The sequence below is a fragment of the Salvia splendens genome, chromosome 11, assembly GCF_004379255.2.
Source record: "Salvia splendens isolate huo1 chromosome 11, SspV2, whole genome shotgun sequence".
Lineage (NCBI taxonomy): Eukaryota > Viridiplantae > Streptophyta > Magnoliopsida > Lamiales > Lamiaceae > Salvia > Salvia splendens.
This window is the reverse complement of record NC_056042.1, coordinates 11,446,034-11,586,045: the sequence shown is the minus strand read 5'-3', so window position 1 is coordinate 11,586,045 and position 140,012 is coordinate 11,446,034. Positions and strand designations below refer to the sequence as shown.

The window sequence follows — 140,012 nt, the reverse complement described above, 5'->3', positions numbered from 1 at the left end:
TGTTGACTTCATTCTACGAAAAAATTGTCTAAAATTAAATTTCTCCATCTTAGAGACGCCAATAAGATTGGCGTTTTTCTACAAAAACGCCAATATAGTTGGCGTGTTATGAAACACGCCAATGTGGCTGGCGTGTTTTTACAGAATGTCCGATTCAAAAGGCCCTTTCCTCTATCTCTTTATTCTCTTTTTTCATTTTAATTAGGGAGTACTAATTTCATTTATCCAAAACAATGAAAAAACACCAATATCAAGAGGATGTATCAAATTCCTAATATAAAAAGTTCAGACGTCAGGGAGAGTGTCGTTTTTAATAAACCATAACAATGTTCAACTGGAGAAATGAACACAAAAATTGTTATAAAGCTATAATGATCAATTCAACTAAATACTTGTTAAATGTTCAATCGTCTCGCCTTTTCCGCATAAACAGGCCACGGATTCCCTTCCCGATTCTAGAGGTAGGGAGACGAGACGGAGGAGTATCTTGCACAACCATGTTCTGTAAATCAGCGCCAAAGAAGTCGTCTCGCACAGAAGAACGAGGTGGAGATTGGGGGACATCACTTAGACCGATATCTTCACCGGTTCCACCAGTGTGGCTAACTGAATGTCGTCCTCGAACGACGGAGCTTGGTGGAGGTGGAGGCATAAAGTCGTCATCGGAATCCACTACCATCCTTGCGGATGACGACTTTTCACCCGCTTTCTTCTTACCACGCCGCTTCCCTTTTTGCCTCACGGGCATGTCAATGTCCAGCTCAGACCGCTGGGAAGGACGACAGTCCATCATCTCAGGTTCCCCAGATATGTGTAGGCCGTCTTCAACCATCCTCGAAATAGTGTACAGAGCCGGATGTCCTGACCTGTCTTGCTCACTAAGATAGTGGCGTATTCTGTGCAGCGTCTCCACCTACAATTTTTAAAGTTAAATATATTTCATCATATGAAATAAAATAATGAATAGTTGTTTCAATTTACCGCGTAGTTATGAGAGCTGCCATTTGCTGGAAGCCCTCCTGAGCATGCACGTCAGGTTTTGTTATGTACACCACGGTTATCCGGCGAAACCAATCCATGTACTCATCAAGTGCAATAGGCTCCATTGAGTACTCCAAATCCACGTACACCATGTCGTGTCTATTATCCCAAGCCTGTAAATGATTGGCGTGCCAGTCAACCCAATTCCGTCCAGCTTTGCCACGTCGATCCTGTTTCAAAAAATCAGCACCGTGGAACCTGTTGACAAGCGGGATATAGGGTTGGACAATCCCAAATTGTCGCAACACTCGCTCTGGCACGTATGGCTCAACCAGATTCCAGCAAATAGTGGTTGTGCTCGACGTCCATATAGGACGACCGACAACACAAACATCCGGCAGGTTTCGGTGGACATACGGCCTCCAAATAAACTACATAAGACACAAATTTAGTCAAACAAGTTCAACCAAAACGTCATACAAACACCAATTTAGGTTACGTAAATTACTTGGTCGGCATGCATTCTAGAGAACTGCTCTCTGAAAGTTTCAATGCAATGCCCGGGTGCTTTTACATAAGAGGCCGGACCAGTCCATCTACAAAAAATAAATTATGAGCGAATAACACGTCAATTATTAAAAAATATGCTTTAAAAATTAATTAGTTAACAACTTACGCGATTGCACATGGTAGGTAGTCTATAGGCACGAGATTTAGCATTGTCGGCCTAATAATTGGGATTCTCTCCCAAGCCCACAACTGTAACAATGTAAGAGCACCCCCAACATCGGTCCTTTTACCAAGTGCAGCTTCACATAAATTGTGGTACAAGCATGCAAGAGTCGCACCACCCCAGCTATAGGTACTACATCGTTCTATATCCATGAAAAATTGAATGTAGAAAAATAGAATTTTATTACCAGATGCGTTAGGGATCAACAGACCACCAAGTAACAACAGACAATACACACGAGCACGTTGCACGTACATGTACTCTTCGTGATCATCACTCAGCTCAATCCTCAATTGAGCTGATAAGGCTGTCTGCTTCCAGTTCATTTCTTTCAAATCAACTTGATCTGGAATAAAGCCAAGAAAATCCAGACAAACCTCCTTCCAATGGTTTACATCCTTAGTGGGGATGTAACCCGTCAGAGCTTCACCGTCAGTGTTGAGGCCCCACAAGACCTCCACGTCTTCTAATGTCACAGTCGCTTCACCGTCTGGAAAGTGAAACGTGTGCGTCTCTGGCCTCCAGCGTTCAATCAAAGCGGTGATGAGATGGTGGTCAATATCTTTCGGTTTACCACACCTCAACATCCCGCCAAACCCCATCCTGTCTACAATCGCCAAGACACGAGGATGTATGGGAACATCCCAAATGATACCTTCGTACCTTCTGCAGCATAGGTCTTGTGAGGGTTCTCCGGCCCATATATTGTTAGAGACGTGTTGTCTCTGAAAATATAGTACAGATGGGTCCTCAGGACCACATAATAGTCTTCTGCGAGCACTAGAAGATGATGCCATAATTCGCCTACACAAAGTTACGCAAAATTAATAACAATTCGTCTACACAATATTACACAAAACAAACTAACCAATATACATCGACATAAACAATTTCAATAATTTGTCAACATTGAACCCAAATAATGCAATACACTTTAAAACTCATATAAATCATAACAAGTTGCCCGAATTTTAAGCAAGAACAACACTAGGGTTTAGGTTGTTAATCCATATTTATACCCTAACTCAACACCTATATCTCAACTATTAAGCAACAATAATGTCATCCAAACAATCAAATATGCTAAATAATAAATCTACACAATATTTCAACACAATATTTCAACTAAGTTCACAACCAATTACAAACCCTAGCTAACTATCCAACAATTACTCAAATAATGTAAAAGATAAACATACTAACCGAAAATAATATACAAATTTGGGGGAAAATAGCACCGATAGATGGATGGAGGGCGAATTCGAGTGGAGCAGATAAAATCGCGATTGTGTGTGTTGTGGCTGAGTTTTTCGCGATTTGGGGGAGGAGAAGGGGATATATCAGATCTGTATAAAGCCGCCACTGGTATTGGCGTCTTCTTTTAAACTCGCCGACCTTGTTGGCGTCTTTTATAAGTATAAACGCCAATCCCATTGTCGTGTTACACTCAAAACTGTATTTTTAAAAAATACGACTAAAATACGATGAAATTAAAAGACGCCAACTTTGTTGGCGTCTTTACGTTAAACACGCCACTGTTGTTGGCGTGTTTTACTTATAAAAACGCCTATGCGGTTGGCGTGTTTCCCATAAATGGAACAGATAACAAAACGGGTACATTTCCGTTTTTTCTAAAGCCAACTGGCCTAGAAACCCGATTTTCCCCATGATTTGAGTATCTTGGATCGGTCATTGCGTGACTCTATTCAGTTCTATTGCAGATCTACTTAATATCACTATATTTATGTTTTCATTTCCCACGATATCTAAATCTTTTCATCAACAAGATGTACATTCCAAAATCATCTAAAACTTAGTCGTCAATTATGCCAGCACTGCTACATGAACGGAACGACACTCCAAAATCTATTATCCAATTCAACTGGACTACTCGCACTCAAGATCAACGTCTTGCCATATTAGACATGGTATAGCGTTTGTTGTCTTATTTGTCTTTCTCACCCTTATTCTTATATCTCTTGTGTGCTCCACACTGATTCTTAAAGTGTCTGAACTAGTCATTTAACTTGATCCATATCCCTCCTAGACACTTATTCATCCATCTAGATTTTAATCTTTTACGATTATGATTTTCATTCGATATGTCTCTACGTTTTGTACTCAATGCTAATTCCAAAGATGTATATCCAGTTCGATATGATGTGTATATAATTCTAGGGTAATGTCAAACTAATTTTTACATACTTCCTCTGTCATACAAGAATATGCACTTTTGGTTGAGCACGAGTTTTAATATATAATTGGTAAAGTAAGTGCGAGATAGAGAAAGTAATTAAAGTGTTGTTAGTGGAGAATAAGTTTCACCTCAATAGAGAGAAAAGTTTTCAAAATTAGAAAGTGCATATTCTTATGGGACAAACTGAAAAGGAAATAGAGCATACTCTTATGAGACGAAAGGAGTACAATTTACAGTATGAGAACACATTTATATATTTTAATCTTAATCACGTTAGTAACACATTTCCATAAAATAGAAAAATGTAGAGAAATGATATTTAATGGAGTAACTAAAGTGATAAAACAAAATAATGCAGAGATGTGCATCGCTTATAGTGAGACGAATGAATTATATTTTAAGCTCAACTTGCATTCCATTTACTCAAGAAACTTATCCATATCATCTCTACAATGACTAATATTCTACCCCTTATCAAAATTAAAATGGACAATTATTAAAGAACGGAGGGAGTAATAAACATTTGCTCAAGAACATATCTAAAAGAATTCATACAAAGTCCAAAAATAGAATCCAAATGAGACTTAAAAAAAAATCAAGTGAGATCAATTGTAATACTTATCCGGTCTATAAAAATTAGTCTTATTTTTTCATGTTAGGCTATCTATCAAAATCAATAGCTATTTATTTGTTGTAAGTTTATATCTTCAAGGAGGTAAAGTAAGTATTTTGTTCTTAATATCTTTCTCATCTTATCAATTTTACATTAAAACATGAGTAGTTTACTAATATTAGTATTTTTTATGAACTTAGATGATACTCCCAGGAAACATTCATTCTATTTACTCAATGAACTTATCTAAAAATATTCATATCAATTTCCAAAATCTGAATCTAAAGTAGTACTAGTGTATTATATTTATGGTAGAGAGAAATCTATATCAATTGCAGAGAAAGATCTATATCAATTGCTCGTGGGCCTTTTAATAATACAGAAAGTAGATGGGCAAGCCCATATTAATTGGGCCATCAACTACAGTTGAATCTGATTTGCAATTGGAAATTTTTATTACCTTCCTTTATTTTTTAGCTGAATTTTAATGGAAAAGCAGAAGATCGAACTTAAATATTCTCCCAAATCTCTCTCACACACACTCCGACAGCAATGACACGGCCATTTCACCCCTCAATTTCCACCTAGTTGCGGGATCAGCACCGGATCTCGCCGCCATTGATTCCAGCAGCTCGTGATCTGCGACTCTTTGTATGTAATTGGACCGGAGGGAATTGAGCGGAATACACACAAATCGACTGATTCACCGCAGAAATGGCGGGAGCAGCATCGGCGCTGTTCCTACTGGACATTAAGGGTAGGGTTCTGGTCTGGCGGGACTACCGCGGCGACGTCTCCGCCTCCCAGGCCGAACGCTTCTTCGCTAAGCTCATGGAGAAAGAGGTGAGATTTCTATGTGATTCGCGATTGGATTGGTTGTGTTTGTCACTTAAAATGTTTGAAATGGTTTATTCGCGTCGTGATTGAAGCTGTAGTGAGGTGAATCAGGCTCAATTTGGCAAATCGTGAGCTTGATCTGATGTTTCGTGCTTATAATTGATTTCATTTGATGCTATTATTGTTCTGTTCTGTTGAGGCTGGATAGGTTTTGGTGTGTGATTGAGTGAATTTAGCTAGATGCGGATTTGATGATGAGAACATGGAACCTGGGTTTTCTGAGTTTGCTTTTCGGAGAGGCAAACTAATTGGATTGGAAAATGATTATGAAGAGGATAATCAGTTCAGATTTCATTTCTGATATTACTTCATCATTTAGTAACTTAGATATGATTGGAATTGGAGGTTCCTAGTTAATGCAGACGTAGTCCAAGGGGTCAAACTGTTCTGTGATCATTATGAAGGGCCTTCTGTTTTTTTGGTTGTAAATAATGGGGGTGCTTGTTATTTATTTTTATTTTTTATCATTACGTACCATTTTTCTGTACACTTGCTTCATGGGTCATGGTTAGTGGATTTGATTTGACATGATTAATTGGTAATATTGCAAATGTTTTTCTTTTTATTTGTGACTTTCTTTAATTTATTTGTTAGCTTAGTTTGTTCGTATGAGTTAGCAGTTATGATTGAGGATTTGTACTTAAGTGAACTAGGTGGTTAATGCGTTTCTAATTTTTAATGTTATAGGGTGATCCAGAGTCTCAGGATCCTGTTGTTTACGATAATGGTGTGACATACATGTTTATACAACACAACAATGTATATCTCATGACTGCATCTCGGCAGAACTGCAATGCTGCTAGCCTTCTTTTATTCCTACATAGAGTAGTTGATGTAAGCGTTAGCGGTAATCAAAGTCCCATTCTTTAATGGTATATGGTCTATAACCCAGTCATTGTATCTGTTAACTTCAACAATTATATTTTCCTTAACAGGTCTTCAAGCACTACTTTGAAGAACTAGAAGAGGAATCACTTAGAGATAACTTTGTTGTAGTGGTATGAAAAGTTCATTGTTCTTTTCTTTTAAAATATATAAACCACAACCTCAACGAAAGAATTCAACAACTTTTATCTGATTTTTCTAGTATGAACTACTGGATGAAATCATGGATTTTGGCTACCCGCAATACACTGAAGCCAAAATTCTTAGCGAGTTCATAAAGACTGATGCTTACAGGATGGAAGTAGCACAGAGGCCTCCGATGGCCATCACAAATGCAGTGTCATGGCGCAGCGAAGGGATACGCTACAAAAAGAATGAAGTGAGTTTTCCTCGAATAACCTGCGATGCATCTTTTGGACCCCGGATTATATAGGCTTTTGGTTTGTTGTGCAGGTCTTTCTCGATGTTGTGGAGAGTGTCAATATACTAGTCAATAGTAATGGGCAAATAATTCGGTCAGATGTCGTTGGGGCACTAAAGATGCGAACATATTTGAGGTTAGTTCTCGCTCTTATGATTTTTATGTATTCCCTACTCTTATTTCATGCAGAACGATATGATATTAGCTTTTTCCTTTCATGGACTAGAATAACATGCATTGTAATCAAGAAAACCACATGTAACATTTTCGAAGCCGAATTTAGAATCTTCAATTTGTATACTTGAAATAATTAAGTTTCCAGGAATTTATACTTTTCATATACCGATAACTGTTCTGTCAGTGTGTTCAAACACATAAGTCTCTTTATAATTGTTTTCAATTTGTTACTCCACCTTGGTTTATGCTTAATTATTCTACCAGTTGAGTCCTTTATGTGGATTCTCGTTGCTATCAAATCAATATAAGTTGATAACCAGTTTTAAGTTGTAGTAATTCATAAAAGTTTATCAATTGCAGTGGCATGCCCGAGTGTAAGCTTGGACTAAATGACAGAGTTTTTCTTGAGGCACAAGGGCGAGCTACTAAGGGAAAAGCCATTGATCTCGATGACATCAAGTTTCATCAGTATGCCATTTAACCTTGCCATGTTGCCTTTATATGATTTCTTTTGATTGTTGGATAACAAATTGTAAATGATGCTGGCCAAGTTACTGACTTTGCTTTATTGGTCTTATGTGTTCTGACTTCTGGTTGTTTATTCAGGTGTGTGCGCTTAGCTCGGTTCGAGAACGACAGAACCATATCCTTCATACCTCCTGATGGGTCGTTTGATCTTATGACTTACAGGCTCAGCACCCAGGTTGGTTTTTCAAATTGGGACTCAGATCCATACCCCTTTGAGATAGCTACTTGGTAGCTTCTCCAATTAAGAGTAGAATATACCCTTCAAAATGTGAATTTTCATATGCAATTATTAATCATAAGCAAAAAAAAGGAAATGGGAAATTTTCAAGGATGGCAACATAATTAATTTCTTGTCTGCTGGATTTTTGGACTAGATTGTAGTAACAATTTTCTGATGTAGTGATATTATCTCTATCTTATGTTTATTAGTGATTCAAAGGACTCACTTATTCTTTATTCCAGGTAAAGCCTCTAATATGGGTTGAGGCTCAGGTAGAAAGGCACTCTAGGAGCCGTATAGAATTTATGGTAAAAGCCAGGAGCCAGTTCAAGGAGCGCAGGTATAGTACCTGCATCTGTTGTAAAATTAATGTTATTTCCTTTTCTATCAATCTTGTCTTATTTTATATGTCAAATTCATCACTAATGTGATTTTGGATTTCAGCACCGCAACTAATGTTGAAATTGAGTTACCGGTTCCGCCTGATGCTACCAATCCAAATGTTCGTACTTCAATGGGATCTGCTACTTATGCTCCAGAAAACGATTCACTAATTTGGAAAATAAAATCTTTTCCAGGTGGCAAGGTTGGATATTTATTTTGGGTTCGACCCAGATTTTCTTGTGTTTTTCCCTTTCCTGGTGATGGTCTATGGTGTTGGACTTAATTTGCTTGCCATTGTCCTAGTTGTTGATGTTGATGTTTATATTTTCTGTGTCTTCAGGAATATATGTTGAGAGCAGAGTTTAGGCTTCCCAGTATCACATCAGAGGAAGCAGCTCCAGAAAGGAAGGCTCCCATAAGAGTGAAGTTTGAAATACCATATTTCACTGTTTCAGGAATACAGGTGAGCTCTAATGGCTTGGAGTGCAAAAATATTTGTTTTGCTGGTTTTGTAACTTGATGTTTTTTAAATATATCACATAAACAACAATCACTGCATCTTCATATTACCACCCTCTACAAAAATTTAAAACTATTGCGCTCTTCATAAAAGGATTATAAAAAAACATGTTACCTATTCATGTGCATTAGATTGCCTGCTGTTTCAATAGATCAAAGATTGAGTGTTTGGTTCAGTTTTTTGCACCTTATAATTTATCTTGTATTTTTGAAGTTGTAGCACGTCAATATTGATCTTTTTAAAATTTACAATTAATTAGCTTTCTTTTTGTTTCTACCATGCCCGGACCTCATTTTCCTTTTCGTACAAGATTCATATATGAACATATATTTTGCTCCCGCACAAACAAAAACACACTTAGGGGCCTTGTACTTGCAACCCCAAGTTCAACTCTAGCTCTTTAAGCCAATTGTAAAAATTCCATAATGAACAAGTTAAAAGCTTCATTTCGGGTAAACCAGATGAACCAATGCATACCTGATTGGCATTGCTCCTTTTGAAACTCATGGAGTCGAATACTTCATTTAATGATTCACTAGGTTTTACAGTGTGTTGGTGTTTATTACTGCCATAAGCATATATGCTGATAATATGTACCTTGAACCCTCATTTGTAGGTACGTTACTTGAAAATCATCGAAAAGAGTGGGTACCAAGCTCTCCCATGGGTGAGGTATATAACGATGGCTGGTGAATATGAGCTTAGACTTATTTGATTGCCGCCTCTCCACACGGGTATATGCCTATCCTGCAACGCTTTGAACTTCACTCATGGACAACCATCCCCATATCATGTGTCTCCAACAAGTGGCCTACAGAAAATCATTCATCAGTTGGGAGTTGTTCCATCTTATTGCTGTTTGTATCATGGGTATTTGAATTGTTAATGTCACATTGGTCCATTTGCTCAACATTTTTCCCTATCAAAGTGCTAGTTTTGGATTGAAAATACACTGTTACTCTGTATAGGAGAACTAAATACTCTACTCAGTTGGTCTTCATGCATCGTCATCTCTGAGAAATGGTTCTTTAACCTTCGGGGCTGCTTTTGGCATGCTGCTCGATCTCGAGTTTGCACCTCGATGCCCTCCCCCAGTCGTCTGGCGGCTGTTGCAAGGTGGAGCACCTGTAACAGACACACTATGGAGCAAAATAGCAATAAATGGGTCCCATAATTACCTTTACACAAAGTGCCTCGTGCTTTTCTTAGGGCATCTCCAACACTCCAACCATGCTAGAAAACCCATTGAGGATGAAAACACATCCATCCTACACCAAACCCTATCCATTGTAGTGAATTTTCGATGAATTGAGAAAAAAACTGATTTCGCGTGAAATCCGCTACAAAACTTAAATTCATGATTCTTGTGACCAGATTTTAAGTTCGTGTAAAATATTAAATTTCGGTCAATTTTGGGGACCAAAATCCTGATATAATAATACTCATGTATAAATAAAATTTGCATTTGAAATTCTGTACCAACTACAGCTACAAAAAGTATGAAGAAACATTGATTATGGGGAAATGAGTTTGTGTTTTTCCAATGTTACATTGACTGCCTACTTACAAAATTAGAATGGTCATATAGATAATTGCAGCCATAAAATGGCATTTTAGTAAATTTAGATGTCATAGATATTAATGATTCAAAATTTTCATTTAATGGCCTAATAACTTTACACTATTACCTTTTCTATTTAATTATTATTGTTTTATTAATTTAACTTCTCTAATCCGATTTTAATGTTTCTTTTCTAGATTTATTCTTCTATAGTAGTTTTTTTCAGTAATTATTTTACACTGATTTTTTAATTTATGATTAAACTATTATTTAAAAAAAATGTTTTACTGTTATACAATAGTAAAGTTGAAGTCAATAATAATTTATAAGTTGTGTGTATTATCATATTATATTTTAATATTATCAATTATACTAAATTTGAAGTGTATAATAATTCATAAGTTGTAATGCTATCATATAGTCTATAAAATTATTATTATGTTATACTCCCCCCGTACACGAAAAATAAAGTACATTTGTCATTTTTTATTGTCCATAAAAAATAGAACACATTTAAAAAATGAAAGTTTTCAACAACTTCTCTCTTACTTTTTTCCCTTCTATTTTACTAATAATATGGACCTCATATTCCACTAACACTATTTCTCTCTTACTTTTTTCTCTTCTCTCTTGTACTTTTTGTCCTTCTCTCTTACTTTATCAATTCCAGATTAAAACCCGTGTCATTCACAATGTGTCCTATTTTATTATGGACGGAGGGAGTATTTTAATATTATTAATTATATTAAAAATATAGAGTGTATTTTAATATAGTTTCATAAATCAATATACTACTAATTATTGTTTTGAATATTATAGTAGCGTTTACATAATTATTTTAAACACGGTATGATAATTAGTTTCCAACTTAAATTTTATTATAAAAGTTATACAGTAAAATCTCAAAATAGAGTAATTTATTTGAAAAAACATGAAATTTCTCATTCCTCGCCGCCATCTCCCACTCTCTTAGAAAATCAAGATCCTTTCCTTGTAGCATATAATATACTAATATATATAAAAATAAATAAATGACAGTATCAAAATATACCATTATATATATTATAAAAGTAAAATATTTTCCAATTATAAGGTGTGATATTATCTTATAATAATAGCAACTAATATTATGATTGTTAACATGATTTACAATACGTGCTAGTATATAATATTAAGAGTTTATTATTGCTTTATACTCCACATAACTTAATATTATTAGTTACTATTAATAATGACATATACTAGTATAAGTTATAAGCTTAGTACTTCTACTTTACTTTGATAAATACTACTTACTAATGACAATGATGATAGTATAAATTAGTCACCAATATTCAATTATAAAACAGTTCTTATTAAATTATAGTACTTGCATATATCAAATTAATTAGTAACTTTAATTTGTTTCAAAACAAATACTCACTTAACTCTATATTTTATGGAGTGTAATTTAAGGTTTTATTCTATTTTTAATTATTTTATTCTAAATAATTACAATCTCACAATAATTTAAATTAACTTAATAAACTATATAATTACCACATCATTTTTTAATTAAAAATAAAAAAAACATAATATCATCATCAAATTTTGTTTGAAGGGACTTTTATAGTGCCTTGAATCACTACTTTGTTCTTGGACATACATAGGTTGATAGGTAGTTGTAACTGAAGTTAATTACTTTGCCTATATGTAAAGTTCAAAATTTTTAATAGTGACAAACGAATATTATACATGGGTAGTTGTTACTAAATAATTTCAATTGCAACCAACCATCTTAATTTTTAGATAGTGACAAAAGAATATTATACTTTGTAAATTAAATTAATGAATAGTTCAGTAAACATAATTACCAATGAGAAAAAAATTAGGGCTGGCAATTTTCGACACGACACGATAATCTGACACGAATCCGCACGAAATTATTGGGTTGGGGTCAAGTCTTATTGGATCTGTGTCCTTATCGGGTTGACCCATTAAGAACCCGATAATTTCGGGTTGGGTTCGGGTTGGATGCGGGTCGGATACGGGTAACCCATTAAGAAATAATATTATTATTTTTATTATTATTTTAAAAAAATATATTACTTTGATTTTTTAATTTCTTATAAATTAGGTTTAAATAGTATAAAATGAATTTTAATTGTGTAAATTAGGTTAAAAATTAAGATTTAATCGTGTAATATTAGGTTTTAATCGTGTAATATCAGGTTCGGATTGTTATCGTGTCGTGTCAACCCATATTATATCGTGTCGATAACGGGTTTGTGTCGGGTGCGGGTCGTGTTCGGATTTGAAGGTAGCAGGTCGGGTTCGTGTTCGGATTTACAATTTCCTTAACAGGTCGGGTTCAGGTTAGGCCTTATTGGGTTGGGTCATTATCAGATTGACCCGATAACGACCCAATCCGCACGATTTGCCAGCCCTAAAAAAATAGCTATAGTTTGTAATATAAGTACATTGTTATAATTTCGAATTATTATTGAATAAAAATAGCTATAAAAATAATGTAATAATAATATTTTAATACAGATTCGAGTAATTTTACAAATGATTGAAGTATAGATGTATCAACCGGAAATATGATTGTCAATAAAACATTAGAAATTTGATTTATCTACAAATTGATCAATTAAATACTCAACTGGATTTAGAGATTAACTTAAATCTACAATTCCTAAATTTAATCAAATGTGAATTAAAATCTTCAATCCTTCAACTGAATTTGAAACCAATTGAACCAGTTGTTGAATTGAGATATATTGAATTACTCAATCATTCAATCGAATTTAATACATAAATTAAAATTTTCAATTATTCAACTAAATCGAAGATATATTGAATCTAATAACAACCGAAATCCCAAATTATTTAATTAAATAAACACAAGATCAAATTTAATTTTTCATTTATTAAACTCAGGAGAGAAATTGAACCTTCATTTGAACTTAAGATAAGTTCAAGTACACGATCAGTCGGAGTATAAAAAATGGATTAAATGCATTAGTTTATCATTAGTAGATTTTAAGATATTCTTATTCTTAGTTATTACTAATAAATTATGCTACGATGCTATAATAAAAGAAATTAAGTACTATTTACTTAATAATGGAATCAAACTATAAAATGCTTAAAAAATAAATTAAAAATAAAAGAAAATAAAAGAACTATATAATAATTAAAAGTATTTAAAGAATGCAACTACACGTATACTCCATATTATCAAAGTAGTACATATCAAGTAAAAGGGTACACTTGTCCTAATATGTTTGTTGTTTTTGAGGTGAATTAATTTTTGTTAAATTACCATTAATTACATTAATTTTTTATTAATATTTTAAGTTTATGGTTGACCATGACCATGACCATTTAGCACCACTGTTATAACATCACTATTCCAATTTGAAATTGTGATTGCAAATAAGTTTGGCGCTGACGATCTTGTAGATAATGATTACTCTCTCCTTCCACTAAAATAATTTCACATTTTCCATTTTCAACCATTCACATGTCCACATTTATTTATTTTATTTGGTAAATGAACGTCATTCTCCAGTAACTTATTAGACTCACATTCTATTATAAAATTATTATATTAAATGAGACTCACTCTCCATAAACTCATTACACTCATTTTCTTTCATATTTTAAAAACCGATACCGAGTCAAAATGAGACTTTAATTGTTCAAGGGTGTACTATTTCTTCACCTATTGAAAATTAGTCGTTCATAGAGGGTATACTATTTCTTCACCTCTTATAAATATAGTACTTCCCCTGTTCTGCAGTAGTGGAGGCGTTTCTTTTCGACATGCGATTAAGAAAAATTTGTGTTAAGTGCGTTTAACTAAAGGAAGAATAAAATAGGAAATGAAAAAAGTAGAGAGATGAAGAGAGAATAAAGTAAGAGAGAGTAAAGTAAGTAAGAAGAAATGTGTTGAATTTTACTAAAAAGGAAAATGACTCTACTACTATGGACGTACCAAAATGATAAAATTACTACACTACTATGGAACGGAGGGAGTATAAAATTTAATTGTAGTAGTATACCACACTACAAAAAAAATCACAAAATACCAACTGATATTTCTGCCACTAAATCTCAAAGTTCCGCTAGTAAAAGAATTTAGTAATAAATAATGCTCTCTCTGTCTCATTAAAAATAAACATTTTTCTTTTTGGATTGTCCCATTAAAAATAAAACGTTTCCTAAAATTGAAACAACTTTATGTCTACTTTTTCATCTCTCTTACTTTACTCTTTCAGTCTTTCTCCATTAATTTACAAAACAACACTACATAAAATCTCGTGTCGATTCCCAAATGTTTCATATTTAATGGGACGGAAGGAGTATAAAACTAAGTTTTGATATCAGAAATAAATAGTGGAGTAATAGATAATACTCCATACGTTCCAACTAAGTTAGATCAAAACTTTTGGACACGAAGATTAATAAATTATATTCAAAAGTTGGAGGAAAAGGGTAGGAAAAATAAAGAGAGAATAAAATAGGTGATGAAATAGAGTACTTAGAGTGATTAAATATTCTATTTTTTGTAAAAAAAATGAAATGACCCAATTTAATTGCGATATCCAAAAAGAAATACTATACTACTTAACTTAATTGAGACGAAGGAAGTATAAAACTAAGTTTTGATATCAGAAATAAGTAATTAAAATAACAGATAGATATACAAAAATCATAGTTAAAGATAATAAAATAAAAATACTACTACTAAACAAAACCATCAATTTGGTATTGAGTTCTTTAGTCTTTTTTCTCTGTGCCTTGAACTTAGTTGATGGACTGATTTTTTATAGTTGATACTCCCTTTGGCTCATTTGAAGTGGAACAATTTTAATTCGGTACGAAACTTTTTTGTAATATTATTCTATGAGTAAAGTAGAGAGAATAAAGTAATAGAGAAGGAAATAGTAAATATAGCAATCTTTCCATATTTAGAAATATATCATTTAGAATGAGTTATCCTAAAGAGAAAAATATGTCACTTAGAATGAGACAGAGAAAGTAGTACTCCCTTCGTCCCAACTAAGTTGATACAAAACTTTTGGGTACATAGATTAAGTAAATTGGTTGAAAAGTAGGAGAGATGAATATATTAATCTGGTTGAAAAGTAGGAGAGATGAATAAAGTAAGAAAGATAAATAGAAAGTAAAGTTGGTGATAAAAAAAAATAAAAGTGATTGGATATTTTGTGTTTAGTCAAAAAAAGAAATGACTCAACTTAGTTGGGACGGATGAGGTATTTAATGTTGAGTTATGGTCTTGAATGGAGTATTTATATGACTAGAAATCACCCTCTTCTAATTGAGATAAGCTTGGATTGTACAACATATGATAACTTCAATTCCTAGTCAAAATCATATGATCGTGTCAATCTGAATGTCGACTCGTCAGACCGCTGGGCGGATTCTTCTCTGAACGCCGAATCTCCAGTAGACAACTAAGTTTGACATTCGTCAAACTTGGTGGACCGCTGACTATGCCCTCGGTTTGGCTCCAATCTTCTCATCTTTTATACTTAACCTCTCTTTCAACCTTTTTATGATAACTCAATAAACACGTACAAATACCAAAATATTAAAAAATGGACTAAAGCACATATACTTCGTACGATTTGCTTCAAAACAACTCAATTCTAACCCTTTAGAGCATATAAATTTTGTTTTTGTCAAAACATCAAACTTAACTCTTTGGTTGTCCACAAGGCAAAGCAATAAAGAAACTAAAATAAACACAGAAACAAAGGTTAGACGACATTATTGCCTTAGAAAATAAAGATGGGAAAGTGCTTCGTGAAAACATCTACGAAGCAGAGCTAAATAGTGCACTTTCATTATTAAATTGTTGATCACCTTGAAATTATGCGTCTCACAAGTGTGTATGTGTGTATGATCACAGTCTCTCTACCTCAAAGTGTATACACTCAAATCATACAATATGCATAATTTAACCATAAACTTGTCCAAAGTGATAATCAATCATACAATGTGCATAATGTAACCATAAACTTGTCCAAAGTCTGATAGTCCTTTTATGCAATCCTAATTCATGAACTAGAAATGTCTCTATTTTAGGGCTTTAGGCTAAATAGTGACTAAAATCTTAAACATAGAAAAGATAATAAAACCATTGGTGAGTACGACCGTCTACAAAAATAGTCTTCGTTGTGGATGACACGAATTTTTATTCCAAAATCGGTAAAGTAAGACAAATAGAGAGAAAAAAATTGTTGAAGTGTTAGTGGAAAATGAAACTCAACTTATTACCGAGGAAAAAACTTACTCCCTCTATCCTATCGCATGTTATTGATTTTTTTTGGCACGCGAGTTAGAAAATGATAATTTATTAGTTAAGTGAAGAGAATAAATTAAAAGAGCGGATAACGTACTCGTAGTGGGACAACCAAAATAGATAAAGAGAGATTAGTATGAGAGATTATATGATTTTGTTTTTAACTAAAAATAGATATCGTACTCATAGTGAGACAACCAAAAAAAGAAAATCAATCACTTAGACGAAGGAAATACTTTAAATAGATAGAAACTAATTTTGACATATGACCTAAAATAAGGTAGTAGAACAATTCTCTTGCCCTAAATCATGGTAAAAATATAAAAAACTCCAAATATATCGACCAAAAAACAAAGACCAACCACATGGCAATGAATGATGAAATCATTTGATTTTTATGGATAAGGCCAGTTGGCGGAGTTGGTTTGACACAGAAATCGAACCTTCCAGCTCTCAACCAGCACATTCTAATAAAAAAAATTTAAAAAAAATTAAAATTTGATAGCGTAGTTGACAACTAAAGTCAGCTTTGGATTATATTTAACCCTTTATGTTTGTTTTTTTTTTTAAAAAAAACCCCGCACATTCCAATGATTCAAACGATCCTTTAAAGTCTTGTTACTCTACTCCCACTTAATTAATTAAAAACCATAAATCACATATTAATTCCTTATTTAGCAAATGTAAGCATCTCCAATGGCGGACGTCCGGTCGAACATCCGCGACGGGCGACCGGGACGTCCGCCATTGTGGCGTGGCAAGTCGGATACGGACGTCCCGTAAGGACGTCGGATGTCCTCGGACGTGCGGGCGACGGGCGGGTGGACGTCCGAGTCGGACGTCCGATATTTAATTTTTTTTTAAACTCTATATATACGGCTCGTTGAACTTCATTTCATTCGCACTACTTGTGTTAACAAGTTTCTCTCTTCTTTTACTACAAATTTCATTTCTACTTAATGGAGAACGACAGGAACTCCCCCGCCACGAGCGAGTCGCAGACTCCGACGTTTCCCGCCGAACTGGAGGGAAACTCTAGCGGAAATGCGAATTTGTGAATTTGTGATTTTTTTTATTGCGGGAAGTCATAGTGAGAAGGGCGATGGGAAGGGCGGATTGTGCAGGGGAAGTCCTAGTGACGTGACAGTGGGATGTGAAGTCCTAGTGACGTGGCAGGAGGTGTTTTTGGGAAGTTCTAGTGGATGTCCGAGTGAGACATCCGGGCATTAGAGATGCTCTAAACAACCCTTTTCCCGCTGACGTGGCACCCTAAAAACTCAACATTCTTCTTTCCTCACAGAATTTTAAATCGTCTGGATTCTGGAACAATCTTGTCTTGTTTTCCAATTTGTGTGGGGTCCGCTCAATTGCGGAAATGTCTCTGGCATCCGATAAAATATGGCCACGTAGATATAGCAGCTTTGACGATTCAAGAAAATGGGTGAAAGGTAGGTTAATAAATGAAATTTAGGAGCTCAAAAAATGGAAGTAAAGAATCATTTTTTCTGCATGCCTTAAATAAGAAACTCGTTTCATTCCACCACCACATTCTTTTAACAGGAAGGGTCCCTCAAGAAATTCCTCTCACCTCTTTCTCCTTCATTTCTTGATTCTTGAGATGGCCTTTTCTTGATTCAAGATTTGTTTTTTTTTTATGTTTGAGAGCCTTCTCTTGAATTTATTCTTGTAGAAGGCTCAAAAGACATTGCTTTTACTTCATCTGTGTGTCCACTGGCACACACACATAATTCTCTTTTGATCAAGAGAGAGAGAGGATGTTTAGGTGGTGGGTGTCAAGTCTACAACTGTTGGAGCTGTTTGTGAGCTCCTTGGTGCATTTGTTGTTTGGGTTCTACATTTTTAGCACGGCTGTGGCTGGCGATATGTCTCAAACAATAAATGATTTGTTTTTCAAGCCTAATTTAGCTAGTGGCTTGCAAAATGATGAGGTTGAAAAGCAGAAATCCACCATTTTTGCAGATGATCTGCCCCCAATTGTGCTAGTTCATGGCATCTTTGGCTTTGGGAAAGGGGTATGTGTGTATGCTGCTGATTGGGGGTTCCATTTTCTTGAAGTTTTTTGTAAAGTATTTCAAGATTGAATCTTTGCAACTGTTTTAACAGAAATTAGGAGGCCTGTCTTATTTTGCTGGAGCTGAGAAGAAAGATGAGAGGGTTCTTGTCCCTGATTTAGGCTCATTAACTAGCATATATGACAGGTTGGTTTTGTCTCAGTATGTTTTCAAAAGTGCCCCTTTTTTCACTTATATTTGTTGGTTTGATTGATTGTTAATTTGTGCAATTGATTGAATGTCGGGTTTAGGGCTAGAGAATTGTTCTACTACCTTAAAGGAGGGCAAGTTGATTATGGTGAGGAACATAGCAAGGCTTGTGGGCACACTCAGTTTGGAAGAGTTTATGAGGAAGGTGAAAACTTTGATCCCATATTTGGTCTGTGAAAGAACAAGACGTTCTCGTCTTTGATCTCTTGTTTGATGTTTCTACTTGCAATCTGTGGTGTGTAGGGCATTACCCTGAATGGGATGAGGATCACCCCATTCACTTTGTGGGGCATTCGGCTGGTGGGCAAGTTGTTCGAGTCTTGCAGCAAATGCTTGCTGATAAGGTACAGTTTTCGATGAATTTGTTGTGAGTTGAATGATAAAACAATCTTGAATTTGGATTGCTGATAAGTTTTAGTTCAATTTCAGGCATTTAAGGGATATGAAAACACTTCTCCAAACTGGGTGCTGAGCATAACGTCCTTGTCTGGAGCATTCAATGGCACAACGAGAGCCTATTTGGATGGAATTCAGTAAGTTCTCATCATTGTTGAAATAATGAACATATACATTAGTTATCATCTCTTTATGAACTATGTTCCCTTTGAGTAAAATAGCAACGAGATTGATTTTTTCGTTGATTTCCTATTAGTTATATGCTTAATTTCTACAACTTGGAATCATTGTTGAGTTGTTGTTTGCATAAGGGTGTATGAAGTAGAGGATATGTGGACATTGAATCCAATTCTTGGTCTGATTTTGCGAAATAGCACTTTGATGAATAGAAGTGGCCAAGCAGTTCCTGATTTCTCATAAACGTTGATTGTTTGTAGGCCAGAAGATGGGAAGTCACTGAAGCCCGTCTGCCTGCTGCAGCTGTGCCGGATAGGAGTGATTCTCTACAACTGGTTTGACATCCAGTGGCTGAAGAACTACTATAATTTTGGGTTTAATCATTACAACATGTCTTGGAAGCAGATAGGCATTTGGGGTCTTGTCAATTGCCTCATGGGGAAGACCGGCCCTTTTGCATCCGGAGACTGGATTCTTCCCGATCTCACAATCCAAGGGTCGATAAGATTGAACAGCTATATGCAGACGTTCCCTGACACATACTACTTCAGCTACGCCACCAAACAGACGACGAAAGTCATGGGCATCACAGTCCCATCTGGCCTTCTTAGAATACACCCTCTACTATTTATCCGAGTTTTGCAGATGTGTGTGTGGCGTTACCCTCCTGACGTCCCCCCTCCTTACAAGGGCTACCGGTGAGTGCTGAGCTGATCATGGTCGTCCACTCTCATTTCATGCCGTGCAGTATCAAGATTCACACAATTATGGCCTAATGCGGTGAATTTTTCTTACAGAGACGAAGAGTGGTGGGACAATGACGGAGCGCTCAACACCATATCCATGACACACCCTCGTCTCCCAGTCGAGCATCCTAATCACCTTGTGGTAAAAGATTCAGAATGCCAGCCTTTACAACCAGGCATATGGTTCGTGCCTCTTTCCCCTTCTTGTCTCATCTACAAAACGCATGCCTTTCTTGCTGCTTCAGATGTGATTATTCATGAATAATCGCGTCTTAGCTTCTCCTGCATTCTCATTTGACATGACTAAAGCCCATTTCTTATTATATTCATTCATCATCTTAGAGAAATTCATCCAAGAATGAAAATTCAAGAATCATATTGGGATTGATGGAGTATTATATATCTTGCTCACTACTACTCTACCTTTCCTAGTTGCATTACTTCTTGTTCCGATTAAGATGTGTATGAGACGTGGTCTGCAGGTATTACAAGATTGTGGAAGGTGATCACATCCTCTTCATTATTAACCGGGAGAGAGCTGGGCTTCAGTTTGATTTGATGTACGACAGCATTTTTGAACGATGCAGGAAGCACGCATTCAGGAAGAAGCCAACGATGCCAAATCAACTAAGTCAATAGCATATGAAAGAAGAGAATTGGTAGAGATTTGATATATTTTTTGATCTCTTTTTTTCCTTTCTTTCTCTAGTGTAGCTGGGCTGGGAAAGCAAGTATAGTGCAGAGATGTTTGCTTGCCAGATTAGCAGAAATTCTACATTTACCATTGTACCTACCTATATAGCCATTCTAACAATATTGTTTCTTAGTGGATGTAACAGTATTGTTGAAATATTGGATTTAACTACATCTGTTGGTCTCAAATCCTAACATTTATACTTGTATGTAATTGTTAACTGTTAATTCTAACAAACTATTGAATAACATTAGCTGCTACAGAATTTTATTCTTAAAAATACACACCCTCATCATGTGTAATTGGTGTAAATCTAGACATTTTCATTCATCAATGAAGTGATACAAACAGATTTTAGTATAGATTAAGCACTAACTTATGCATAGGCACAAAATTGCCAAGGGTGTTGTGCTTGTGGGGAGGCTGATGTATGTATATATCATATTTTAACCTATCTACAGCAGCACTCAACTATTAAAAAAAACATGTAAAAAACGTGATACAGTTTGAGAAGAACAGACTGGCAATGGAACCTTCCTAACGGGTCGCCACCAAATTCCCCATGAACCCTGCACCGATCTCATAGAACTTGGCCTCAGAAAAGCCCACTTCTCCAGCTAGCTTCTCCAACTCGTTTCCTGCAACAGAACACAATCAATAGTTAATGAATCATGTTTGATCTTCCTCCTAACAGTCGATAAACTGATAATGAGATTTTTTTCCCATGGCTTTGCATAGGTGCAGTTGCTCACTGAAGTAGATTTTGCCAAACATCACCATTTCTGCTTCAGATTCCTCAATCCAATTTAAATAGTGTATATAGACATACGATATAGGAAATATACCCGTCAGATATTCCTTGATTGAGTTCTTCAAGTAATGGTACTCGTTGGCTAGGCCATAGCCACTTGCAATAGGAACCACTATGTAGTCAATCATCCAATCCTGAAAAAAAGCAAGATGGCCTAAAGATGTTTAATGAAATTCAAAAATACACATACACACAACTGTAACGTAGTTTAAATGGTCGTTTAAGAGAACCAGAGCTAGGTGGACGTGCAAGAGACAGAATTTGCTAGCTTATTGTTGGAGATAGATGCTTAGAGAAATTGATGAAGTTCTACCAAGACTTACTTTTATTTAGGAGTTGTTCTTTAGTTATTTCTTAATTAAACTCTTCAATTCAGAAATAAAAAATAGACATAGGCTTATGATACCAGAAAGAACGAAAAATATTGGACTAGAAAATTCTTTTAGTAAATACACACCTGAATTGAAGAGTTTAATGAGCTAGTGCTTTTGTTGAAGTCAAGAATAGATACTTTTGAACCAGGTTTCAGAACTTTATACATCTCCTCCATAGCTTTTCTCCTATCCACAATATTCCGTAAGCCATAGCCAATTGTTGCGGCATCAAACGAGGATTTTGAGAATGGTAACTCGACTGCGTCTCCTTCAATCCACCTAGGATGAATCAAGTTTCATGAAGGGGTGAATCAAATTTCATGAAGGGGATTCAAGTAAAGACATAAAGCTTCAAGGAACACTTCGGTCATATTTTCCATCTTCAAATTTTAGCTGTGAGATAGGATATGCTTACTCGATGTTCTTGTAACAGGCCTTTGATCGTTCACTCTGGCGGCTTGCAGCAATTTGTAACTGCTCCCTTGAGAAATCGAGAGCAATCACCTAGCAGTATCAACAGTGAAACTGAATTTAAGATGCTTATAACTCGCATAAACTATGCATGGATCCAAAAATGAGTCACAAGATGCCCCTAGCACGAGCTATCCAGCTCGACAGGCCAAAATGCCCGTAAATTTCGGGAGTCTAAATACTTTTAAACCTATTAACTATTAGGCTTGATGAAGATAATGACACACTATTATACAACAAGATTTTGACCAGGCTTGGTATGTCAAGATCAAAGAGAAATTTAAAGACCACATCGATATAAACATTATTTACACATCGACGACATCTCAAAACAGTTCACCAGATTACATCTTGATAGATCATCAAATCAAACCCTTAAATCCTGCCAAAACTCAACCAACTCTAGACATAGTGCCTCGGTCAGGTATGAGTCAGTCTGATCAAATTTCATAGCAATTACACCTTCAAATCTCAGCTGGCAAACAGACAGCTAAATACACCTAAGGATTAGATCATTAGATGGAAAGAAAAGTAGTTGTAAACATAAAGAAGGTGGAGAAGATGGGGAGGAAAGCAAACCTTTCCCGTGATCCCAACTTTCTCAGATAGCAGAAAAGCCAAATCCCCACTTCCACAACAAACATCCAACACAGTATCTCCTTCTTTCACTCTGTTTTCACATATATAAAACCTTACTTTTCATAACATTCAAACTCAAACCTAACAAATTCAAACTTCATATTTCAAATTGGGAACTTCTGCTTAATTTAGCCACAATATGTGATCATGCATCAAATTGCAATTATATATTGACATATTGCAAGCATAAATTTATCAATTATCCATATCTATAGCCTTCCTAAATATACAAAAAATTCAATATTAGAGAGAGGGAAGCAGAAAATATACCCGCTCCAGGAAACAGTCATCCTCTTCCACACTCTATGCCTTCCTAAACTAAACAAGTCATTCAACTGCAAACGAAACCCTTATAAACCAATATTCAATTTGAGATGACGGAAAATATCACAAACTCGAGCTAAATTGCGAAATGAAACCAAAATAAAGCATAGCAAAATGGAGGAGCTCACGTTATCATAAACAGGTGCAATGCGGTTAAAAAGCGCCTGCCGGTCAGCTGCGCACCTGACCGGTCTGTTAATGGAGCGCGAATCCGGCCGGCGGCGGCGCCCAGCGATGGAGGGAAGAGCAAATTGAAGTGTAGTAGCCATTTTCACCTTCGTTTTGAAAATCTCTTCAATTTAATTGGCGTTTTATACGAGATCAGTTGCGGGTGTACGCTAGACGTCACCACGGTTCCGGAACCGGCGGTTCACGGTTCGGAACCGCCGGTTCCGGTTCAATAAATTGATGAACCTGAACCGGCCCGGCCAAGGTGTGGCGGTTCCGGTTCGTGAACCGTGGAACCGCCGGTTCAAGTGAACCGTGGAACCGCCGGTGATTGGCCGGTTCCGGGCCGGTTCGGCGGTTCGTTTTGATTTTTTTTTTTTTTTTTTTTGCATTTTGTAAATTGTAATTCAAGTTTAAAATGTAAAAAAACTTGCGTAAATAACATTAGAATGAAGCGATGTACAAATGTAATTTTATTGATACAAATTACAACTTCAAAATTACAAATTACAACTTTAAAATTACAAATTACAAGTTAAAATTTACAAATTACAACATAAAAATTAGAAATTACAACTTCAAAATTATAAATTACAAAAGACTTAAAGTCTTCATTACAATTTACAAAATTACATATTCGAAATAAAGGGGAGAAAAAAGAAATAAAGGAAAAGGACTTGAGCTCAACTTAAATTTAAACTTAAATTTAAAATTTAAGTTGAAATATAAGTTGAGATGCCTACGTATCCTCAATGCTCAATTGCATTTTGGAATCAAAGTCCACGTAGTTCTCTTACCTTGCTTACCTATTTGGCTTGATCGGAAGTATTGGCGCCTACTCTTCTTCGTCGGGGAAGTAGTCTTGGTCGGGTTGTACTACTAGTTTGTCCCAATCCGGTTCTTGGTCTCTAATTTCGGCGGAGCACCAATCATCAAGTAACATGGTGGCTTCCATGTTTTGTCCGGTGAGCCTACTTCTTCGGTCGTCCAAGACGTTGCCTTCCACAATAGGCCATCTTGTGGCTCGCCTTCCCACCTCCTCCGCAACTTGTGCTCTAGAAGGGGCACGACGACGACGAGAGTCACTTTGATCTTGGGCAATTCCCTTGCCCCGATCACCACCACGACGAGATGAAGACATGATATTATGGAAATTGGAAGTAGAGAATAGAGAGTAGTGTTTATGTGATATTAACGTAAACAAGAACAACGTGAGTAAATTATGAGCGCAAATAACGTAAACAACTTGAGAGAAAGAGGATGGAGAATAGAGAAATTGAGATTGAGAGAGAAATTCTTATCAACACAAGAATGGGGTAAGTAGAAAATGAAGATGAGGGGGTATTTATAGGGGAAAAATGTGATTAAAAAAAGAAAAAAAAAGAAAAAATTTCAAATTTTTGAAATCCGGCGGAACCGCCGGTTTACCGCCGGTTTTTGGTCAGAAACCGCCGGTTTCGTCAACGGTTTTCTGACAAAAACCGGCGGTTTCTGACCCGGTTTCTGAAAAGGCTACGTCTAGGCCGGTGGTAGCCTGAAAAGGTGTCGGAACCGGTGAACCGCCGGTTCGGAACCGCCGGTTCCGGTGAAAACCGGCGGTTCGGAACCGCCGGTTACGGTTCGCAAATTTCATGAACCTGAACCGGCCCGTCGGAACCGCCGGTGACGGTTCCGGGCCGGTTCAGCCGGGCCGGTTCGGTTTGGTGATGTCTAGTGTACGCACACCAGCCAATAATATTACTTTAGTTAGTTAATTGTTATGGTCTCTATTTTCAAACTAGCCCCTAGGGAATTTAATATTTGCATTATTAGACTGAATTGAATTATTTTATCTCTATGCTATTCCTTTCCAAGTTGAGTGGGTTGTCATTATGGATTGTGGAATAATATAACTAAAAGAATAACTTTCATAAATAATTTAATAGCATATGAGCATAACTCACGTCTGAGGCGATCAAAACTGTCTCATGCTCAAATCAATATGAATCCTTTTATTTTGCATGTGAAACTCTAATGTTCATTCGGATCCATAGCGTGTTGTTGAAAAATTCATATTTCTGTCTAATATTGGCTTCGTAATGATCATGTCTAATTTATATGTTGGATAACCATTCTCCATTTGAGGCCTTTGAAAGGAGTAATTAAATGATCTATTCAATGGTATCAGACCTGGGGCCAAGTCGACGTGGATCTCTTTTTCTGCATGTGTTGAAATCCGATGTGCCTTCCAGCTCACACGTGCAGGGGGCTTGTTGAATACCCCTAATTTTGTCCCACTTCAACTTTATGATGATCATGTCTTATCTATATATTCTTGGATAACCTTTCTCTCTTATGAGATATTTTAAGGGGGTGAATGACTCATTTTTACATGTTATCAGAGCAAGTACCAATCGATATTGGATATCTTTGCCTATCTCTTTGTTGAGCATGTGAAAGTTTGATGTTCATTTTTTGGTCCACTCATGTGGGAGCGTGTTGTAAAACTTCAGTCTTCTCCCACATTGATTCGTAACAATAATTATGTCTCATGTATGCATTATTGGATAACTTTTCCCGTTGTGTAAGAAGAGAAGTGATCAGTTATGATTTAATTACACCAATGAAATTATTATTGTATTGTACAATGTATTTTTCTAGTCTAAATTGATATACTACTTTGATACTCCTTTCGTCTTATAGTAGAAGTCATATTTAGTGTCAGGACAGATTTAAGAAATATACTCCCTCCGTCCTATAAAAATATAGGCAATGGATATGACATGAGAATTAAGATAAAATTGGTAAAGTAAGAGAGAGAGGAGGATAATAGTATGGTAAAGTAAGAGAGGGGAGAAGAATGTCAGTTAAAGTAGTGTTAATGGATACTGAGATCTACATTATTAAATTGATATAACTTTCCAAAAATGGAATGACATATTTTTGTGGGACAGACGAAAATGAAAAGTACACATATTTTTATGAGACGGAGGGAGTATAAAATAGTGGGTTGGAAAAGTTAGTGAAATTGGAGTCTACTTTTTTATATTGATTTTATAATAAAATGTGAGTGAAATAAGTTAGTGGAATGTGTGACCTACTTATCATTTATGGTAAAAGTGAAATGTGACTCTTATTGTGGTACAAACCGAAATAACAAAATATGACTCTTATTATGAGACGGAAGGAGTAGTTCCTTTATTTATTTTATCTCGGCTCGATAGCATCATCTAGATTTTATTTGTGGATTAATAGCGTAGTTATTATTTATACGGGACAATCTAGTTGGTCTAGTGACTATTCATGATCAAAATATCATGTGGTTCATGTATCTAAATAAAACTTAATTGTTATATTAACACCAACACAATATTATAAACAGGCCTAATATAATTTTATGTTATGCAGTTTTCATGTATCAATCTATTGATATGTGCTTCTACTTGATCTAATTGTAATAGAGAAGTCAATTATCCTGGCCTGATTTTAGAGTTCGGTCTGCTAAACTAACCAACTATTAGGGCTGGCAATTTTAGACACGACACGATAATCCGACACGAATCCGCACGAAATTATTGGGTTGGGGTCAAGTCTTATTGGATCCGTGTCCTTATCGGGTTGACCCATTAAGAACCCGATAATTTCGGGTTGGGTTCGGGTCGGATGCGGGTCGGATACGGGTAACCCATTAAGAAATAATATTATTATTTTTATTATAATTTAAAAAAATATATATTACTTTAATGTTGTAATTTCTTATAAATTAGGTTTAAATAGTATAAAACGAATTTTAATTGTGTAAATTAGGTTAAAAATTAAGGTTTAATCGTGTAATATTAGGTTTTAATCGTGTAATATCAGGTTCGGGTTGTTATCGTGTCGTGTCAACCCATATTATATCGTGTCGATAACGGGTTCGTGTCGGGTGCGGGTCGTGTTCGGATTTGAAGGTAGCAGGTCGGGTTCGTGTTCGGATTTACAGTTTCTTTAACAGGTCGGGTTCAGGTTAGGCCTTATTGGGTTGGGTCATTATCAGGTTGACCCGATAACGACCCAATCCGCACGACTTGCCGGCCCTACCAACTATGCGAAGCTAGTATTAGTAAATTGTAACTTAATCCTACATCTAAAACAAATCCTTCATTTCACATAGTAGACTTGCAATTTTATACTTTCATTGCCTGCCACCAACGTTGTATAGGCTTAGTGTATGTATAGTAGACTTTTTTTTCCTTTTATTTATTTTTATTTTTATTTTTATTAGGAGTTCTTTGAATATTGGTATATGCTCTATGGACTAGTCTATTCGAAGTAAATCGATAACTAACCCATGCTCATAGGTTGCTAATCACCTACATACTTAAAACAACAGATATGATATTTTTATTCGAATCCAAATTGTATAGTACTATCACACATAACTATGTAACAATTTGAACTAATGTTTAAAACTCAAACCCAATGCTAAATACCATATTGTCTGGTCTAATTAAGTCAATAAGGTGTACATATAGGCTATTGCGGACCAGAATTAAAACAAGTTGATATTTTGTCTGCTGCGAACCAAAAAAATGTCTGGTTCGATCTCAAATCACCTGTCAATTTTTAAATTATTGATATAACTAGGAGTATGAGTTATGACTTATCTAATTTCTTATTGTAGGACTTTTCGTTTCCTCACTTCCCCGCTTTCACCCTTTTTCGCATCACCGTCCGCGACGACACCTTCACTATCTTGTCATGATCGCACTTTGCTAGAAATGAAAAAGCTCAGGAGACCGCAACTAGGGGTGAGATTTCAAGAGGAGAAAGAAAAGAAGAAATAGAAACAAGAATCGAAACCACGTTTATGATAAGTCAAATGTTAATACTTTGGATAAAGACATATTGGATTGTGAAGACTCAAATAAAATATATGGTCATACAATATCATATCATCAGAGTATTTAAATAAAGATAGAACTAAGTCTTGTTTTGAAAGCACAGTGGAACAAATGAACACGGTACCATGTATGGATCACGAGCCTCTAAGAGCATCTCCAATGGCGGACGTCCGGTCGGACATCCGGTCGGACGTCGCGACGAGCGACCGGGACGGCCGCCATTGTGGCGTTTAGGGTCGGATACGGACGTCCCGTGAGGAAGTCGGGTGTCCTCGGACGTCGGCGCGACGAGCGGGCGGACGTCCGCCATTGTGGCGTCCAGTCGGACGTCCGGTCGGACGTCCCGTTTTTAAATTTTTTTATTTAAACTCTATATATACGGCTCGTCGAATTTTATTTCATTCGCACCACTTGTGTTAACAAGTTACTCTCTCTACATCTCTAATTTCAAGTATATCTAGAATGTCTAGTGAAAGTGATAGCGAGAATGAGTTGGAGGTCGCTGTTGAAGGTGCGATAGAGAGGCTGCTACAACAGAGGTTGCAGCGGCGGCAGCAGGCGGCGGTACCTCGGCCGATCCATCGTCGAACTCAAGTACCCCGTGACCACATTGCTGCACATATTCGGTTGTATGCGGACTACTTCGCTCCGCAACCGCGTTTTGGGGAAGCCTTATTCCGGCGACGCTTTAGGATGCATCGTCCGCTGTTTCTGCACATCGTGGGTGCTTTAGAGAGAAGATACCTGTATTTTAGGATCAGAGAGGATGCAGCTGGCAAACCCGGACTCACGCCCTTGCAGAAGTGCACTGTCGCAATCAGACAACTGGCGTATGGAGGCGCGGCCGACATGTTCGACGAGTACCTCCACATTGGCGAGTCGACAGCCGTCGAGTGTCTGCAGAATTTTTGCGCGGGCGTGAGAGCGATATTCAGGGAGCGGTATCTTCGGAGTCCGAGCCCCGAAGACTGCCAGATGCTGATAGATATGCATGGGTCGGTGCACGGGTTCCCTGGGATGTTGGGCAGCATAGATTGTATGCATTGGGAGTGGAAGAACTGCCCCGCCGCCTGGAAGGGGATGTACACTACCGGCTTCAAAGCCAAGCATCCCACGATGATCCTTGAAGCTGTAGCTGACTACCGGTTGTGGATATGACATGCTTATTTTGGAGTCGCCGGGTCCAACAACGACATCAACGTTCTCCAGTCGTCGCCCCTGTTCAACGCTCAGTGCAATGGCGTTGGTCCCGCCATCAGTTTCGTCGCCAACGGCAACCAGCATAATATGGGGTACTATTTGGCGGATGGGATATACCCAAACTGGCCCGTCTTTGTGAAGTCAATCAAGCATCCGCTCGGACAAAAGAAGACATACTTTGCGAGCCGTCAGGAAGCAGCGCGCAAGGATGTGGAGCAGACATTTGGTGTGCTCCAGAGTCGGTGGGCGGTTGTGAAGGGTCCTGCACGGCAGTGGTATATTCCCAACATCGGCGATATCATGTACGCATGTATCATAATGCACAACATGATTGTCGAAAATGAAGCTGCGGAACTGACTCAGTGGACCAACGAAGATGATACGGGTGCAGGTCCAAGTCACGGCGTGGCCACCGCGAATGTGAATATGGGGGTACCTCATGGAGAGGTCACGCGGCTGCGTGCATTTGCCGACATGCGGCAAACAGATGCCCATGTTCGACTTCAGTAGGATATCATCGAAGAGGTTTGGACTCGGAGGGGTTGACGTGATAATGTATGAAGTTTTTTTTTTATTAGTATGCAATTTTTTTTTCGAATCATATATGTTTTTTCCGATGAAGTTGTTAATTTTTCCGATGAAGTTGTTAATTTTTCCCGTAATTTTTTCGAATAATGTATGAGGTTTGGACTCGGAGGGGTTGACGTCAAATTTGATTTCCGTAAATGTAAATTGTTTTATTTGTAAATGTATGAATTTTTTTATTGCGGGATGTCCTAGTGGGAAGGGCGGACATAGGAGGGGATGTCCTAGTGACGTGGCAGTGGGATGGGAAGTCCTAGTGACGTGGCATGAGGTGTTTTTGGGATGTCCTAGTGGGATGTCCGCCCACTGGAGATGCTCTAAGAGTTTATCATGAGTAGATCAATGTCTTCTCTCAACGGCACCACTCAACCATTTCGCTGCTCCACCTACAATTTCAGAGTTATATGTACAATCGAGTACGAAGATAATCAGTAGATACATTTCCAAAAAAACAATAATATCCTAAAAATTTTCGAGTCTATCATAGTAACACTTGGAGGTTTTCTTTTAAAAGGCTCGAGGTTATTGAATTCTTTGTGAAATAAAGTTCAGCTGATCATTCTAATTTCTTTAAAGGCTCGAGATTACTAAGTTATTTAATTAAATTCATGGACTAATTAATCTGGAGATTAATTTCTTGAGGCTTGTAGTTAATTCAAGAGATTTACTCATCCTGGATCTATTCGGTTCGAAGGATTGGTCTTAACTAATTAAATAGAAAAGATTTAATTACTAGAGAATAAAGTCATCAAGGAATTGATTTATTCTCATCGAGGTTTTTCCTTAATTAACTCGAAGATTACATTATATTCTTCATAAATTAATCCGAAGATTAATTCCATAAATAAATCAAAATATTTAATTTCATATTTCTCTTAATTAATTTGAAAATAACTTTTACTTAAATCCAACTATTAAAATTTCACGGGTAAATAACTAATTGGTAGTAATGATTTTTTTAATGAAATCCAGATATTTAATACGGCGAGCTTAGTTTATACAAGGAATACTGATTTAATTTAAGTTAGCCCAATTATTTACGAAATATTCAGGAACGGTGTTAAGAAGGATTTAACCGAATGTATAAATTTAAAACTAGTAAAATATTTTATACTATAATTTATGTTAAGTTAAAATATTTTTCACTGGTAAAATATTTTATAATGTGTTGTAATTTCCCCTAACAATAAATGATGGGGCAATTGAAAGCCACATAGTTAATTTTAAAAAGAGGGTATTAACTGGCGGTGAAAGTTCCGATTTCCATCGCCTGAGATCTCCTCAATTAGGGTTCTATTGTTTTGCGGAGAAATCTCAACTTTCGCGATTTGTTCCTTCGTTACACAGAAAGTTGCTGGTTGATCTCTTCTCGAGGTTAACAATCTAGCAATTTTCATTTTTAGTGGCCATGGATGAGAAGAATTTGGAGAATCTGAAGATCCAATTGCAGCAGTTACACAATGATGCACACGAATTCGTGCAGAGTATTCCTCCAACGCAGCTCTACAGTGCTATCGGAGTATTCATTTTCACCATATGGTTCTTCTTAATCAGTAAGCTGACTCAAAACCTTAACCCTTTTTTTTCTATTCGAAGTGAATTTTGCGTTCTGTTTTTTTTCCTTATTGCTCGTGTAGCATTGTGTTTGTGCATGTTGTTTTTCTGTAAGTTGTAATCGATCTTTTGTTTGCTCCTTTGTTTAGCGATCGATATTATGATTGATTCCATTAGTCGTGTATGGTAGTCAATTGATTTCATACTTGCGCTTTTGCATTGTGCACAGCGTCATGCCAATTTTAGGCAGCTTGAATATGTGAACTGAGTTGCGATGATGCCCACGGACTGGTGCGATGAGCTTTGTTTTTAAACTGTTTTTGATTTTAAATTTTAATGAAATTTGTATTTCAATTAAATTAGATTTAATTTAATTGGAATATAAAATACTCCCTTTGTTCCTTCATAGCTGAGTCATTTTTCCATTTCGGTAAATTCTTTTATATTTGAGTCATTTCCATACATGGAAGTAATATTTATCTCACTTTTTATTTCCTGCTTCATTCTCGGTCTTACTTTATTCTCTCTACTTTATTCACCTTTCTACTTTTTTTTCTCTCTTTATCTACTTTATTACCTATCCACTTTAGAGGAATGAATGATGTGTTGTTGATGTTGTTTCTTAAGTAAGGGGTGGGGTAAAAAGTGATGTGGAGGCTAGCTAAGGGACTGATAAAGGAGTAAAGGACATGCGTTGTGGATATCCTAACAAACGGAGTGGAACTTGAGATCTTAATTTAATCAATTTATAAAAGTGTCAAAGCTTAGTTCATTATGCTTCATGAATCAAACTCAAATGAGATTCGAGCAACCGACAGTTTTTATAAAATAGTAGTTCAATTGCGATTCTCAAGACAGGACACAGTAGATATCTCTTGTACAACGTTTCAGTTATGCTTTGAGTTTGATTGCATCTGTAATAGGGAAAATGTAAAACATCTAATCAGTGTACGGAAAAAGGACGTTTTTTGTCTGAGGTGAACTGCCTCATAAAATAACCTTTGGTTGAAAATTTGTAATGCACATCAAACATGTTATTTTTTTCCACGTTCTTGGTTGTTTCTTCAGTTGCATGTGTCTGGATATGTGCAGTCTTTTCATTTATATGAAATACTTGTGGGTGCAGTTCGTCTTTTCAAGCGTAGGGCTTCAAATACTATTGTGCTCACTGGGTTAAGTGGAAGTGGAAAAACAGTTCTTTTTTACCAGGTAAATATGCAAGAAAGAGTGTTAGATGATTTAGATTCTTTTCCTCTTTTCTCGAGTCTGAGTACCGTTAAAAGTTTGATCTATTAATATTTTATCCCACTCCAGCTTCGGGATGGCTCCTCCCATCAGGGTACTGTGACATCAATGGAACCTAATGAAGAAACATTTGTACTACATTCGGAGACAACTAAGGTTATGTACTCTTTTTTTGTCCTTCTGAAAAGTGAGGTTGAATCAAATCTTCAAACATGCTTAAGTAGTGTCTCTTACAGCAATATCATTTTTCATACAGAAATTACTCCAGAGTCTCTTACTTCGCTGTATGCAGCTTGCAATATACCCATTTACTCTCTCTTTTCCCTTAATAATAATAATAATAATAATATTTATTGAACTAAATATTATTCGGTCACGTGCTGCAGAAGGGAAAAGTGAAGCCAGTTCACATTGTAGATGTTCCTGGGCACTCACGTCTTAAACCCAAACTAGATGAGTTCTTGCCTCATGCAGCTGGAATAGTTTTTGTAGTAGATGCTGTGGAATTCCTACCTAATGTTCGTGCTGCTTCAGAGTACGTACTATATTTGGATTCTAAACATTATCTTGCAGAGGCTCATCATGATGACATCTCATGTTTTTTAGTTTAATGCAGGTACCTCTATGATATTTTGACAAAGGCTAGTGTCGTGAAGAGAAAGATCCCTTTGCTACTCTTGTGCAACAAGGTAGACAAAGTTACAGCACACACAAAAGATTTCATCAGAAAACAGCTTGAGAAGGAAATGTAAGATATAACTATTTTCACGCATCTTTTATGTTGGCTCTTCTTCTTGCTATGCCACGATGTCTCTCTGATGAAGAAATCCCCTGCCCCCAAAAGTCGTCAGGAAATATCATCTTAAACTAATTATGTGGTATAAAAGTAGACGAATGCTGGTGTTTATCCACACTCTAGAAAATTTCATACACGTCGAATCAACGCAATGAGTCTGAGGCAAATGGGCTTAAATTAGATCATTGCATATACAGTTTGCGAGTTTTTGATGAAGATGAAGTGTGTAACTGGATGATGTTACACTCTTTTATCTTTCTAACTTGGTTAGAGCTAATGAAGGATGATAGTAGCTCCCACTAGATGTTTCTTAAGTTATTACTTGATTGCATACTCATTGCCATTGCATTGCTTCCTTCTACAATATATGTTAATGATATTTCATTATGAATCATATCGTCTCATTTCCTCCTATGCTTGTCATTTTGTGATCAGTGACAAGCTCCGTGCGTCAAGAACAGCATTATCTTCAGCCGACATTGCTAATGAATACTCACTGGGGGTACCTGGAGAAGCTTTTGCATTTCATCAGTGCGTCAACAAAATCTCAGTCGCAGAAGCGTCTGGTTCAACTGGTGACATCTCTCAGTTAGAGCAGTTTATCAGAGATTATGTTAAAGCTTGAAGCAATTTAGAAGTATGGTTGTGATTATGTAAAAGGAGTGAAATCTGCAGAGATGAGGGCAAGAAGAGCCAAGTTCAATAGGACAGACAATATTCTGATGTATCATCTCATATCTTCATTTTCCAATTACAGAATATTTATGGCAATTGTGTACTACCATTGTATGAAAAATGTTTAATATGCTTCTAGGATATAATTTTATGAGCCCTTTCCCCCTCAAAATGTTATTTTTAATAAATTCAGTCCTAGGCAGTTTATGTGGTTAATAGAGAGTATTAACTAAGATAGAAATGGATGTAATCACTATGATTTAAAATTACTAACTCCATTTCAAATTGACATTCAAAATTACCAAATTAATCAAACCGAATTCGATATTTGCTTCAGTTCATTTGGTAAATAAGAGTATATCAGCAAGGGCAATACTGTAATTTGGCTCCCATAACTTATTTTAATAAATCTTATCTTATCTGCTACACACCGTTTTTCCATTTCCCGATTTCAACTCTACCAATTTCTCCAACGGAATCGTCGATGGCGGGAATTTCTGCAGAAGCTGCTAAAGCAGTCCATCGAAGAATGTTTGCTGTTTCTAGGCATCTCATTCCGGAATCGAATCACACTCACTGCCTCGGCATGTCCGCCTGCAGCTCCGGATTCGACGACACGTACCATCGGGTGCACGGAGCCGTACCAGCTCATATCCCGCCGTGGAAACCGGCGATCGACGATTCCGGTAAGGATTTCGCCGACATTATCTACGAGAAGGCAGTTGGAGAAGGCATTGCTAAGGTAATCTCAGTTCTAATTTTTTAACTACGATCGCTTTCACAAATTTTGTTAATAGTTTCGTTTATTGACTAATCTGTGTACGTATATTGTATTGGCGTAGATTACAATCAATAGGCCGGAGAGGAGAAATGCGTTTAGGCCTGAAACGGTGAAGGAGCTGATTCGTGCTTTCAATGATGCCAGAGATGACAACTCAATCGGAGTCATCATCCTCACCGGGAAGGTAGCAATAGGCAATAGCATTGTTGTTTTTCGATTTACCAAATATCATGAAGTTTTGGAGAATATTATTGACTGAAATTATACTCAATTTGAAAAAATAGTGTTACTATATTCAGTCTATGCATTGCTTGAACGAAGATTTCGGTCCAAACACTGAAAAAGGTTTCAGTTATAGTTGGTTTGGTTACTACTAATCAATAACATTAGGTGCGGTTATTAAATGTTGTGCTAGTCATCACTTTATGAAATGAACTCATTTTGTGCATACAAACTACTGTGCAGGGCACAAAGGCATTCTGCAGTGGAGGGGATCAAGCACTTAGAAGCAAAGATGGTTACGTTGATTATGATAATTTCGGACGTCTCAATGTATTAGACCTTCAGGTAGGATAAGAGTTTTATCGATTTAGGGCCTGATTAGTACTAATCTTGTTCATTATTTTCGCATTGATCATGACTGAAATGTAGGTTCAAATCCGCCGCCTTCCTAAGCCAGTTATAGCAATGGTAAACTCCATTTACCTGTTTTTAACTATAATGTAACTTTGCAATGCTATTAATTTAAGTCTCTTTTATGAATGACAAGGTTGCGGGCTATGCAGTAGGGGGTGGACATGTGCTTCAAATGGTGTGTGATCTAACAATCGCAGCTGATAATGCTGTTTTTGGTCAGACGGGCCCGAAGGTAGTCATATGTTGGTTTCTTTGAGATGAGGAGAAACTCACAGCCACCATCCATGAGCACAAGCCAATGTTTCTTACTCATGATTGTGTTCGTCTAGTTTATTTGCTTGTTCTTGATTCAAACTGTTTAGGTTGGAAGCTTTGATGCAGGCTATGGGGCTTCAATAATGTCTCGTTTGGTACTCAAATGAACAGCCTCTTTGCTATTTTCATGTACTAACTAGAAGAGGAAACTCATGAACATATCCGTTTTACACAGGTTGGCCCAAAACGTGCACGTGAAATGTGGTACATGACGAGGTTCTACAATGCTAATGAAGCAGAGAAAATGGGGCTTGTCAATACCGTTGTTCCTGTAAGATTTCCCTCAAAACGCCATTAACAAATGCCATTAAACATAACCTTGAAGCACCGTTCTTTGATCAGCTGGAGAAGCTGGAAGAGGAAACAGTTAAATGGTGCAGAGAGATTCTGAGGAATAGTCCTATGGCAGTTCGGTTGTGCAAAGCTGCCATCAATGCAGCTGATGATGGACATGCTGGGCTTCAGGTATTTTTGGAAAAACATTGCACTTTTCATGAATCAAAGATAGTAGTTGCATAGTCCTTGTGTGTAATGCTAGTGCTTTTCAGCAAATTGGAGGAGACGCTACGCTCCTTTTCTATGGGACTGAAGAGGGTAACGAAGGGAAGGACGCGTATTTGGAGCGAAGGAAACCAGATTTCTCAAAATTTCCAAGGCTTCCATGATTGGTATTTGGAGCTCTGCAGCAAGTTTTTCTACATGCCTTCGTTGAGAAATACAAATTTTTTGAGTTCTGTAAAGATTTGAGAAATGCTCCATTTTCATGTGTATGACCTTGTTTGGAAAATGTCTTTCTTCTGTTTTTTAATTGGTTTTGCCTTTTAAATTGTTTGTAGTAGTTAGTTAATGTTGTTTTTTCAATAGTTTTTCTGCATCAAAAAACAAATAAAATGAATTTTACATGATGTCCTAAAATTCTGCAGTATAATCATCAAATCATTAATTTTAAGCCCAATACTACACGTATTTCGCACTAGAAGAATTATTTTCAATAGTCAATCAGGAAAAATAAACACAATAAATACTTTATTAGGGGACTCATTAAATATATTACCATCATGAAAATAAATTTTATCTTATATCAGTTAGGCGTGTGCACAAACCGAACCTGCCCGGCGGTTAACCGCCGGTTCGGGCCCGCCGATTCATGAACCGGAACCGGAACCGGCGGTTTGCCGGTTCCAACGGGCCGGTTAAGGGTCAAAGGTTTCGTGAACCATGAACCAGCGGTTCAACGGTTCAAACGGTAATTTTCCGGCATAGGGTCTGTAGGGTTTCAGGCACGGTTCAGAAAACCGGCGGTTTTAGCCGGTTTTCGCCGGTTCCAACTACTTTTCAGGCGTAGGGCATAGGCTGCAGTGCGTAGGACTGCAAAACCGGTCAGAAACCGGCGGTTTTCGGTGCAAAACCGTGGACCGAACCGCCGATTTATGCTTGAACCGCCGGTTCGGGCCGAATTCAAAATTTGAATTTTTTTTTTCTTCCTATTTTACTCCTATAAATACCCCACTTCCCCCTCATTTCTACTCACCACATTCTTGTGTTAACAAGGATTTCCTTCTCTCAATCTCCATTTCTCTATTCTCTCCTCATTCTCTCTAATTGCTCAAGTTGTTTACTAGTTTCTACATTGTAATACGCACTAGTCTCGCTCGACTCACACTCTCACTACTATATTTGTTATTGTGCTCGTACTTTACCACTTATTTAATACTCCATACGTATTTCATCCATACTACTTTACTTTCATTCATCAATAATTCAATATGTCTTCTTCTCGTGGTGGATCGGGGCAAGGGTTATTGCTCAAGATCAAAGTACTAGTCGTCCCTCAAAATCAAGGCGACCTAGTCGTCGAGAAATTATGAAAGAGATGTCCCGAGTACAGGCTGAACGCATGCAAGTAAGTAATGAAAAATTATTTTTCCAATTCATATTTCATAATTTCATAAAATTGAGTTCATAATTTTTTTTGCGTTCATACTTCTTATAACTTCAACTTATATAATATTTGTAGATAGAAGAAGATCATAGGACCGCCATGCTACTCGATGAAATGCAACAATGGGGGGTAGGGGAGGTGGTTCCCAACAAGCTGACGAGTTCGACGTTGGTATATCGTCGGACTCGGACACCAACGAGGATAGATCTCATTCTCGTATTCCGTCTAGCACCGACAGAAATGAGGAGATGCCTCCCCCTCCTTCACCCACTAACACGGCAAAAGCTTTGAAATCTGACATTTTTGTCAAACACTACAAGAAGGTCCCGGTGGTGATTCCAAGTCCTCATGATCCGACCTCTCAAGAAGAGACATCGGCGTTTCATGCTTACTGCAACTATTGCGATAAAGTGTACAAATTTGCGAGTGGTGGAGGATATGGCACCCTCCGGCGCCATTTGGTGACGAATCATCTGGTAGAATGCTGCACTACCTCTACCCAAACCCAACTCAACTTCCAACCCGGGCCCGGCGGCTCGGGTTCGTCAGGTACGCCTCTGTTTAAATATGATCAAATTTTTTTTTTCTGATGTTATGACTAGATGGGCGGCAATGAAGCACTTTCCTTTTAACGTTTATGATGACAAAAAAATTGATGTTAATTGGTAGAATGACCGTGCAACGATCTACCGTTCGGCAATGTTTGGAGAAAAAGGTAGAATTATCACGTTATTTAGTCAACTTGGGCCACAGAGTGAACATATGTTCCGATGTGTGGATGGATTGTTTTAACCGTCATTCATACATGGGCATTACAGTTCACTTTAATAGTTGGACTTTAAACAAGCGATTAATAGGTTTTAGAGAATTTGAAACTCCACACACTGCACCCGAAATTGCTTATTTGATTATACAAGTTTTAAATGAGTTTCAATTATGCAACAAGATATTTTCTATCGGTTTTGATAATGCAACTGCCAGCACCGCAAGTATTGGCGATTTGATTGCAGCTTGTACACCGGTAATTGGAGGTAAGTATTTTCATCAACGATGTATTTGTCATATTTTAAATTTATGTGTACAAGATGCGCTTGAATTATGGCAAAAGCATGTTTCTCCTATTAGAACTGCAGTTAGATTAATCCATCAAAAGCCAGCTATTGGCAAAGCATGGAAGAAATATTGCCATCAAAAGAATGTTAGGTATACGAATTTTACTATGGATGTGTCTCATAGATGGAATTCGACATATGATTGTCTGAATTCTACTTTGACACATAAAGATGCTTTATGTGATTTTTATAGAACCTATCCCGTTCATGATTTATATCTTTCGCATAGTTGTTGGGAACACAGTGTGGCTTTATTTAAATTGTTTAAAAATTTTAAAAATGCCACTGTTGAATTGTCGGGTGTTTATTACTGCACTGTTGTTCGTGTTTTAGAGCATTGCATGTACATATCCCTTGGTTTTAAAACTGCAATGAAAAATGCTTCCTCTTCCCCTGAGCTAATGTGTGTCTTATATTACATGATTGAAAAATGGCTCAAGTATTTCAGTGAGGTTCCAACCGTGTTTTTTATTGCAAAGGTATTGGATCCAAAATGGAAACTAGACGGTACCTCTAGGATTTTGGAGTTTTATTATAACAATTTGAGTTCAATTGATCTTGGCCCCCTTCAAGCAATCCAATCCGATACCAGTGACGAATTTGGAGTAGACCTCTCAGAAACCTTTCCAATAACCCTCCCGAACCGATCAATTGTCCAACAAACCTTCGAGTATAACTTGCACGCTCTCTACACCGAATATGAAACCAAATATAACAACACCCACCAAGTAAGAAGACCCCCCTCCTCCACACATAACTATGGATTTGCATTTCAAGCCGATTATGATGACCCCGACGCCGCGTCCCAACTAGCCGACCTATACAACTACAGCACCGGCGGAAGGAGCTCAGGTATGGTAAGTGAATTGGATTTATATTTCGATTCACTCTTTTCATTTGGTGATGAAGGTCCTACTCCTCCCTCCCAAATCGACGTCCTCGATTAGTGGGGAACCCACGAGAAAGATTTTCCCATCCTTGCGTCAATGGCCAAGAAGATTTTCTTTGTTCCGGCTTCCACTGTTGCCGTCAAGTTCGCTTTTAGTGTTGGCTCGCGTGTGTTGGATGAATCAAGAAGTAAGCTCTTGGCGAAAAATGTGGAAGCCGTGATGTTACTTGATGATTGGGCCAAAGCCGACGTCTGAGAACAAGAAAATGATTGGGATGATCGTCAGGAGGGATCACAAGATGAATTCACCGGGGATGAATCGTAGGCCAACCGTAAACCGCCGCCGGCCAAGCCAAATGGGTAAGTAAGGTAAGAGAACTACTTGGGCTTTGATTCCCTAATGCAAATGAGCATTGGGGATACGTAAGCATCTCAACTTAAATTTAAAATTTAAGTTTAGATCAAGTCCTTTTTTCTTTATTTCTTTTTTTCCCATTTGTTTCTATTTTAAAAATATGCAAATATAATTACATAATTGTATTTGTATATACTCTAGTCGATGAAGTAGATATCTCTATACGGCTAAATCCGGGAAACTTTTGACAATTCTACTATAATTGTTGATTGTTAGACTAAACTCAACATTTAAAGTTGAATTGCTAAAGGTGTCCTTAATTTAGTTACGTAGAAAGATCTCCTTCGCCGATTAAGAGTATATATACTTATAATTTTTTTAATAAGAACTTCTAAGTCTTTTTTGTCATTTTTAATTAGCTTCGTTGTTGACTAGTAGTCTCGATTTGTAATTGTTGTAACTTGTATTTAAATTTTTCGATTTGTAATTGTTGTAACTTGTAAACGTGTAATTTCAATAAAATTGCAACTTTCATCGTACTTTTTTGAATTTTATTTACGCGCATTTCATGCATAAACAAATACAATTAATGCAAAACAAAATAGCTGTCTCATCACCAAAACTCACCTACGAAAAAGGGGAACACTGTATATGATGATACAACTTTCGAAAGTGAAATGTAATTTAATTTTAAGTTGAATAAATATTACACGCTGACGTCGTAATTTAATCGAAAAATGCAAAAAAAAAAAAAAAAATTTGGCCGAACCGCCGGTTCAGGCCGAAACCGGCGGTTTTTTGAACCGGAATCGAAACCGCCGGGACCCTAGACGGGCCGGTTCCTGAACCGTGTGCAAGCCTAATATCAGTGTATCTATTTATGATAACGGCAGGATGCGAATGAAGCAGATTATTAAACGAGGGGCAATCCCATAATTGTAGCTAGTTTCCAGTGGCAAATTAGGTACTTCGTTCGTAAATGGAGCGCATCAAATATAAATAATCATTGGTTGACGATTCTCAATCCTCCTCCCGAGTATTGTTGTTAGTATCTCGCGTGGTTCTCAGGCAGCTCCACATTTCTCTCTCTCGCGCCAGCAGGAACACAGTTTCTCTCTCTAGCGCCTGCGCCAAATCTGTCCTTCCAAGGTTCGAGATGATCCCGCTATTTCTAATTTTGTGCACCGATGCTCTAATTTTGGTTGAATTTTGTGATTTGGTTTATTTTTTGTTGTGATATATCGGATCTGCGATTTTAATGAATCGGTTAGGAGGAAATGAGGTTTTCGTTCAGATCGAGCTGATTATCGTTGATTGAGGTCTTATTTGTGCTGCATTTTTGATTTTCGTTATGTTGGGATCGAGATTTGTTGGGTTTTTTGGGGTTGATACACGGGGAGATGCATCCGCCGCGGGATCTCATTTGTTTTTGGTCGACTTAACTGTGTTCTGTTGTGTTTCATCCTGAATCGGTTTCTGAGACTGATCCGATCTAGAGCATCATACCGATCTGATGGATTTATTTCATGAATTTCGTAATCGTATCTGTGTTTTGTGAATCTGGTAACTGTGAAATGTTGTGTCGTGGATGTGTTGGATTCTGATTTTGGATTTGATATAGTATTTGTTTCATTATGATGTTGATTCTGTTAGCTACAATAGTTGTATTATCAAGCGCTTTCTATGGTTTTTGTTTCCTTGGGTTGTAGTAGTTCCATGGGGTTGATCGTGTAGCTACCTGCATTCTGGAATGTGTACAGTCTGGGATCACATTTCGGACCACTGTATTTATCTATTAGGTTCCTTGTTATTCAGTTCATGAAGTGTCTTTAAAACTAATAATGACTTTGATTGAAGGCTTACTGCGGGTAATCTTAATATTTTAGTAAGAGTATGTTAAAAGGATTATAGATAGGTGGTATGATGGAATTCAAATAATCTGATCATATTATGTATGCCTTGTATAAGTGATTGGTATTTGGTAGACAATAAATGGGCATACATACGTAGGCCCACTGTAAGAGTATAACTACATCTATTTGTGGTTGCGTAATTATATGATCTGATATGAATATATGCTTTTGTTGTTGTATTGCATAACTGGGGCGTCAAATTTTGCAGATATCAAAAGCAAGAAAGGGAAATGGGGTTGACATTCACAAAGCTTTTTAGCCGGCTTTTTGCCAAGAAGGAGATGCGTATTTTGATGGTTGGTCTCGATGCGGCTGGTAAGACCACCATTCTGTATAAGCTCAAGCTTGGAGAGATTGTTACTACCATTCCTACCATTGGTACGGTTTCTTTTGTAACTTGGCTCTGTTCTTTTTACTTATGTAATATTTGAAATTCAGCAGGGTTCCACTTTCATGTCTTGAATTATGAATACATTCCCCGTACTCATTGTCTTCGGCTTACTATTGCTCTTCAGGCTTCAATGTGGAGACTGTCGAATACAAGAACATTAGCTTCACTGTGTGGGATGTCGGGGGTCAGGACAAGGTGAGATTTTTTTTACGTCTGACCTTATTTTAAAACTGAAAAATTACATTGATATCTCCATGCTCTATTTAATAGTTTTAATTACAGATTTTGTGAATGCTTTTACTATTTTGACAATACATTCTTGCATATATTTGAGAATAATGGTGTCAAAATCCTCTTACAGATCCGCCCATTGTGGAGGCACTACTTCCAGAATACTCAGGGTCTCATCTTTGTAGTGGATAGCAATGATAGGGATCGTGTTGTGGAGGCAAGGGATGAATTGCATAGGATGTTGAATGAGGTAATATTCCTTATTTTCTTGCATTTTATTCAAATTCAACTTTGGAGGAGTAGAAAGAATGTAAATCAGTCTAAAATAAAAGAAGTTGCTCTTAAAAGTAAAGTTCTTATGAGGCCATGGCAATAATAAAGAACGTTTATTGTTTTTTATAAGGTTCTGGAGATAATTTTCACTTGCTCTGTTTTCTGATAATCTGGTCCAGAAAGTTAAGTTCTACTTAAGCTGTCACTGTAATTTCTTTCTCTTTCGAAGAACTTTAGCCAGTACACTCTTCCAATTAATGCATTTCCTTTATCAAGAGGCAAAAATAGTTGGTATTAAATTCTTCTCAATATATACAGGTGAAGTATTATCTGAGCCTGTGACTATCATTGTTTCTGATTTTCATATTTGCAAATAGATATGCTATTTTGCACATCATAATATCTCACTTCTAATTGGCCAAATAATATCATTGTCTTGACCAATTGGCTGTTACTACTGACGAATTCATTTAGGATGAGCTGAGAGATGCTGTACTACTTGTTTTTGCAAACAAACAAGATCTTCCTAATGCAATGAATGCTGCTGAAATCACTGACAAGCTTGGTCTACACTCGCTCAGGCAGCGCCACTGGTATGCATTCTTAAGCTGTGAAATCAATACTTAACTCACTGATTTTATGATTTTTACTCGCTTTTCTTTGCTTCCAGGTACATCCAGAGCACTTGTGCCACCTCTGGCGAGGGACTCTATGAGGGACTTGACTGGCTCTCCAACAACATTGCTAACAAGGCAAGTAGTCATGATACATTCATCTCATAAATTTAATTGAAAGAGTTCTTTAAATAGAGCTTCGTTTTATCAATTAGTTTTGTCAGATTCTGACTCTTCTAATCTATTACAGGCTTAGAGCTGTTTTGGAGTTGTTTACGCGAGAGCTAATACTGGAAACTGTCGAGGTTCATCTAGTTTTTTCTCAACCATATATTGCTTTGAAACGATGATGTTTTTTCATTTATGTTTAGGACCTTCAAAAATGTCTCTATATCAGAATGAATGGTTTGTTTTATATGGCGTCCTATGTTTGATTAGTTTTGAATGTAATATTCAGACACAGACTAGGATTTTGGATTATTATTTGTTTGCCCACCCTTATATAAACTACTTGATCTTCACGACTTGGCGAAGTGCATAAAACACTCTATTTCTTATTATCTCCACAATTTTTCTTCATTTAAACAAACATTTCTAGATAAACCTACTTAATGTGAATTTAAGAATGGATATTGCAGGCTGTGTATAAAGGATTTTTTAAATCAATATTTCTACATTATAGTAGGAATCTAGTACTTCTTTTTATAATATAGTTGAGTTGTATTTTTTTTTTAAAATTAACTTCATTCTTTCTCTTATTTTACTCTTTCATCTTTATTACATTAACCTTTAAACATCACTTTTTAAAATCTTGTTTAAAAAACACCTCAACTAACTTATGAAATGAATTTTGTACTCCGTTTGTCATTAACTATACAAGTTGACCTAGGAGGTGTTTGGTTAGGTATTTAGGGGCTACTAGGTATGGTGGAATAGAATGGGAGAATGGAATGACATTTCTACCCCTAATCAATTGCTAATAAATAATAATTTAAAATTAAGATCAATTCTTAACCATTAGATTAGGAGATCTAATGGTTGATATAATGCCAAGTGGATTATATTTTAAATTTAAATAATTATTAAATAAAATTAAAGAATATTAATGTCAATTCTCTCTTATTAAAATTATCTCAAAACTTTAATTTTGCATAACTCTTTCGATTAAATAACTTTTTCGCCAAAAGCATATCAAATTAAAGGTAATTTTATAAGGATTCTAACGAGATCTCAATTGCATATGTTCCGACGACGTTTGGAAGATGAAATTTGATAATTTATTTATGTTTTCGTATATGTTGATAAGCAGATTTTTTATCAACAAATATATCAAAAAAATTCAATATAATGCATGTAAAATCTCAATAAAACTATGTTGATATATTCGTGTATTTGTGTTGAAATACTCATATCATCATGTTGATATTTGTAATACATTATGTTGATGTAAAAAAACATGAAAATTATGATATGATAACAAAATGACGATCTTACCATTTTGTTGATATTTTGTCTGCTATTTATTGAAATTCGTAAGGTTTAATCTTATCCACTCATTTTAAAATCTAAAGGTATATATTTGGTCTTAATTTTGGATTATTATGCTATAAGAAGAGGACCCCTACCTCCATTCCATTCCTTTGTTTGGCATTTTCCCCCTTATTTTGTAATCACCATTCCATTCCAAATGGGAATAACCATTCCTTCCACTTTGCTAAGGAATGACCATTCCATTCCATTTCATTCATTTTTTTAATTTTAGATTTTAACAAAATTATACTTCATCCGTCCACAAAGAATAGAACACATTTGCCAATTTTGGTTGTCTAAAAAAAGAAAATTTTCAACAACTTCTCTTACTTTTTTCCATTCTCTCTTACTAATAATATGAACCTCATATTCCACTAACACTACTTCTATCTTACTTTTTCCCCTTCTCTCTTACTTTTTTCCCTTCCCTCTTACTTTTTTCCCTTCCCTTTTACTAATAATATGGACTTCACATTCCACTAACACTACTTCTCTCTTACTTTTTCCCCTTATCTCTTACTTTACCAATTTCACATTAAAACCAGTGTCATTCACAATGTGTCCTATTTTTCGTGGACAGATTAAGTAAAATATACTCCCTCCGTATTCCTTTTTGGGATGTCCTAACTAAGTTGAGTCATTTTCATTTTTGACAAAAACAAAACATCCAATCATTCTTACTTTATTCCATCATCTACTTTATTCTCTCTTTATCTTTCCTACTTTGTTCCTTTCTCCTACTTTTCAACATAATTTCTTAATCCCTGGCCCAAAAGTTTTATCTCAACTTAGTGGGACGGAAGGAGTGATATTTTATATTTAAATTCAATATCACTCAATTTTATACTAATTTTATAATAAAATTAAAATTTTAGAATTTTTAATTATTAAAAAAAATCCACACACTACACATAATTAACCCACAGTACACAATTTCATTCCATTTGTATTCCTTATTAAAAAAAATCAACACACTACACATAATTAACACGCAGTACACAATTTCATTCCATTTGTAATCCCTGGCCCTCCTTATTCTATTCCATCATACCAAGAAGCCCCTTATGGTTTCTTTAGGAAAGGAATGACTCCTCTTAGGGGCTTCTTGATATGATGGAATGTAATAAGGAGGGAATAGAATGGAGATGAGAATGGAATGAAGGTGGTTATGGAATAGAGATTCCATTCCATTCTTGTGCTTGGTAAGCACAAGGAATGCAAAATGAATGGAATTGTTATTCCTTGATTGATTCCATTCTTATGTTAGATAACTACAAATTAATATAGAAATATGTTTAAAACTTCACACACTTCACACACTATATACACTACACACACTACACATACTTCACACATTTCACACACTACACACATTTCACACACTACACATTACAAACACTACACACAGTTCACACACTACACACATTTCACACACTACACATTTAACACACTACACATTTAACACACTACACATTTGACACACTACACACTTCACACAATTCACACACTACAAACACTACTCACATTTCACACATTTCAAGCATCCTATTTTTGAATTTTTTTCAGCTTTTAGATTTTTTTTTCGATCCAAACCGAACCGAATCGAAAAACTGAAATTTTTCAAAAGTTTAAACCGAATCAAACCGAAAAACTGAACTAAATTTGAAATTTTAGATTGTGTGAAGTGTGTGTGTAATGTGTGTATTTCATGTAAAATTTGTAAGTGTGTGTTATGTGTGTACAATGTGTATATTTTGTGAATAGTGTATGTAGTGTGTTATTTTGTGTGCAAAGTTTGTATTTTGTGTGTATAGTGTGTGTAGTGTGTGAAATGTGTATAGTGTGTAAAGTGCGTGTAGTGTGTGAACTGTGTGAAATGTGTATAGTGTGTATGAAGTGTGTGAAATGTGTATAGTGTGTAAAGTGCGTGTAGTGTGTGAACTGTGTGAAACGTGTGTAGTTTTTGAATTGTGTGAAATGTGTGTAGTGTGTGAACTGTGTGTAGTGTGTAGTGTGTGTAATGTGTGTAGTGTGTGAAATGTGTGTAGTGTGTGAACTGTGTGTAGTGTGTGTAATGTGTGTAGTGTGTGAAATGTGTGTAGTGTGTGTAGTGTGTGAAGTGTGTGAAATGTGTGAAGTGTGTGTAGTGTGTGAAATGTGTGTAGTGTGTGAAGTGTGTGTGTGGATTTTTCGATTATTAAAAATTTTAATTTTATTATAAAATTGTGATGATATTAAATTTAAATATAATATAAAATAATATTTATATAATTTTGTTAAAATTTGAAATAAAAAGAAAGGAATATGAAATGGAATGGTCATTCGTTAGCTAAATGGATGTAATGACTATTCTCATGTGGAATGGAATAGCCATTCCAAATGGAATGATGATTCCTAAGAAAAAAATTTACTAAGCAAATGAATGGAATGTAGGTAGGAATGTCATTCCATCCCCCATTTCATTCCACCATACCAAGTAGGGCCTTAGAGCATCCACATCCGTGCTCTTGCCAACGAGCACGGATGTGGGCCCGGTCCCACTTTTACTCCCTGCTCTTAGGTAAAAGCACAACACCCACATCCGTGCTCTTCCGCAAATGCAAGCTCAAGAGTCCCACCATTATATTATTTAATTTAAATAAAAATATTTCCACAAAATTAAAATGTATTAAAAATACTCAGAATAATATTACAAATTATAAAAAAATTAAAAATTACATAATTAAAATACTAAAAAATAAAAAATTACATAATTAAAATACTAAAAATAAAAAATTACATAATTCAAATCCAAAAAATTAAATATTACATAATTAAACACCTAAAAATAAACATTACCCCCGTGGATGTCTATTCATCCGGCTCTACCCCCAATGTTCTTTGGAGACCTCGTATTATCGCCACATGCGATCGAAGTTGCTCGGGGGTCATATTTGACCTATCGGCCAAATTGAGTTGGGCCAAAATCCCCCACAACGAATTGGTGGGGGGTTGAGGTGGCACATAGGGAGCGGGGGCGGATGGAGTCGCGGCGCAACGGCGGTTGGCCGCCGCCTTCTTCCTTCCTTGCGGCCGGCGTTGGGAATCGCTCAGGTCGGCGTTGGGGCTACCCAAGTTAGCTCCGGCAAGTTGGCTAGCCACATCTTCGGAGCCGGCGTCGGATAGGGATACCGACCTCGACCGTTTGGAGGAGGAGCTAGAGGAGGATGTTACGCATCCCCTATACTTCGGATGCGACCGCGTCTTCTGCCAAATGTTGAGGTACTTGAACGGCTTGTAGTTCATGGATTGGTAGGTCGCCAAGGCGGAACTGATGATGTCAAGCTCGCTCCGGCCGCTCCCTGCCGACCGCTCTTCCTGGAGGTAATAGCCCTTGAACTTTTGAATTTCTTCGTTGGCTCTGTATATGGCATTGCGCACCATACTCTCGTTGCGCTCGATTGTTCCAGCGGGCCGGTTTTGATTGTACCGGCGACAGATGCGCCACCAATAATGGTCACCGGATTGGTTCGTGCTAACCTTCGGATCTTCGGATATTGACAAGAACGCTTTGAACAATTGCTCCATCTCCCCCGGAGTGTACTGGGTGCGGACACCGCGAGTAGGAAGAAGAGGAGTTTGAGAGGGGCTGCTCCCTCCCGCTCTAGGCACGGATGGCTCGGGTGTCCACCCGTATTGCCCTTCGGGGGCATCATGGTCGTCGACCGGGTAAGGCCGGTAGCCACCCGGAACTTGTGAACCTTGGGTTTGAGGAGGGGTCGAATATTCTGTTTCTGGACTAGGAAATGGTTGTGAACCGAACCAATCGGGGTTCCAACCGTGGGAGCCGGAGGGATGATCGCCGTGGCCGGACATTGTTTTGTTGTAAGAGTAAGAGTGAAAGAAAGATTGAGAATTAAGAATGGAAATGAGAGAATTTAGATAAAAGTTGTGTAGTGTGGTGTGAATTTTTGGGTTTGGAAGTGGGGGTATTCATAGATGAAAATGTGTATTTTTGGGGGAAAAATTGAAAAATAAATTAAAAGTGGGTAGAAAACAGATATAATTTTTTGGGAAGTGGGAAAATATTTTTTTTATATTTTTTATCGGATTTTTTAATTAAAATCCAATTTTTTTTAAAAAAATTTTAAATTGCCAACGACTATGCCGTTGACCAATGGAAGGCTGGCACGGACGTGCTCGATGCATCGAGCAGCGCCGCACTAGCGGCAAGAGCGCAGCGGCGGACAGTCGTGCTGTGCCGTTGGCACGGACGGACGGGCGCCGTCCTGCTCACCGCTGCGGATGCTCTTAAGGTTTCTCTTTTCATGGCATTCATGAATCATGTAACAGTTTTTTTGGTTTAACTATATCATTTTAGGAGTTCCAAATATTGCGTTTGGTTGGACTTTTACGCATAATTAGAATAAGCAGCAATTTTATACGTATCCTCACTAAATTGGCTTATTTCCAAAGTTACGGTTATCTAATCCTTGCAACAAACATATTAGAAGCCGCCACAAGTGAAACCTCTGTTCACCCTCGTCGACGCGATTTCTTCTCTACTCATCTGGCGGTGTCAACTTCGATTTCTCTTTGACGTGATAACAATCTCCATGGATGTGAACTAGCATATCACTCAAATAATAAAAAGCAATGTCATTGGAAAAATTAATGAGATTTGGATCAAGATATAGGGTATTTAAAAGGTTATGTCAAGTTTCCTCATTTTTAAATATCGACTCCAGATTTGTAAGGTGGAGACTTGGGCAGTTAGCATAACTAAATTAATTAGGCGGGCCAGAGGCGATAATGCATGCTTTGCATAAACGGTAATCGGCAAACCAAACGTGTGAAAATGAAATGATGGTATTCCTTTAAGAAATATAAAAGAAAATGAGTGGAATATGAGTTTTATTGTTATATCGAGTATTAGTTTTGTAATAAAATGTTAGTGGAATGAATTAGTGAAATATACTGTTTGTTACTTTATTATAAAAATGGAGTGGTAGTAAAATAAATGTAATAAGTAATAGTGGACGAATGAAAAAGAAAATAGTAACCAGTAATGGTCAAATGTGGGAGTAATTAAATTGTAATGATAAGAAGTCAAGTGGTTGTAAGAGCATCCACAACCGTGCTCTTGCCAGCGAGCACGGTTGTGGGCCCGGCGCCACTATTCCTGGTTGCTCTCTGGCGAGAGCACAACACCCACAGCTGTGCTCTTCCGCAAGGACGAACACAATTCAATTAAACAAAAACATTTCCATAATATTAAAATTCATTAAAAAACTACAATAAATATTACAAATTACAAATAAAATAAAAAAGACATAATTAAAATCCTAAAAATTAAAAATTACATAATTAAAATACTAAAAATTACATAATTAAACTCCTAAAAATTAAAAATTACAAAATTAAACTCCTAAAAATTAAAAATTACATAATTATTGGCTAATATTACCCGTGGAAGACTACTGATCCAGCGGCACTAACCCCAATTATTTTTGGAGACCCAATATCATGGCCTCGTGCGTTTAAAGTTGCGTGGGGGTCATAGCTGACCTATCGGCCATATTGAGTTGGCCTAAGAGCATCCACAGCGAGTTGTTCGGGGGTGGAAGTGGCGCATAGAGAGCGGGTTCGGCGCGACGGCGGTTGGCCGCCGCCTTCTTCCTTCATTGCGGTCGGCGTTGGGAACCGCTTGGTCCGGCGTCGGGGCTACCCAAGTTAGCTCTGGTGAGTTGGCTAGCCACTTCTTCGGAGCCGGCGTCGGATAGGGATACCGACCTTGACCGTTTGGATGAGCGGCTAGAGGAGGATGTTACGCCTCCCATATACTTCGGGTGCATCCGCGTATCCTGCCAAACGTTGAGGTACTTGAACGACTTGCAGTTCATGGATTGGTAGGTGCTCAGCGCGGCATAGATGATGTCGACCTCGCTCCGGCCGCTCCCGACATTCCGCTGTTCCTGGAGGAAATAGCCATTGAACTTGCCAATTTCATCGTTGGCTCGGCCGATGGCGTTGCGCACCATACTCTCGTTGCGCTCGATTGTTCCCGACGGCCGATTTTCATTGTACCGGCGAGCGGCGCGCCACCAAAAGTGCTCGCCGGATTGGTTCGTGCCAACCACCGCATCTTCGGAGATTTCCATGTACGCCTTGAACAATTTATCCATCTCCGCCGGAGTGTACGGTGTGCGGACACCGCGAGTAGGAGGAGTCGGAGTTTGGAAGGGGGCGGTCGGCCTAGGCTCCGGTGTCCACCCGTATCGCCCTTCGGAGGCACATTGGTCGTCGATTGGGTATGACCGGTAGCCACCCGGAACGCCCAAACTTTGGGTTTGAGGAGAGGCCGAATATTCTGTTTCCGAACTAGGAAACGGTTGTGAACCGAACCATTCGGGGTTCCAGCCGTGAGAGGGCGGGTGGTCATCGCCTTGGCCGGACATTGTTATGTTGTAGGGTGGAAGAAAGATTGAGAATGGATATGAGAGAATGAAGATGAGAATGGATATGGGAGAACGAATATGAGAATTGTGTAGTTTGATGTGAATTTTTGGGTGTGAAAGTGAGGGTATTTATAGATGAAAGTGTGTATTTTTAGGGGGAAAAAATAAAATAAAAATTAAAAAGTGGTAAAAACGGTAATAAACAGATATATTTTTTTTGGGAAGTGAATTTTTTTTTAATTTTTAATCGGTTTTTTTAATTAAAAACTGATTTTTAATAAAAAAATATATTCAAAGGCAACGGCTATGCCATTGCCCAATCGCCGTTCGCCACGTGTCCTGCTCGCTGGCACGGCGCGAGCGCAGCGGCGGCGAGCCTCGTCCTTGCCAGCGGCGCGGACGGACGCGGGGCCCGGCGCCACCGTTGTGCATGCTCTAAGTATTTTACAGCCATTGATTAGGGAATGAATTGGCTTTAGACATTAGAAGGTGTATGAGTTTGTACATTGCCTTTTGTTTTGTACACTCGTCACAAATACCTTCCGAATCACATATGCAAGCAAACCCCACACTGCAATTTTTATTAACTTTTACCAATGAACACAACAAATTAATGAAACTGAACAACCGCAATCCATTATATTAGATCACATGATCCAGCTCACAAACTCCTTAATCAATATCTTATAAATATTTATAAAATTTTATATTTTCACTTATACTAATTGATTTGTACAAAGTGAACACAAACTCCCATTCTATCACTAGAGATTTCATTTCTCTCAATCCTCAAAACCAACAAGAAGAATCACGTATTCCAACTACAGTTTCATTTGCTCAAAACTCTCAATCCCCAAAACTCTCTCAATCATGCACCGCTGCAACAATGACATTGGCGAACAGCCAAAGGACGAAAATCGAAAAGATTTGGCCAGAGAATAGCAACGCACCGCTGCCAGAGAACAAGGAGAGACATCCCGTCACAGAAAACAGCGTCGGCAGCAGCTCCAGTCAGCAGCAGCCAGGGACGGAGCTAGCACAGGCCAAGCCGCCGCTCCAGCGGGGGCTTGGCCGGTGCTAAACCCAATATCCACCATGGTCGCCCCTTACCTGTGCTTGTGTGAAGAATTCCGAGATCAAAATGTGTTTTCGTTTTTTTACAGAGCTGTGAAAGAGGAGGAGGGGGAGAGGAGAGAGGGGAGTAAAAAGGTACTCCATATAACTTTACAGTTGGCAATTGTGGGACCCCTTTATTGATTTTTTTCTCTGTTTTATGTTTAATTGGATTAGGAGAAATAATCATATTGTATCATAGATATTGGATTACGAGAAATAATCATTTAAATATTTTGTCAAGATCTTTTCATTTGTTTCGATATATTATGATCATTTATTTATGAAAGAATATTGTGTACTAATAATAATTTGTATTTAAGGTTTATTGCTGAATTTATATTTAAAATAGCAGTAGTATTTTAATAACTTATTTTAAAATGATGCAGTATTTTTTTTCTTTTGAAAAGTGTTAATAGTTACTTAAATACTTGAATTTAATTTAATTGTAGTTAGTTTGGAAGTTTGAAACTAAAATATTACTAATAAATTATAAATTACCAAATTTTTTCTTTTTTAATTACTTCTTTCATACAAAATACTTCATTTTTTGTGATGTTCAAAATGATGCATTTCTTTTTTTATTTTAATCAAACAACATTTTTATAAGACAATATTTATATATGAATAAGACAATTTAGAAACTTGAAATTTTATAGTATTTTGATTTAAAATGTTATGAAACTATTTAACTAAACTTTATTACTCAAACGAGTATCATCCCAAATAAAAATAAACTACTAATATTTGATTAGAAGTTTATTACCATATTATGTGCTCCGTATTTACCATATTATTATATTTTTTTATAATATACTAGTATATAATATATACCTTAAGCATTACTTTTTAGAATTTTAGCACCGGCTTATATAGATTTCTAGTTCCGTCCCTGGCAGCAGCACCCGTCTGCAGCAGCTCCCGGCGGTTCCCAGATCAGTCCCAACGACCGAATCGACGTCGAGATACTCCTTCAAGAATCCCTCCACCATAACCCTCGGCACGGCAATGAAGACCGCCTTCGATCCTGTGATACCCGCTATTTAATTAACGTAGCTTTTAAGATTTTTTTTCCAAACTAAGGGATGCATGTCACTTCCTAGTTACCGTTAAATCCATGAAATCATAGCTCTTGTGTTTTGGCTGCCCGAGGAACGACATTTTTTTTTCTTTTTGCGAACTATAAATGAAAAGGGAGCTAAGTTCGATTTAAGAATGAATGCGCGTGCGTTTATTTCCGTAAGTAAATGAAATACAATGCTAAATATTCCGAGCTATGCGCTAGCTTACAAAAAATACCTAATGACGGGAATAAAGGAAAGAATATACATAAGAAGTTCGGGGTGAACATGTCTTGAGTCTCATTTCCCGAACTAAGATGTTCGACTACTCTTGTAAAAAAAAGGGGAAGAGGGGAAGAGAACTACGGATGACCCTATCCTATTAAGCTTAGGGCCTCTCCTTTAGGCTCAGCCGGATCAGTAAGGTGGCAGCAAGTGCGATCAATTCTTATTTCCTGCCAAATACCAACAAATTTAAACAAGAAAATGCATAAGATATTAAGGCATTTAGTAAACAAATCAAGCAAGAATAGGAGGCAGCCTACTTTAATGGATGAAGACCAAAACTTACCTAAATAGGTAAGATAGAAGGCTGCATCTCCCTGGACACCACGGACTGCCGAGTGTACCAGATCAGAGAGGGAAAACTGCAGCATCCTGCACCCTAGCCCAACCGCCCCTACACCAGCTCGCACCTGCAATTTTCACAACAGAATTCAGTGGAATGCAGCAAGAGGGCAAACTGAAACTAGTGAAGCAGCAAAAGGGGGATGCAACGCTAGAAACGAGAGAATCAGACTCATGCTCGATAAAACATAGGTCTCCTCATGCCAAGCTAAAACCAATAGTTCCTCTAAACATATGCACTAATTAAACCAAACCAGAGGAATCATAGCACAACGAAATCAACACCAGACGTAGTGAACGAGAATTTCCAGTCTTAAACGAGGATCGAATGGAACAAGGATTTCGCTAACTTAAGGTTTCAGCTAGATTAAACATAGGAACCTTTGATTCTTATTCAAAACCTCAACAAGTAGAAACTTAGCTACGGTCGACGGGTGGCTGGAACCTCGAGTAGCACCGGGACTCGAAGGAGTCGACGCCTTTTTTTCCCTCCGCCGCGGATGAGCGACGCCAACGGCAAGGTCGCCAACGCTGAGCCGATGAGATGGATGGCGGACCGCTGGAAGAGCCGCGGACCGTGGCTGTGGCTGCGGCGGCGGCGACGCCGTGTCATCACCGGGAGCGAGGAAGTCCACGCGACGGCCCGACCCTGTTTCCGACGACCTGGCCGCGACAAGAGGCGCAACGACTGGCGCAACGGGGAGGGCGACAGCGTTCAATGTTTGCCTAGGGTTCGACGCCTCCCCCCGCCCCGATTTGGGGATTCTTCCGTTCAATTCAGAAGAGAAGTGGACGAGAGGAGGAGAGACGGAGAGAGATTGAGGTAGGTGGCGTGGGCGACGGCGGAAGCCTCCGTGAGACGCGACGGGGGCGGCGGTTCGTGAATTTCGTCGAGAGAAGGGAGGTTAGGGTTAGAGAAAATGGAGGAAGAAGTGAGGGTGTAAGGGTGTCCACTATAAGGCGGACATGCCCAATAGCCCCGCCCCAGTTTTTGTCCGTAGCCCCAATTTTGTTGTCCATAGCCTCAAAATTCTATTTCCGCCACTATAGTGAACAACTTCAATAGCCCCCAAATTTTATAATCAATTTTTATTTTTAAATATTTTTTAGTTTCAATCAAGTGTAATTTAAATAATCGCAGTATAAATAACTAGAATACGAGTTAATTAGGCCCGAATATTCGTTGTATTGCAAACCGGTAAAATTATACAACGAATAATTAAAATAAAATACAACTACAAAACTCCGGCACCGTCTACTCGGTGTCGGAGTCGGCTTCCTCGTCTTCCTCTTCTTCTTCTTCTTCTTCTTCTTCTTCTTCTTCTTCTTCTTCTTCTTCTCCTCCTCCTCCTCTCTCGCTGCTGCCAGCCTCGGTATCCCCAGGCGCATTATCAACCAACCCCAGTCGACTCTCAGGCCGATTGATGAGCCTCTTGTAGACGTTCCTGACGTACGGGTCAGTTTCACCTGCGTATGACCTGCATACGTCTTGCAGTTGTTGCATCAACGTTACGTCTATGCTATTGGCCAATACCTCGTGGGGTTGCACCGTGGGCTGTGGGATTGGGGCAGACTGGGGGATGCGCGATCCGGACGCGGCCGCTGTTTGGCGTGAGGCACTTCTACCCCCTCTGGCTTTGCGGATAGCGGCCTGTTGTCCCATGGGCCGTCGTCGCCTAATGTGAGTCGCGGCTGGCTCTTCGACTTGCTCGAACTCGTGCGAGCCGCTCCCACTGCTGTATTCCCGGGCAAGGTTGTGCCTTGTGCGCTTTGGGCCAGGAGCTGTTTCCACCTCGTTCGCCACGATCGACCTGAATTTCGGGCAATCCGCGAGGACAAGATACTCCTCCCACAAGGTGAACTTCGGCTGGCCCGAGTGTCCACCGACGTTGCCGGTGCCACCACTGCCGCCTCCGCCCCTAGGGCCTCTGCCCCTACCGCCACCAGAGCCCCGACTGCCGCTACCTCCTCGGGTCGGAACGGGTGTTTCCACACTCGCTGCCGGCGTATCTGGGATGCCGGAACTGAGCAGACCTAGCATAGTATCAAATGCGTCTTGATCTGCTTCGGTGATCGGAGATTGGCTGGCTTGGAAAGGGGAACCCGGCCGCGGCAGGTGAAGCGCGTCTAGGTTGGGTCGGTAATCTCCAAAAGCGGAACGACTCAGATTCCGATGTAAAGCGGGCGGCGTTGGTGAGGATCTCCACGACTGAGATGGAGGAAGGGGTGGACTCGATGCCCACGGTGGTGGAGATTGATTCCAACTCCAAGGCTGTGACGGAGCCGCATATCCGCCAAATCCCGACGGCTGAGAAGCATATCCGCCAATACCCGATGGCGGCGAATGATTGGCCGACGGCTGAGATGGATTGCTGTCATATCCCGATTCATCAGTGTCGGGTGATTCGTCGTCTCCTCGGTGCATTTTGTAGAGAGTGTTTTTGTAGAAAGTGGGTGTATGGATTTTGTGAAAATGAGAGTGGGGGAAGAGGGGAAGTGGTATTTATAGATAAAAAAACGAAAAAAAAAATTTCAAAAAATGCGGCTATAGCCGCGGCGGATATCCGCCACTATAATAGCCGCGGCTATAGCCGCGCCTATACACCCACCGCCGCGTCCTCGCCCCACTCGCGGCGAAGCCTCGTCCGCCGCCCTCCCCCCACCAGCCACGTCCACCCTCGCGGCGGACACCCCCTCCACTATAATATCCGCGCCTACAGCCCCGCTTCCGCCCCGCTCGCGGCTATAGCCGCGTCCACCTTATAGTGGACGCTCTGAGAGAGGGAGAGCGACGGATTGGGGGAGGAGTAGTAATTGGGCCACTGGTTGTTTTAATAAAATTTGGGCCTAATGTTATTTTTACTTGAACCATCAAAATTTAAATCTAAATCCTCTGGACCACGGTTAATCAAAGTAGGTGTTTTAATTTAATTAAGTATTTAAATCCAAGAGGATTTAAATTTGAGAATGGACTTATGATAATTTAAATCATAGCATGAACCACTAAGTAAACCATCAAATTTGATTCATAGACCCTCCTAATGTTTTGCCAAATTAAATGATGGATAGCCACAATTTGATTTCGAGGAAATAAAGTTTAAGATGTTTGGAATTTAACCAATACACGAATAACCCGGCAAATGCCCAAATAAATTAAATCGCTTGATTTAATTAATGATTAAAGATTTCCTGGAATTAGGAAGAAAAAAAAGGGGAAAATAAAATTGACCACATGCTTTGGAATGCATGCACGCTAAATAAATAGTTACTTAAGTCTAATTTAAGTATACTTATTGTTTATAAAGGGACGTCGTCGCAAGACAAGTAAAAGCAAGTCGAGGAACGCTCGTTTGAGAATTTAAGCAAACGAGGTGGGTTTTTCTTTCAAAATGTGATTTTCTGTGAAAACGTGAATATTTTGAATGAGTTGTCATGCCATGTTTTGTTTATGATTACCTATCTGTTTGCTATGCCAAGCATGTTAAATCGAATTCGGGTCCCAGTAGGGCCGCAAACCCTACTCGGACTTGTGTACACATATGGGACTGCGTGCTAGCTTTCGAGTTGGTCGATCAAGTGACCGCTGTGGAATGTGGCCACATTCCCGGTTCACACAAGATCAAATATGGTGTGTTATGATATGTTATGTGACCGCGCAGTCAAATTTATGAAAAGATAAAGGATTTAGTGATCGGGGAATTTATTTAAAGAAAAACCCCGTACTCACTCAAGTATGGCTGACAACTAAATGAGAAATGTTTTGGCACTAAGTCCACTGGGTATATCAAATACTCAGCCTTGCATGTTGTTTTCTAAACGTGCAGGTTGATCGTGATCGGAGCGAGGAGGTGTTGGGAGAGACTCATAAATAAGTAGCTAGGTAGCTGATTTAATATGTCTCCATACATATTACTTCGTCTTGGAACCTTCCGCTGCATGTTTAAGCATTGCTCTAGCAAGATATTACACTTGGTTAAGTACTCTGATTTCGATTTGGTTGTACCCTTTCATGCTAGGACATTCTTCCCTTGAATTAATTACTCCTTATGACGAGCTTATGTTCAATGAGTTTAAATTTAGTTGCGAAATAGCTACACTCACTAGCACTAGAGGGTTGTGGCCGTGACAGATCCGGTCGAATCCAAGGCCCCAAAGACGTGCCGATGGTTCAATCGAGAGATACAAGGCAAGATTGGTTGCTAAGGGATACACTCAGGTGTATGAAGTAGACTATGAAGAAACTTTCTCTCCTGTAGCAAAACTGGAGACAGTGAGAGCTTTGCTTTCAGTAGCTGCATGTAAAGAATGACCATTATACCAGTTCGATGTTACAAATGCCTTTCTTCATGGTGAACTAGAGAAGAATAAGGAAGTCTACATGGAGGTACCACCAGGGTTTTATGGAGAATTCGGGAATGGTCAAGTATGCAGACTGAAGAAGACCTTGTATGGATTAAAGCAATCTTCCAGTGTTTGGTTTGGAAGATTTTGCCAGGCAATGTTCAAACATGGCTTCAAACAGAGCCATTCAGATCACACGCTATTCCTAAAGGAAAGGGATGGAAAAATGACATGTTTGATTATCTATGTTGACGACATGATCATAACTGGAGATGATGTAGAAGAGGTCCAAAATCTAAGGGAAAATCTTTTCAAGGAATTTGAGATGAAAGAATTGGGAGCTTTGAAGTACTTCCTAGGAATTGAAGTGTTGAGAACCAAGCACGGAATATTTCTATGGCAAAAGAAGTATGTACTTGACCTGCTAGACTGTAAGCCTGCTGAAACTCCGATGATACCCAACCATGGGTTGAAGATTGTGGATGGAGCTAAGCCTGCAAATCATGAAAGATATCAATGATTAGTAGGAAAACTTATCTATCTATCTCACACCAGACCCGACATCATTTATGTAGTTGGGGTTGTAAGTCAATTCATGCATCAACCTCAAGAAGATCATATGGACGCTGCCATGAGGATTGTAAGATACTTAAAGGGGACAACCGGTTTTGGAGTGTTCTTAGAAAAAAAGAAGGCTTGGAGATTGATGGATACACTAATGCTGATTGGGCAAGCAATCCGGTGGATAGAAAATCTACAGGATGATATTTTACCTTTGTTGGGAGCAACCTTGTCACTTGGAGAAGCAAGAAGCAAAAAGTTGTAGCTCTATCAAGTGCAGAAGCCGAATTTTGAGGAATCAAAAGTGGTCTGATGGAGATACTTTGGCTTAGGAGATTGTTAACAGAAATTGGCTTTCTGCCCACTCGGAAGAGTCAGCTTTTCTGTGACAATAAAGCTGCAATTAGCATTTCAGAAAATCCCGTACAACATGATATGACCAAACATGTTGAGGTCGATCGTCACTTTATCAAAGAGAAACTTGAAAGCGGGATTATCGAGTTCCCATTTGTCCTATCCGAGGAACAACTGGCAAACATTCTCACCAAGGCACTGAGCCCTACAAAATTCAAAGAATTCTTTGGCAAGTTAAGTATCGGGGATACCGTTACTCAACTTGAGGGGGAAGGTTGGAAAGAGAGACAACATTAATATGCCGCCCAACATTCATTATGGAGAGTTCCTAAGTGATGCATAGTTCCTAAGCTTTGTAGAGTACCAATTTACATTATTGATGTACTAGAATATTCTCATTCACCCTATAAATACTAGGGTGATGAACATTTGGAACACACAAGAAAATACAAACATATTTCTCCCTACTCTCTACATAAACTATATCTTACCAATCCTGCTATACCTCTCTCGATTACCATCTTTAAGAACTAACATAAAAATTTAGAATAAATGTAATCGAATTATGTTAAGATTAGAAGAGAAATAATTATAATACATAATTTAGAGTTGTGAGACTTATTTGGCATAACATGGATTGCTCATGAGATGTGCGTGAGCATGGGTTTCTGATGGTTCTATGCTAGGCTGTGGGTCTGTGTATGAATGGTTCAATTTGAGCCCACTTCAAACAAAGATCCCAATCCAGCTGCGCTTCATTTCACTGATGGGCCAAGGCCATATTGAGTAGGGTCGGTCCGAGTAAGTTGGTAACTCTCGACTAAAAGTATAATTCTGAATTATTAGTTATTTTTCTATTTTTTTGTGTTAATTAATTGGAAATGTTATTATATTTATTTTAATTTATATTATTTTCATAAGATATGGTGATGAAATGATTAGAATTCTAGGCTGAGAGTGGATCTATGTGACAAATTTTTTCGCCGGTGAAAAATACAATTATGATTTTAATGATAGATAAAATATGTTTATAAATTTGTTGCGTAGTACCCCTTTAGAATGGATGGTTTAAAAATTAGATGTCCATGTACACATTGTGATAGATTTATTTGAACGGATATGGTGAAAGTGTTAGAGTTTGTATACTAGAAATCACCTTTCGAGTGATTGAATACTGTAAAACTCTATATTTTATTTTTCAATGGATGCAACAGATTATTTTTGTCATAATGTTGTTATGTTTTACATTTAATGAATGTTTATTGCACATTTAAATGTATAAGCAACGTAACAAAGTCTAAGTCTTTGTTTCAGTAGACCAGTTGTGGGCGTCGTCCACTCTAAGGTAACACGGTCAGTTCTGAACAAAGAAAAATAAGAATTTTACAGTCTAGATAGGCCTAGACTACCTATCGTGAAAAGGTTGCAATGTCAGTCCACATATTTTTAAGCCTTACTGAAATAAGATGACATTGGTGTGGTATAGCACTGAATTGGATCTAACAGCAAGACGAGTCTTTATGCTATCTACTGAAAGACGAGGTCTTGATAATTGATAATTAATTTCTTAATCAATGCACGTTAGCATTGAGCATACAGTATTAATTATTGACTACTTTGACTTACCAAATGGTGCGGGTTTTTCGCAACCCAAGAATCCTAGTATATTGGGTAGTGGTGATTAATATCTAGTGGTGCTAGGATTGCTATTATATTGAATCGTGCGCGAGGTGAGTCTCGTTTGATAACGTCCACAAGAGGAGCTCGAAACAAGGTTTTATTATTCGGAACAGAGCTAGTTGGAGTTTGATTACTCTATGAATAATAAATAAGCGTTTCTTGCTAAGTCCACTCTTGGAGTTAATAATATGTTAATTAATTAAGTTCATAGCATATATTGATTAATTAATGAACGTTTCTATCTTAAGCACGGGAAATGAACGACAAACAAATGGAAACCCGGAATACTTGTAATTTCGGATTTGGATAGGCAGTGCAATATTACTTCTGTAGTGGCTGCTCGTAATATTCCAATATAAGCTTATATTAAATTGTTGGTTCAATTTAATTAGTAAGAAGCTAATATGGGGAGACCATATCCAAATTCTTTCATAGATCCCTGACTGGGGCTAATATGTGACTTAATATAAATAGGAGAATAAAAGAGACAGAAAATAGACTTAATTACCATCATAATTTTCGTCCCCCTCTCTTTCTGGAAGAGAGACGATTTTTAGCTCCCTCCGTGAGCAGTTTCCGTCTTCTTTATTCAAGTCCTAGTATTCTGGTGAGATCAGCCCATACTGATATCAGTTTACAGTCCGGGAACCAGTCAGAAGATCCGTGGTTTAGTACTCAAGAGCTTCACGTGGAGAAGGCGCTAGCCAACTTCGATTCTTTGGAGAATCAATGAGGTAAATTGGATAATTCCGTAGTAAGCATGTTTTAGGTTTCAATTACGCTAAAGCATGATTAAATTCAAGTTATGAGCATGATACATGTGAGAATTATACGAATAGATTTTGTCTAAATAATCTGCTAAATAGATTAAGATAGTATGTGATCAATTGAATGCACGCTTCCACTGCAATCCCTACAGAAGGAACATCTTGTGAGGAATGAGTTTACTAAAAAATTCCTACGATTCGAAAGCGTCATCCAACACAACACCTACTGCATCCAGGTATTTCGATCCACCATTGAATCCATACCAATACATAGGGATGTCAATGTAACCCGAACCCGTGGGCCGGCCCGAATAACCCGATAAAAATACAGGGTTAGGGTTGTAATTTCGCAGCCCGAATTTAAAATCGGGCCATTCGGGCTGACCCGTTCGGGTTGTCGGGTTAGGCGGGCTGACCCGTTCGGGTTACGGGTCGGCCCGTCGGGTTGAAGGCTTCTGCACAGCGAGCAGTTTTTGTAACGGTCATAACTTTCTCTACAAAGCTCCGATTGAGGCGTGCAATATATCCACGCGAAGCTCTTTCGAAGACGAAGAGAATGATATGTATTAGAGGTTTATCAGACTTCAAAATCGCGAGAAACATTGACTCAAACAAGGCTGCTGCACATCCACATATTTTATGTACATTTTCTAATCAATTTTCTATCATTTCTCAACAAACGTGTAAACATACCAAAATATAGAAATATAATCAAAATCATCCAAGGCAACCCTCTAAAACCATGCAAAATCCAAATACGTCAACCGACAAGATCACAAAAAAAAATCACCATGTGGTTCATGGATTCATAAATACGCGTATATAAAAGCTTTCTTTTAGTATATTTCTAATATAATAGTGCAAAGTGTTTTGACGATGCTTCGTCATTGAATTATGCGTACTTTGATGATTCTTAAAACAAAGATAAATTATTATTTGACTTATTTACAGCTGGAATAAATTAAATTTGACCAATTATAATTCAAGAAAACTTAGAATTACTCCAATTAGCTAGCATCTTGATAATTCACTCTTTAACAATTCAAAATATTTTTGTTACATCTAGATGCACCTCTCACGTTATGAAAATTTTATTTAATTTTCTACGAATTGATTTATGTTTGAATTTTGAAACAAAGTGTTGATTTATGTTTTAAATACATAAACATAAACATACTATTGATAGATATTTTGTAAATAATTATGTAATGAATGAGTTATTTAAATTTAAATAACTTAATATTTTTTAAAAATATTAAAGAAAATTAAAAATTTGTATTTCATTATTGAATGATTAATTAAAAATATGTATATAATTAAAGAAAATTTAAAATACGTATTATTTTTTGAAAATATTAAAAGAATTAAAAATACGCATTGGCCCGAATAACCCGGTGGGTTAGCCCGAAACCCGAAGGGTTAGGGTTAGGGTCGAACTTTTATAACCCGAAAAAATCATAACCCGAATAGCCCGTACCCGAATGGCCCGACAACCCGAACGGGTTGGCCCGAACCCGAACGGGTTGGCCCGATTGACATCCCTACCAATACATAGTGCACAATGCATGGAGACAAAAAATTAGTCACAATCCTTATCCAAATGTAATATTTCGAACAATATGTTCATCCTACCTACATCCGAAATACCCACTAAAGAATCGCAACAGTTCTAAAATGTATTAGAAGCGTCCCTGCTTGATTTGTTGGCGTGATGTTATTATTCCGAGTTATCAACAAAAATCACACAATTCTACCATTTTTACACGTCAATAATGAACTTATTTTAAATATTACTCATTATTGATAATGCTAAAAATGTGCAAATATATAATATAACATTATTAAATTAATTTTGTAAACTTTGACCTTTATTATTCAAAATCATTTATCTTTAAGTTATTTACTTCATCTATATTGAATTTTATTGTGGAGTTCTATGACTAAAAATGCTAGAACCATTGTTGAAATAAATTACACAATTAAAAATCACTTATCTTTAAGTTAGTTACTTCATCTATATTGATTTTTTTTTGTGGAGTTCTATGACTAAAAATGCTAGAACAATTGTTGAAATAACATTACACAAAAAATCATCTATCTTTAACTAATTTTATTCAGACCATTTCCAATAGTACTGCAAAACTTAAAATGTAGTAGAATAATATCTCCAACAGTACTACAAAATCAATTCTATTATAGGTTTTTGAAGAAAAAATACCTATATTTAAGTTTGCACTATATACCAAAAATATTTTTCAGATTTTAATTTATTGCATTCAAGTCCAAATCAATTTATATTTATCGAAATAGAAGAAGGGGAGGAAGAGAAATTAAAATACAGAGATAGAAAAAACTTACAGAAAGAAGGCAACTGTGATACGACCCCACGTGGAGTACCCATGACGAGGTCCATGGCGAGGCAACTACGTGAGGGACTCTCTACTTTTATTCAAAAGCCATGCGGGAGGAGTCTATGAAGACCGAGGTGCACGCGATGAGGAACGTACTGAAAAATGAAGGCTTGGGGCATCCACTCGACCGGGTGGCTTCGGAGGCACTAGAACACTTGGCCGGGTACAAGGCGGTGGAGTCGCCTAGGCTATGCTGCTCCACCCGGCCGGGTACCATCACAACCACCCGTCTGTGTGGCAGGTCAGAGGCACATGGGTGACCTTTGGTCGACCAGCTCACCAGGGCGGGTGACACGTCGAAGGAAGCCGGGAGTCAGGGCGAAGCACCCGACCGGGTGACTTAGCATCCCTAAGTCCACCCAGCCAGGTAGAACGACACAACACTAGATTTTGTGGGCCTCTTTCTTGAATTTTGGGCCTAACTATAAATAGCATCTTTTATCATTTTCTTCCTTAGTTGATGATTGAAATTAGATTCTTGAGAGATTTGTTCTTCTTGAAGAGGTTTTCCTATCCAATTCATAGTCATAGGTTGCTTGAATCCATCAATCCTTAGTGAAGCATGGATCAAGTAGAGGCATACTTTAAGGATTGTGGTTTTCTCGAAGGATTAGCCATGGATGCATGTTAATATGGTGTAAGTGCATTAGTTTATACCATCAATGACATTTCATCTCTTATTCCATATTATCTTTTGTTGATCTTACTTATTTTAGCTTAGATTCATTGATTATTGTTAGATTTTTGTTTTATTTTTGATTGCTTTGGAAATTGAAAACCATTTCACAAAAATATTGTTAGATCAAACATTATCAAAGGGTATCAATCTTGGGTTAATAGATCTCAATCTATATGGATCCATGTGGAGAAGAAGATGTCAAACAATAACTTAATTTTATTCTATTATTATTGGATTAGTTATTAATTAGTGGGCTGACCCATATTAGTATAAGTTAATATTATTCAATACAAGGAAAAGGTTTATCTATTTTTCAATACACAAAAAGACGGTGTTTTGCTCCCAAACACAGAATCCAATTTTTATTAGTTAAATTATTACCTCATGTAGACACGTACATAAAATTTTGGAAGACTATTGTTTTATTAGTTGAATTTATACTCACGTACATATTCATTAGTTAAATAAATATTATTTCTAAATTATGTAATTTATTACTCCATTTAATAAATAATAGATTTCATATATAATTATATTAATTTATAAATCTTATTATATTATTTAATTTAGTTTAAGTTATTGACAAAGTGCCATGGGTCAGTGTGTAATTTATATAAAATATATAAGTAGGAATGAAAAGAATAAAAAATAAGTGGGTGGAGAATATTCTTTTAAGTTTGAGTTTAATATAAATGGTTGGAGTAAAATCAATATTTAGTGTGACATTTACACTAAAATGAGTTTTGATTTAGTGTAATGGTTGGAGATGCTCTTACACAGCCATGAATCGCTGTCTTGAAGGAAAATTTGAGTGACGTCAGAGTGTGGTCGTTCTACAAATCAAATGTTTACCTGCATATAACTTTGTTTAGCAAGTTAATCATTTGATGGGTGGCGAGCTATTGAGGTGTTATCCGATGTGGCTTGTTTGGCGAAATATGGCTCTACCTCTGGCACAAATTCATGCTTGGTTTGTTCTTCAAGGAAAACTCAACACTAGAGAAAGACTATTCAGATGGGGTGTTGCTGGAATTGAGGATGACCGTTGCGCATTATGTAAGGAGGAGGTGGAGTCGATTGCACATATTATCTTCACTTGCAAGTTCTCGAGTAGTCTTTGGTACTTTTGTTGTGAGCGTTGGAATCTCAACATTTGCCTCCCAGGAGAACCAAGAGCATGCTTCCTTACTTGGACGGATCCTCCTTTCATAAAGTTTGACAAGAAGATGTGGGTGTCCTTGTTTTATGTTATAGCATGATCGATATGAGACCCTTCGAAACGAGGAGGTGATCTTTCAGAAACTCAACCCAAAGAAAAGAAGCATCTATTTTTGCGGCTTGGGTTTATGGATTAAAGGTCGATGTCCTATTTTTCCCTTTTCACCTAATCAGGTTTTAGAGGATTTAAGCGCTGTTAGAAGGTGGAAAGAACCAAAGAACCCAAGAAAATACATGACTCATTGACTTTTTGGAAGTGGATTTGGTACGTCTTCACTCCTCCCCTCTTTTTTTGCTTCGGTCCTAGTGGTTTTGAAGGCGTTTTCCTTGCTCTTCTCGTTGTTTGGTATCTTGCGTAGTGGTGCTTTCATGATTGCTCTATGTTTTTGTTTTAGTTGTGCTTGTTTTGTGAGGTTTGTGGGGTGTTTGTTTAAGCCCATGACCTCTGTTTTCTCTGCTTTTGTGGCGACTTTTGTTTTTTTGTTTCTTTTATTCTTTTGAGCTCTTAGCTTGCCGTTGTATTTTGAGCATGATTTGTATTTATCCAATATCACAAATTTATCTAGCGATGATAAAAAAATTACTCCACAATTATTAACGCTTAGACTTCTCTTACCTCGGCCACTAGCTACACCCAAGAATGTTTGAATTACAATATAGAAAAGATAAAGACCAAAGTATTTTTTTTTACTTCAAATTATATAGAACCGATTGGGACATGGCAAATGCAGAATCTGAAATTTGGTGGGGCCTACTCAAAGGGACCTATATATTTGTCTCCTTGTTTGCAACTTTGAATCCCCAAAGCTATGTTAGGAGAATCATATTCCAATTCCATCTCCGTTTTTTCCAATTCCCTCAAATTTGACTTTCGCAATTTTTTTTGTTCCTTTTGGACAAATTATTTAAATTTCTGGATTCAAATGATTGTTTATTCTTGAAATTTATATATATATATTGGTTATTCAACAGTTAATGAAAATGCCCATCTTTGGTCCTCATGTAAATAAGTTGACTTTATATGGCCGTGAAACAAAATATCAAAATTAACGCTCATAAAATCTTATGCCTAAAAATAAATTAATGTTTCATATTTAATGAGACCGAATAAATATGAGAAAAAATAAATAAAGTATAAAAAAGAAAATATAATAAGAAAATATATAAAAATAGAAACTGAACTAATTTTAATACACAGATAAAAAAAATTAAAACTATTTTCATGGATATATAGAATATTAATCAAGATGGTATTAGTTTGATGTACTCCGGTCATATATTTACATATTTCCTTTGTTCAATTTGAGATAATCACATTTCCTTATTTGTTTATCACAATCAAAATGACCACTTTTTACCTTTGGAATAAAGTCTCCCTCTTTGCTCTCTCATCATAAAACTATTAAATTACTATTTTTTTCTATCTATTTTACTCCACGTAATAATTTCACATAAAATCATATCATTAAAAAATGTGGTTATCTTAACTGAGACCGATAGGTAATCCCAAATTTGTGCGTTTAAATAATAAATTCATTACATTTATAATAAATTAGTTGCATGTGGAACAAAAAGAGATTTAAAATCATTTTCTATTGTGAGAACATGCATCTCTTTTCTACCGCTCGCGATCGCGATCGCGATACGTACACTAAATAGCCAAGATGTATTGAAATGAATGAGAGATATATGTGTATGCCGTATGTGTGAGATAGAAAAACCGATCGAATTTCATATTGGGAACTTATTGCATCTCATGAATAAAAACTAGTTCCTTCAATGACATCCAATAAAATTGAAACGATACAAAGAAGATTAGCATGACTCTGCCTATGGATCGTGGACATAAATATAAACAATTATTATTTCGAAACTAGCAATCGGAGTTGTGGTGAAGGATGAAAGTTAGGGCTAGGAAAAAAATGATTCTTTTATTTTATTTTATTCTTGAAAAGGTTGGGTTTGCCATATATATGGCCATTTGCTGCTTCCAACAATTGTACTATTAATTCTGTATATCAATTATCTGAGCCATTTAAAATTTTCTTCCTTCTCAATTTGTCTATTGCATCCCACTTGAGATGGCGATGATTAGATTCCAATTTATTATTTATTTTGTTGCTTTAGTATAAAGTTGCATGTATATTCCACCCTTTTTGGGGTAGCTTGTTTTTGGTGCCTCCATTCCTCCTTTCACCTTTAACTTCATTGAGATTAATAAAAGAATAAATCATGATTTGACTTCTATATAATTGTTTTTCATGATCTTAATAATAATGTAGATATTATAATATAAGGAAATAATAAAATAAAAAATGACCAAACCTTAACCGTGATAAACTAAAAAGTAAACTATGCATGGAAATGATTTATAACAATCTCTTTTTATTGTTTTATTATTTTAAAAAAATTACTTATTTAATTTGAGTAGTGCAAATGATCATGTAGTCATTTCATTGAAGATTGGTATAAAAAAAGTTTAAACAAGAAGAATAAAAATGCTTTACTAAAAAAAGGAATCAAAATGCATGATTTTTTTACCATGATTTTTTGGAACTCTATATCGTTGATATTCATTTTTCCACTCTATTTTCTACCTAAATTGATGGGCTCCCAAATTAGTGGTCCTTGAGTGGCAAGCTGGCTGATGAGATCAAATAAGAAATTTATAGGTAGATTGGACGGTGATACTGTAATTTCTATAAAATAAAGATAAATGTATATATATGATGCCCTATTTAAATTCAATTAAATTATTTTATTATTAGTTATATTATTTTGTAGAATTGAGAAAATGATATGGAAAATTTTGAAAAAAACGTCACATAATTTCGAGTTTGAATTGAATAAAAAGTTCATTTTTTTTCTTAAATATATAGATATTTAATTTAAAAGTGTACTATTGTTTCAAATTTATAGAGTGATTAATATGTAATTTATTTTAAATTAATTAATATTTATAACTTGACTATAATAGTACTATAAAATATCTAAAACGTTGTACACATTATCGATCTTAACAAAACCAATTATCGTAATGATTTCAAGATGAGATTTCATTATTAATTTTGTATAATAGTAACAACAAAGTAGAGACATTATGGGCCCAAATAGGTAGTGAAGGTGCACCTTGACCAGTCAATGTTTAAGTTGTTGTATACATGAAAATAATGTATTCTACGCAAATTGATCGTTGTTTCTTTCCAATCATTGCTGCTTTAATTCTGACCCGTAACATTACTACCCAAATACTAGTAATTCTAAAAATTGTGCCACTTCAAGATTTTTAAATAGGATGAAATTTACTTTTAATAAACATTTGAGTAACACAAAATATTTTAATATTAATATTAATTTAACCTGGAAATGGGACTTGGTATATACTCCCGTCCCACAATAATTGTCACTATTTTCCATTTCGGTCTGTTCTACAATAATTGTCACACTTCATTTTTACCATAAATGGTAGGTAGGTCCCACATTACACTAACTCAATTTACTCATATTTTATTATAAACCAATATAAAAAAGTGGGTCCCACATTCCACTAACTTTTCCAGCCAACTTTTTTTACATTTTTTAAAACTCATGCCCACAATAAGAGTGACAATTATTGAGAGGGAGTAATACATTTTTATTCTATTAACTCCTTAGGTTTCCACAACTCATTGTTTTAGGCCTACAATATTTTTTACTACTTCTCTCAATTAAAAACAACACTGGCAAACCTCGTCTGTTCTTAATAATAAATGAGGGTTGTAGATGTTGTTTTAATACAAACAATAAATAACTGAAAAATTAGAAAAGCAACCACTTACACACCCTACAAGAGAGTTGCATGTTATACAGTGATCATGGACGGAGCCACAAATTCTATATAGATGAGACACAAATACATATAAAAGGATTAGAGAAGTGACATATATAGGGGATATTTCAAAAAAATTTAAAATTAATGATCAAAATATTAGAGCACCCGCAACGCGTGCCGCCGGCGTTCCGCGTGCCATTCCGCCGGAACGGTTTCGCCGCGGAACGCGTTGCGGCGCATCATTCCGCTCCCATTCCGTGCCGGGTGCCGACGGCCGCCACGCGCTGGGGCGACGTGGCGCTCCCCGCTTCGTGCGTGCTTCCCACTCGCCGGCCCGCGAGTGGGACACGTCAGCAGATGACGCAATAATTAAATTTTTTTAAAATTGATTTTTAAATTTTTTTTTAACGGTAATATTACCGTTTTTTAAACTTTTTTTAAATTTATTTTTATTTTTATTTTTATTTTCTTATTCTATAAATACACCTAATTTATTACATTTCACACACAACTACACATCTACTCTTCATAAATCAACATCAATTCCTCTCCAATTTTCTATTTCAATCTCCTTCACAAAATGTCCGGCGACGGGAATTACGGCGGTGGCGGCCCCGGTGGGTGGGATCTCAACGCGTTCGGCGATTGGGAGACAATGTACAACACACTTGGTGGTTCCAGGTCGTCGACGCCGGGCACCCAGGGGTCGGCGACGCCGGGTGGGTACCAACCACCCACTTTCGATGTGGATGCCTACGCTCGACCACCCGGCTCGCGGCTTTCTCAGGGTTTGTCCCAGATTCGGGAGGATATCCCCGTTGAACCCACCCAGGGAGGAGGCCGAGGCGGTGGAAGCTTTAGGGCTGCGTCTGAGGCACCCGAGGAGGAGGAGGAGGAGGAGGAACTGGAGGATCTGGGCCGGCATCCGTACAACAACGAAGAAACTAAGGCGGTGTACACCGCCTGGCTAACCGTCTCGTACGATCCGATCGTCGGGAACCAACAAGCCGCCAAGTGCTTCTGGGAAAAGGTCCGTGATGTCTACCACCAGACTAAGCCGAAAGGGGCCCGGAAGCGCAAATATACAATGCTCCGTGCTCACTTTGGCCGAGTCGACGTACAGGTCAAAAAATTTTGCGGCATCTACTCGGCCGAAGCGACGAACTACTAAAGCGGAGCTTCGGGCGCCGACATTCTGAGGGCGGCTTTGCGCGTCTTCTACCAGGACACCGGTCTACAGTTCAAATATGTTGATATTTGGCAGCTCGTCAAGGACGAGGAAAGGTAGGCCGGCGGTGTCCGCTCGAGCTCGGGCTCAACCTCAAAGAGCACGAAGCACACGGCGAGCGGCAACTACTCGTCTGGTGACACCGGTGAGGCCAGCGAGGGTGAACCGCAGGTGTTTGGGGGTACGGGGGATCCAACGCCCGACGAATACGAGGGATCCAGCCGTGTGCGCCGTCGGCCGCAAGGGACGAAGGCGGCGAAGGCGGCTAGAGCGAGGAATGGCCGAGGCGAATCAAGCCAGTCGGCCTCGGGATCGGGCTCGCGGGGAGGCTCGGACACACTTATGGTGGCGTACATAACCGCTACAATGGCGGACACTTCCCGCTTCTCGTACGCCCAATTCACGGCCTGGTGGAACGGAATTGTGCATATGGCAGGACTACTTGGTCTTCCTCCTCCCCCTAAACCTCGACCGCCTCCGGAGGATGATTCGCCGGTGGAGTAGTTTTTTTTATTTTCCCACGTTTAATTGTGTGTTTTTTATTTTGTGTTTTTTTATTTTTTTAGGATTTTAATTGTGTGCTTTTTTTATTTTTTTTAAGTTTAAGTTGATTTTTTTTTAATGTTGTGTGTTTTTTAATAAAGTGTGTTTATTTTTTATTAATGTGTGTTTATTTAAATTGAATTGGGTTGGAAATAAAAAAAAAATGAAATTGAATGAATAGTAATTTAAGGAACGGTTAAGGAACGGTTAAGGAACGGAGGGTTGCAGGTTCCGTTCCTTAGTTAAGGAATGGAGTAAAAAAGTACAGTGGGGCCCTCAAATAGTGGTTTAAGGAACGGTATAAGAACAACGTTGTGGATAGCCTTATACATGATTTTTTTGAGGTGGGCATTGCCCCTAATAGATATGTCCCTGGATGTGATTGGACGAGGATCGAGGGGGAGGCGCGTGAGCCTTCGCTCCATCTCGTGACGTCCTTCACCAAAATCCACTTGCAATGCGTCTCATATTGCGAACACTCTCAATTCATGAATTAAATGTATTGCGGACGCTCACAATTCATGAATTTTATCTAATGCACTATTTTTTTTAATAATTTATTTATCATATTGTATATCATCAACATAGTTTTTTTTAACATGACACCTAATTGAAAAGGATTGAAACACCTAATGTGATGTATTTTTCACCTTGCCTTTTTGAGTCAACCACGTTGGGGGACAAAACACATTCACGACTCAGAGAAAATATAGCAAAGAAACATGCCTGCAAAACCTAATTCTAATTTCAAATGCACACGTTGCTTGCTAATTAATAGGAGTACTATTTGTTTTTCTTCCAAACTTCTTTATTTATTTTCCCTTTATAATTATTCCACGAGGACAATTAGACAACGACTCCCAATCTACATGCCTTTACTATTTTCCATCATAAAATTTCAATAAAGGAATAAAAATAAACCCCTGAAAATTAAAAAGAAAAAAGAATAAAGTAGTATATCTTAAGTATGTCAATTCAATACGAATTGAACACGCCCCCTACCCATTAAATCCAAGCCGTTGATCTTAGTGATAAGGCTTCATCAACGGCGAGATCAATGCTTATTCATTCTCTCCACACACATCGCAAAAGTAGAATACCACTTCATTGATACCATACTAAAACAAAAATAAATAAATATATATACATAACAATTTTTTTCATTTAATAAAAAAGAGTTGCATATTCATTTGCATTTCATTTCAATTGAATTTAACATGCATGAACATTTCATTTTCGACCTATTTAAACAAGCTGAAATCATGGCATTGAATCTCAACAAAACACCAAAGACAAAAGTGAGAGGGTTTTGTGCATCATAGTCTTTGGCAAAAACAAATCTTGCGATAAAAAGAAAAAAATGGTGCCACCATCTGATGCTTTATCCGTCGGAAAACTGACGCCGGCCCTCGGGTCGAGGAAGGCATACGTGACTTTCTTGGCCGGAACCGGGGACTATGTGAAAGGGGTGGTCGGTCTGGCCAAGGGTTTGAGGAAGGTGAAGAGCATCTACCCGCTGGTCGTGGCGATCTTGCCTGACGTGCCAGAGGAGCACCGTGAGATCTTGAGGTCCCAAGGCTGCATTGTCAAGGAGATCGAGCCGGTCTATCCACCGGCCAACCAGACTCAGTTCGCCATGGCGTATTACGTTATTAACTACTCTAAGCTTCGTATTTGGAACGTAAGTTATCTTTTCATGCACACGACGAAACTACTAATTGTTAGTATTAAGTGTACGACTTAGTGTGCGTGAGTTGGCCTAGTGGTTGATGTCTCAGCCAAATGTCACTGTGACACAATCTTTAAATTTATATTCATCTGCCTATAAAAAAAGTACTGACTTAGGAAATATTTATATTTTATGAATTAAAATGCTTTTTTTGGTTGGATATTGTTATAAATCTTGAAACACAAGTCGATCTTCCCTAACATATGCATTTGATTACTGACGTTTGGTTGAAAATCTTTACCTACTAAAGTATACACTTTGGAAAAGTTTGATGCTTATTAAAGTGATGGCATAGTTGTTTTCCTATTCTAAAAGCAGGATTTGTTTGAAACACTAATTTGTGTTCTAAGGGTGTAAATTGGTCATCTATGTGACTACTTTTAAGATTAATCAACTTCATAAATATGTAACATCTATAAAACACAAAATCATGACACCTATTTACCATGATAGGAAATAGTATATATATGAAGACAAAAAAGAATTCGAAAGATGTCATGCACCTAGAAAACACCTCAATCAAGACAAAAACAATTAGGACAAAAGAAGGCAACAATATCTTTAGCCAAAGAAAACTATGTTGTTATCCTCCAATTTCATGTGACCTAAATAATTAACTAACTTACATAGCTTCTTTTATCCAATTTCTTGATACATACATTTTGTTTCCAAACAATTACAGTTCCTGGAGTATAGCAAAATGGTGTACCTCGATGGAGACATCCAAGTTTTCGAAAACATCGATCACCTCATGGACACCCCAGACGGCTACTTCTACGCCGTTATGGATTGCTTCTGCGAGAAAACATGGAGCCACTCTCCACAATACGCCGTTGGGTACTGCCAGCAATGCCCTAACAAGGTGACCTGGCCGGCTGAGATGGGCCCCCCTCCCCCGCTCTACTTCAACGCGGGCATGTTCGTGCACGAGCCAAGCAAGGCTACTTATGAGACCCTCCTCGAGACTCTCCAGATCGCCCCCACCACGCCCTTTGCAGAGCAGGTAAACAACATTCCCATCACTCAGACCCCAAGTTTGATTCACTCAATAGACTTTGAGTCAGTTCGTTTATTTATTTGCACTGCAGGATTTCCTGAACACCTTCTTCAACCCAATCTACAAACCTATCCCGCCGATCTACAACCTGGTGCTCGCCATGCTGTGGCGCCACCCTGAGAACATCGAGCTCGAGAAGGCTAAAGTTGTCCACTACTGTGCCGCGGTAATTGCATCTTCACTGCAAAAAAACGTATCTTAAAAAAATTGAGACGCAATTACTAGCATTTGGAAAATTTTAAAGATAATCATAATTTAGGATGCAAAAGAAAGCGACTTAAGTTGAGGGAAAAATATCTCAATTTTTAATTTTTTAGGACGTTTCTATTTGTGTCCCCTAATTTTAGTTGGGACACTAACAATAAGGACACTTATGAAGCGTTGGTGTATATTTAGACACACAAATTAGCGTCCATAATAGCATTAAAAAGTGTCATAATCAATTTTTTTTTCGTTGAAGTGCTTTTAGGTTAAAATGATATTAAAAAACGTATTAGTAATTCTGTTAGCAATTGAAACTGATATAATTATCCCACATCGGTGTACAAAGAGAACTGAAATCACTGTATAAGTCTCGTGAGCCCCTCCTCCTATCACCAGTTCGTTTTAGGATGGAACGCATGGATTTTATCAAATTCTCATACGAAATTGTTTTCAGGGGTCGAAGCCATGGAGGTACACTGGGGAGGAGGCTAACATGGATAGAGAAGACATCAAGATGCTGGTGAAGAAATGGTGGGACATCTACAATGACGAATCCCTCGACTACAAGCCGGAGGAGGAGGCGGATGAATCCTTCTCCAAGCCATCCATCTTGGCCTCCCTCCCTGAACCCGCGGTTTCGTACGTCCCGGCGCCCTCCGCTGCCTAAACAACTACTATTCCTACCTCTCTATGGCCAACTTAATTTGCTTGTTTTTCGTGTAAGAAATATCCAAGTTTGTCTTGTGTTTGAATGTGTAATGTAATGAATTAAACTAATTAAGCAGTATTGGAATGTAAGAGTTCTACTGCAGTTATTATGAAAATATCTATTTTATTCAACTCTATTTATCATCACAAATTATCACTATATTTCAGCTTGTTTTTATAGCCACGGAATTCAATATAAATGTATGAGCTTCTGTTTTTAAATATGTTTTTGTAAGAACATTGTCATTCATTACACGTAGCATCTAGACACATCTAATATGAAAAAAAAACTAAGCATAACTTTGGAAATAGTTTTTGTTAGAATTTAGTAACGGCTGTTATTTGTTCCGTTTATGAATATTTTAGCCAACAAAGAAACAAAATGAATTTGGAAGTATCCAATTTTGAATTTCATGTGGTCGAATTGAAATTCTGGGCATGAATTAGACCTTGCCATATTAATCATGCGTGAAGAGAAAAAAATTGCTGTCCACAAAAGCTGGTTTTTGTTATTGTATTGTTTTGGTCTAATTCCATTTAATCACTTTTCTTCATACCTTGACATAAATTAATTAATCAATCAATATTTAACTTTTATTAGTAATTTATAGTAAAAGTAATGATATCAATAATTAATACTCCCTGACTCCCTACATCAATAAAAAAATTGTCATATTGTGGACGCTGACTATTTCTAATAAGATTGTTGTTAGTGCGAGTTGAACTAAAGTCTCACTTTAAATATGTAGTATAGTTAGTATTGTCAATTGTGTGGACTCTACCACTGTAGACAAAATGTTAGTTCTTTTTTCTTGTGGAAGAAAAACATTGTGGCACATTTTTTTTATGGAGGGAGAGGGTAAATGATGTGAACCCGATGAGTTGATTTGGGCCCGAGAGCGAAGACAAATTGAAGGCAACCCGATGAGACGAGTGGTCTCCAGAGGGGTCTACTCGACCGAGTGGCTCCATACCCGGAATGTCGATCGGTCGAGTCAAAGTGGCTCAAGATATTCCATAGGGGTCTACTCAAACTCAACTGAGTGATTCCACACCCGGAATCCACTTAGTTGAGTCATACGTCTGGAATTGTGACTTTCTCCCTAAGAATTCCCTATTTTACTCTGTTTTAGCCCCGACTGCAACCATGCTAGAGGTGACAATTGCATGTTCCTTTTTGAGTTCCCAGATTTACATGGTAACAACTAACAAGAACGAACGTCTATCATTTGCCATTTTGTAGCAGTTCATAGATGATTCCTACTTTCTTATTATCATTCACTTAAGTGCGCAATAATACTTAATTAGTTTTGCACAATTATCCCACATCGGATATGCAAATGAAGTTATCTCCAAAAACTTCCCGCCATAAGTGAGCCACTTCTTTTGACAGAAGAAATAAAGAATTGATATTTAAAAAGTTGAAGTGGAGAGAGTAAAGTATGAGAGAGGGAAAAAGTAGATCGGGTAAAAAGAATAAAGTAGGTGGAAAAAAAGTAAGAGAGATGATTTTTTGCTTTAAATTGGAAATGACTCACTCTCGAAAAGTAAAGTGACTTGCTTATGGTGAGACGGATGGAGTATAAAAGAAGAGGTTTGTCGATGTAGAAGCCCGTACCTTTCTCGGCCTGACTAATATCTGTTCTTATTAATTTAATATCTGATATGTGGGTCATTGGCTCATACGATATTAAATATATTTTTTGATGGGCAAGGTCCATCATAGTAGCTTACTACTTGGGTCTTAAAGCATTGCCTGGGTCTTCAAGCGTTGCCCATGCGTTGCACTACACTACTGCACGGCCTTGCGCACCACACTATTTCAAGTACAACCATTACATATTTTGATATTTTGATTTGTAATTATTTTCAACAAAATAACCGTAATGGTTTTATACATTTAATACAAATCAAGCAGTGGATAATGTTATAAGATTGCCTGTGGTTCAAAAAATCGAATCTATTTTCATGTACATTTCTCGTATAGAAAAATGTTGCATTGATAGCAATAATGAAACAAGAAGGTGGCCAATAGAGCTTTTAATTTATGTGTTTCTATTTACTTTATTGTTTTGGAATTGAATGTAGTTAACTAATGTTGGAGATCTTCACTCAGTAGGATTGATATTAGGGGTTAAGCAAAAATACTGAAATACCACACTTATCGTATTGAAAAAGATATCAAATATACTGATTTTTCGGTATACCGCAACTTTGAACTTTTGGTACTGTATGATACTGCACCAAAATCTTTCGGTACGGTAATAATATCAGTTTTCCTATACCGCGGTATTATACCACGATATACCGAATTGTTGGTGTAAACCGAAAAGTTGGTATATGTTAAAATATTATATAAATATTATATTATAATTAATATATTATATCGTGAGTATACCACGATATACCTAATTCTTGGCATAAACCAATAAAAGTGCATTTATCCCACATCCAACATGAGAAAGTAAGTTGTATTCGAATGATAAACACTCTTTCCGTCCCACAATTAAAGTAACATTTTGTCATTTCGATTAGACCCACAATAAGAGTCACATTTCACTTTGACCATAAATGGTAAGTAGGTCTCACATTCCACTAACCCACTTCACTCACATTTTATTATAAAACCAAAAAAAAAAGTGAACCTCATATTCCACTAACTTTTCCAACCCATTATTGTTTACATTTCTTAAAACCCGTGCCCACACGAATGTGACTCCTATTGTGGGACGGAGGGAGTATAAAAGAAGAGGTGCGTAGTTGTTGAAGCTTATACCTTTCTCGGCCTTTTGGCTACAATCAAGTGTAATATTTGTTCTTATCAGTTTAATATTTAGGGTTTAATATGTGGGCCATCGTCTCACACAATATTAAATTTATTTTTCGAGGGTGAAGATCCATCCAAGTATCTTGCTACTTGGGTCTTCAAAGGTCACCCATGCATTGCACTATTGCACGAGCCTGATGTACCCCGCCAATTCAAGTTCAATACTTACTTGGGTATCTAATTTTATTGTACTTAGTAGTTTACTTTTTATTATTTATTTTATGATTTTCCATTTTTAGTGTATTTTAAATTGATTTTAGTTATTGAAAGCTTCTAACTTCTTCGCTCTTCTCTTTGCTGTATTATCATTGGATTACTCAAGTTGAAATGTCAAACTGATCCAGCTGACTAGATCTGACTTGAGTGAGAGCTCAAAAGCGCTTCCAAAACCTTAACCCATAATACTATTAATTAGTATAGGGAAGTAAGGATCAATCCCACAGAGATGATGTGTTTAACATTGGTTGTGGACACTAATGGGATGACTGCTGCCACGCTTCACTACGGTGGGTTATGACTGTCAGTCTCGTGCAAATAGCATGATAAAGTAAAACTTTCCTAACGACTTCATCTTCTTCAAAGAATCAACATGGAAAGCAGAGTAAAATCAAATCTGGACTCTTACGAATGACAAACTCATCAGAAAAATGTGTAGATTGTAATCTGCATCTAAGAACTAAACTACGTTCACGTAAACAAGAAACTAACCCATGATCATGCATAACTTTCAACTAATCTATCCGATCTAAACACCCTAAAATAATCCGACCATAGTTTCCTTCCTTGCAATCGAAAGAAAACATGAATCAGAACTCAGATCTAACAGAATCAAATAGCAACCAAGCATTTGAGCTAAGCTAAGCATCGCAAGAGAGAAATCAGAAACAGATCAGAGAGATCGTGCATAACAACAGAGAAATCCAAATGAAATTGAAGTCATAACACTAAATTACTAGAATAAAAAGTCACAAGAGTTGCATCAAAACATAAACAGAAGGCAAACTAAAGAAAAACAGGAAACAGAACCAAACAATAACAATGACAAAAACCAACACCAACCCACAACTAAACTAAACAAGGTTGAGAACCAAGAGTGTATGTGACTGGGATCAGGAGTTTTGAGTAGTTTGAGCTGGCATTTCAGCTTTGGAAGTGAGCTGAAGACTAATGAGCGTCACCGGCTCCCTCCTTCCTCCTTCTCTATTTCCCTTTATAGGAAGGCGTGAGGTCTTGATCCTTAGGACATTTTTTCTCTGAAAAGTCTGCTTGACCCTTTACCCTTGGGGATCTTTCTTGTGTGACGCATCAGTCTTCTAATTAGGTGCTCCCGCTGCATGCCATTTGATCCAACTTGATCCGTTTGCGCAGCAAATTTGACTCCTTCTCCTGATCCATTCGTCCGCCCAGTTGATCAACTCGTTTTATAAAAATGGCGGACTTTCATACACACCTGGCTCAAAATTACACGTTAGTTCACATGATTTTATGTAGTTTTATGACAAAACATATGCGTGAAACGAGCCTCATCAAACTGCTCACACTTAACCTATACTTATCCTCAAGTATGAAAGAGAAGAAAAAGAAAAGAGGCAAGTTTCAGACATGGTTCTTATTCAAAAGCATTGTAGAACAAACATGTAAAAGACCTAAAATGGAAGAGCACAGAAGTTAACTAAACACATAGACATATAGAAATAAGAGATAGAACTGGTTTATATTATTTGGCAATCGTCCCCACAAGCTTAAGGTCAATCCAATTGTCTATAGTCTCAGATTATTTTCCCTCCTCTCTTCTACCTAATCATGTTTGCCTGTTTGTCAAGATAGCTTCTATTCTTCCAACTGTTGGATTCACTCAGTTACTCAATCCTCACCATAATTGTTAGGTCCATTCACTCATTCATTTTGCCATACCATTGATGCTTTGAGAATCACCAACTTAGGACAGTTCCTTAATGTCTTTGATCAGGTTGTAATGGGGCCAACAGGGCATTATGTGAGATAAGGTGGAAGTCCTAAGGGTTCTAAGTTAATAACTGATAACAAAAATCTGTGAACATGTGAACTTAGAGAAAGAACCAGAACAACCTCCCTGGTTATTCTGATTGTTTCCCATATATTCTTTTCCCTTTTTTTCTTAGCCATTCTAGCTTTATACACCCTTTTATCTCTTCTTTTTTTCTAGACCAGATTCTATGATTCCCCCTCTTGTTTTTATTTTCTAAGGTTTCTCAATTTTTTGTGTGGGTCAAGCTTGCATAGACCCTTCCCTTTTTGCTTAAAAGCTTATTCACACTTCTTCTCTCTTTTTTCTGGGTACATATTTCTTCACATTTTTTTTTCAGATCAGCCAGCCTATTCTTTCTACCCCAAATTGGTGAGTTGCCTCAACCCTATCCCTTCCGTTCACATGTGGATAGAACTTTTGATTTTCAAAAGAAAGGTTAAGTGTTTGGGCTTCGAGGTGCATTCTAATGGTTGCCCTTATAATGAGACTGGTCATGGTTCGAAAGAATTTAGGCTCAACTGGTTATTCCCTAATGCCTTTAGTCCTTACTGCCTTTTGTCATATTTCTCATAGCATCAATGGTAGCCACTCTATTTATCTAATAGTAGAAAGTGTTCTACTCTAGGCTTTTAACTCACATTTTAGAGGGCTTCACAGAAGATCTAGATTGAAGCACTTCTATCGTTCTCACTTCATCCAAACAGATTTTGGTTTATTAAAGGAGAGAATCTCACAAATCAACATGTAACTTTTCTTCAATCTCTCTTACTAAGAGAATTTTGCCTTCATTTTCTTAAACCAGTTCATATCTAAAAAAACAAAGATTCTAACTAAACATGCTTCAAGAATTGACTACACTGACTTTTCCCCCCTACCACTTCATTTCAGCTTGCCCTCAAGCGAACTTGATGAAGTGAAAAACAGGGTAGTAGTGATTGAGCAAAGAAAACTCAAACATCTCACACTTAGACCAAGCATTGGGCTAAGTGGGAGAAGTACACACGTTACTGAGGACAAACAAACAAATATATACAAGACTTCTCACACTTAGACTGTGCAACAGGCTAAGTGGTTGAAGACAAACAAAACAGAGACAAAGAATATGTATTAACAAACCAACTTCTCACACTTAGCCCATTGCACACATAGACCAAGCAATGGGCTAAGTGTGAAAAGGTCACTCAAGACATAAAAACAAGCATATATACAGTTAGACATAAGCATGCTCAAGGAAAACATAAACTAAAGCCGAAGGTAAAATTTACTTGGTTCGTCTTAGTTTAGTTTTTCTTCTGGCTCCCTGAGGAGCCAGAACCCCGGGTCATCTTGGCCCCTCTTGGGAGATGATGAAGTCGGTACTGCTATTATCGTTGGATTACTCAAGTTGAAAAGTCAAACTGATCCAGCTGATCTGACTTGAGTGAGAGCTCTAAGCATTTTCAAAACCTTAACTCACAAAACTATTAATTAGTATAGAGAAGTAAGGATCGATCCCACAGAGATGATGTGTTTAACATTGGTTGCGGACACGAATGGGATGACTGCTGCAGGTGGTTGGCTGATGGTGGTAGTAGGCCTCCTATTCGCAGCCGTTTGGGTGTCTGGGTCATCATCTCTAGAAGTAGGAGCGAGAAATATATGCTGGCGCGCAAAGTCTGATTTCTCCTCCATCCAGGAGATCATCATCCCCACAAGGTCGACGACCTTGATCAGTTGCTCTTTCTGTTCGTTCATCAATGTTCGTTGTGTTGCATTCTATGCAACCAACCCGACCACCGTCTCCTCTATCCTTCTTTTCCATTTGGCATGTACAATCACCTCCTCATTTTCTGCTTTAGCTTCATCCTGAGTGTCTATGGCTGGACCTTCTGGGTTCTCTATAAATTTACTGGTTTGCCCAGAGCTGCCCTTCATCTCCTCCTCATCCTCCTCAGAATCTATCACCACGATCTCCACCACGATCTCCACCAGATTATCTTCCTGCTTGCCGCCTGTTGCTACTTATTCCATTCCTACCGACCGCTCTTTGTAGATCCTCTCCCCTTCGGCCATATTACTCCTTGTATCTCCCTCCTTATTGCCTGTGTCCGCAAGCTTATCGTGTGAGGAAGAGGAAATAAAAATCATGGCTTGAGTGTCAGAGAGAGATGAGGCTTCGTCCAAACTCTCGAGAGAATTTGGCACAGAGGGGGATATTTCTTCGTTTCTGACATTGGTGGCTTGGTAGGTGAACGGGTAGGGTATTTCTCCCTTTGGTCTGATTCTCCTCATTACACCTCTAGGACTCCCTGACTGTGAATCGCTCGGAGACGTCTCCGGAGACTGAGTGGATTCGGTGGTTGATGACGACGAGGTTGTGGGTGTTGGGGGTTCTTGGCGAGGAGTCGCCGGAGTCAAACGCACTCGTCGACCGGATGCGGGCTTCTGGTAACGGCTAGAAGCGGAGGCTTTGTCCATTTTCGGTAAGTCGGGTGGTTTTTGCCTGAAAAATTAAGGAAGGGAAATTGGGATTTCTTGCTTGAGAGATTTTGAGGGTTAACGAAATATGGGTGAGTGGGAGAGAGAAACGCGGATATAGGAGTGTAGGGGAGAGGGAACAGTCGCTTATGACATCAGCGCCTGTTCTCCTTCCTGCGCCAATTTTCAAATTTCAAAGTTAAATGATTCAGCTTTTTACTTCTCTCGGTAAAAAATAAACTTGCACAGTAAGTTCCGCTCTCTCACTTATCCCGCCAAATCCTAACTGAAATTGAAAGAAACAAATTAAGCGATTTTTGTAGAGTACTGGCCAAAGATTCTCTTTCAAGAATTAAAAGATTTAGTATTCAAATTTAAGACTCCCTCCAGATGTGTCCAAAATTTCCAAAATAAAATAAACGAAAACTACATTCCAAATCACGGGCAACTCCCGAAATCCACTTGAACAAGTACCCTGCCCATACATACGTATTGAGCTGAGCAAGTAAATTTCGGGGGTTATTTCCGACTATTAATTACTTGATCAGACTGGGTATGCGTGGTGGGGTTTCTCCTGCCACACATACTACCGATTTATCTACCAATTTTTTAGATGAATTGACGAAGAAAAAGTTATAAGGTAAGATACTCCCTAAAACTTTGTAGTTCCTATTAGGTGGTGGATTTGGTGGAGTCGAAAGTTGTTCCTTGCTTTTTTAAATTTGGCCTGTTTCGACTCCTACCAAGACTTGGGGAGTAGTACTTTCTGCCCAATAAATCATCTTTGCACCTCTGTGCTCTTGGGTGGGTATCTTCCTTTCCTCCCTGTAGTCATCCATCCTCTGGTCTCCGTTGCCATCCTTGCGCTCAACTAGATCAAGCGGTTTTGAGGTTTCTCCTAATTTGATCAGTTAAGAGGTTGGCAACCAGTAGGGGGAACGGTCATCTACTGGGGATCCTGAATTGACTTCTCTTCTTTCTATCCATCCATTTTTCTGAAGGTATATCACCCTCGTGATAACCCTTTTTTTCTTGAGATTCCTGTAGGTCCCTTGAATTTTCTTTTTTTCTTTGGGGCCTAGCCTAATGTTAGGAGACTTTACCACCTTGGACTGTTCAGGCCAAGGTTCAGGCCGCTCGCGGCAGTTAAGTCTCGTGGCTTTTCTTTTATCATGGCATCCATCAGGCTTGTCAATCCTGGGAGGTGGTCATTTTACTTGCGCATTCTTTCCTTCTACTTCAGGTACATGCCTCTCTACTTTTTCTTCGTAGGCATGCTCTGTTTTTACCCGGAGGTAGAATAGCGAAGCGCCAAATCCCTTGCAGCATACGATGTCCTCTCCTTTCTCCCCTTGAGGCTTATCCTCCATCTCCTCTGGAGTTTCGCACGTCATGTCGTAGATGAGAGGTGCAACGATCGCTTCTTCTTCCGCTTGGGACTTCTCCCATGTTGGTTCGGCTTCAACGGCTCCTGTTCTTTCTTGCTTCTCCATCGGGTCCTTTGACTCTTGCTCAGCATTTGATAACTCCTTCTCCTCAGGCTCACTCATACCTTCTTCTTCTACTTTATTCTCATTCACCCTGGCTTGTGCTCAATCTTCTTGTATCCCTTTCATTATATCAGCTAGCAGGGCGACTTGCTTAATCATTTCATCCATGCTGGATTTCTGCTCATCATACGTCTGCTGCATTTCTAGGGTAAGCTCATCATTTGATTTTAAGCAGCGCCTCATGCTCTGCTGGGATACGATCAATCCTCCGATCCTTTCTTCTGTCGAGTCTGCATAATATCTGTCAGCGTTGTCTCAAGTTTCCTGCCGAGGATCTTCTCGGTTTAATTGCTTTCTTATTTTCCGAAGTGTTAGCTTAGTTTAATTTCAAGTTGCTTTGTAGTTAAAGTTTCGATCTTTCTGTACTTCGAATGTCCGCTGTACTCGTTTGGATTCTGAGTATAAAATCAAAGTTGTTCTGTTTTCGTCATCATGTTTACTGTTCCAAGTAGTTAATTTTCATTCTAGTCTAAAATTCAATTGACCTAGTAGTTAAAATTCCCTTGAGCAAGTAGTTAGTTACTTTTCTGTCTAAGGTAAAATCAGTAGTTAAAAACTCATAAAGTTAAAGCGTGGCAGCAGCCAACCCCTTGTTCACTACTCACACACTTGATATACGAGCTTCTCTGTGGGATCGACCCCGAACTTGCCGCTTTACTATTAAAGTAGTGCAAAATTGGGAGTTTATAAATTACATTGGTGGCGTGCGAGAGCGAGAGCAACTTGATCAAGTAGCAACGATATTTGCTAGCTGATCCATCCGGTTCAGTTATCTCTTCCATATAACTTGAATCAAAAAAACCGCAAGTCGCATCCGTAGGTCCGCCAGTAAGACATACTTTTATATATTGGTTTTATAATACAATTTAAATGAGAATGAGTTTATGGAATGTAGGCCCATTACCAACTAAGGTAAAACTGAAAGGTGACAAATTTTTAAGGACATGCGAAAATAAAAACTAGGGACAAATTTCGAGGGAAGGGTAGGGTAATTCCTTTTATACTTAAACAAATTTCGAAGGAAGGGTGGGGTAATTTCTTTTATATTTAATGAAGCTACGTTAAAAGCATAATTCAGATTCAAAACAACAAAATATTAAATTATCCAACATCCAACACGAGAAACAAAATTGTGTTTGAATCATAGTATAAAAAGAAGAGGTGGGTAGATGTTGAAACACATACCTTTCTCGGCCTTTTGGCTAAGATCAAGTGTAGTATATGTTCTTATCAGTTTAATATCTGAAATGTGGGCCATTGGCTCACACAATATTAAATTTATTTTTCGAAGGTGAAGATCCATCAAAGTAGCTTGCTACTTGGGTCTTCTAGCGTCGCCCATGCGCTGCACTATTGCACGGGCCTGACGCACCCCGCTAATTCTAGTTCAATCTTTACTTGGGTATCTCAATTTATGGTACATAATATTATTTTATTTAATACTCCCTCCGTCCCGCACTACTCGCACTTATTTCCTTTTTGGGCGTCCCAAGTTACTTGCACTCTTTCCATTTTTAGTAAAAAATTTCACCAACAGCCGTCATTTTTTACTTTCCTATACACTCATTCCTTAATCTCCGAGCCGAAAAGGAAATGAGCGAGTAGCCCGGGACGGAGGGAGTATATATTTAATGAGGTTCTCTTTTGAGTGTAATTTTGAAATTGATTATAGTTCTAATTGTTTTTGGGGATCTTTCTTTACATAATTATGTTTCACATATAAGTTTATAAATAATTTATATTCGCAATTTGGATTTTATAGTTTTTAAGCATTGAGTTAATTCTAGATATAGACATATCCAATTGTTAGTCACATTCATATGCTAATTAGAAGAATGTTTTTTCTATAGTTTTCGAGTTTATACTCCCTCCATCCCTAATAATTTGTCACGATTTGACCCAACACCGGTTTTAAAAAATTAAATAGAAAGTGAATTGAAAAAGTTAGCGGCATGTGAGACATACTCTTATATATTAGTTTTATAATAAAATTTAAATGAGAATGAGTTTATAGAATGTAGGCCCATTACCAACTAAGGTAAAACTAAAAGGTGACAAATTTTTAAGGATAGGCGAAAATAGAAACTAGGGACAAATATCGAGGGAAGGGTGGGGTAATTCCTTTTATATTTAATGAAGCTACATTAAAAGCATAATTCAGATTCAAAACAACAAAATATCACTTTATCCCACATCCAACACGAGAAAGAAAATTGCTTTTGAATCATAGTATAAAAAGAAGAGGTGTGTAGATCGTGAAGCTCATACCTTTCTTGGCCTTTTGGCTAGGATCAGGTGTAGTATTTGTTCTTATCAGTTTAATATCTGATATGTGGGCCATTGGCTCACACAATATTAAATTTATTTTTTGAAGGTGAAGATCCATCAAAATGGGTTGCTACTTGGGTCTTCAAACGTCGCCCATGTGTTGCACTAATACACGGACCTGACGCACCCCGCCAATTCAAGTTCAATCTTTACTTGAGTATCTCAATTTATGGTACATAACATTATTTTATTTATAATTTATTTAATGAGTTTCTCTTTTGAGTGTAATTTCGAAATTGATTATAGTTCTAATTGATCGTGGGGATCTTTCTTTACATAATTATGTTTCACATATAAGTTTATAAATAATTTATATTTGTAATTTGGATTTTATAGTTTTTAAGCATTGAGTTAATTCTAGATATAGACAAATTCCTTTGTTAGTCACAATCATATGCTAATTAGAAGAATGCTTTTGCTATAGTTTCCTAGTTTATACTCCCTCCATCCTTAATAATTTGTCACGATTTGACACGGCACCGGTTTTAAAAAATTAAATAGAAAGTGAGTTGAAAAAGTTAGCGGCATGTGAGTCATACTTTTATATATTAGTTTTATAATAAAATGTAAATGAGAATGAGTTTATGGAATGTGGGCCCATTACCAACAAATGTAAAACTGAAAGGTGACAAATTTTTAAGGACATGCAAAAATAGAAACAAGTGACAAATTTCGAGGGAAGGGTGAGGTAATTCCTTTTATATTTAATGAAGCTACGTTAAAAGCATAATTCAGATTTAAAACAACAAAATATCGCATCATCTCACATCCAACACGAAAAAGAAAATTGCTTTTGAATCATAGTATAAAAATAAGAGGTGGGTAGATGTTGAAGCTCATACCTTTCGCGGCCTTTTGGCTAAGATCAAGTGTAGTATATGTTCTTATCAGTTTAATATATGATATGTGGGCCATTGGCTCACACGCTATTAAATTTATTTTTCGAAGGTGAAGATCCATCAAAGTAGCTTGCTACTTGGGTCTTCTAGCATCGCTCATGCGTTGCACTATTGCACGGGCCTGACGCGCCTCGCCAATTCAAGTTCAATCTTTACTTGGGTATCTCAATTTATGGTACATAATATTATTTTATTTATTATTTATTTAATGAATTTTCTTTTGAGTGTAATTTCGAAATTGATTATAGTTCTAATTGATCTCTGGGATCTTTCTTTATATAATTATGTTTCACATATACGTTTATAAATAATTTAAATTTGCAACTTGGATTTTATAGTTTTTAAGCATTTAGTTAATTCTAGATATAGTCAAATCCTTTTGTTAGAAGAATGTTTTTCTATAGTTTCCTAGTTTATACTCCCTCTATCCTTAATAATTTGTCGCGATTTGACACGGCACCGGTTTTAAAAAATTAAATAGAAAGTGAGTTGAAAAAGTTAGATGTGGGTAGATGTTGAAGCGCATACCTTTCTCGGCCTTTTGGCTAAGATCAAGTGTAGTATCTGTTCTTATCAGTTTAATATCTGATATGAGGGCCATTGGCTCACACGATATTAAATTTATTTTTCGAAGGTGATGATCCATCAAAATAGCTTGCTACTTGGGTCTTCTAGCGTCGCCCATGCGTTGCACTATTGCACGGGCCTAACGCACCCTGCCAATTCAAGTTCAATCTTTACTAGGGTATCTCAATTTATGGTACATAATATTATATTATTTATTATTTTTTTAATGAGTTTCTCTTTTGAGTGTAATTTCGAAATTGATTATAGTTCTAATTGATCTTGGGGATCTTTCTTTACATAATTATGTTTCACATATAAGTTTATAAATAATTTATATTTGTAATTTGGATTTTATAGTTTTTAAGTATTTAGTTAATTCTAGATATAGACAAATCCCATTGTTAGTCACAATCATATGCTAATTAGAAGAATGTTTTTGCTATAATTTCCTAGTTTAAACTCCCTCCATCCTTAATAATTTGTCACGATTTGACACGGCATCGGTTTTAAAAAATTAAATAGAAAGTGTGTTGAAAAAATTAGCGGCATGTGAGTCATACTTTTATATATTAGTTTTAGAATAAAATGTGAATGAGAATGAGTTTATGTAATGTGGGCCCATTACCAACTAAGGTAAAACTGAAAGGTGACAAATTTTTACTCACTTTCTATTAATTTTTTAGGTAAACTGAAAGGTGACAAAGGTAAAACTGAAAGGTAAACTAATGAAGCTACGTTCAGATTCAAAACAACGAAATATTAAATTATCCCACATCCAACACGAGAAAGAAAATTGTGTTTTAATCATAGTATAAAAAGAAGAGGTGGGTAGATGTTGAAGCTCATACCTTTCTCGGCCTTTTGGCTAAGATCAAGTGTAGTATCTGTTTTTATCAGTTTAATATATGATATGTAAGTCATTGTTCACACGATATAAAATTTATTTTTCGAAAGTGAAGATCCATCAAAGTAGCTTGCTACTTGGGTCTTCTAGCGTCGCTCATGCGTTGCACTACTGCACGGGCCTAACGCACCCCGCCAATTCAAGTTCAATCTTTACTTGGGTATCTCAATTTATGTTACATAATATTATTTTATTTATTATTTATTTAATGAGTTTCTCTTTTGAGTGTAATTTCGAAATTGATTATAGTTCTAATAGATCTTGGGGATCTTTCTTTACATAATTATGTTTCACATATAAGTTTATAAATAATTTATATTTGCAATGTGGATTTTATAGTTTTTAAGCATTGAGTTAATTCTAGATATAGACAAATCTCATTGTTAGTCACAATCATATGCTAATTAGAAGATTGTTTTTGCTATAGTTTCCTTGTTTATACTCCCTCCATCCTTAATAATTTGTCACGATTTGACACGACACCGGTTTAAAAAAATTAAATAGAAAGTGAGTTGAAAAAGTTAGCGGTATATGAGTCATACTTTTATATATTTGTTTTAGAATAAAATGTGAATGAGAATGAGTTTATGTAATGTGGGCCCATTACCAACTAAGGTAAAATTGAAAGGTGACATATTTTAACTAACTTTCTATTTAATTTTTAGGTAAACTGAAAGGTGACAAAGGTAAAACTGAAAGGTAAACTAATGAAGCTACGTTCAGATTCAAAACAACAAAATATTAAATTATCCCACATCCAACACGAGCAAGAAAATTGTGTTTTAATCATAGTATAAAAAGAAGAGGTGGGTAGATGTTGAAGCTCATACCTTTCTCGGCCTTTTGGCTAAGATCAAGTGTAGTATGTGTTCTTATCAGTTTAATATCTGATATGTTGGCCATTGTCTCACACGATATTAAATTTATTTTTTGAAGGTGAAGATCCATCAAAGTAGCTTGCTACTTGGGTCTTCTAGAGTCGCCCATGTGTTGCACTAATACACGGACCTGACGCACCCTGCCAATTCAAGTTCAATCTTTACTTGGGTATCTCAATTTATGATACACAATATTATTTTATTTATAATTTATTTAATGAGTTTCTCTTTTGAGTGTAATTTCGAAATTGATTATAGTTCTAATTGATCTTGGGGATCTTTCTTTACATAATTATGTTTCACATATAAGTTTATAAATAATTTATATTTGCAATTTGGATTTTATAGTGTTTAAGCGTTTAGTTAATTCTAGATATAGACAAATCCCATTGTTAGTCACAATCATATGCTAATTAGAATAAGTTATTGCTATGGTTTCCTAGTTTAAACTCCCTCTATCCATAATAATTTGTCACGATTTGACACGGCACCGGTTTTAAAAAATTAAATAGAAAGTGAGTTGAAAAAGTTAGCTGCATGTGACTCATACTTTTATATATTAGTTTTATAATAAAATTTGAATGAGAATGAGTTTATGGAATATGGTCCCATTACCAACAAATGTAAAACTGAAAGGTGACAAATTTTTAAGGATAAGCGAATATAGAAACAAGTGACGAATTTCAAGGGAAGGGTAGGGTAATTCCTTTTTTATTTAATGAAGCTACATTAAAAGCATAATTCATATTCAAAACAACAAAATGTCGCATTATCCCACATCCAACACGAGAAAAAAAAATTACTTTTGAATCATAGTATAAAAAGAATAGGTGGGTATATGTTGAAGCTCATACCTTTCTCGGCCTTTTGGCTAAGATCAAGTGTATTATCTGTTCTTATCAGTTTAATATCTGATATGTGGGTCAATGGATCACACGATATTAAATTTATTTTTCGAAGGTGAAGATCCATCAAAGTAGCTTGCTACTTGGGTCTTCTAGCGTCGCCCATGCGTTGCACTATTGCACGGGCCTAACGCACCCCGCCAATTCAAGTTCAATCTTTACTTGTGTATCTCAATTTATGGTACATAATATTATATTATTTATTTATTTTTAATGAGTTTCTCTATTGAGTGTAATTTCGAAATTGATTACAGTTCTAATTGATCTTGGGGATCTTTCTTTACATAATTATGTTTCACATATAAGTTTATAAATAATTTATATTTGCAATTTGGATTTTATAGTTTTTAAGCGTTTAGTTAATTCTAGATATAGACAAATCCCATTGTTAGTCACAATCATATGCTAATTAGAAGAATGTTATTGCTATGGTTTCCTAGTTTAAACTCCCTCTATCCATAATAATTTGTCACGATTTGACACGGCACCGGTTTTAAAAAATTAAATAGAAAGTGAGTTGAAAAAGTTAGCTGCATGTGACTCATACTTTTATATATTAGTTTTATAATAAAATTTGAATGAGAATGAGTTTATGGAATATGGTCCCATTAGCAACAAATGTAAAACTGAAAGGTGACAAATTTTTAAGGACAAGCGAATATAGAAACAAGTGACGAATTTCAAGGGAAGGGTAGGGTAATTCCTTTTATATTTAATGAAGCTACGTTAAAAGCATAATTCATATTCAAAACAACAAAATGTCGCATTATCCCACATCCAACACGAGAAAAAAAATTGCTTTTGAATCATAGTATAAAAAGAATAGGTGGGTATATGTTGAAGCTCATACCTTTCTCGGCCTTTTGGCTAAGATCAAGTGTAGTATCTGTTCTTATCAGTTTAATATCTGATATGTGGGTCAATGGATCACACGATATTAAATTTATTTTTCGAAGGTGAAGATCCATCAAAGTAGCTTGCTACTTGGGTCTTCTTGCGTCCCCCATGCGTTGCACTATTGCACGGGCCTAACGCACCCTGCCAATTCAAGTTCAATCTTTACTAGGGTATCTCAATTTATGGTACATAATATTATATTATTTATTTATTTTTAATGAGTTTCTCTTTTGAGTGTAATTTCGAAATTGATTATAGTTCTAATTGATCGTGGGGATCTTTGTTTACATAATTATGTTTCACATATAAGTTTATAAATAATTTATATTTGCAATGTGGATTTTATAGTTTTTAAGCATTGAGTTAATTCTAGATATAGACAAATCTCATTGTTAGTCACAATCATATGCTAATTAGAAGATTGTTTTTGCTATAGTTTCCTTGTTTATACTCCCTCCATCCTTAATAATTTGTCACGATTTGACACGACACCGGTTTAAAAAAATTAAATAGAAAGTGAGTTGAAAAAGTTAGCGGTATATGAGTCATACTTTTATATATTAGTTTTAGAATAAAATGTGAATGAGAATGGGTTTACGTAATGTGGGCCCATTACCAACTAAGGTAAAATTGAAAGGTGACATATTTTAACTAACTTTCTATTTAATTTTTAGGTAAACTGAAAGGTGACAAAGGTAAAACTGAAAGGTAAACTAATAAAGCTACGTTCAGATTCAAAACAACAAAATATTAAATTATCCCACATCCAACACGAGCAAGAAAATTGTGTTTTAATCATAGTATAAAAAGAAGAGGTGGGTAGATGTTGAAGCTCATACCTTTCTCGGCCTTTTGGCTAAGATCAAGTGTAGTATGTGTTCTTATCAGTTTAATATCTGATATGTTGGCCATTGGCTCACACGATATTAAATTTATTTTTTGAAGGTGAAGATCCATCAAAGTAGCTTGCTACTTGGGTCTTCTAGAGTCGCCCATGTGTTGCACTAATACACGGACCTGACGCACCCTGCCAATTCAAGTTCAATCTTTACTTGGGTATCTCAATTTATGATACACAATATTATTTTATTTATAATTTATTTAATGAGTTTCTCTTTTGAGTGTAATTTCGAAATTGATTATAGTTCTAATTGATCTTGGGGATCTTTCTTTACATAATTATGTTTCACATATAAGTTTATAAATAATTTATATTTGCAATTTGGATTTTATAGTGTTTAAGCGTTTAGTTAATTCTAGATATAGACAAATCCCATTGTTAGTCACAATCATATGCTAATTAGAATAAAGTTATTGCTATGGTTTCCTAGTTTAAACTCCCTCTATCCATAATAATTTGTCACGATTTGACACGGCACCGGTTTTAAAAAATTAAATAGAAAGTGAGTTGAAAAAGTTAGCTGCATGTGACTCATACTTTTATATATTAGTTTTATAAACGTTCAGATTCAAAACAACGAAATATTAAATTATCCCACATCCAACACGAGAAAGAAAATTGTGTTTTAATCATAGTATAAAAAGAAGAGGTGGGTAGATGTTGAAGCTCATACCTTTCTCGGCCTTTTGGCTAAGATCAAGTGTAGTATCTGTTTTTATCAGTTTAATATATGATATGTAAGTCATTGTTCACACGATATAAAATTTATTTTAATATCTGATATGTGGGTCAATGGCTCACACGATATAAAATTTATTTTTCGAAGGTGAAGATCCATCAAAGTAGCTTGCTACTTGGGTCTTCTAGCGTAGCCCATGCGTTGTACTATTGCACGGGCCTAACGCACCCCGCCAATTCAAGTTCAATCTTTACTTGGGTATCTCAATTTATGGTACATAATATTATATTATTTATTTATTTTTAATGAGTTTCTCTATTGAGTGTAATTTCGAAATTGATTACAGTTCTAATTGATCTTGGGGATCTTTCTTTACATAATTATGTTTCACATATAAGTTTATAAATAATTTATATTTGCAATTTGGATTTTATAGTTTTTAAGCGTTTAGTTAATTCTAGATATAGACAAATCCCATTGTTAGTCACAATCATATGCTAATTAGAAGAATGTTATTGCTATGGTTTCCTAGTTTAAACTCCCTCTATCCATAATAATTTGTCACGATTTGACACGGCACCGGTTTTAAAAAATTAAATAGAAAGTGAGTTGAAAAAGTTAGCTGCATGTGACTCATACTTTTATATATTAGTTTTATAATAAAATTTGAATGAGAATGAGTTTATGGAATATGGTCCCATTAGCAACAAATGTAAAACTGAAAGGTGACAAATTTTTAAGGACAAGCGAATATAGAAACAAGTGACGAATTTCAAGGGAAGGGTAGGGTAATTCCTTTTATATTTAATGAAGCTACGTTAAAAGCATAATTCATATTCAAAACAACAAAATGTCGCATTATCCCACATCCAACACGAGAAAAAAAATTGCTTTTGAATCATAGTATAAAAAGAATAGGTGGGTATATGTTGAAGCTCATACCTTTCTCGGCCTTTTGGGTAAGACCAAGTGTAGTATCTGTTCTTATCAGTTTAATATCTGATATGTGGGTCAATGGATCACACGATATTAAATTTATTTTTCGAAGGTGAAGATCCATCAAAGTAGCTTGCTACTTGGGTCTTCTAGCGTCGCCCATGCGTTGCACTATTGCACGGGCCTAACGCACCCCGCCAATTCAAGTTCAATCTTTACTTGGGTATCTCAATTTATGGTACATAATATTATATTATTTATTTATTTTTAATGAGTTTCTCTATTGAGTGTAATTTCGAAATTGATTACAGTTCTAATTGATCTTGGGGATCTTTCTTTACATAATTATGTTTCACATATAAGTTTATAAATAATTTATATTGCAATTTGGATTTTATAGTTTTTAAGCGTTTAGTTAATTCTAGATATAGACAAATCCCATTGTTAGTCACAATCATATGCTAATTAGAATAATGTTATTACTATGGTTTCCTAGTTTAAACTCCCCCTATCCATAATAATTTGTCACGATTTGACACGGCACCGGTTTTAAAAAATTAAATAGAAAGTGAGTTGAAAAAGTTAGCTGCATGTGACTCATACTTTTATATATTAGTTTTATAATAAAATTTGAATGAGAATGAGTTTATGGAATATGGTCCTATTACCAACAAATGTAAAACTGAAATGTGACAAATTTTTAAGGACAAGCGAATATAGAAACAAGTGACGAATTTCAAGGGAAGGGTAGGGTAATTCCTTTTATATTTAATGGAGCTACGTTAAAAGCATAATTCATATTCAAAACAACAAAATGTCGCATTATCCCACATCCAACACGAGAAAGAAAATTGCTTTTGAATCATAGTATAAAAAGAAGAGGTGGGTATATGTTGAAGCTCATACCTTTCTCGGCCTTTTGGCTAAGATCAAGTGTAGTATCTGTTCTTATCAATTTAATATCTGATATGTGGGCCATTGGCTCACACGATATTAAATTTATTTTTAGAAGGTGAAGATCCATCAAAGTAGCTTGCTGCTTGGGTCTTTTAGCGTCGCCCATGCGTTGCACTATTGCACGGGCCTAACGCACCCCGCACATTCAAGTTCAATCTTTACTTGGGTATCTCAATTTATGGTACATAATATTATATTATTTATTTATTTTTAATGAGTTTCTCTTTTGAGTGTAATTTCGAAATTGATTATAGTTCTAATTGATCTTGGGGATCTTTCTTTACATAATTATGTTTCACATATAAGTTTATAAATAATTTATATTTGCAATTTGGAATTTATAGTGTTTAAGCGTTTAGTTAATTCTAGATATAGACAAATCCCATTGTTAGTCACAATCATATGCTAATTAGAATAATGTTATTACTATGGTTTCCTAGTTTAAACTCCCTCTATCCATAATAATTTGTCACGATTTGACACGGCACCGGTTTTAAAAAATTAAATAGAAAGTGAGTTGAAAAAGTTAGCTGCATGTGACTCATACTTTTATATATTAGTTTTATAATAAAATTTGAATGAGAATGAGTTTATGGAATGTGGCCCATTACCTACAAATGTAAAACTGAAAGGTGACAAATTTTTAAGGACAGACGAAAATAGAAACAAGTGACAAATTTCGAGGGAAGGGTGGGGTAATTCCTTTTATATTTAATTAAGCTACGCTAAAAGCATAATTCATATTCAAAACAACAAAATGTCGCATTATCCCACATCCAACACGAGAAAGAAAATTGCTTTTGAATCATAGTATAAAAAGAATAGGTGGGTATATGTTGAAGCTCATACCTTTCTCGGCCTTTTGGCTAAGATCAAGTGTAGTATCTGTTCTAATCAGTTTAATATCTGATATGTGGGTCAATTGCTCACACGATATTAAATTTATTTTTCGAAGGTGAAGATCCATCAAAGTAGCTTGCTACTTGGGTCTTCTAGCGTCGCCCATGCGTTGCACTATTGCACGGGCCTAACGCACTCCGCCAATTCAAGTTCAATCTTTACTTGGGTATCTCAATTTATGGTACATAATATTATATTATTTATTTATTTTTAATGAGTTTCTCTTTTGAGTGTAATTTCGAAATTGATTATAGTTCTAATTGATCTTGGGGATCTTTCTTTACATAATTATGTTTCACATAAGTTTATAAATAATTTATATTTGCAATTTGGATTTTATAGTTTTTAAGCGTTTAGTTAATTCTAGATATAGACAAATCCCATTGTTAGTCACAATCATATGCTAATTAGAATAATGTTATTGCTATGGTTTCCTAGTTTAAACTCCCTCTATCCATAATAATTTGTCACGATTTGACACGGCACCGGTTTTAAAAAATTAAATAGAAAGTGAGTTGAAAAAGTTAGCTGCATGTGACTCATACTTTTATATATTAGTTTTATAATAAAATTTGAATGAGAATGAGTTTATGGAATATGGTCCCATTACCAACAAATATAAAACTGAAAGGTGACAAATTTTTAAGGACAAGCGAATATAGAAACAAGTGACGAAATTCAAGGGAATGGTGGGGTAGTTCCTTTTATATTTAATGATGCTGCGTTAAAAACATAATTCAGATTTAAAGCAACAAAATATCGCATTATCCCACATCCAACACGAGAAAGAAAATTGCTTTTGAATCATAGTATAAAAAGAAGAGGTGGGTAGATATTGAAGCTCATACCTTTCTCGGCCTTTTGGCTAAGATCAAGTGTAGTATCTGTTCTTATCAGTTTAATATCTGATATGTGGGCCATTGGCTCACACGATATTAAATTTATTTTTCGAAGGTGAAGATCCATCAAAGTAGCTTGCTGCTTGGGTCTTCTAGCGTCGCCCATGCGTTGCACTATTGCACGGGCCTAATGCACCCCGCCAATTCAAGTTCAATCTTTACTTGGGTATCTCAATTTATGGTACATAATATTATATTATTTATTATTTTTTAATTAGTTTCTCTTTTGAGTGTAATTTCGAAATTGATTATAGTTCTAATTGATCTTGGGGATCTTTCTTTACATAATTATGTTTCACATATAAGTTTATAAATAATTTATATTTGCAATTTGGATTTTATAGTGTTTAAGCGTTTAGTTAATTCTAGATATAGAAAAATCCCATTGTTAGTCACAATCATATGCTAATTAGAATAATGTTATTGCTATGGTTTCCTAGTTTAAACTCCCTCTATCCATAATAATTTGTCACGATTTGACACGGCACCGGTTTTAAAAAATTAAATGGAAAGTGAGTTGAAAAAGTTAGCTGCATGTGACTCATACTTTTATATATTAGTTTTATAATAAAATTTGAATGAGAATGAGTTTATGGAATGTGGCCCATTACCTACAAATGTAAAACTGAAAGGTGACAAATTTTTAAGGACAGACGAAAATAGAAACAAGTGACAAATTTCGAGGGAAGGGTGGGGTAATTCCTTTTATATTTAATTAAGCTACGCTAAAAGCATAATTCATATTCAAAACAACAAAATGTCGCATTATCCCACATCCAACACGAGAAAGAAAATTGCTTTTGAATCATAGTATAAAAAGAATAGGTGGGTATATGTTGAAGCTCATACCTTTCTCGGCCTTTTGGCTAAGATCAAGTGTAGTATCTGTTCTTATCAGTTTAATATCTGATATGTGGGTCAATGGCTCACACGATATTAAATTTATTTTTCGAAGGTGAAGATCCATCAAAGTAGCTTGCTACTTGGGTCTTCTAGCGTCGCCCATGCGTTGCACTATTGCACGGGCCTAACACACTCTGCCAATTCAAGTTCAATCTTTACTTGGGTATCTCAATTTATGGTACATAATATTATATTATTTATTTATTTTTAATGAGTTTCTCTTTTGAGTGTAATTTCGAAATTGATTATAGTTCTAATTGATCTTGGGGATCTTTCTTTACATAATTATGTTTCACATATAAGTTTATAAATAATTTATATTTGCAATTTGGATTTTATAGTGTTTAAGCGTTTAGTTAATTCTAGATATAGAAAAATCCCATTGTTAGTCACAATCATATGCTAATTAGAATAATGTTATTGCTATGGTTTCCTAGTTTAAACTCCCTCTATCCATAATAATTTGTCACGATTTGACACGGCACCGGTTTTAAAAAATTAAATAGAAAGTGAGTTGAAAAAGTTAGCTGCATGTGACTCATACTTTTATATATTTGTTTTATAATAAAATTTGAATGAGAATGAGTTTATGGAATATGGTCCCATTACCAACAAATATAAAACTGAAAGGTGACAAATTTTTAAGGACAAGCGAATATAGAAACAAGTGACGAATTTCAAGGGAATGGTGGGGTAGTTCCTTTTATATTTAATGATGCTGCGTTAAAAACATAATTCAGATTTAAAGCAACAAAATATCGCATTATCCCACATCCAACACGAGAAAGAAAATTGCTTTTGAATCAAAGTATAAAAAGAAGAGGTGGGTAGATATTGAAGCTCATACCTTTCTCGGCCTTTTGGCTAAGATCAAGTGTAGTATCTATTCTTATCAGTTTAATATCTGATATGTGGGCCATTGGCTCACACGATATTAAATTTATTTTTCGAAGGTGAAGATCCATCAAAGTAGCTTGCTGCTTGGGTCTTCTAGCGTCGCCCATGCGTTGCACTATTGCACGGGCCTAATGCACCCCGCCAATTCAAGTTCAATCTTTACTTGGGTATCTCAATTTAAGGTACATAATATTATATTATTTATTTATTTTTAATGAGTTTCTCTTTTGAGTGTAATTTCGAAATTGATTATAGTTCTAATTGATCTTGGGGATCTTTCTTTACATAATTATGTTTCACATAAGTTTATAAATAATTTATATTTGCAATTTGGATTTTATAGTTTTTAAGCGTTTAGTTCATTCTAGATATAGACAAATCCCATTGTTAGTCACAATCATATGCTAATTAGAATAATGTTATTGCTATGGTTTCCTAGTTTAAACTCCCCCTATCCATAATAATTTGTCACGATTTGACACGGCACCGGTTTTAAAAAATTAAATAGAAAGTGAGTTGAAAAAGTTAGCTGCATGTGACTCATACTTTTATATATTAGTTTTATAATAAAATTTGAATGAGAATGAGTTTATGGAATATGGTCCCATTACCAACAAATATAAAACTGAAAGGTGACAAATTTTTAAGGACAAGCGAATATAGAAACAAGTGACGAATTTCAAGGGAATGGTGGGGTAGTTCCTTTTATATTTAATGATGCTGCGTTAAAAACATAATTCAGATTTAAAGCAACAAAATATCGCATTATCCCACATCCAACACGAGAAAGAAAATTGCTTTTGAATCATAGTATAAAAAGAAGAGGTGGGTAGATATTGAAGCTCATACCTTTCTCGGCCTTTTGGCTAAGATCAAGTGTAGTATCTGTTCTTATCAGTTTTATATCTGATATGTGGGCCATTGGCTCACACGATATTAAATTTATTTTTCGAAGGTGAAGATCCATCAAAGTAGCTTGCTGCTTGAGTCTTCTAGCGTCGCCCATGCGTTGCACTATTGCACAGGCCTAATGCACCCCGCCAATTCAAGTTCAATCTTTACTTGGGTATCTCAATTTATGGTACATAATATTATATTATTTATTATTTTTTAATGAGTTTCTCTTTTGAGTGTAATTTCGAAATTGATTATAGTTCTAATTGATCTTGGGGATCTTTCTTTACATAATTATGTTTCACATATAAGTTTATAAATAATTTATATTTGCAATTTGGATTTTATAGTGGTTAAGCGTTTAGTTAATTCTAGATATAGAAAAATCCCATTGTTAGTCACAATCATATGCTAATTAGAATAATGTTATTGCTATGGTTTCCTAGTTTAAACTCCCTCTATCCATAATAATTTGTCACGATTTGACACGGCACCGGTTTTAAAAAATTAAATGGAAAGTGAGTTGAAAAAGTTAGCTGCATGTGACTCATACTTTTATATATTAGTTTTATAATAAAATTTGAATGAGAATGAGTTTATGGAATATGGTCCCATTACCAACAAATATAAAACTGAAAGGTGACAAATTTTTAAGGACAAGCGAATATAGAAACAAGTGACGAATTTCAAGGGAAGGGTGGGGTAGTTCCTTTTATATTTAATGATGCTGCGTTAAAAACATAATTCAGATTTAAAGCAACAAAATATCGCATTATCCCACATCCAACACGAGAAAGAAAATTGCTTTTGAATCATAGTATAAAAAGAAGAGGTGGGTAGATATTGAAGCTCATACCTTTCTCGGCATTTTGGCTAAGATCAAGTGTAGTATCTGTTCTTATCAGTTTAATATCTGATATGTGGGCCATTGGCTCACACGATATTAAATTTATTTTTCGGAGGTGAAGATCCATCAAAGCAGCTTGCTGCTTGGGTCTTCTAGCGTCGCCCATGCGTTGCACTATTGCACGGGCCTAACGCACCCCGCCAATTCAAGTTCAATCTTTACTTGGGTATCTCAATTTATGGTACATAATATTGTATTATTTATTATTTTTTAATGAGTTTCTCTTTGAGTGTAATTTCGAAATTGATTATAGTTCTAATTGATCTTGGGGATCTTTCTTTACATAATTATGTTTCACATATAAGTTTATAAATAATTTATATTTGCAATTTGGATTTTATAGTGTTTAAGCGTTTAGTTAATTCTAGATCTAGACAAATCTCATTGTTAGTCACAATCATATGCTAATTAGAATAATGTTATTGCTATGGTTTCCTAGTTTAAACTCCCTCTATCCATAATAATCTGTCACGATTTGACACGGCACCGGTTTTAAAAATTAAATAGAAAGTGAGTTGAAAAAGTTAGCTGCATGTGACTCATACTTTTAGTGGGGTAGTTCCTTTTATATTTAATGATGCTGCGTTAAAAACATAATTCAGATTTAAAGCAACAAAATATCGCATTATCCCACATCCAACACGAGAAAGAAAATTGCTTTTGAATCATAGTATAAAAAGAAGAGGTGGGTAGATATTGAAGCTCATACCTTTCTCGGCCTTTTGGCTAAGATCAAGTGTAGTATCTGTTCTTATCAGTTTAATATCTGATATGTGGGCCATTGGCTCACACGATATTAAATTTATTTTTCGAAGGTGAAGATCCATCAAAGTAGCTTGCTGCTTGGGTCTTCTAGCGTCGCCCATGCGTTGCACTATTGCACGGGCCTAATGCACCCCGCCAATTCAAGTTCAATCTTTACTTGGGTATCTCAATTTATGGTACATAATATTATATTATTTATTATTTTTTAATGAGTTTCTCTTTTAAGTGTAATTTCGAAATTGATTATAGTTCTAATTGATCTTGGGGATCTTTCTTTACATAATTATGTTTCACATATAAGTTTATAAATAATTTATATTTGCAATTTGGATTTTATAGTGTTTAAGCGTTTAGTTAATTCTAGATATAGAAAAATCCCATTGTTAGTCACAATCATATGCTAATTAGAATAATGTTATTGCTATGGTTTCCTAGTTTAAACTCCCTCTATCCATAATAATTTGTCACGATTTGACACGGCACCGGTTTTAAAAAATTAAATGGAAAGTGAGTTGAAAAAGTTAGCTGCATGTGACTCATACTTTTATATATTAGTTTTATAATAAAATTTGAATGAGAATGAGTTTATGGAATGTGGCCCATTACCTACAAATGTAAAACTGAAAGGTGACAAATTTTTAAGGACAGACGAAAATAGAAACAAGTGACAAATTTCGAGGGAAGGGTGGGGTAATTCCTTTTATATTTAATTAAGCTACGCTAAAAGCATAATTCATATTCAAAACAACAAAATGTCGCATTATCCCACATCCAACACGAGAAAGAAAATTGCTTTTGAATCATAGTATAAAAAGAATAGGTGGGTATATGTTGAAGCTCATACCTTTCTCGGCCTTTTGGCTAAGATCAAGTGTAGTATCTGTTCTTATCAGTTTAATATCTGATATGTGGGTCAATGGCTCACACGATATTAAATTTATTTTTCGAAGGTGAAGATCCATCAAAGTAGCTTGCTACTTGGGTCTTCTAGCATCGCCCATGCGTTGCACTATTGCACGGGCCTAACACACTCCGCCAATTCAAGTTCAATCTTTACTTGGGTATCTCAATTTATGGTACATAATATTATATTATTTATTTATTTTTAATGAGTTTCTCTTTTGAGTGTAATTTCGAAATTGATTATAGTTCTAATTGATCTTGGGGATCTTTCTTTACATAATTATGTTTCACATATAAGTTTATAAATAATTTATATTTGCAATTTGGATTTTATAGTGTTTAAGCGTTTAGTTAATTCTAGATATAGAAAAATCCCATTGTTAGTCACAATCATATGCTAATTAGAATAATGTTATTGCTATGGTTTCCTAGTTTAAACTCCCTCTATCCATAATAATTTGTCACGATTTGACACGGCACCGGTTTTAAAAAATTAAATAGAAAGTGAGTTGAAAAAGTTAGCTGCATGTGACTCATACTTTTATATATTAGTTTTATAATAAAATTTGAATGAGAATGAGTTTATGGAATATGGTCCCATTACCAACAAATATAAAACTGAAAGGTGACAAATTTTAAGGACAAGCGAATATAGAAACAAGTGACGAATTTCAAGGGAATGGTGGGGTAGTTCCTTTTATATTTAATGATGCTGCGTTAAAAACATAATTCAGATTTAAAGCAACAAAATATCGCATTATCCCACATCCAACACGAGAAAGAAAATTGCTTTTGAATCAAAGTATAAAAAGAAGAGGTGGGTAGATATTGAAGCTCATACCTTTCTTGGCCTTTTGGCTAAGATCAAGTGTAGTATCTATTCTTATCAGTTTAATATCTGATATGTGGGCCATTGGCTCACACAATATTAAATTTATTTTTCGAAGGTGAAGATCCATCAAAGTAGCTTGCTACTTGGGTCTTCTAGCGCCGCCCATGCGTTGCACTATTGCACGGGCCTGACGCACCCCGCCAATTCAAGTTCAATCTTTACTTGAGTATCTCAATTTACGATACATAATATTATATTATTTATTTATTTTTAATGAGTTTCTCTTTTGAGTGTAATTTCGAAATTGATTATAGTTCTAATTGATCTTGGGGATCTTTGTTTACATAATTATGTTTCACATAAGTTTATAAATAATTTATATTTGCAATTTGGATTTTATAGTTTTTAAGCGTTTAGTTCATTCTAGATATAGACAAATCCCATTGTTAGTCACAATCATATGCTAATTAGAATAATGTTATTGCTAAGGTTTCCTAGTTTAAACTCCCTCTATCCATAATAATTTGTCACGATTTGACACGGCACCGGTTTTAAAAAATTAAATAGAAAGTGAGTTGAAAAAGTTAGCTGTATGTGACTCATACTTTTATATATTAGTTTTATAATAAAATTTGAATGAGAATGAGTTTATGGAATATGGTCCCATTACCAACAAATATAAAACTGAAAGGTGACAAATTTTTAAGGACAAGCGAATATAGAAACAAGTGACGAATTTCAAGGGAAGGGTGGGGTAGTTCCTTTTATATTTAATGATGCTGTGTTAAAAACATAATTCAGATTTAAAGCAACAAAATATCGCATTATCCCACATCCAACACGAGAAAGAAAATTGCTTTTGAATCATAGTATAAAAAGAAGAGGTGGGTAGATATTGAAGCTCATACCTTTCTCGGCCTTTTGGCTAAGATCAAGTGTAGTATCTGTTCTTATCAGTTTAATATCTGATATGTGGGCCATTGGCTCACACGATATTAAGTTTATTTTTCGGAGGTGAAGATCCATCAAAGCAGCTTGCTGCTTGGGTCTTCTAGCGTCGCCCATGCGTTGCACTATTGCACGGGCCTAACGCACCCCGCCAATTCAAGTTCAATCTTTACTTGGGTATCTCAATTTATGGTACATAATATTATATTATTTATTATTTTTTAATGAGTTTCTCTTTGAGTGTAATTTCGAAATTGATTATAGTTCTAATTGATCTTGGGGATCTTTCTTTACATAATTATGTTTCACATATAAGTTTATAAATAATTTATATTTGCAATTTGGATTTTATAGTGTTTAAGCGTTTAGTTAATTCTAGATCTAGACAAATCTCATTGTTAGTCACAATCATATGCTAATTAGAATAATGTTATTGCTATGGTTTCCTAGTTTAAACTCCCTCTATCCATAATAATTTGTCACGATTTGACACGGCACCGGTTTTAAAAAATTAAATGGAAAGTGAGTTGAAAAAGTTAGCTGCATGTGACTCATACTTTTATATATTAGTTTTATAATAAAATTTGAATGAGAATGAGTTTATGGAATATGGTCCCATTACCAACAAATATAAAACTGAAAGGTGACAAATTTTTAAGGACAAGCGAATATAGAAACAAGTGACGAATTTCAAGGGAAGGGTGGGGTAGTTCCTTTTATATTTAATGATGCTGTGTTAAAAACATAATTCAGATTTAAAGCAACAAAATATCGCATTATCCCACATCCAACACGAGAAAGAAAATTGCTTTTGAATCATAGTATAAAAAGAAGAGGTGGGTAGATATTGAAGCTCATACCTTTCTCGGCCTTTTGGCTAAGATCAAGTGTAGTATCTGTTCTTATCAGTTTAATATCTGATATGTGGGCCATTGGCTCACACGATATTAAATTTATTTTTCGGAGGTGAAGATCCATCAAAGCAGCTTGCTGCTTGGGTCTTCTAGCGTCGCCCATGCGTTGCACTATTGCACGGGCCTAACGCACCCCGCCAATTCAAGTTCAATCTTTACTTGGGTATCTCAATTTATGGTACATAATATTATATTATTTATTATTTTTTAATGAGTTTCTCTTTGAGTGTAATTTCGAAATTGATTATAGTTCTAATTGATCTTGGGGATCTTTCTTTACATAATTATGTTTCACATATAAGTTTTTAAATAATTTATATTTGCAATTTGGATTTTATAGTGTTTAAGCGTTTAGTTAATTCTAGATCTAGACAAATCTCATTGTTAGTCACAATCATATGCTAATTAGAATAATGTTATTGCTATGGTTTCCTAGTTTAAACTCCCTCTATCCATAATAATTTGTCACGATTTGACACGGCACCGGTTTTAAAAAATTAAATAGAAAGTGAGTTGAAAAAGTTAGCTGCATGTGACTCATACTTTTAGTGGGGTAGTTCCTTTTATATTTAATGATGCTGCGTTAAAAACATAGTTCAGATTTAAAGCAACAAAATATCGCATTATCCCACATCCAACACGAGAAAGAAAATTGCTTTTGAATCATAGTATAAAAAGAAGAGGTGGGTAGATATTGAAGCTCATACCTTTCTCGGCCTTTTGGCTAAGATCAAGTGTAGTATCTGTTCTTATCAGTTTAATATCTGATATGTGGGCCATTGGCTCACACGATATTAAATTTATTTTTCGAAGGTGAAGATCCATCAAAGTAGCTTGCTGCTTGGGTCTTCTAGCGTCGCCCATGCGTTGCACTATTGCACGGGCCTAATGCACCCCGCCAATTCAAGTTCAATCTTTACTTGGGTATCTCAATTTATGGTACATAATATTATATTATTTATTATTTTTTAATGAGTTTCTCTTTTGAGTGTAATTTCGAAATTGATTATAGTTCTAATTGATCTTGGGGATCTTTCTTTACATAATTATGTTTCACATATAAGTTTATAAATAATTTATATTTGCAATTTGGATTTTATAGTGTTTAAGCGTTTAGTTAATTCTAGATATAGAAAAATCCCATTGTTAGTCACAATCATATGCTAATTAGAATAATGTTATTGCTATGGTTTCCTAGTTTAAACTCCCTCTATCCATAATAATTTGTCACGATTTGACACGGCACCGGTTTTAAAAATTAAATGGAAAGTGAGTTGAAAAAGTTAGCTGCATGTGACTCATACTTTTATATATTAGTTTTATAATAAAATTTGAATGAGAATGAGTTTATGGAATGTGGCCCATTACCTACAAATGTAAAACTGAAAGGTGACAAATTTTTAAGGACAGACGAAAATAGAAACAAGTGACAAATTTCGAGGGAAGGGTGGGGTAATTCCTTTTATATTTAATTAAGCTACGCTAAAAGCATAATTCATATTCAAAACAACAAAATGTCGCATTATCCCACATCCAACACGAGAAAGAAAATTGCTTTTGAATCATAGTATAAAAAGAATAGGTGGGTATATGTTGAAGCTCATACCTTTCTCGGCCTTTTGGCTAAGATCAAGTGTAGTATCTGTTCTTATCAGTTTAATATCTGATATGTGGGTCAATGGCTCACACGATATTAAATTTATTTTTCGAAGGTGAAGATCCATCAAAGTAGCTTGCTACTTGGGTCTTCTAGCGTCGCCCATGCGTTGCACTATTGCACGGGCCTAACACACTCCGCCAATTCAAGTTCAATCTTTACTTGGGTATCTCAATTTATGGTACATAATATTATATTATTTATTTATTTTTAATGAGTTTCTCTTTTGAGTGTAATTTCGAAATTGATTATAGTTCTAATTGATCTTGGGGATCTTTCTTTACATAATTATGTTTCACATATAAGTTTATAAATAATTTATATTTGCAATTTGGATTTTATAGTGTTTAAGCGTTTAGTTAATTCTAGATATAGAAAAATCCCATTGTTAGTCACAATCATATGCTAATTAGAATAATGTTATTGCTATGGTTTCCTAGTTTAAACTCCCTCTATCCATAATAATTTGTCACGATTTGACACGGCACCGGTTTTAAAGAATTAAATAGAAAGTGAGTTGAAAAAGTTAGCTGCATGTGACTCATACTTTTATATATTAGTTTTATAATAAAATTTGAATGAGAATGAGTTTATGGAATATGGTCCCATTACCAACAAATATAAAACTGAAAGGTGACAAATTTTTAAGGACAAGCGAATATAGAAACAAGTGACGAATTTCAAGGGAAGGGTGGGGTAGTTCCTTTTATATTTAATGATGCTGCGTTAAAAACATAATTCAGATTTAAAGCAACAAAATATCGCATTATCCCACATCCAACACGAGAAAGAAAATTGCTTTTGAATCATAGTATAAAAAGAAGAGGTGGGTAGATATTGAAGCTCATACCTTTCTCGGCCTTTTGGCTAAGATCAAGTGTAGTATCTGTTCTTATCAGTTTAATATCTGATATGTGGGCCATTGGCTCACACGATATTAAATTTATTTTTCGGAGGTGAAGATCCATCAAAGCAGCTTGCTGCTTGGGTCTTCTAGCGTCGCCCATGCGTTGCACTATTGCACGGGCCTAACGCACCCCGCCAATTCAAGTTCAATCTTTACTTGGGTATCTCAATTTATGGTACATAATATTATATTATTTATTATTTTTTAATGAGTTTCTCTTTGAGTGTAATTTCGAAATTGATTATAGTTCTAATTGATCTTGGGGATCTTTCTTTACATAATTATGTTTCACATATAAGTTTATAAATAATTTATATTTGCAATTTGAATTTTATAGTGTTTAAGCGTTTAGTTAATTCTAGATCTAGACAAATCCCATTGTTAGTCACAATCATATGCTAATTAGAATAATGTTATTGCTATGGTTTCCTAGTTTAAACTCCCTCTATCCATAATAATTTGTCACGATTTGACACGGCACCGGTTTTAAAAAATAAAATAGAAAGTGAGTTGAAAAAGTTAGCTGCATGTGACTCATACTTTTATATATTAGTTTTATAATAAAATTTGAATGAGAATGAGTTTATGGAATATGGTCCCATTACCAACAAATGTAAAACTGAAAGGTGACAAATTTTAAGGACAAGCGAATATAGAAACAAGTGACGAATTTCAAGGGAAGGGTGGGGTAGTTCCTTTTATATTTAATGATGCTGCGTTAAAAGCATAATTCAGATTTAAAGCAACAAAATATCGCATTATCCCACATCCAACACGAGAAAGAAAATTGCTTTTGAATCATAGTATAAAAAGAAGAGGTGGGTAGATGTTGAAGCTCATACCTTTCTCGGCCTTTTGGCTAAGATCAAGTGTAGTATATGTTCTTATCAGTTTAATATCTGATATGTGGGCCATTGGCTCACACGATATTAAATTTATTTTTCGAAGGTGAAGATCCATCAAAGTAGCTTCCTGCTTGGGTCTTCTAGCGTCGCCCATGCGTTGCACTATTGCACGGGCCTAACGCACCCATCCAATTCAAGTTCAATCTTTACTTGGGTATCTCAATTTATGGTACATAATATTATATTATTTATTATTTTTTTAATGAGTTTCTCTTTTGAGTGTAATTTCGAAATTGATTATAGTTCTAATTGATCTTGGGGATCTTTCTTTACATAATTATGTTTCACATATAAGTTTATAAATAATTTATATTTGCAATTTGGATTTTATAGTGTTTAAGCGTTTAGTTAATTCTAGATATAGACAAATCCCATTGTTAGTCACAATCATATGCTAATTAGAATAATGTTATTGCTATGGTTTCCTAGTTTAAACTCCCTCTATCCATAATAATTTGTCACGATTTGACACGGCACCGGTTTTAAAAAATTAAATAGAAAGTGAGTTGAAAAAGTTAGCTGCATGTGACTCATACTTTTATATATTAGTTTTATAATAAAATTTGAATGAGAATGAGTTTATGGAATATGGTCCCATTACCAACAAATGTAAAACTGAATGGTGACAAATATTTAAGGACAAGCGAATATAGAAACAAGTGACGAATTTCAAGGGAAGGGTGGGGTAGTTCCTTTTATATTTAATGATGCTGCGTTAAAAGCATAATTCAGATTTAAAGCAACAAAATATCGCATTATCCCACATCCAACACGAGAAAGAAAATTGCTTTTGAATCATAGTATAAAAAGAAGAGGTGGGTAGATGTTGAAGCTCATACCTTTCTCGGCCTTTTGGCTAAGATCAAGTGTAGTATCTGTTCTTATCAATTTAATATCTGATATGTGGGCCATTGGCTCACACGATATTAAATTTATTTTTAGAAGGTGAAGATCCATCAAAGTAGCTTGCTGCTTGGGTCTTTTAGCGTCGCCCAAGCGTTGCACTATTGCACGGGCCTAACGCACCCCGCCAATTCAAGTTCAATCTTTACTTGGGTATCTCAATTTATGGTACATAATATTATATTATTTATTATTTTTTTAATGAGTTTCTCTTTTGAGTGTAATTTCGAAATTGATTATAGTTCTAATTGATCTTGGTGATCTTTCTTTACATAATTATGTTTCACATATAAGTTTATAAATAATTTATATTTGCAATTTGGATTTTATAGTTTTTAAGCATTTAGTTAATTCTTGATATAGACAAATCCCATTGTTAGTCACAATCATATGCTAATTAGAAGAATGTTTTTGCTATAGTTTCCTAGTTTAAACTCCCTCCATCCTTAATAATTTGTCACGATTTGACACGTCATCTGTTTTAAAAAATTAAATAGAAAGTGAGTTGAAAAGGTTAGCGACATGTGAGTCATACTTTTATATATTAGTTTTATAATAAAATGTGAATGAGAATGAGTTTATGGAATGTGGTCTCATTACCAACAAATGTAAAACTGAAAGGTGACAAATTTTTAAGGAAAAGCGAATATAGAAACAAGTGACGAATTTCAAGGGAAGGGTGGGGTAATTCCTTTTATATTTAATGATGCTACGTTAAAAGCATAATTCAGAATTAAAGCAATAATATATCGCATTATCCCACATCCAACACGAGAAAGAAAATTACTTTTGAATCATAGTATAAAAAGAAGAGTTGGGTAGATGTTGAAGCTCATACCTTTCTCGGCCTTTTGGCTAAGATCAAGTGTAGTATCTGTTCTTATCAGTTTTATATCTGATATGTGGGCCATTGGCTCACACTATATTAGATTTATTTTTCGAAGGTGAAGATCCATCAAAGTAGCTTGCTACTTGGGTCTTCTAGCGTCGCCCATGCGTTGCACTATTGCACGGGCCTGACGCACCCCGCCAATTCAAGTTCTATCTTTAGTTGGGTATCTCAATTTATGGTACATAATATTTTTTATTTATTATTTTTTTAATGAGTTTCTCTTTTTAGTGTAATTTCAATATTGATTATAGTTCTAATTGATCTTGGGGATCTTTCTTTACATAATTATGTTTCACATATAAGTTTATAAATAATTTATATTTGCAATTTGGATTTTATAGTTTTTAAGCATTTAGTTAATTCTAGATATAGACAAATCCCATTGTTAGTCACAATCATATGCTAATTAGAAGAATGTTTTTGCTATAGTTTTCTAGTTTATACTGAAGGGGTTGGCTGCGGAAGCGTGCGTTCTAACGAATCACATGATTCTGATCTATTTAGCAGATTATTTAGATAAATTCTAAACACGTCTTAGTACAAATAATCCCTAAAACATGCGTACTACGGAATTAGCCAATTTACCTCGTTGATTCACTTAAGAATCGAAGATGGCTTGCGTCTTCTCCACATGAAGATCTTGAGAACTCGACCTCGGATCTTCTGACGTGTGTCCATGACTGTAGACTGATGTTCGTGTGGGCAAATCACACTAGTGTACTAGGACTTAAATAATGAAGACAAAAATCTGCTCACAGAAGGAGAGCAATTTTCGATCCTTTCTCAAAGATGAGGGGGACGCAAATTATGATGTGAAAAAAAGTGTTAATTCTGTCTCCTTTATTCTCCTATTTATATTAAGTCACATATTGGGCCCAGTCAGGGATCTAAGGAAGAATTTGGATCAGGCCTCACCCAATTAGCTTTTCACTAATTAAATTGAACCCACAATTTAATACAAACTTATATTGGAATATTACAAGCAGCCACTACAGAAGTAATATTGCGCTGCCTTTCCAAATCCGAAATTACAAGTATTACGGGTTTCCTTTTAGTGTGTTACATTCATTTCCCGCGCTTAAGATAGAAACATCCATTAATTAATCAATGTCTGCTATAGACTTAATTAATTAACATATTTTAATCTCCAAGAGTGGACTTAGCAAGAAACTCTTATTTATTATTTATAGAGTAATCAAACTCCAACTAGCTAGGTTTCGAATAATAAAACCTTGTTTCGAGCTCCTCTTGTGGATGTTATCAAACGAGACTCTCCTCGCACACGATTCAACATAATAGCAATCCTAGCACCGCTAGATAATGATCACCACTACCCAATATACCTGGATCATTGGGTGACAAAAAATCCGCACCTTTTGGTAAGTCAAAGTAGTAGATACTCAATATCGTATGCTCAATGCTAACGTACATTGATTAAGAAATAAATTATCAAGACCTAGTCTTTCAGTAGATAGCATAAAGACTCTTCTTGCCTTTAGATCCAATTCAGTGCTATACCACACCAACGTCATCTTATTTCAATAAGGCTTAGAAATAATCGGACTGACATTGCAACCTTTCACGATAGGTAGCCTAGGCCTATCTAGGTTGTAAAATTCTTATTTTTCTTTGTTCAGAACTGACCGTGTAACCTTAAATTGGACGCGGTCCACAACCGGTTTACTAAAACAAAGACTTAGACTTTGTTACGTTCACTTATACATTTAAATATGCAATAAACATCCATTAAATGTAAAACCTAACCACATTATGACAAAAAATAATCTGTTGCATTTACTTGGAAAATAATAATTAGAGTTTTACAGTATTCAATCACTCGAAAGGTGATTTCTAGTATACACACCCTAATATATACTCCCTCAATCCTTAATAATTTGTTACGATTTGACACGACACCGGTTTTAAAAAATTAAATAGAAAGTGAGTTGAAAACGTTAGCGGCATGAGAGTCGTAGTTTTATATATTAGTTTTATAATAAAATTTGAATGAGAATGAGTTTATGGAATGTGGTCCCATTACCAACAAATGTAAAACTGAAATGTGACAAATTTTTAAGGAGACGCGAAAATAGAAACAAGTGACAAATTTCGAGGGAAGGGTGGGGTAATTCTTTTTATATTTAATGGAGCTACGTTAAAAGCATAATTCATATTCAAAACAACAAAATGTCGCATTATCCCACATCCAACACGAGAAAGAAAATTACTTTTGAATCATAGTATAAAAAGAAGAGGTGGATATATGTTGAAGCTCTTACCTTTCTCGGCCCTTTGGCTAAGATCAAGTGTAGTATCTGTTCTTATCAGTTTAATATCTGGTATGTGGGTCAATGGCTCACACGATATTAAATTTATTTTTCGAAGGTGATGATCCATCAAAGTAGCTTGCTACTTGGGTCTTCTAGCGTCGCCCATGTGTTGCACTATTGCACGGGCCTGACGCACCCCGCCAATTCAAGTTCAATCTTTACTTGGGTATACATAATATTATTTTATTTATTATTTTTTAATGAGTTTCTCTTTTTGAGTGTAATTTCGAAATTGATTATAGTTCTAATTGAACTTGGGGATCTTTCTTTACATAATTATGTTTCACATATAAGTTTAAAAATAATTTATATTTGCAATTTGGATTTTATAGTTTTTAAGCATTTTGTTAATTCTAGATATAGACAAATCTCATTGTTAGTCGCAATCATATGCTAATTAGAAGAAAGTTTTTGCTATAGTTTCCTAGTTTATACTCCCTCCATCCTTAATAATTTTTCACGATTTGACACGGCACCGGAATAGAAAGTGAGTTGAAAAAGTTAGCGGCATGAGAGTCATACTTTTATATATTAGTTTTATAATAAAATTTGAATGAGAATGAGTTTATGGAATGCGGTCCTATTACCAACAAATGTAAAACTGAAAGGTGATAAATTTTTAAGGACATGCGAAAATAGAAACAAGTGACGAATTTCAAGGGAAGGGTGTGGTAATTCCTTTTATATTTAATGATGCTACGTTAAAAGCATAATTCAGATTTAAAGCGACAAAATATCGCATTATCCCACATCCAACACGAGAAAGAAAATTACTTTTGAATCATAGTATAAAAAGTAGAGGTGGGTAGATGTTGAAGCTCATACCTTTCTTGGCCTTTTGGCTAAGATCAAGTGTAGTATCTGTTCTTATCAGTTTAATATCTGATATGTGGGCCATTGGCTCACACGATATTAAATTTATTTTTCGAAGGCGAAGATCCATTAAAGTAGCTTGCTACTTGGGTCTTCTAGCGCCGCCCATGCGTTGCATTATTGCACGGGCCTGACGCACCCCGCCAATTCAAGTTCAATCTTTACTTGGGTATCTCAATTTCTGGCACTTAATAATATTTTATTTATTATTTATTTAATGAGTTTCTCTTTTGAGTGTAATTTCGAAATTGATTATAGTTCTAATTGATCTTGGGGATCTCTCTTTACATAATTATGTTTCACATATAAGTTTATAAATAATTTATATTTGCAATTTGGATTTCATAATTTTTATGCATTTATTTAATTCTAAATATAGACAAATCACATTGTTAGCCACAATCATATGCTAATTAGAAGAATGTTTTTGCTATAGTTTCCTAGTTTATACTCCGTCCATCCTAAATAATTTGTCACGATTTGACACGGCACCGGTTTTAAAAAATTAAATAGAAAGTGAGTTGAAAAAGTTAGCGGCATGTGAGTCATACTTTTATACATTAGTTTTATAATAAAATGTGAACGAGAATGAGTTTATGGAATGTGACCCATTACCAATGAATGTAAAACTGAAAGGTGACAAATTTTTAAGGAGAGGCGAAAATAGAAACAAGTAACAAATTTCGAGGGAAGGGTGGGGTAATTCCTTTTAAATTTAATGGAGCTACGTTAAAAGCATAATTCATATTCAAAACAACAAAATGTCGCATTATCCCACATCCAACACGAGAAAGAAAATTGCTTTTGAATCATAGTATAAAAAGAAGAGGTGCGTATATGTTGAAGCCCATACCTTTCTCGGCCTTTTGGTTAAGATCAAGTGTAGTATTCTTATCAGTTTAATATCTGATATGTGGGCCAATGGCTCACACGATATTAAATTTATTTTTCGAAGGTGAAGTTCCATCGAAGTAGCTTGCTACTTGGGTCTTCTAGCGTCGCTGATAATGCTTCACTTTCAGGTGTCGTGTAAAGCAAGGATGTATCCTACTGATCAGGATAGAAACCCCAGCTAAGCCTGAACCTGGCTATCAAAGAAATTCCTCAACCCACTTCTACTGATTAGTATTGTGGTGGTAAGGGTCGAATCCCACAGAGATGAATGCGCTTTGGAAATTGTGGTGATATTCTGGATGGGTTGGTTAGCTACCACGCTTTGGGTTGAGATCCTATCTAGGCGGGAATTTAAGGTGGTACTCTACTGACTAGTAGGTGTGAAAATGATCGACGTGTGGCTGTGTACGTGAGAGTGGGGAACAAAGTGTTTCAGAGACATGTGGAAAGTAGGTGGTTACTATAAAAGGCTAAACGGAATATCAGAGAATAAGTGGTAGTTAGGTAACTAGACTGACAGACATGCAAGGTGGCAGAATCACGTAAACTCAGATTTCGCACTTAATCACTTCAGAAATTAAATCTAAACAACAACTTAACTAACACTCACAGATCGAGCAACTCCAAATGAAATCATGCTTTCAACCCTTAGAAATTACCGCAACAACTAGATCTAAGCTACCTAGGCAGAATGAAACAGATTCAAACAGAAAGAGATGCATAAAAACAACTTCATTGCATAAAACGTTTGGATCTAAACGAAGTACTTCAAAAGCTAACAAGTATTGAAATTGCAACAGATCCAACGTAAGGAAAACAAGTAAAGATTAACTAAGAAAGCAAATAAAGATTGTTTTGCCACTCCGGGCGAGGAAACTGCTATGACTACGAAATGAACTGGCTGGAACGGTGGAAGGCGAATCTCCGGCGAACTTCTGGAAACTTCAGGTGATCATGGCTGTGGCGAGGAATGAGAAGATGTAGGACAATGCTGAAGGAAACTGATCTACCGAGAGAAAATATTCTAACTAAGAGTGGAGTGTCTTCTTCTTTCTCTCTCCAAGTGGCTTGCTTTTATAGGGAGGCCTGCCCTTGATTTTTAGGGTAGACTCTCTTCATGAAATGACTCTTTTGCCCTTGTTTGTGGTTGATCTCTCTCAGCAATCCTTCTTCTCCATCTCGAGCCTTTTCTGACATGCATCTAGGTCAGTATTGCACCCTTCTGGCACTCTTTTCACCTGAGTTATCCGAAACCCTTCCATACTGACTAGAACCCTTTCCCTGCACACTTTAGCAACTGTTTTGCAGCTATAATCCAATTACGCACGTTATACTGACCAGTAACCAAGACCTAGAATGCGACTTATCAAACTGCTCACACTTACCACATGCTTATCCTCAAGTGCAAAGAACAAACAAAAAGAAATAAGTTGAATTCTAGCCTGGTTACACCCCTGACCGACTCTATCCTAAGCTAGACTCTAAACTTGACGCAAATAAAACACATGAAAGACACATAAACACAAACACACGAAACACTGAGGCACATTGATTGGGCTATATTTTTAACCATCTCTCCCCTCGGGATCAGGTGCAATTCGGCCTTAGACAGCCTTGAACTTCTGCCGCCCTCCCTTCTTTCCCAGTCAGTATATCTGCTCGTCAAGATCACCCAAACTCGCGGTCAAACACCGGATTCGCTCAGTCGCTCATTCCTCACCGGGGATGTTAGGACTGTTTTCTCTCAATATGCTGAACCACGGATACTTCGGACTCAGATTTCACGTGCAGCTCCTGAAGGGCTTAAGGCTTGTACGGGGTTATTGGGTTGTAGCGTTTGGGGTGGATGTTCCTAAGGCTCTAAGGCTCAAAACTACTACTTTATTTTGATGTGGGAGAACTGTGTGCATTTGAGCTTTTGGCTGTTACTTTTCTTTGGCTGGACATTTTCTGATATTGGTCTCCAACTGGTCAGTAGCGTCTTGTGGCTTCGCTACCCTTATTCCTTCTTATTTCTTTTGTGGTAAAGTATTTTCGACCATTTTCTTCAACATTCTTAATGTGGCTTCTCTACCCTTATTCCTTATTATTTTTTTGGGACCTGGAATTCTTCCTGGTCGTTTTCCTCCTTGCCTCTTGTTTTCTTTCTCCAGTTAGTTTTCTTCTTGTATGTTCTTCTGGCCAGTTGCCTTCTTACCTTATGCCTCGCACACACACAGTCCCAGCGGCTAGGGGATATATATGGGTGTAGATATGGCTAGAAAAAAAAGGGTTCTAAGGGTGGTTTTTTTTTGGGGGGGGTTTCCTACTACATTCGCTACACGCGGTCACCTTACCCTAGGCATCATGTGGCAGCCACTCTTTTCTTTTCTAGTTTGGTGGAAAGTGGTTCCACTAGGCTTATAACTCACCTTGTAAGAGGGCTTTTGTATCTGGCTCTAAGGACGAGTTTTTCTCTCATACTTGCATCATCTATACTGACTAGGAGATACTAAGAGGGGTGGTTTCCATTGTCCAGCATGTCTTATCTCCTTCAATTCCCCTCACCGCCAGTTCGAGGCAGTTGAGTTTTAAGCCCAATCAACACGTATAAAAAAAACTTGACCTAGACAAACACTGACACGTACAGTTAACACAGATCACACATATATACATGCCATACTGGCCATTGTATCCCCCCCACTTCATAAGTGTCTGCCCTCGGATACGGCTGTGAAGTGGAAAATTGGAATGGCTAGTATGACCGACATACAGGCACACCAAAACATGAACAACACATGCTTATGCTAAAAACTTCTCACACTTAGACTATGCAATAGGCTAAGTGGGAGAGTTTTAAACCTAAACAGAGTTCAACAAAAACAAACACAAATATACATAAACTCCTCACACTTAGGCTACGCAGTAGGCTAAGTGTGAGTTAACATGTACACGAAAAGAAAACAACATAAACACATGCGCCAAAGTAGCAAACCCTTTACTTCTCACACTTAGACTATTGAATAGGCTAAGTATTATGAATGGGGTTTGCACATATACTACACAAATTTACTCTACCTAAAAAACAACAGAACACAAATAAAATAAGAAAAACAAAACTGAAAAGAAAAAGAAAACTAACTGGTCAGTCGGGTGGTCACATGTTTCTCCTGCTCCTCCGCGGGGCAGGACTGGGTGCAGGTGGTTCTTCTGGTTCCTCTTCCTCGGTATCGGATTGGTTTTCCTCAGATTCTGCCGGTTCCTTGTCACCTTCCTCTTCTGGCTTTTCTCCTTCTCTCTCGGTTACCTGCGGTTCATCATTCCGGCCTCCATGGCCGCTCATACCATCTCCTCGAACTATCTTTCCTGTCGCTAACTCCTTCAAAATACTTTCCATCACATTTTTCAGGCGAGTCAACTCCGCCCTGGCTTGCCGGTTCTCCTCTGCTAGCTCTCCCACTGCCCTCTCCAAATTCTCCTGCCTCTGTGCTTGAGCGTGTGTGCTCTGGCTTGCTGCAACTCTTCCAGCCGGGATAGCCTCCTCACACATCGCGTAAAAACGCGGGGCACCTTCCCTGATATAGACAGTGTTCGTGCGGATGAAAAAGGGCGTATCAAATGGGCCAGGAGGGTCCACCATGATTAGGGGAGATAAGCCTTAAGCCTCCGAGAGAGTGATGTTGTTCCTTACTAATGCTCCCAAGATATGGCAGATGGAGAGATTTCTCGCGGGATGGGTGGCAATGAGATGACACTGATAAGCTGTCCAGAAACCCAGATGTACTTTCTTCCCGCGCTTGGCGCACAAAAGGAGGTAAAGTTCTGTCATCGATGTTCGAACGGCTGAATTTGACTGCCCCAACAAGTTGAAGTCCAAGTAGAATTGTGCCAGACGCAAGATCGGGTTGTTGAAGTGAATGGAGCGGGATATAGTAGATGAAAATTGTCCCGAAGCCGGGTGAGTTAATTCCTCCCATGCCTCCTAGGGTTCAAAGTCGACGTGCCTGCGGAGAATTCCCCGTTCCCTGTTCCTCCACTCTGGCCCTATGGCTTCCTCTAAACTACACATCCCCAATCTGACTGTCCATTTAATCAAGCTCATGCTCACTTCCCTACCGAATACCCTAAAGGTTATGGACTCTTCATCCAAGTCCGTGGTGACCCTAAATCTTAAGGTAGTGAAAAACTCCTTCACCAACCTTATAGGTATACTCGGATCCTTGTTCTCTAACAGCCAATCAAAGCCCAAAGCACGCAAATGCAACAAGAAAGGCTGACGGAGATTTAATTCATCAAGGGAAGGGAAATAAAGCACCTTCCAGCCCTTGAATTGCTTGCTGCTGTCGTCCTTGTCATCAAACGCATCCTAAAGTTTTTTCATGCTGAAGTGCTTCATGTGCGCAATTAGCTCGTCAGTGAGCTCCACCTTCCAACGCCGGTACTTCAATCTCTCCACCGGAAGATGTATTAGCTCCCAATGGTTGTGTGGAAGCTGCTGTTCACCATACTCTTCATCCTCTAGGGAGATGTCGCTGTCGGATCCCGACTCTTCACCAGCCATATATTCGCTATTTCTCAGCTCCCTTCGGCGCGGTGGGGCTCTCTGGTCTGGTTCTATGATGAAGACACCGGTGTTGACCGTGCGTTGCGTCTTGCTGCTTGGCTTTTTTTTCTCAGGGGCTTTCCTCTTCCTTTTTCTCTCTTCTTGGTATTTGTCCTCATCTCTGTCTTCCTCTCCTTCCGTTTTCTTCTCTGCTTGTGTTGAAGGCTTGTCCTGGGCAGTAGGAAGGGTCTCCACACGGATATGGGTACTGTCATCTCTTGGTTCGTCGTGACCTACTGACTCAGATGCGAGGTCCAGACCCTCAGCCATCTCAACAGTCTTCTCTCCTTGGTCACTCGGCGTTGGTGAGACCAATTCAATTTCCTTCGGAGCATCCTCCAGGTTAGTAGCTGGTGAGGACTCCTCCCCAGGTTTTGTAAGAGTAGTCCTGTCCTCTTCACTTAAAACCTCCACTGGATCTGTTGCTGTGTTTGCCTTCGCCTTGCTAGATGCCCATTTCCCTAGGCATCTTTGCGATACCCTCTTCGGCTTCGGCCGTTCTACCCTTGGATCGCTCTTCAACACCAATTTCCTTTTAACTGGTACCTCTGTTCTTGCTTCTGTCTCCTCCTTCTAAATGTGCGCATCACTCTCCCCTGCTTCTGGCTGGGGAGTCACTGACTCTGGCTCATCTTCTCTGGTCTGCCCTTCTTCCGCCTCGTCTACTGACTGGTTGGATAGGCCTTCTGAGTCGTTCTCTGCACCGGCTTCTTCACCCTCTCCTACTGCCCTTGATGCGAGGTCCAGACCCTCAGCCATCATGGCAGCGCCATCTTCCATCCGGTTTACCTCATCCAAAAGAGCCTCAAATTCTTCATCAGTCATGAGGCCTTGCTTTCTGGCCATTTCATTCAAATCTTTCTCTTTCCTCGCCATTTCTTGAGGAATGGGCTCCGCTGCCAGCGTTCTCTCTGGTTCATCTCCTCCCTCCTGGCTTTTCTGCTCCTTGCTCTTTTTTCCTTCACCATCCCCTGGATCAGAGTCGTAATAGGCGGAAAGGGGGTCAACATCCATTGGTTCGGTTTCTTAGCGAGTCGGGGAGGGTTTCGAGGGTTCCGATGGTGCGGTCGTCGAAGGAGATTCCCTTTCTGGTGGAGTTGTTGAAGAAGTCAGAATGGAAGTAGGTGGTTGTACTGTGGGTTGCACAATCAGTTCTGATGCAGGTACTGCCGGGGTTTCTCCGTGAAGGGGTTGGCAGCGGAAGCGTGCATGAAATCCGATCACATAAATTTGATCTATTTAGCAGATTATTTAGACAAATTTTATTCGCGTATTTATCACATGTATCATGCTCATAACTTGAATTAAAACATGCTTTAGCATATAAAAACCCTAAAACATGCTCATTACGGAATTAGCCAATTTACCTCGTTGATTCAATCAAGAATCGATGATGGCTTGCTCCGTCTCCACGTGAAGATCTTCAGTACTCATCCTCTGATCTTCTGACTGGTGTCCCGGACTGTATAATGATATTTGTGTGGGAAAATTTCACCAGAATTTTAAGACTCGAATAACGAAGACATAACTCAGCTCACGGAGCGAGCAGTTTTCGAATTCTCTCTCTTTCTAGAGGGGGACGAAAATTCTTGCTCCAATAATTATATTTTCTGCCTCCTTTATTCTCCTATTTATATTAAGTCACATATTGGGCCAAGTCAGAGATCTAAGTAAGAATTAGGACATGGCCTCACCCAATTAGCTTTTTACTAATAAAATTGAACCCACAATTTAATATAAGCTTATATTGGAATATTACAAGCAACCACTACAGAAGTAATATTGCACTGTCTTTCCAAATCCGAAATTACAAGTATTCTGGGTTTCCTTTTATTTGTTTAATTCATTTCCCGCGCTTAAGATAGAAACATCCATTAATTAATTAATGTCTGCTATGGACTTAATTAATTAACATATTTTATTCTCCAAGAGTGGACTTAGCAAGAAACTCTTATTTATTATTCATAGAGTAATTAAACTCCAACCAGCTAGGTTCCGAATAATAAAACCTCGTTTCGAGCTCCTCTTGTGGATGTTATCAAATGAGACTCTCCTCGCGCACGATTCAACATAATAGCAATCCCAGCACCACTAGATAATGATCACCACTACCCAATATACCTGGATCGTTGGGTGACGAAAAACCCGCACCTTTGATAAGTCAAAGTAGTAGATACTCAATATCGTACACCTCATATGGAGACAAATATAGTTAATATGTACAAAAGGGAATGCAGACACTAAAGCACTAATTAATTAACATATAGTTAATATGTACCTTAAATATGTACCTTAAATTCTACAGTTGTTCATATCTATGACCTTCAGAATAAGCTATTCTTCAGACATCGTCTATTGAGACTTCTGATTGACTCACATTTTGCAAGTAGTACGCCAGTTTCATTCTTTCACGAAAGCGGTGACCCAGTTTCAGTTCCCAAATTTGGGATACTTTTATATTTCAAGCATCGTTATTTGTTGTTGTCTCCTTTGAGCCACAATATAGGGGATCCATATCCCGATTTCTTGGACTCGTGCAAGGAAATTTCATTCTTATGATATTTACAGTTCTGACCCCCAGAATGGTCGCGCCTTTTAAATATTTTCTCATCATATTGTGTTGGAACTCTTGTTCACCTCCCTATTTTGAAACTGTGTTGTAGCAATATTTTCCCTAAAGAGGTGAAATTATTCTATCTCAGTTCCAGTACATGCATTATTCCTAGTCTCGGAATTTTTCTGCAGTTTGAAGTTAAGGCAAGCATATTGCACTTTTCCCTAACGAGCTTGGCCTAGCTGATTTTTCTGAATAGTTCATTTCAGTGTATTGCCTTAATGAACCTATGAAATCATTGATGTAATTTTGTTATTCCATATCAAGATGCCTTTGAAGCATGATCAATGTTCCTTCATTGCAATCGCCTACGTTTCTAAATTTTTCGCGGTTGATCATTTTAGGCGGTGACATGTTTGAACCACTATCCTTGATGCTCAGATCCTTTCAATTTGATTGGACAATTGTACTGTCCTATTTGGCAGCTTACTATGGAAATTACAGTTAGTTCATTTCCATCCAGTTTTCATGACCTATCTCATGATTATTTCTAGCTCTCATCAAGGGTGAGCCTCAACTTCTATGAGTTCATTTGAAACCAGTTGAGCCCGTAGTTCTTTGAATGGACAAGATAAGCTCCATTGAACTTAGTACTTGCCTTCAAGGTCGAATATCGACGAAAATTCATATGAGTTGAACAAGAGATGTTATTCTTGTCCAATTGGGTATTTGGGAGCCCTTCAGATTTTCAGTCATACTTCTTCTGTGTGATATCAGTTCCTATCCAAGTTAAGACTATTAGATTAATCATCGAGTTATTGATACGAAACTATCAGGAAAGGCATAGTCTCAGTTTCTTTCAGATACGCATGATAAACACGTCTCCATGGAGACGCGTGCAAAAAAAGGATGCACCAACCAGAAGCGTCGCATGACCGATAGCACAAAGCATTAAATGTTTCGCATCTACGTACCGCTTGTAACAGGCTGGTGGAAGATCGAACATGATGTTATGTAGAGAAGTAACTAGCCTTGAGGAGAGGAATATCAAGGAATATACATGGATTAAATGGCGTCCGAAGACGTAAAAGACCTGTATGACAGTTTGATCGATTGAAATGCTTATTCCAAGTAGGATAAGTAAGCCACCAGAACAAAGACTCAATCATGGGTATGTAATGAAAGCCATGGAGAAAGTGCAAGTACTTTCGTAGCTTATGTTTGACGAAGCAAATCCCATCAGCAAGAGGGATTCGTTTAAGAGGTGGCCAGGAAAAGCTAAAACTGGAAAGACATTCAGGAAAGAGGAAAGCTTGATAGCATCGCTACCCTCACCATCCCTACTGTGAAAGGAAGAGCCGAAACGTTAGCAGTAAAACGCGAAGAAGTATTCTACGATATGCCACACCTCAGTTAAGCGGCTCAGAAAGGAGCTGTCGATAGAGTTTTGTGTTAATCTAGACACGAGATCTAGACCACGTTGGAAAGTCATGCTAGATTAACTCACCACGAATCGCTTAGTCGAACCAAAAGGGCATGGAGACAGTAGCATTGGGAGAAAGAAGCCAACACCTCCACATGCACCGGTCCAGTATTCAAGGATTAACGTGAGTAGAACAAAGTTTGTGCTAGATCATGACGAAAGAGTCGCGGTAGGCACAGAAGCACCTTGGAAGTGGTGAAAGTAGACTACCTCAACTAAGCGAGAGGTTACAAGGTCAATATGCAAGCTCAATGACTACGATTACGATCGATGCAAGCATTTGAGAGCTCAATATCTGACGATGAAACCTAAGATTAGAAATGGCTTCATCAGCCAGACAAAATGAAACGTCTAATGGACGACTTGAATCAGTCATATTATCTCAGTCACCAGATAGAATGACGCTTAAGGAACAAACAGAACTTAAGACCCAGTTACAAGAATAAGTAGACCTGGGTTCATCCGACCCAGTGTATCGCTTTTGGGAGCACCAGTACTCTTCGTGAAGAAGAAGGAGGGAACTTTGCAAATGTGTGTCGACTAACGAAAGCTGAACAAGTTAACCCTCAAGAACAAGTAGCTTTACCAAGAATCGACGACCTCTTCGACCAGCTGCGAGGAGGTGGTGTATTCTCGAGGATGCACTTGAGGACCACCTTAGAGACGTTAAGAGCCGAGAAACTCTATGCTAAGTTCAGCAAGTGTGAGTTCTGGCTTAACGAAGTGAATTTCCTTGGACACATAGTGACAGCAGAAGGGATCCGAGTAGACCCCGCTAAAGTTGAAGCCGTGCAACGTTGGCAGTCACCAGCGACGCCCAATGAAATTCGGAGTTTCCTAGGACTGGCAGGATACTACCGAAGGTTCATTGAGGGATTTTCTAAAATAGCAAGGCCGATGACTCAACAGCTCAAGAAGGGAGTTAAAGTCAATTGGACCCCAGAATGCGAAGCAAGTTTCCAGTTGCTGAAGGAAAAGTTGACCACAGCGCCAGTTCTAGCCGTGCCAGAAGCGGGAGTCGACTATGTGGTGTATACAGATGCATCGAAGGTCGGACTCGGGTGCGTGCTGATGCAGAAGGGCAAGGTGATAGCATATGCGTCACGCCAATTGAGGCCGCACGAGTTGAACTACCCGACGCACGATCTGGAATTAGCAGCAGTGGTACATGCTTTGAAGATTTGGAGACATCACCTCTATGGAGTCCGGTGTGAGATCTTCACAGATCATAAGAGTCTCAAATACTTCTTTGAGCAGAAGGACCTGAATATGAGACAGCGCAGATGGCTAGAACTAGTCAAAGACTACGACTGTGGTATAAATTACCACCCAGGCAAAGCCAATGTGGTAGCAGATGCCTTGAGCAGAAAGACTGCGCCTCAAGTGGCTACTTTCCTCACACAAGAGGAAGAGCTTATCCGGGAATTCGCCAAGAAGCGACTGGAAATAGTAATAGCCCCGGAGACAGTGGACAACACAATTTCCACCTTGGTCGTAGAACCAGATTTAAGAGCCAGAATCATTGACGCCCAGAGATACGATGAAGCCCTAGAAAAGGTTCGTCTCAGAGTGAGGACCGGAAAGGGAGATGGTTACCGCGAAGAGGCGGATAATGCTCTCGCTTTCAAAGGGAGATTATGCGTACCCAACGAGGAGGCACTTAGGAACGAGATCATGAGTGAAGCTCATGAGACACCCTACACTGCCCATCTTGGAAGTACGAAGATGTATCAAGACTTGAAGAAGCAATTTTGGTGGGATGGCATGAAGAGAAGCATAGCATCATTTGTACAGAGATGCCTGGCTTGACAGCAAGTGAAGGCGTTGCATCAACGACCCTATGGGAAGTTGCAGCCTCTCGAGATTCCAGAATGGAAATGGGGGCATATAGCAATGGATTTTGTGACCGGATTGCCAAAATCACAGCGAGAAAACACTGCCGTCTGGGTGATTATAGACCGCCTCACCAAAAGTGCTCACTTTATACCAATTCGTATCACATACGGATCAGACAAGTTGGCACGGATTTATGTGCAAGAGATCGTACGCCTGCATGGTATACCAGTGACGATCACCTCAGATCGAGATTCAAAATTTACTTCTACATTTTGGATAAGCCTACAGCGAGAGTTAGGCACTCAGCTGAACTTCAGCACAACATTCCCTCCACAGACGGATGGACAGTCTGAAAGGACGATTCAGACATTAGAAAATATGTTAAGAGCCTTAGTGCTCGACCGTGGAGTAAGCTGGGAGACAGTACTCCCACTTATAGAGTTTGCTTACAACAACAGTTACCAGGCAACTATTGATATGGCCCCGTATGAGGCACTCTATGGGAAAAAGTGTAGATCACCACTTTACTGGGATGAAGTTGGTGAGAGAAGGATTCTCGGACCAGACTTGGTAGAGGAAATGATAGAAATTGTTCGACAGATCCGTGGAAGAATCAAAGAAGCTCAAGATAGACAGAAGTCCTATGCAGATGCTCGCAGAACAGATTTACAGTTCAAAGCAGGGGACAAGGTCTTTCTGAAAGTGTCCCCATCGAAAGGGATAACCAGATTTGGCGTCAAGGGCAAGCTGAAACCGCATTTTATCGGACCTTACAATATCCTAGAAACAGTCGGCCCTGTGGCGTATAGATTAGCACTCCCGCCAAGTTTCGGAAATGTTCACAATGTGTTTCATGTATCACAGTTGAGGAAGTATGTATTTGACCCCAAGCACATAGTACACCAAGAAGAAATGGTGTTAGAACCAGATTTGAGCTATGAAGAAAAGCCAGAAGCAATTCTGGACAGAAAAGTTAAAGAGTTGAGGAATAAAAATATTGTAACAGTGAAAGTCCTATAGAAGCATCACGGCCGCGAGGAGGCGACGTGGGAGCTCAAGGGCCAGATGAAAGAGAAGTATCCATAGGTTTTTGCCTAACCGAGACAAAATTTCGGAATGAAATTTTTGTTAAGGGGGGTAAAATATAATAGCCGAGACTTAGATTCTCGAGATTCATGAAATAAAATACTAGAATTTTATTAAGGAATGAATGAGTTTTTTTTTTATTAAGAGTATAAGTACAAATTTCAGAAATTCAAAGCTGATGAATTACAAATACTAGAAAGGAATATACATCAACCATCGTCAAGCTTTCCGTTCATACGGTAAAGAAAGTGTAAACTATACTATACAACTCGCGACCCTAGCGACTTTGTCAGCCTTCTTCAATAGGTCGTCTCGGCCCAGAAATTCAGATGAACACGAGAGGGCGAGACCACAAGAGAGGGCAGCTCGGTGGCCAACCTCGGTTCCTGCCAGAAACCATGAAAAAGAAATTTAAATGCATGAAATAGAATGCAAACTAACAATAAGTATTGAAAGGGAAAGAGTGACAGTACCTTTTATTTAAGTGAGGAAGAGATGGGCCAAGAAAGGCAAGATCAGCAAACGAATTCCTTCCTTCCAGCTGCAACACTGCAAGGCTGCAGATGACAGCCGTACCATGCTGTCTAGACCTACTATGGTCGAGGAAAACAGCCACTAAATGCCATCCCCTGTGTGCACCTGCCATAAACCAACAGAAGCAATAAATAAACCTAGTACTACACCTCATATGGAGACAAATACAGTTAAGATGTACAGCAAGGGAATGCAGGCACTAAAGCACTAAATTCAGTTATGATATCAGAGCACAGCCAGGAGTCATAGGCTCATCCATATCACGAGTACATCCCTGCGAGTCTGTAGAGGGAACAGCCACTACCATGAAACACCAGAATCAGTTACAAAAGAGGCCAAGGGAACAGGGTAAGTGCTCTGCAGAGCTGCAAGAGAGCAGCCAGCTGCCCAGCCTGTAAACCTCTTTTTCAGCAAAGTACATCAGCCATTGTGCAGCTTTCAGTTACAAGCTGGGCATAAATATGCCAATTCCCCTCGGTTCCACCCTCCATCCCACCACAAATTACTCGCTTAGTGGAGCAGCAAGTGGAGGAGTGAGGGAAAACAAGGCCAGAAGTGAGAAATAGCAGCACAAGTTCAGTGAAGGTAACCTCAATCCCCTTCAAACTCAGTTAACCAAGTTATAGCATCATGTAGACACCAAGCAAGCTAGAAAAACCCCATAGTTCCGAAACTTAAGCATGATAGGAAATAGCCAACGAGATGATACCACAGTTTAGCCTCCTCACACTACATGCTTCGATGGATATAAAAGTAAGCACCCCATCGAGCTTCCAACCGACAATCTCTAATCAGAGAACCACCACCTACGACTCTAAATAGAAACATTAAATAAAGTTAAGAAGAAAAGACTTAGCTTCGTCAGCGGAACACCGAGCTTTGCTTGACGGCGCCCGGAGCAGGGACCTCACGGTTCGACGGCGAGCGAAGTTCCCTCTGCAACAGACGACGGCGAGCGAAGCTCCCTCCGGAGGAAGAAACGAAAATGTCGGCCGGAGTGCGGGCTGTCCCAACGCGACGGATACACCAGTCGCGGCGTCGGCTAGGGACGGAGGCGACACCGGCTCCACGCTGGTAGGCCGTACCCAGCACGAGACGACGAGAAAAAGGCATCGACGGCGAGTTCACAGAACTCCAACGACGGCGACGAGTTCTCCACCTACCTAGGGTTTCCAAAATTTAGATCCCTAATTGTCGAGAAGGAGACGGGGGATATAGGAAATTCAAAGGGGTAGGGAAGAGACCACGACGGCGACGACGAACACCCCAGGAGACGCGACGAGGGCAGCGGTGTCGTGGATTCAAAGAGGTGGAAGAAAAGAGACAAGAAGAAAGAGATTAGGAATTTTTCACAAATTAAGGAAGAGAGACAGAGAAGTCTCGACGGTGGGAGTATAAAATTGGGCCATACCCATTTAAATTGAGATGTGGGCCTTTGTTTGAGAAATTTAAATCCCTTTTGGGCCATAGTAATTAAATTGCAGTTGGGCCTCATCAGTAAAAAAAGAGAGAAGAGAAAGGCTGGGCCGAAATTGCTTAAGGAATAAATATTCTGGGCCGAAAATTTAATAGTCTGAGCCGGGATAATTGATTCCTAAACTAGGCCTGAGAATTTATTTCTTGGACTAATATTTTAGTGGGAGCTATTTTATTAATTTAGTTCAAATGTATAAGGGGATTTAATTCCTAAGCCGCGGAAGAACAGAAATATTAAACCGTGTGGGATAGCTTTACGAAAAAATAATTAAAGCTGACTTTAATAGTCACAAAAAGTATTTTTTTTAAATACTTAAGACAATGCGGGAAATGTTAATACCCGAACAATTCGGCCAGTTCCAAGTAAATTAAATCGTCGTTTTAATTAAAGAAATTAGATCTCTAAGTTTTAGAAAGGAAAGAGACAAAATAAAGGAGCACACGCTTAGGCATGCATTCATGCAAGATGAATAATTATTTAAAGCCTAATTCGAGTATATGAACTTTGTAAAGGAACGTCGTCGCTCGACGAGTAATCACAGGACAAGGAAAACACCCGTTTTGCAAGAGTTTAAGCAAATCGAGGTGGGCTTTCTCTTCCTTCTTTGAAAGCGTGTTTTATGTGAAAACATGATTATTTGAATGAGTTGTCATGCCATGTTTTGTTTTATGATTGTCTATCTGCTGGCTATGCCAACCCAGTTAAATCGAATTCGGGTCCCAGTAGGTCAGTAAATCCTACTCGGACTAGTGTACACATACGGACCGTGAGCTAGCGTCAGGTTGGTCGGTCCAGGGGTCGTGAGCTAGCGCCAGGTTGGCTGGCCCAGTGATCGTGGAATGTGGCCACATTCCCGATTCACGCAGTTAAGATATGGTATATCATCAGAAGTTTAAAAGACTGCAGTCTATTTTTCAGAAAGAAATAACAATTTTAGTGACCGGGACTTATTTTCAGAAAAACCCCGTGTTCACTCAGCTTGGCTGACAACTAAAGTAAACAGTTTTCGGCATAAGGCCACTGAGTATATCAAGTACTCAACCCTGCATATTGTTTTTCCTTAATGTGCAGGTTGATCGTTGTCAAGGCCGAGGAGGTGTTGGGACAGAAGGCTAAATATGCAATAAACACCCATTAAATGTAAAACATAATAACATTATGACCAAAATAATCTGTTGCATTCATTGGAAAATAATTATTAGAGTTTTGCAGTATTCAATCACTCGAAAGGTGATTTCTATTATACAAACCCTAACAATCTCCCACTTATACTCAAAACAGCTTTCGAGTATACAAAATAGTGTGCACACGTCAAATTTCTCCCACTTATACTGAAAGCGAGTTAAGGTATTGAATGAGTCGAACTTCCATCCCTTCAACGTGGCCATCGAACGGTTTTACCGCCAATGCCTTTGTAAAAGGATCTGCCAGGTTGTTCTCTGACGCAATCTTGACCACTTGTATGTCTCCTCTCTGCACTATATCCCTTATGATATGATACTTCCGCTCTATGTGTTTGCTCGCTTTGTGAGCTCTTGGTTCCTTCAAATTTTCCACAGCACCAGAATTGTCACAATATATCGTGATGTGTCCCGCGTCTCCCATATCCTTCATCTCGAACTGGTTTGACAACCATGTTCGTACTGATGACAACATCTTTTTATTGTTTCCAATTAGAAGTATGTCATCTACATATAAAACTAAGAACACTACATTCTCCTTTTCAACCTTCTTGTACACACAGCTTTCAGTTGGGCATTTTTTGAATTCAAACTTGCGAACAGTTTGATCGAAACACTGGTTCCATGATCTAGATGCTTGCTTAAGGCCATAAATGGCCTTCTTAAGCTTCCAAACCATGTGTTCCTTTCCCTTTATGGCATAACCTTCGGGTTGTTCCATGTAGATGGTCTCCTCAAGACCGCCGTTTAGAAACGCAGTCTTAACGTCCATCTGCCATACATCTCAATCCATATAAGCTGCTATAGACAATAGTATCCGGATCGATTTGAGCATGGCCACTAGGGAGAAAGTCTCGTCGCAATCGACACCTTCCTTTTGGGTATACCCCCTTAGCCACTAGTCTTCCCTTGAAGACTTTAACTCGTCCATCGGGTTCACGTTTACGTTTATATATCCACTTGCTCCCAATGGCAGTACAGCCTTCGGGTAGGACGGACAAATCGTAGACGTCTTTGTCTATCATAGATTGTAGTTCCGAATCCATTGCTTTCACCCATTCGCAATGATCGACATCTGCCTGCGCTTTCGCAAAGTTCCAGGGATCTAATACATTGCTGTCTCAGGAGTGATCCATAGATTCCCCCAAACCAATGTATCTTTCGGGCTCATGTGAGACCCTCCCACTGCGGCGCGACACTACAATTCTTGGAATAGAAGTAGAAGTTTCTAGAATTGTTTGTACACTTGGTAATCGTTCTTGGTTAGTGGAATTTGTGATAGAAGTTAGCTTATAAAGAGCCACTTCACTGCTGGGTTTATGATTCATTACATAGTCTTCCTCTAAGAATGTGGCGTGAGTGCTCACAATAATTTTCTTATCTCGGAGACAAAAGAATTCATAAGCTTTCGTTCCTCTGGGGTACCCTATAAACAAACATACCTCCGTCCTTGATCCTAGCTTAGTTGGATCCTTTTCCAATACATGAGTCGGGCAACCCCAAATCTTGAGATGTGCTAGATTGGGCTTGCGCCTAGTCCACAACTCATAAGGAGTAGTAGGTACGGACATTGATGGTAAATTGTCTAAAATATGGCTTGCAGAAAGCAAGGCATGTCCCCAAAATGAAGTAGGTAGCCGTGCATAACTCATCATCGATCGGACCATGTTTAATAAGGTCTTGTTCCTTCTTTCAGCCACGCCGTTCTGTTGGGGCATGCCCGGCGCAGTCAGTTGGGATTCAATTCCCGACTCCGACAAGTAGTCCAAAAACTCGGCACTGAGGTATTCGCCTCCACGATCAGATCGTAGGCTTTTGATACTCTTACCATGATACTTCTCCACAAGAGTCTTAAAGTCCTTGAACTTATCAAAAGACTCTGACTTGTGGCGCATCAAATAGACGTATCCAATTTTCGAGAAGTCATCAATAAATGTGATGAAGTATCGAAAACCACCTCTTGCCTCAGTAGACATTGGACCACATATATCGGAATAAACGAGCTCAAGTACTTCCTTGGCCCTATTGCCCTTAGCCTGAAAAAGGCCTCATGGTCATCTTGCCTTCTAAGCATGACTCACACTTATGAAAGGGTTCCTCCTCTAGACCTTTAATAAGATCTTGTTCCACAAGAGAATGGATCCTCCTTTCATTGGTATGACCAAGGCTAAGGTGCCATAAGTACGTTTCGTTCATTGAAATTGAAGGTTCTTTTCGTTTCTTTGAAATTTTTGATGTTGATTTGCGATTATTAAACTGTGTAGATGTGATTGTGTACAGATTGTTTTCCATGATACCACGACAGATATAAGAACCATCTTCTTAATAACGCAATTGTCATTAAAAAAAATCGAATATCCATAAAAAACTAATTTAGAAACTGAAATTAAATTTCTTCTAAAAGAAGGTATCAACAAAACATTCTTCAAAATCAAAAATCTATCACTACTAAAACGCAAATAAATGTCTCCCACTGCTACGGCCGCCACTTTTGTAGCGTCGCCCAGCTGGACCTCGATCTCACGATCACGTAGCCGTCTTGTCACCTGCATTAAGTCAGGATCAAAACAAATATGGTCAGTGGCTCCAGTGTCAATAACCCAAGTGCAAGTTGACTTCGAAGCCAAACATGACTCGACTACTAAAGCTTGGTGAATACCTGTAGCCTTGCCCTTTTTAGGACAATCTGGCTTCCAATGCCCCTTCTCTCCGCACTTGAAACACTTCACCGTGGGCTTCTTGTTTACCCTCTTCTTCTTCTTTCCCTTAGCTATCTTGGCCAGTCCTGACTTCGGTGCCTGCCTTTTTCCCTCGCGAGGCTTGAAGCCAGAGGAACGAGGTGCCGAAGTCATCATGGCCGCCTTAGCCTGGACCATAAGGTCCTCTGCCGACTGAAGTTCAGTCAACAGCTCTGCCAAGGTGTAGTTCCTATTGTTCATCTCGAAGTTGAGCTTGAACTGCTGGAAGCTAGGAGGAAGACTTTGAAGGATAATAGTCACCCGAGACTCGGGATCGATCGTCCCTCCCAAGACCTCAATTTGGTTGAGGTGGCCCGTCATCTCGAGGACATGGTCCCTCACAGACGAGCCTTCCTTCATAGTCTTCGACATGATACTCCGAAAGGCTTGAGACTTAGCCGTTCGATTCTGAGTACCAAAAAGATTCTTGAGATTCTGCATGATCTCGGCGGCAGTTTCCATGGCTGAATGTTGATGCTTGAGTACTGATGACATAGATGCCAACATATAGCACTTAGCCATCTCATTCGACTTATGCCACCATCTGTGTGCATCTCTGACTCCTGCCGCAGCATTAGTTGGTGGCACTGGAGGTCGCGGGGTTGTGAGTACAAAGTCGTACTCCTCTGCTGTGAGAACGATGTCCAAATTTTGTTTCCATTCTATGTAATTTTGGCACTCGAGTTTGTTTTCTTTAAGTATTGCAGAAAGAGGATTGAACGACATATTGACGATTTGATTTGCACTGCAACACAGAATATTTACCATTTGTCATAAACTTATGTAAGAAGTTTCATTAGATTAACCATAAAACTTTTCAAAATCTTACAACAGTAAAAGTAAAATTTTGTATCCTCCAGTGGAAGTTAATACGCATTAAAATCTTACAATTTTTACTGGTCACAATACCGACGAATAGTCCAGAGACCACAGAGTGGCATGGCCGCCTAATGTTGCCTAAGCAAGACCACCGAATTTAGGATTACAGAGTCTCATTTCTACAACACACTCTCATAACAATGCTTATGTGCTGCTAACAAGATCAAGCTATCCCATAAATCCTGTGTGAACTTCTGAATCTCGCAGTTTCTTAGGATTATTTTCCCCACAGAGCAGGTGGCGATAATATTGGAAACCACATTCTAGTTCATAATATTTATATTTGAGAATTCCGCCTTATGAACTCGCTATTTCCTAGGATTATTGTCCCCACAGTACAGGTGGCGATAATATTGGAAACAACTTCATACATTACAGACCAATTGGTGGAGACCATATACAAACATTGAGTTCGTAATTATAGCTTAGATATTTTGGGTTATGGTTTTTATTCAATTATCCTTAGCCTTGAGGCAGATTAAGGCTTAATTAAATTCTATTGGTATTTAATATGCTGGATAATTGAATCCTTTAATTGGCGTCTTCCATTAAGAAAATAATGTTCCAGTATTTAATTCTTATTCATGTCTACTATAAGATATATCTAAAATAATTAAATTATTTAATTCTTAATAAGACATGAAAAATTAAATTCAAATTATTTTCGTGTTTAAGATTAGGAAGAGAAGATTTATTATTTAATGTATTCATACATATCTATCGTAATTAGGATTCTAGATATATAACTATTAGGAAACTGTTAAATTATTTCATTCATATCATCTAAGAATAAAATAATGTTATTTATTTCCATAAATATAGATAATAATAAAAATATTCCTAAAATCTAGATTAATATTAGGAAACTATTAAATTATTCTCATCCATATCATCTAGGAATAAAATAAAATTATTTATTTCCATAGATATAGATAATAATAAAAATATTCCTAAAATCTAGGTAAATCTTCCAAAGAGATTTTATTTCCATTAAATAATAATATTTTAATGATATCTTTTAATTAAAAATTAAATAATCATTAAAATAATCTTTCATCGTTATCTCATCGTATGAGGTTCGCACGAACGATGAACGACAAAAATCCGACGAGTTCTTCGTCGGACCATGACGCACGAAGCGTCTCGGCCACCAGCGCGCAGGTGGCGCGCCAGCGTCTCGGCCAGGAGCATGCACGTCGGTGCCGCTCCTCTCGGCCAAGTGCGCCCCGCTCGTCTCGGCGCGTTGATCGGTCGGGTGTCGACGCTTCTCGGGCAGGTATGCACGCGGCGGCGCGCGCCTCTCGGCCAGCGTCTTGACGCACGTCTCGGCCATCCGAGCCGTTGGGGTGGCGCGAGCTCTCGGCCAGCGGCGCTCACTATGGTGCGCCCGCACTCGGCCAGCTCCGACCACCCTTTCTTCCGCCTAGGGTTCCAGCTCTCGGCGTCTGGTGTCTCGGTGGTTCTCGGATGAACCACCACTCCGTGACAGCCTTCACGTTGGCCTTGGTGCGGGGGCCGTCTAGGGTTTGTGGTCTTGGCCGGCGTCGCGCTCGAGCCCACGCTCGACTGCGCGTCGCCCCGTGATCGCGATCCCTCAGCTCCCACTCAATCGACAATCCTATTTCACGATCGCGCGAGCGCCAACGGATCGCACGTCTCGTATGATAGAGTAATTCAAGTTCTTTGATTCGATAGTTCTTGAGTTCATCGTGCATAATAAATTAAACAAAACACCAAGAACATGCTTCGGAATCAAATAATACATGCATACATGAATTTCACGAAATTTAAATCCAAATAATTAGAGCCAAAGACTAGCTCTGATTCCAATTGAAGGGGTTGGCAGCGGAAGCGTGCATGAAATCCGATCACATAAAATTGATCTATTTAGTAGATTATTTAGACAAATTCTATTCGCGTAATTATCACATGTATCATGCTCATAACTTGAATTAAAACATGCTTTAGCATATAAAATCCCTAAAACATGCTCATTATGGAATTAGCCAATTTACCTCGTTGATTCAATCAAGAATCGATGATGGCTTGCTCCGTCTCCACGTGAAGATCTTCAATACTCGACCTCTGATCTTCTGACTGGTGTCCCGGACTGTATACTGATATTTGTGTGGGCAAATCTCACCAGAATACTAGGACTCGAATAACGAAGACAGAACTCAGCGCACGGAGTGAGCAATTTTCGAATTCTCTCTCTTTTTAGAGGGGGACGAAAATTCTTGCTCCAATAATTATATTTTCTGTCTCCTTTATTCTCCTATTTATATTAAGTCACATATTGGGCCCAGTCAGGGATCTAAGGAAGAATTTGGACATGGCCTCACCCAATTAGCTTTTTACTAATTAAATTGAACCCACAATTTAATATAAGCTTATATTGGAATATTACAATCAGCCACTACAGAAGTAATATTGCACTGCTTTTCCAAATCTGAAATTACAAGTATTCCGGGTTTCCTTTTATTTGTTTAATTCATTTCCCGCGCTTAAGATAGAAACATCCATTAATTAATTAATGTCTGCTATGGACTTAATTAATTAACATATTTTATTCTCCAAGAGTGGACTTAGCAAGAAACTCTTATTTATTATTCATAGAGTAATTAAACTCCAACCAGCTAGGTTCCGAATAATAAAACCTCGTTTCGAGCTCCTCTTGTGGATGTTATCAAATGAGACTCTCATCGCACACGATTCAACATAATAGCAATCCCAGCACCGCTAGACAATGATCACCACTACCCAATATACCTGGATCGTTGGGTGACGAAAAACCCGCACCTTTGGTAAGTCAAAGTAGTAGATACTCAATATCGTATGCTCAATGCTAATGTACATTGATTAAGAAATTAATTATCAAGACCTCGTCTTTCAGTAGATAGCATAAAGACTCGTCTTGCTGTTAGATCCATTCAGTGCTATATCACACCAACGTCATCATATTTCAATAAGGCTTAGAAATAATCGGACTGACATTGTAACCTTTCATGATAGGTAGTCTAGGTCTATCTGGGTTGTGAAATTCTTATTTTTCTTTGTTCAGAACTGACCGCGTACCTTAAATTGAGGGCAGCCCACAACCGGTCTACTAGAACAAAGACCTAGACTTATGTTATGTTCGTTTATACATTTAAATATGCAATAAACACCCATTAAATGTAAAACATAACAACATTATGACAAAAATAATCTGTTGCATTCATTGGAAAATAATTATTAGAGTTTTACAGTATTCAATCACTCGAAAGGTAATTTCTAGTATACAAACCCTAACACTCCGGTCATGCTCCATTTGCCACCGATTTGGCTAAAACCCGCCAACGCAGCCGCCCAGTCTCTATTCGGGTCCTGCTGTCTGAGGAACTCCACCATTACGTCCAGAGAAACCATCGCCGGAACCTGAGGAATCGGCTCCTATGGTTGCGGGTTCGGCGGCCATTCTTCCGTTGGTGGTTGCAATTCTGGGGTTTCTTCCTGACGGATTGAAGGGGGTTTCTCACCGGTTTGTTTCTATGCCCATTTCTTTTTTCCCATGGCTTGAATCGGTGATTTCTGGTGGTAAGGTGGTTGTTGATTTCTGGGAGGAATGGTGGGAATTTTCGGAAGAGAGAAATTGCAGGTGAGGATTTGTGAGGTGAAGGGGGAGAGACGGTTTGGTTATGAGAGTGGAATGGGTGGTTGAGGGTTTGTAACCGGCTATAAGCGGTTTCCAGGTTTGTGTCGATTCGTGTGGGAGACGGTTGGGAGTGTTGCCCCCTGATTGGACGTCGCATGTCCTTTCTCTGCACACGCGCCCTCCCAGTCACTGTTCTCCTGTAAAGCTGCACCAAACCCCAATTCAAATTTCGTCCCTTAATAATTTTCCCCCTTATATTTCCTAGATTAGTAATAAAGTAAAAAAAAAGAACACTTAAATAAAATTGGGAGTTTCACCAAAATGGCATCCTGGTGGTCAGTACGTACTCCAAATTAATATTTGAGGTCCGAAAATATTTTTGGATTTTAAATTTTAACTTGCATGCAAAGACTTAACTAATTAACTACCACGTATTTACAATATTTACATTTCCCTTAGGTAATTTGGAATTCTACTTGGCCAGTATATGCAAACTTCGCTAAAAAGAAACTAGCCCAGTGGAACTCCAAATTCCTATCCTACCGGTCAGTATGCAACCTTAGTATGTGGTTGTAGTGGAATCTCATCCACTACACCCACACCTCACTATTATCCCTAAACACTTTCGGCCTATGTCCATTTACGATAAAAGGTTCAGAGTTAGGAAAACTCCCTGAAATCTCCACTGCTCCATTAGAACGGAGTGTGGTTATGACATACGGTCCTGTCCACTTCGACTTGAGCTTCCCAGGCATTAGCTTCAATCTCGACTGGAAGAGTAGTACTTTCTGGCCAACATGGAGGTCTTTGGTCCTTAGATTCTTGTCGTGCCACAATTTAGTTTTCTCCTTATACCACATGGCGGAATCAAACGATTCCAATCTAAGTTCTTCTAACTCTTGTAGCTGCAGCTTCCTTTCCTCCTCACAGGCTTTATCATCCACATTAACTTGTTGTACTGCCCAGTATGCTCGATGTTCGATCCCCACTGGTAAGTGGCACATCTTTCCAAAAATGATTCTGTATGGGGACATTCCTATGGGAGTTTTGTAGGCTGTCCGATACGCCCACAGAGCATCCTCTAACCTCACACTCCAGTCCTTCCTAGAAGGATTGACGGTTTTTTCCAGAATCTTCTTTATCTCTCGGTTAGAGATCTCTGCTTGACCGTTCGCTTGCGGGTGGTAGGGGCTAGATAATCTGTGGTGCACACCGTACTTCTTCATCAAGACTTCGATAGTGCGGTTACAGAAGTGGGTTCCATGATCGGATATGATGGCCCTTGGTACTCCGAACCGACTGAAGATATTGCTCTTGAGGAATTTGGCCACCTCCTTCGCTTCACACGTGCTTGTGGCCTTGGCTTCTACCCACTTAGAGACGTAGTCAACTGCAACTAAAATATACAAGTTTCCATAAGACGAGGGAAAAGGACCCATGAAGTCCATCCCCCATATGTCGAACAGCTCACAAACAATAATCGGTACTTGTGGCATTTCATCTCGTGCAGATATCCCACCGGTCAGTTGACAACGCTCACAACTTCTACAGAATTCATAGGCATATTTGTTGAGGGTGGGCCAATGAAATCCGCTATCCAGAATTTTTATTGCCGTTTTCTTGGGACCAGAGTGCCTTCCACATGCTAAGGAGTGGTAATGTGTCAATACGTCCCTCTGCTCCCAGTCAGGAACGCATCTTCTTATCACTTGATCTGCTCCTACCTTCCAAAGGTATGGGTCGTCCCAAAAGTAGTATTTTGCTTCACTCTTGATCTTCATTCTTTGAGCTTTGGTGATGCTTGGTACTTCTGGAAGCTCCCCTGAAACTAGGTAGTTGGCAAGGTCCACAAACCATGGTTCATGCCCTACTTTTTCCTTCCCTTTTACTGTTTCATTTTGGCCAGTAAGCTTCATCACTTCTTCCCAAACAATTTTTCTAGCGTAAAAAATTACTTCACATAAGTGTTCCTCTGGAAATCGGTCGTGTACCTCTTCGTTGCTCCCATCTTGCACTATCCTGCTCAAATGATCTGCGACATTATTCTCAACCCCTTTCTTGTCTTCCAAATTCCAATCGAACTCTTGTAATAGGAGTACCCATCGGATTAAGCAGGGTTTTGACTCCTTCTTGGTAATCAGGTACTTAATGGCCGCAGAATCAGTATAGACGATGACCTTGGATCCCAACAAGTACTGCCGAAACCTTCTCAGTGGTGTCATAATTCCTTTGAGCTTGATTCAATGTTTTAGATGCATAGAAGATCACATACCTTTTTCCCTCGATCTTCTAACCTAGAACAGCTCCAATTGCATAATCGCTGGCATCACACATCACTTCGAAAGGATGGTCCCAGTCAGGAGCCCAGATGATCGGTGGGGATATCAGTTTTTCCTTGAGAAGGTTGAAAGCAGGTTTGCATTGTTCATCAAAAATGAATTCTACGTCGTTTTGAAGGAGTCTGGTAAGGGGTTGGGCGATTTTGGCGAAGTCCTTAATAAATCGTCGATAAAATCCTGCATGCCCCAGAAAACCCCTTATCTCCTTCTGGTCAGTAGGGAAGGGTAGTTTGGAAATGACGTCCACTTTGGCTTGATCCACCTGGATACCTTTCTCTGACACCACATGGCCTAGGACGATCCCTTCCGTGACCATGAAATGACACTTCTCAAAATTCAAGACCAGGCTCTTTGCTTGACACCTCTTCAGAACTACGTCCAAGTGATGAAGGCACGAGTCGAACGAGTCTCTGTAGACTGTGAAGTCATCCTTGAATATCTCTATACACTCCTCGATCAAATTGGAAAATATGCTCATCATGCATCATTGAAATGTACCCGGAGCGTTGCACAGACCGAATGGCATTCGTCTGTACGCATAAGTTCCAAATGGGCAGGTGAAGGTGGTTTTGTCCTAGTCTTCAGGGACCACGTAGATTTGAACGGTAGGGGGAAGTGGTCTTTCCTGGTTGCGGCGTTCAGTTTGCTGTAGTCTATGCACATCCGCCAACCAGTAACTAGCCTTGTTGGTATCAGCTCATTCCTCTCATTTTGAACAACTTGGATCCCTGACTTCTTTGGGAACATGTGGACGGGGCTGACCCACTCGCTATCGGGCACAGAATAAATAATTCCCAACGATAGCAGCTTCAAGATTTCCTTCAGTATCTCCTCACGCATGTTAGGGTTCACCTTCCTTTGTGAGTCTCGATGTGCTTTTGCTCATTCTTCTAGTCTGATGTGATGCATGCAGACATCATAGCTTATTCC

At 37.5% G+C, this 140,012-nt stretch overlaps 8 protein-coding genes, 2 long non-coding RNA genes, 33 other non-coding genes and 2 pseudogenes across 44 annotated transcripts; 41 read left to right on the top strand and 4 right to left on the bottom strand.

Annotated features, from left to right (window-relative positions):
- Window positions 1-1,338: 1,338 nt before the first annotated feature.
- On the bottom strand, window positions 1,339-1,765 carry LOC121755609. The gene is made up of 3 exons (XR_006040835.1): window positions 1,658-1,765; window positions 1,490-1,577; window positions 1,339-1,412 (listed from the first exon to the last, which is right to left on the bottom strand). It is a non-coding gene; the product is annotated as an uncharacterized LOC121755609 (long non-coding RNA).
- A 3,262-nt stretch (window positions 1,766-5,027) lies between these two features.
- On the top strand, window positions 5,028-9,560 carry LOC121755892 (AP-1 complex subunit mu-2). 2 transcript variants are annotated; one of them, XM_042151326.1, is made up of 11 exons: window positions 5,028-5,367; window positions 6,109-6,255; window positions 6,357-6,419; window positions 6,509-6,685; window positions 6,760-6,863; window positions 7,265-7,372; window positions 7,511-7,607; window positions 7,895-7,992; window positions 8,097-8,238; window positions 8,377-8,499; window positions 9,173-9,560. In XM_042151326.1, the coding sequence occupies exons 1-11, from the start codon at window positions 5,239-5,241 to the stop codon at window positions 9,269-9,271; spliced, it is 1,287 nt and encodes a 428-aa protein (XP_042007260.1). In that variant the 5' UTR covers window positions 5,028-5,238; the 3' UTR covers window positions 9,272-9,560. The 2 variants fall into 2 exon arrangements, with proteins under 2 accessions (XP_042007260.1, XP_042007261.1); XM_042151327.1 differs by lacking the exon at window positions 6,109-6,255.
- Window positions 9,561-17,937: 8,377 nt separating this feature from the next.
- On the top strand, window positions 17,938-20,916 carry LOC121753651 (lipase-like). The gene is made up of 8 exons (XM_042148883.1): window positions 17,938-18,466; window positions 18,558-18,652; window positions 18,757-18,860; window positions 18,959-19,059; window positions 19,145-19,248; window positions 19,549-19,986; window positions 20,086-20,217; window positions 20,517-20,916. The coding sequence occupies exons 1-8, from the start codon at window positions 18,209-18,211 to the stop codon at window positions 20,671-20,673; spliced, it is 1,389 nt and encodes a 462-aa protein (XP_042004817.1). The 5' UTR covers window positions 17,938-18,208; the 3' UTR covers window positions 20,674-20,916.
- Window positions 20,917-21,030: 114 nt separating this feature from the next.
- On the bottom strand, window positions 21,031-23,616 carry LOC121753652 (2-phytyl-1,4-beta-naphthoquinone methyltransferase, chloroplastic-like). The gene is made up of 7 exons (XM_042148885.1): window positions 23,476-23,616; window positions 23,294-23,358; window positions 22,964-23,054; window positions 22,329-22,417; window positions 21,997-22,192; window positions 21,574-21,673; window positions 21,031-21,366 (listed from the first exon to the last, which is right to left on the bottom strand). Exons 1-7 carry the CDS (start codon window positions 23,614-23,616, stop codon window positions 21,266-21,268), a joined length of 783 nt encoding a protein of 260 aa, XP_042004819.1. The 3' UTR covers window positions 21,031-21,265.
- Window positions 23,617-31,376: 7,760 nt separating this feature from the next.
- Window positions 31,377-34,604, top strand: LOC121756493 (signal recognition particle receptor subunit beta-like). The gene is made up of 6 exons (XM_042152050.1): window positions 31,377-31,715; window positions 32,843-32,925; window positions 33,031-33,117; window positions 33,348-33,496; window positions 33,578-33,709; window positions 34,193-34,604. The coding sequence occupies exons 1-6, from the start codon at window positions 31,571-31,573 to the stop codon at window positions 34,380-34,382; spliced, it is 786 nt and encodes a 261-aa protein (XP_042007984.1). The 5' UTR covers window positions 31,377-31,570; the 3' UTR covers window positions 34,383-34,604.
- Window positions 34,605-34,882: 278 nt separating this feature from the next.
- Window positions 34,883-36,972, top strand: LOC121755527 (1,4-dihydroxy-2-naphthoyl-CoA synthase, peroxisomal-like). The gene is made up of 9 exons (XM_042150828.1): window positions 34,883-35,174; window positions 35,275-35,397; window positions 35,679-35,780; window positions 35,865-35,903; window positions 35,983-36,081; window positions 36,212-36,259; window positions 36,340-36,435; window positions 36,507-36,629; window positions 36,713-36,972. Exons 1-9 carry the CDS (start codon window positions 34,917-34,919, stop codon window positions 36,827-36,829), a joined length of 1,005 nt encoding a protein of 334 aa, XP_042006762.1. The 5' UTR covers window positions 34,883-34,916; the 3' UTR covers window positions 36,830-36,972.
- A 4,482-nt stretch (window positions 36,973-41,454) lies between these two features.
- On the top strand, window positions 41,455-44,408 carry LOC121755528 (ADP-ribosylation factor 2). The gene is made up of 7 exons (XM_042150829.1): window positions 41,455-41,611; window positions 42,584-42,753; window positions 42,891-42,961; window positions 43,128-43,247; window positions 43,745-43,863; window positions 43,941-44,022; window positions 44,135-44,408. Exons 2-7 carry the CDS (start codon window positions 42,606-42,608, stop codon window positions 44,138-44,140), a joined length of 546 nt encoding a protein of 181 aa, XP_042006763.1. The 5' UTR covers window positions 41,455-41,611; window positions 42,584-42,605; the 3' UTR covers window positions 44,141-44,408.
- A 24,025-nt stretch (window positions 44,409-68,433) lies between these two features.
- Window positions 68,434-68,531, top strand: LOC121756629. Its single transcript, XR_006041010.1, has one exon. It is a non-coding gene; the product is annotated as a U6 spliceosomal RNA (small nuclear RNA).
- A 4,983-nt stretch (window positions 68,532-73,514) lies between these two features.
- On the top strand, window positions 73,515-76,075 carry LOC121754947 (galactinol synthase 1-like). The gene is made up of 4 exons (XM_042150230.1): window positions 73,515-73,926; window positions 74,657-74,977; window positions 75,063-75,197; window positions 75,690-76,075. The coding sequence occupies exons 1-4, from the start codon at window positions 73,606-73,608 to the stop codon at window positions 75,900-75,902; spliced, it is 990 nt and encodes a 329-aa protein (XP_042006164.1). The 5' UTR covers window positions 73,515-73,605; the 3' UTR covers window positions 75,903-76,075.
- Window positions 76,076-77,557: 1,482 nt separating this feature from the next.
- On the top strand, window positions 77,558-77,736 carry LOC121756608 (annotated as a pseudogene).
- A 979-nt stretch (window positions 77,737-78,715) lies between these two features.
- Window positions 78,716-78,918, top strand: LOC121756605. Its single transcript, XR_006040988.1, has one exon. It is a non-coding gene; the product is annotated as a U2 spliceosomal RNA (small nuclear RNA).
- A 3,615-nt stretch (window positions 78,919-82,533) lies between these two features.
- LOC121754433 lies at window positions 82,534-83,235 on the bottom strand. The gene is made up of 2 exons (XM_042149795.1): window positions 82,860-83,235; window positions 82,534-82,775 (listed from the first exon to the last, which is right to left on the bottom strand). Exons 1-2 carry the CDS (start codon window positions 83,233-83,235, stop codon window positions 82,534-82,536), a joined length of 618 nt encoding a protein of 205 aa, XP_042005729.1.
- Window positions 83,236-85,966: 2,731 nt separating this feature from the next.
- LOC121756719 lies at window positions 85,967-86,162 on the top strand. Its single transcript, XR_006041092.1, has one exon. It is a non-coding gene; the product is annotated as a U2 spliceosomal RNA (small nuclear RNA).
- An 887-nt stretch (window positions 86,163-87,049) lies between these two features.
- On the top strand, window positions 87,050-87,245 carry LOC121756591. Its single transcript, XR_006040975.1, has one exon. It is a non-coding gene; the product is annotated as a U2 spliceosomal RNA (small nuclear RNA).
- A 706-nt stretch (window positions 87,246-87,951) lies between these two features.
- Window positions 87,952-88,147, top strand: LOC121756596. The gene has a single exon (XR_006040980.1). It is a non-coding gene; the product is annotated as a U2 spliceosomal RNA (small nuclear RNA).
- Window positions 88,148-88,536: 389 nt separating this feature from the next.
- LOC121756732 lies at window positions 88,537-88,732 on the top strand. Its single transcript, XR_006041104.1, has one exon. It is a non-coding gene; the product is annotated as a U2 spliceosomal RNA (small nuclear RNA).
- Window positions 88,733-89,423: 691 nt separating this feature from the next.
- Window positions 89,424-89,618, top strand: LOC121756601. Its single transcript, XR_006040984.1, has one exon. It is a non-coding gene; the product is annotated as a U2 spliceosomal RNA (small nuclear RNA).
- Window positions 89,619-90,309: 691 nt separating this feature from the next.
- LOC121756582 lies at window positions 90,310-90,505 on the top strand. Its single transcript, XR_006040968.1, has one exon. It is a non-coding gene; the product is annotated as a U2 spliceosomal RNA (small nuclear RNA).
- A 706-nt stretch (window positions 90,506-91,211) lies between these two features.
- Window positions 91,212-91,407, top strand: LOC121756729. The gene has a single exon (XR_006041101.1). It is a non-coding gene; the product is annotated as a U2 spliceosomal RNA (small nuclear RNA).
- A 705-nt stretch (window positions 91,408-92,112) lies between these two features.
- Window positions 92,113-92,308, top strand: LOC121756723. The gene has a single exon (XR_006041096.1). It is a non-coding gene; the product is annotated as a U2 spliceosomal RNA (small nuclear RNA).
- Window positions 92,309-92,998: 690 nt separating this feature from the next.
- LOC121756734 lies at window positions 92,999-93,194 on the top strand. The gene has a single exon (XR_006041106.1). It is a non-coding gene; the product is annotated as a U2 spliceosomal RNA (small nuclear RNA).
- Window positions 93,195-93,733: 539 nt separating this feature from the next.
- Window positions 93,734-93,976, top strand: LOC121756600 (annotated as a pseudogene).
- A 705-nt stretch (window positions 93,977-94,681) lies between these two features.
- On the top strand, window positions 94,682-94,877 carry LOC121756585. Its single transcript, XR_006040970.1, has one exon. It is a non-coding gene; the product is annotated as a U2 spliceosomal RNA (small nuclear RNA).
- A 704-nt stretch (window positions 94,878-95,581) lies between these two features.
- LOC121756726 lies at window positions 95,582-95,777 on the top strand. The gene has a single exon (XR_006041099.1). It is a non-coding gene; the product is annotated as a U2 spliceosomal RNA (small nuclear RNA).
- Window positions 95,778-96,481: 704 nt separating this feature from the next.
- On the top strand, window positions 96,482-96,677 carry LOC121756741. The gene has a single exon (XR_006041113.1). It is a non-coding gene; the product is annotated as a U2 spliceosomal RNA (small nuclear RNA).
- Window positions 96,678-97,380: 703 nt separating this feature from the next.
- LOC121756710 lies at window positions 97,381-97,576 on the top strand. Its single transcript, XR_006041083.1, has one exon. It is a non-coding gene; the product is annotated as a U2 spliceosomal RNA (small nuclear RNA).
- A 704-nt stretch (window positions 97,577-98,280) lies between these two features.
- LOC121756720 lies at window positions 98,281-98,476 on the top strand. The gene has a single exon (XR_006041093.1). It is a non-coding gene; the product is annotated as a U2 spliceosomal RNA (small nuclear RNA).
- A 705-nt stretch (window positions 98,477-99,181) lies between these two features.
- Window positions 99,182-99,377, top strand: LOC121756725. The gene has a single exon (XR_006041098.1). It is a non-coding gene; the product is annotated as a U2 spliceosomal RNA (small nuclear RNA).
- Window positions 99,378-100,080: 703 nt separating this feature from the next.
- On the top strand, window positions 100,081-100,276 carry LOC121756740. The gene has a single exon (XR_006041112.1). It is a non-coding gene; the product is annotated as a U2 spliceosomal RNA (small nuclear RNA).
- A 705-nt stretch (window positions 100,277-100,981) lies between these two features.
- LOC121756722 lies at window positions 100,982-101,177 on the top strand. The gene has a single exon (XR_006041095.1). It is a non-coding gene; the product is annotated as a U2 spliceosomal RNA (small nuclear RNA).
- Window positions 101,178-101,741: 564 nt separating this feature from the next.
- LOC121756709 lies at window positions 101,742-101,937 on the top strand. Its single transcript, XR_006041082.1, has one exon. It is a non-coding gene; the product is annotated as a U2 spliceosomal RNA (small nuclear RNA).
- Window positions 101,938-102,641: 704 nt separating this feature from the next.
- LOC121756735 lies at window positions 102,642-102,837 on the top strand. The gene has a single exon (XR_006041107.1). It is a non-coding gene; the product is annotated as a U2 spliceosomal RNA (small nuclear RNA).
- Window positions 102,838-103,541: 704 nt separating this feature from the next.
- On the top strand, window positions 103,542-103,737 carry LOC121756712. The gene has a single exon (XR_006041085.1). It is a non-coding gene; the product is annotated as a U2 spliceosomal RNA (small nuclear RNA).
- Window positions 103,738-104,440: 703 nt separating this feature from the next.
- On the top strand, window positions 104,441-104,636 carry LOC121756711. Its single transcript, XR_006041084.1, has one exon. It is a non-coding gene; the product is annotated as a U2 spliceosomal RNA (small nuclear RNA).
- A 704-nt stretch (window positions 104,637-105,340) lies between these two features.
- On the top strand, window positions 105,341-105,536 carry LOC121756695. Its single transcript, XR_006041071.1, has one exon. It is a non-coding gene; the product is annotated as a U2 spliceosomal RNA (small nuclear RNA).
- Window positions 105,537-106,101: 565 nt separating this feature from the next.
- LOC121756708 lies at window positions 106,102-106,297 on the top strand. The gene has a single exon (XR_006041081.1). It is a non-coding gene; the product is annotated as a U2 spliceosomal RNA (small nuclear RNA).
- A 703-nt stretch (window positions 106,298-107,000) lies between these two features.
- LOC121756721 lies at window positions 107,001-107,196 on the top strand. Its single transcript, XR_006041094.1, has one exon. It is a non-coding gene; the product is annotated as a U2 spliceosomal RNA (small nuclear RNA).
- A 705-nt stretch (window positions 107,197-107,901) lies between these two features.
- On the top strand, window positions 107,902-108,097 carry LOC121756683. The gene has a single exon (XR_006041060.1). It is a non-coding gene; the product is annotated as a U2 spliceosomal RNA (small nuclear RNA).
- A 703-nt stretch (window positions 108,098-108,800) lies between these two features.
- LOC121756733 lies at window positions 108,801-108,996 on the top strand. Its single transcript, XR_006041105.1, has one exon. It is a non-coding gene; the product is annotated as a U2 spliceosomal RNA (small nuclear RNA).
- Window positions 108,997-109,702: 706 nt separating this feature from the next.
- LOC121756739 lies at window positions 109,703-109,898 on the top strand. The gene has a single exon (XR_006041111.1). It is a non-coding gene; the product is annotated as a U2 spliceosomal RNA (small nuclear RNA).
- A 706-nt stretch (window positions 109,899-110,604) lies between these two features.
- Window positions 110,605-110,800, top strand: LOC121756625. The gene has a single exon (XR_006041006.1). It is a non-coding gene; the product is annotated as a U2 spliceosomal RNA (small nuclear RNA).
- A 2,137-nt stretch (window positions 110,801-112,937) lies between these two features.
- LOC121756727 lies at window positions 112,938-113,133 on the top strand. Its single transcript, XR_006041100.1, has one exon. It is a non-coding gene; the product is annotated as a U2 spliceosomal RNA (small nuclear RNA).
- A 680-nt stretch (window positions 113,134-113,813) lies between these two features.
- LOC121756636 lies at window positions 113,814-114,009 on the top strand. The gene has a single exon (XR_006041016.1). It is a non-coding gene; the product is annotated as a U2 spliceosomal RNA (small nuclear RNA).
- Window positions 114,010-114,714: 705 nt separating this feature from the next.
- On the top strand, window positions 114,715-114,903 carry LOC121756603. The gene has a single exon (XR_006040986.1). It is a non-coding gene; the product is annotated as a U2 spliceosomal RNA (small nuclear RNA).
- An 11,487-nt stretch (window positions 114,904-126,390) lies between these two features.
- On the bottom strand, window positions 126,391-128,310 carry LOC121756207. Its single transcript, XR_006040900.1, has 2 exons — window positions 126,774-128,310; window positions 126,391-126,686 (listed from the first exon to the last, which is right to left on the bottom strand). It is a non-coding gene; the product is annotated as an uncharacterized LOC121756207 (long non-coding RNA).
- Window positions 128,311-140,012: the final 11,702 nt, after the last annotated feature.

Excerpts from the sequence above, each read along its gene's own strand:
- LOC121753652 (XM_042148885.1), bottom strand. The coding sequence starts at position 23,616 with ATGGCTACTACACTTCAATTTGCTCTTCCCTCCATCGCTGGGCGCCGC. Across the intron at positions 23,055-23,293 it reads ATGACTGTTTCCTGGAGCGG|AGTGAAAGAAGGAGATACTG; the intron begins GTATATTTTCTG and ends ATGTGAAAACAG. Across the intron at positions 22,193-22,328 it reads GCCTGTTACAAGAACATCGA|GTGGATTGAAGGAGACGCAG; the intron begins GTAAGCATATCC and ends GATTCATCCTAG.
- LOC121754433 (XM_042149795.1), bottom strand. The coding sequence starts at position 83,235 with ATGGACAAAGCCTCCGCTTCTAGCCGTTACCAGAAGCCCGCATCCGGT. Across the intron at positions 82,776-82,859 it reads CGATAAGCTTGCGGACACAG|CAACAGGCGGCAAGCAGGAA; the intron begins GCAATAAGGAGG and ends TGGAATAAGTAG.
- LOC121755528 (XM_042150829.1), top strand. The coding sequence starts at position 42,606 with ATGGGGTTGACATTCACAAAGCTTTTTAGCCGGCTTTTTGCCAAGAAG. Across the intron at positions 42,754-42,890 it reads TACTACCATTCCTACCATTG|GCTTCAATGTGGAGACTGTC; the intron begins GTACGGTTTCTT and ends ATTGCTCTTCAG. Across the intron at positions 43,864-43,940 it reads TCGCTCAGGCAGCGCCACTG|GTACATCCAGAGCACTTGTG; the intron begins GTATGCATTCTT and ends CTTTGCTTCCAG.
- LOC121755527 (XM_042150828.1), top strand. The coding sequence starts at position 34,917 with ATGGCGGGAATTTCTGCAGAAGCTGCTAAAGCAGTCCATCGAAGAATG. Across the intron at positions 35,175-35,274 it reads TTGGAGAAGGCATTGCTAAG|ATTACAATCAATAGGCCGGA; the intron begins GTAATCTCAGTT and ends GTATTGGCGTAG. Across the intron at positions 35,781-35,864 it reads TCAATGTATTAGACCTTCAG|GTTCAAATCCGCCGCCTTCC; the intron begins GTAGGATAAGAG and ends ACTGAAATGTAG.
- LOC121755892 (XM_042151326.1), top strand. The coding sequence starts at position 5,239 with ATGGCGGGAGCAGCATCGGCGCTGTTCCTACTGGACATTAAGGGTAGG. Across the intron at positions 7,373-7,510 it reads GATGACATCAAGTTTCATCA|GTGTGTGCGCTTAGCTCGGT; the intron begins GTATGCCATTTA and ends TTGTTTATTCAG. Across the intron at positions 7,993-8,096 it reads AGCCAGTTCAAGGAGCGCAG|CACCGCAACTAATGTTGAAA; the intron begins GTATAGTACCTG and ends TTTGGATTTCAG.
- LOC121753651 (XM_042148883.1), top strand. The coding sequence starts at position 18,209 with ATGTTTAGGTGGTGGGTGTCAAGTCTACAACTGTTGGAGCTGTTTGTG. Across the intron at positions 19,060-19,144 it reads AGCAAATGCTTGCTGATAAG|GCATTTAAGGGATATGAAAA; the intron begins GTACAGTTTTCG and ends GTTCAATTTCAG. Across the intron at positions 19,249-19,548 it reads GCCTATTTGGATGGAATTCA|GCCAGAAGATGGGAAGTCAC; the intron begins GTAAGTTCTCAT and ends GATTGTTTGTAG.
- LOC121756493 (XM_042152050.1), top strand. The coding sequence starts at position 31,571 with ATGGATGAGAAGAATTTGGAGAATCTGAAGATCCAATTGCAGCAGTTA. Across the intron at positions 32,926-33,030 it reads AAACAGTTCTTTTTTACCAG|CTTCGGGATGGCTCCTCCCA; the intron begins GTAAATATGCAA and ends ATCCCACTCCAG. Across the intron at positions 33,118-33,347 it reads TACATTCGGAGACAACTAAG|AAGGGAAAAGTGAAGCCAGT; the intron begins GTTATGTACTCT and ends CACGTGCTGCAG.
- LOC121754947 (XM_042150230.1), top strand. The coding sequence starts at position 73,606 with ATGGTGCCACCATCTGATGCTTTATCCGTCGGAAAACTGACGCCGGCC. Across the intron at positions 74,978-75,062 it reads CCACGCCCTTTGCAGAGCAG|GATTTCCTGAACACCTTCTT; the intron begins GTAAACAACATT and ends TTTGCACTGCAG. Across the intron at positions 75,198-75,689 it reads TTGTCCACTACTGTGCCGCG|GGGTCGAAGCCATGGAGGTA; the intron begins GTAATTGCATCT and ends AATTGTTTTCAG.